Genomic DNA, 103775 nt, shown 5'->3' on the forward strand with positions numbered 1-103775 from the left:
TACAACCTCAGCAGGTTTCCCGTATATTGCAAGTCTGAATGAGTTTTTTATTTTCAACTAAAAGAAAATAACAAAATAAAGAACAAAACTGAAGCCTCATGAGAACAGTGTTTCCTATGTAACTTTCTGCCGCAATTTGTCTTACAAAATGGCAGCTCACCCTGGAGCAGGCAGATTCCTAAGAAAAGGATGAATCCAAATTATAGCTTTGAGGGATATGCACAATACAATGACGTGGACATTCTGTTTCTGAGGGGCTGGCATATACAGACACACTGCTTATTGTCACAGCAGTTCCAGTGTACTCTGTTTACATCATTCCTTTCTTTGTGGGCCATTCTGGATGGTAGCACCGTTAACTTTCATGCGTCTTTTGCTGCACTGCCACGTTGGTGCACAGAGTGATTCCATGGTATGCAGGCTATGGGCGGGCATCCCTGCGTACCACTTGTGCTGGCTATACCTAAGGGCTGAATTTCACCTTAAGGTCCCAATTCTGCAAATAATGAATGTGCTTAGTTTTAAGTATGTGAGTAGTTCTAGTGACTTAATTGTGAATGCCACCCCATATTCTTAAAGATATTTAGGCACCTAATTTCAATTGAAATCAGTGGGTGTTAAGTGCCTAAACACTTTTGTGAATCACACCCAAACTTATTTGCTGGAGTTCAGTTGTTACCTCGCCATGTATCTTAGTCTCACAGTCCCCTCCCTTAAACATGTACAATAACTAGGCTTTAGTCATTTTTATATGAAATAGAGACTATGCTGCTACACCAAGTATATTGTAATAATGATTTTCTTTAATACAGCATCTTACAGGACTAGCTTGCAACACTCTCAATTCAATAAAAGTGAAAAATTACTCTGCTAACTTTCACTATAATTTCAAACAATAAATCTCTAACACCAGAGTGCTATAGGCTCTAATGCTGTGAATGGTTCCATTGTCAGTCTCACACAGCATTGAGATACTTATTTGAAATAAGTATAAGTAAGAAATACTTAGTTTTTAAGACTAACAGCCGTGTTAGTCTGTATTCGCAAAAAGATAAGGAGTACTTGTGGCATCTTAGAGACTAACCAATTTATTTGAGCATAAGCTTAGGGTTAGGATGCATCCGATGAAGTGAGCTGTAGCTCACGAAAGCTTATGCTCAAATAAATTGGTTAGTCTCTAAGGTGCCACAAGTACTCCTTTTCTTTTTACTTAGTTTTTAAGAGACTTACTTTGCTAGGGTCTAGGGTGCCAGTCCTCAACTGCTTTTAAGGTCAATGGAAATATTCCCATTTTCTTTTGTAGGAGTTGGTGGAGGCTGGAAATGGCATGGACAATGTGGGGAGAGAAGGTTAATTTTAACTTCAACATTTTGTTGAAATCTGGCCCAGGTCACCAGCAAATGAAAGTGACCATCTTGGGCATGCTGCATCTGTAGGGGTTTGTGGTCAGAAACAGAACAGGTGTCTGCACCAAAAAAAGCACATGACAACCGGATCCTTGTTGGCAATATCAGTAAAGAGCCAAAGACTTAAGATGATCAAAAGAAGGTATAAGTCCACTGAAGAAACTGTCTATATAGTATTTAGGAAACATTATTCAATATAAGGTCATAGTCATAGGTCTTTGCCAAATTTAGAGAGTCATAGGTTTTGCCAAATTTAGAGAGAAAATAATTCTGTTTTCTGATCTTCCTCATGCTTCCCTTGGGAGAGTTTAGAACTCCGCACAGAAGTCAGCATTCCACGTAAAACATACAGCTCTGTGATGGCTTCCGTCAATAAATATGGGAAACAAGAAACTGTTCAATGTCCCTTTGTAGCATCTAAAACCATTCTTATGCTAGTGAGTAAAGGGATTAGGAATACAGAGGTGCTGGGAACTGCCAAATGATGTCTAGCAGGTAAAACTAAATGAAACTTCAGGAAGAGGCCCAGACAGTCCTAGCAGTTTGCCCCCAGCAACTCCAAACGCTTCAAACAACATCCAGAATGAAGAAATCTGCACCCAGGAATCTAAGAAACCTGCAGATGACAAAGCTAATAGTGCCTGCTTCTTAAAAGTATATCACAATAAACTGCCATTGGCCTATTAGAAGCAAATAATTTATATAATTTGGCCCTGTTTCTGTTCATGTATTGCCTCTGACTAGATTATGAGTTCAGTGCTTTTTGTTCAAAATGATTTGATGAAACTTTAATGTAAAGTTTTCAGCCTGGGGCTTGCTCATTAAATGCTTGCTGCAAACACTGTTCTGAGTGTGGAAAAACAAACAACTTGAACTGTCTCTTGATTAGATGAGCATAAATTCTAGAGCCTCGCTTCTGATGCAATGCTTGCAAATATGAGTTTATATTTGCATTTTGTGAATATTCTGCAGGAGTTGCTTTTTTCAAAGTGAGCACAGGCTTTGATGAAGCAGATACCTCATACCAGCATGAAAAGGGTTAAAGAGAGCCCATGGGGCCTGCTAGCCCAGCCCTGTAGCTAGTGCCAGGCCTGGAGGCGAAAGAAAAGGAAAGAGAATGTAGACTCCTGAGAGACGCAGGAGGTAACTTGGCCCCTCTACATGAAGGGAGCATCACAAGTCAGGCAGCCACCGGCAGAGAAACAGCATGTCCAAAACTGAGAGAGACAACTGGGGAGCATTCAGCGGTGTGTGAACTTTAATGTAACCCTTCTGCCAGGCCAAGTTGATAGCAGCAAGGGCCGGGTTCAGTACACAGGGGTTCCCCCTCATCAAAGCAAATGCAAAACTGGCTCGAGCCCCCACCCAGTGACCTGGGAAAATCTTACACACCCCCTGGGCGCCTCAAAGAGGCAATACTTCCCCTCCCGCAAGCACAGAGTCTTGGTGTAGCAGAGAATCTTTAATAACATGAGGTGAATGACATCAGCATTAAATTGGGGAAACACCACAACTAGTGTTCATTAACCAAACCATGAGCAAAGACCCACCCCGGCAAATTGGGCCACATCCTTTCCCTCGGGTTCTTGAGTCCCAGAACTCAAACGTCTCTTGAGTCCAGCAATCCACAAATCACCCAAAGTCCAAAAAGTCCAGTCCCAGAGTTCAAAAGTTCATCTGCAGAATGTTATTCCCCAGTCTGGCTAAAATGTGCCTGTGTGCGGGGGAAAGAGGTAAGGGGCACCTTACGTGTCCTGAAGCTGACTGCCCCACAGGGCTCCGCTCCGCTGTCTCACGAACGGCTCCACTCTGCACAGCTCGCCGTCTCACGAATGCTCAACTCCGCCGTCTCATGAACAGCTCCGCTCTGCACAGCTCGCCTCGCCGTCTCACAAACGCTCCGCCGTCTCACGAACGGCTCCGCTCTGCACAGCTCGCCTCCTCACGAACGCTCCACCAGCCTATCCACAAACAGCACCACTGCACCCTAGATCTTCCGGCTCCCCACTACTTGACACAGTGCTCAGTGATTTCAGCTCATAGTAGTGGGAGCCTTCGTACTGGTGCACCATAAGGCCAAAGTGAATTCAGCACAGTACCTGTAGCAAGACTCTTAATAGACCCAAAATTAGCTCTGATATTCCTCAGTGGAGAGATGCAATTGGTGTTTCAGGCCCTCACAAAGTGGCCCACACCCCCAGGTACTAATACCCATCTCAAGCCTCTCTCAATTCACAGAGTTTTGGAACCCATGTCCCTTGCCTAGCGAGTGCTACTTAGTTGATGGTGAGTCCCTCCATCATAACAAAAGGCCAAGTACAGTTCCAAGCACAGTTCCCATAATCAGGGTAATAACAATTTATTCTTCCCGCCCCAATAACAGAGACACTGGGGATCCCAGAACAGCCAAAGTGACCATTTGGGCAGTTATGGCCTCATTCTAGGTGGGGTGGGTGTGCCTATGCAAATGAGATCGGCCCCTGAAGTTCTTTTCCACAACTTGCCATACCTCACCACCAGATGTCAGGGTGGAGCTCATCCTGACTCTGCTTACAGTAGTATTTGATTATAAAGACACAGTGGGGCTAAACCCCTCCTACCTTACATCCACCTTGCCCAGTGCGTCCTGAGCCCATGGCAGAATGCCACAAAAAGTTCACAAGCAGGAGCTACTTCTGGAGAGCCACTACAGGACTGTTTGGACTATAAGGGCGGCCATGCCACAAACTGAAGGGACATGGGTAGGAAGTAGATCAAGGCAGTGGTAGGGTAACAACCCATCCCGAATTGGGCGGGTCCTTCCCGAAATGAAGAGTTGAAGTCCTGGTCCAGGGCTGAATGACTCGAGGACTGCAGTTGTCCCAGCCTGCCCGAGGCTCCGGGGCAGTGCTAACATCTTCCCGCTGGATGGGGGGGCTGAGGTGGGCCTTAGCCCCCACCTTGCCACGAGGCCCTGACCCCTGATGCCCTGGGAGGTGGGGACACAGGCCGGGAGCTGCTTTCAGGAACCCCAGCCCTCCACCCAAGGCAGGTGGAGGGTCCAGGGCTCCCCACAGTGGCCTGGGCTCCCTTGATGGCTCTGACCATGGCCCAGCTCCAGCTTCCAGACTAACCAGGGGCCGGGACCTTGGGGGAAGAGGAGGGGCACAGCGTGGGGCCACAGAGGTGGGTGGGGCTCCTGCATGTGTCCCGCTTTTGCCTTTTGAAAAGGTGGTCACCCTAAGCAGTGGACTTAGACTCTCTGCTGGGAGGACTTTGGGCATTGCTTTGCACAGGGCCCTGTGCTGGGACTTGGTGGAGAGGGAGGGCATGGGTCACTCTACCCCACTGCTTTAAGGGCTGAGGCCCGGATGCAAGTGGAGGCCAGAAGGTTCCCAGCCTAAGGTCAGGAACCAGGCACTGCTGCCAGAGAAGCATGAGGGCCGGAAGTGAGGTGCACTCACCACTAGACTGCCTTGCCCTCTAAGCATCCTATCACACAGGCAAAGTGAATTTGTTTTCAAAAGTCCAATAACTGTTTGTGAATATTTTTTCACATGATCTCCTACCCATGTTGCCCCTGAAGTTTAACTATCTGTCCCAACTTGTATTTAGCTCAGACAGTCCGATTTCTTTCCCCAGACCTGAAGAGTTCTGTGTAGTTTGAAAGCTTGTACGTTCCACCAGCAGAAGTTGGTCCAATAATAGATATTACCTCACCTACCTTCTCTCTTTACATATATATATATATATATATAGTGTAATATTTGTCTAATGCTAGTGATATCATCACCCCGGGGGAGCTCCAGCTACATGATTCAGATCATCTTCATTTGCATACTTAATATAAGAAGAAAGGAACACACACTTGAAGGAAAAGGCAGAACATTTTAAATTGACAAAAGAAAACTGTGTTAACACAATGAGTAATTAATCCATATAACTCAGTACTGAGGGAAATAATTTAACAGAAATGAAAAAGGAATAGATGTACTAGGATAAGAGAAAATATCCAGAGTTACTCATAAGATAAAATTTTACATGGTAAATCAATCTTTATACTGCAGGATTTACAACACATTGTCATTGGCTGGGACTTGGAAGAAATTTCCCTTTAGCCATATTACTGTATAAATATCCATTATGAAGATCTTACATCCTTCTCTAAAGCTCTGTTTCCGACCACTGTTGAAGACAGGATAGGGCATTAGATATGCTATTGACACTTCCTTTGTTCTGAGAAATTTTCTGCTTCTACTTTCTCTCTGTCCTCAGTTCCAAGTAAAAAGCAATTTATAACAAAGGATATCCCTGGAAACTAAAATTAAAATACTGATACAGCCTGTATCTGGCTGATACTTTGGATGGAAGTTTGGTCTCCGTATCTGTTCCATTCCTGAGTCTATCGGTATGACTTCTTTTCTGGCTCATACCACTCAAGGACAGCTGCTAAAAACCTCATGCTGCTACAGTGTGTGCTATATTAAATATGGATGCCAGGTGTGAGCATTCCTCCACTGAACATGCTCCCTGGAACTCCAATTGACCTTCCTTTGATGGTCATAGTATTTTTGTCTTTGCTCTAAAGCAGAGGCGGGCAAACTTTTTGGCCTGAGGGCTGCATTGGGTTCAGAAAATTGTATGGAAGGCCAGTTAGGGGAGGCTGTGCCTCCCCAAAAAGCCAGGCGTGGCCTGGCCCCTGCCCTCCCAACGCCCTGCTTCTCGCCCCCTGATGGTCCCCACTGGGACTCCTGCGCCATCCAACCCCCCCCGATCCCTGACGGCCCCCCTGGGACCCATGCCCTATCCACACACACCCCTGCTCCCTGTCCCCTGACCGCCCCCGGAACCCTCATCCCTGACTGCCCCCCGCCACCCCATCCAACCCCTCCTTTCATTCCTGACTGCCCCCCTGGGATCCCTGCCCCATCCAACCACCCCTTCTCTCCGTCCCCTGACTGCCCCCTGCCACCCCATCCAACCCCCCCTCATTGCTGACTACCCCCTGGGACCCCTGCCCCCATTCAACCCCCCGTTCCCTGCCCTCTGACCGCCCTGAACCCTATCCACACCCCCGCCCCCTGACCACCACCACCACCCTGAACTCTCCTGCTCTCTATCCGAGCCCCCCTGCTCCCTGCCCCCTTACCGCGCTGCCTGGAACACCAGTGGCTGGCGGCGCTATAGCTGCGCCACCTGCCTGGAGCCAGTCATGCACTGCGCAGCACAGAGCACCGGCTCAGGCCCAGGAGCCGCAGCCCCCCCCCCCGCCCAGAGCATTGCGCCGGTGGTGCAGTGAGCTGAGGCTGCGGGGGAGCGGGAACAGTGGGGGAGGGGCTGGGGGCTATGCTCCTGGGCCAGGAGCTCAGGGGCCGGGCAGGAGGGTCCTGCGGGCTGGATGTGGCCCGCAGGCCGTAGTTTGCCCACCTCCGCTCTAAAGAATATGCTCACTGCAATTTGGGCTGACCACCAGACTGCCAATTAGTATAGTCTGTCTGGAAATAGACTATATCCTTACAACTGGCCTGATGAGTTCTAATTTAGAAATAACTGTTCAAAAGTGTACCCCCAGACCACAGGGAGATGGGGTACACTGTGTTATCATGACTGAACTTGGTACCAAGGGTCAAATATACATAACAGACACATGTGAACAAAACATGTCTTAAATAGCTAACAAAAAATCCTTACAGATTTGTAGTAAAAAGAAAAATTGAGTGTGTGTGTGTGTATATATATGTATATATGTAAATGGGATGCCAAACAAAAATAGTTTCAGGAGTGCGGTACCAAATTCTTTTGGGTCACTCTTAGTTTTATGAGGATATTGATATAAAAGGCATCATAGAAACTTGGTGGAATTAGGATAATCAATGGGACGCACTAATACCAGGGTACAAAATATATTGGAAGGACAGAACAGGTTGTGCTGGTGGGGAAATGGCACTATATCATATATATCAAATGAAACAAAAATCTTAAATGAATCAAACTGTACCATAGAATCTCTATGGATAGTAATTCCATGCTCTAATAATATATAGCAGTAGGGATACATTACCAACCACCTGACCAGGATGATGATAGTGACTGTGAAATGCCCAGGGAGATTAGAGGGTCTATAAAAAAAAACAAAACTCAACAGTAATGGGGGATTTCAACTATCCCCATATTGATTGGGTACATGTACATGTCACCTCAGGACAGGATGCAGAGATAAAGTTTCTTGAGACCTTAAATGATTGCTTCTTGGAGCATCTAGTCCTGGAACCCACAAGAGGAGAGGAAACTCTTGATTTAGTCCAGAGGTCAGCAACCTTTCAGAAGTGGTGTGCTGAGTCTTCATTTATTCACTCTAATTTAAGGTTTCACGTGCCAGTAATACATTTTAACGTTTTTAGAAGGTCTCTTTCTATAAGTCTATAATATGTAACTAAACTATTGTTGTATGTAAAGTAAATAAGGTTTTTAAAGTGTTTAAGAAGCTTCATTTAAAATTAAATTAAAATGCAGAGCCCCCTGGACTGGTGGCCAGGACCTGGGCAGTGTGAGTGCCACTGAAAATCAGCTCCCGTGCCACCTTTGGTTGCCATACCATAGGTTGCCTACCCCCGATTTAGTCCTAAGTGGATGACCGGATCTGGTCTAAGAAGTGATTCTAGCTGGATTGCTTGGTAATAGTGACTATAATATAATTAAATTAAACATCCCTGTGGTGGAGAAAACACCACAGCAACCCAACACTGTAGCATCTAATTTCAGAAAGGGGGATTAGACAAAAATGAGGACGTTAATTAAACAGAAATTAAAAGGTACAGTGCCAAAAGTGAAATCCCTGCAAGCCGCATGGAAACTTTTAAAAGACACCATAATAGAGGCTCAACTTAAATGTATACCCCAAATTAAAAAACATGGAGAATCAAAAAAGTGCCACCGTGGCTAAACAACAAAGTAAAAGAAGCAGTGAGAGACAGAAAGGCATCCTTTAAAAAGTGGAATTTAAATCCTAGTGAGGAAAAGAGAAAGTAGTATAAACTCTGGCATATGAAGTGTAAAAATATAATTAGGAACGCCATAAAAGGATTTGAAGAACAACTAGCCAAAGACTCAAAAAGTAATAGCAATTTTTTTTAAGTACATCAGAAGCAGGAAGCTTGCTAAACAACAAGTGGGGCCACTGGACGATCGAGATGCTAAAGGAGCACTCAAGGACGATAAGGCCATTGAGGACAAACTAAATGAATCATTTGCATTGGTCTTCACAGCTGAGGATGTAAGGGAGATTCCCAAACCTGAGCCATTCTTTTTAGGTGACAAATCTGAGGAACTGTTCCAGATTGAGGTATCATTAGAAGAAGTTTGGGAACAAATTGATAAACTAAACAGTAATAAGTCACCAGGACCAGATGGTATTCTCACAAGAGTTCTCAAGGAAACCAAATGTGAAATTGCAGAACTACTAACTGTAGGTTGTAACTTATCATTTAAATCAGCTTCTGTACCAAATGACTGGAGGACAGCTAATGTGACACCAATATTTTAAAGCGGCTCCAGAGGTGATCTCGGCAATTACAGGCCGGTTAAGCCTGACTTCAGTACCAGGCAAACTGGTTGAAGCAAAATTGTCAAATACATAGATGAACATAATTTGTTGGGGAAAAGTCAACATGTTTTTTGTAAAAGGAAATCATGCCTCACCAATCTACTAGAATTTTTGAGGGGGTCAGCAAGTATGTGGACAAGGGGGATCAGAAAGCTCTCACCAAAGGCTCTAAAGCTAAGTAAGCTGTCGTGGGATAAGAGGGAAGGTCCTCTCACGGATTGGTAACTGGTTAAAAGATAGGAAACAAAGCGTAGGAATACACGGTCAGTTTTCAGAATTAAGAGAGGTAAATAGTGGTGTCTCCCAGGGTCTGTACTGGGACCAGCACTATTCAACATATTTATAAATGATCTGCAAAAAGGGGTAAACAATGAGGTGGCAAAATTTGCAGATGATACAAAACTACTCAAGATAGTTAGGTCCCAAGCAGATTGGGAAGAGCTACAAAAGAATCTCACAAAACTGGGTGACTGGGCAACAAAATGGCAGATGAAATTCAATGTTGATAAATGCAAAGTAACGCACATTGGAAAACATAATTCCAACTATACATATAAAATGATGAGGTCTAAATTAGTGGTTACCACTCAAGAAACAGATCTTGGAGTCATTGTGGATAGTTCTCTGAAAACATTCACTCAATGTGCAGCGGCAATCAAAAAAGCAAACAGAATGTTCGGAATCATTAAGAAAGGAATAGATAATAAGACAGAAAATATCATATTGCCTCTATATAAATCCATGGTATTCCCACATCTTGACTGCTGCGTGCAGATGTGGTTGCCCCATCGCAAAAAAGATATATTGGAATTCGAAAAGGTTCAGAAAAGGGCAACAAAAATTATTAGGGGTATGGAACGGCTTCCATAGGAGGAGAGACTAATAAAACTGGGACTTTTCAGCTTGGGAAAGAGATGACTAAAGGGGGTGTGATAGAGGTCTATTAAACCATGACTCTTGTCGAGAAAGTAAATAAGGAAGTGTTATTCACTCCTTCTCATAACACATGAACTAGGGGTCACCAAATGAAATGTATAGGCAGCAGGTTTAAAACAAACAAAAGGAAGTATTTTTTCACTCAACGCAGTCAACCTGTGGAACTCTTTGCCAGAGGATATTGTGAAGGCCAAGACTATAACAGGGTTAAAAAAAGAACTAGATAAGTTCATGGAGGATAGGTTCATCAATGACTATTAGCCAGGATGGGCTGGGCTGGTGTCCCTAGCCTCTGTTTGCCAGAAGCTGGGAATGGGAGACAAGGAATGGATCACTTGATGATTACCTGTTCTGTTCATTCCCTCTGGGGCACCTGGCATTGGCCACTGTTGGAAGACAGGATTCTGGGCTAGATGGACCTTTGGTCTGACCCAGTATGGCTGTTCTTATGTTCTTATTTCCCTGCAAACCAATGGGTAGTGAACGTTTTGTTTCAATGTAAGGCTTTAACATACAGAAGTGGAATGTTGATGTACTTAAAATTCCATTCCATTTTAAGTGACTTAAAATTAAGCAGCTAGAGCATATAGTGCAGATATTATGAAAATATAACAGTGCAGAGAAAATTATTATCCCTTAAACTGTATCTATTTTTCAGTTTATTCCAGAGGCAAATCATCTTTCAACATGTGCACATTTCATTGCTGTCAAATCAAATTTGGTCTGGATTGTAAAATTCAATAAGAGTGGAAAAATATGTCTTTAATAAATATTAATTTCAGTCATGACTAATTTGAGAATATAATTTCTGCTCATTCTGTAAAATCACTAGGGTGGAGGATTTCATTTGGCTGTATTTTTCTATTCTCAGGTAAGTTTTGTCTGACTAAGGTAATATAAAAGAGAATAGTGTGTGTATCTGCACCACAGTGGATTCAGAACTGTTTAGCTGGATGTCGTAGCCTCGACAGTGCTACCAGTTAATGGAAAATTTTCTTTAGTGGTAAGACCTGAACGCACACAAGGAGTTAAGCATTGTGACACTGAGCATCATAACATCTAAGTTTTAGGTGCCTAGAAAATCACTGATTCACAATGCCTGAGTTCAGTGCCTAAACTCCTATGCAATCATAGAATCATAGAATATCAGGGTTGGAAGGGACCTCAGGAGGTCATCCAGTCCAACCCCCTGCTCAAAGCAGACCAATCCCCAATTAAATCATCCCAGCCAGGGCTTTCTCAAGCCTGACCTTAAAAACTTCTAAGGAAGGAGGTTCTACCACCTCCCTAGGTAACGCATTCCAGTGTTTCACCACCCTCCTAGTGAAAAAGTTTTTCCTAATATCCAACCTAAACCTCCCCCACTGCAACTTGAGACCATTACTCCTTGTCCTGTCCTCTTCTACCACTGAGAATAGTCTAGAACCATCCCGTCTGGAACCACCTCTCAGGTAGTTGAAAGCAGCTATCAAATCCCCCCTCATTCTTCTCTTCTGCAGACTAAACAATCCCAGTTCCCTCAGCCTCTCCTCATAACTCATGTGTTCCAGACCCCTAATCATTTTTGTTGCCCTTCGCTGGACTCTCTCCAATTTATCCACATCCTTCTCGTAGTGTGGGGTCCAAAATTGGACACAGTACTCCAGATGAGGCCTCACCAATGTCGAATAGAGGGGAACGATCACATCCCTCGATCTGCTCGCTATGCCCCTACTTATACATCCCAAAATGCCATTGGCCTTCTTGGCAACAAGGGCACACTGCTGACTCATATCCAGCTTCTCGTCCACTGTCACCCCTAGGTCCTTTTCCGCAGAACTGCTGCCTAGCCATTCGGTCCCTAGTCTGTAGCTGTGCATTGGGTTCTTCCGTCCTAAGTGCAGGACCCTGCACTTATCCTTATTGAACCTCATCAGATTTCTTTTGGCCCAATCCTCCAATTTGTCTAGGTCCCTCTGTATCCTATCCCTGTCCTCCAGCGTATCTACCACTCCTCCCAGTTTAGTATCATCCGCAAATTTGCTGAGAGTGCAATCCACACCATCCTCCAGATCATTTATAAAGATATTGAACAAAACCGGCCCCAGGACCGACCCCTGGGGCACTCCACTTGACACCGGCTGCCAACTAGACATGGAGCCATTGATCACTACCCGTTGAGCCCGACAATCTAGCCAACTTTCTACCCACATTATAGTGCATTCATCCAGCCCATACTTCTTTAACTTGCTGACAAGAATACTATGGGAGACTGTGTCAAAAGCTTTGCTAAAGTCAAGAAACAATACATCCACTGCTTTCCCTTCATCCACAGAACCAGTAATCTCATCATAGAAGGCGATTAGATTAGTCAGGCATGACCTTCCCTTGGTGAATCCATGCTGACTGTTCCTGATCACTTTCCTCTCATGTAAGTGCTTCAGGATTGATTCCTTGAGGACCTGCTCCATGATTCCTGCAATGAATGGAAAGAAATTGGCACCATAGGGTATGTCTACATGTTCAGACTTGTGCTGCAGCCTGGGTTTCAAGACCCTCCCACCTTGCTGGGTTTCAGAGCCTGGGCTCCAGCCTGAACCTGAATGTCTACACTACTATTTTTAGCCCAGCAGTGTGAGCCCTGCAAGCCTGAGTCATTTCACGAGGCGGGCTCTGAGCAGTACCGGCTTTATAATGGCACAATGGTGGCGGGCCCACACTCAGAATGGTGTCTTCTTGGCCTCTTCGCCCTGAGGCCACACCCACTTCTCGCTCCTCTCTGCCCCTTCTCCCCTGTGTAAGTGGTGGGTGGGATCTCAGAGGGAAGAGACCGAGTAGGGTGGGGCCTTGGAGCAGGGAGCAGGGCCACTGTTGGGTACCAGAGCCCACAAAAGATTAATCTGTCCCTGGCTCTGAGACTTGCAGCTACAGCTGTTTTTTTTATTTTCTTTTTCTTTCTTTTTGTACCGTTAGTCTGCAATTCACAAAAGCCAGCATGCTAGGCAGGGAGCTGCCTAAGCTAGCCAATGGGAGATGGTGACAAGAGGGGTATGTGATAAGCCCTGCCCCTCTCTCAGCTGCAGGGAGGCATCAATCTGTTTTTGGGATTCTCAGCTATAAACACTCTCTTGGCATTAGGTGCTTATGCTTTTTAACAAGCAGCGGAGATGAGGAGGAAGAGAAGTTATTTGAGAGAAACGATAGGTATGAGATTGACTCTGTAGCCTGATAGTTTGAGCACTCAGCTGAGAAGGAGACCCAGGATCTGGTCCCCCTGCTCCAATGCCTCTTTAATTAGCTATCCAGAGTGCAACAGCTTCAACAGGAGATTGAGGAAACCTCACAACAGAATATCCCATAGCTCAACAGTTAAAGCAGGCATGTGAGTGTGATACTCATCTTAGGTGGATGGGGCGACTTGACCTGGGTGTCTCCCACATCCCAGGTGAGTATCCTACCCACTGTGCTAAAAGTTATAAGGGAGGTCCACCTTGGGCTGTTTTGTGTGAACTCACCTGAAGGACCTAATCAACCAGATGGCCTCTAAGCATGCCTGTTGAATTAGGCCATGCATGCTGCTTAGGTGACTGAATACTTATCTTCCTCTGGTTTGTGAATCACTCTGGGACTTAGGTGGGAGACAGGCACCTAGAGGGAGGCAGCAGTATGTGTGCTCAGGAGCCGAAACAAAGTCACATAGGGAATTTTTATTGCAAAAACCTAGGTGTGTACAAGTTCAGAGGGAGTTTTGTGCATCAGAGTGGTTCCAAAACTGGGACTTGGGGACTTAGGTGCCTAACCCTTTTTGTGCATACAGGCCTAGGTGCTTATGATTTTGAAGCTAGAGAATCTGAGTTCTATCCCTGGTACTCCTATGAAGCTCCAAGCTGCCATGATCTGCAACATAGTGATAATCACGAAATCATATGTGGCTATGGATTTGTTTCCCTGTGAGCCATGTGGAAAAGCACATTTTGTAAGTTAATAAATAAACAAATTGTAAATACTTATTTGTATTGTCTGTGTAATGTTTTTATAGTAATTATGCTTTATAAGACTAAATTGTTTGCTAGCACTGACTGAAAGTTGTAAGTATTGGAAGACTACTCATTGGTTTTTGTGAAATGATTTGGGTATCTCAGTCAATTTCATAATGGACAGGTGGCCATATTCCAAAAATATCTTTCATAACTTACATTTGTTGTCAATCTTGGCAAGAAAGCCAAGGAGACTGAATTTCTCTCTCATGCCTACTGATGGTCCTTCAAAACAGGGTTGAGATATATTACCCACTGTTTTAATGATCCCAGTAGAAGTTTTACTATGGGGAACTTTGAAAATTAATATATTTCACAATTTACACCCCCTCTTTTATCCCAAAGCTCTTCCCAAACCATATATATAAAATATCACCGAAGTGCAGCCATCTCTGAAGTGGAGCATAGAAGCCAACCAACACACAGAATGCTGCAATAGTATCCCTAAACTGCCATGTTGGTTTATATTTATGCAGATCAGCCACAACTTTGTTTTTTGAAGTCTTATCTGCAAGATCACCGCACAGTAAATTGCATGGTGCTAAAATTATCCACCTTGCAAAAATGAAGATTTAAATCGCATAAGTTGGACTGCACTCTATGCTTCTCTGGAGTCTAGGTATATCAAAAATGATGCTTAGAGCAACAACTTGTCCCTCTGGTTTTAAAGCATTGTCAATGACATGAAACAGAGGATTTCAGTCCCCTAGGGTATTAACCTAGAACATTTCATGAAACCTACATTTATAGTGGTCATCATTAAAAACTTTCTGATTTTGTCCTGTTTAATAAATAGTATTTGAAATATTCTCTAAATACTCTCTACAGTAAGTACCGGGAATACTGTAAATATTGAGATCAAATATAAGGAAAACTGGAAAGTTTTTAAGGGAGCTCACTTAATTTTTTTTAAAAAGTGTAACACTTACAAAAAATTACATATCTTCAAGTTTCCTTTAGAAATGCCTTTACAAATTGCCAAACAGAAAAATCTGTTTTTAAAATAATATTTTATAACTGTGCTACTACTGTAAATAAAGCTGGGACTGAAACTAGATTGTAATGTGAAATCAACAAATATAAAGGGATATAGAGTCTGATGGCTAACTCTACTGAAGCCCAAAGAGTTGCACCAGCAGAGAATTTGATCCAGGGTAATTTCTGTCTGTTACTAAAACTACCCTTCATTTTTTGCTGTATATAATATGCAAAAGACGTAAAAAGCAGACAGCTCTAGTTGATTCTAAAGAATCCTTGAAGATGTCAAAGCATAGTATTATGTGCATTTAAGACAAGTTTCCAAAAACCTTCATGTTTTCTAAACCAGTGAGAATAAGAATCAACCTTCATTCAAGTTATTTAAAGACAAATATCAAGATATGTGCGTGACTTAATAACCATGACACTATATGAGGGAAAAAACAGGTGGAAAATGTAAGTATTGCCTTGAAATATATTACAAAATCAAATTTTCAGACAAATAATTGCTCTTTCTCCCCTACATGTGGAATTTCCTCTAGTTTTGGAAACAGGAGCTTTATTGTACTCAGAAGGGGAGATTTCCTGCTTCAATGAAATCTAATACTCTGTTCTAGACCAGTAAAGGCCTGAGATAACTGTACTTTAAAAGGAGAGTATTTTTATATGCATAAACTATTTTAGCCTATTTTTTTAAACTTTTTTTAAAATTACTTTCTCTTAGCCCCGTACAACTGAACTCATGACCTAGCTTTACAAGCAGAGATACAAAAATGGTTCCTGTAATAATCTGAAAAACTAGTTTTTTCCTGTAACATGTGGAGGCAATCTTTCTCTGGTAGGTTGTTTTTATAGGTTGTGGCTATATGAAGCTGCTCCAGGGTTTGGAATATCAAAGTAAGTCCTGGGGAGATGGATTAAGGGGTGGAAAAGAAGATGAGGCAGTCAGAAACATGAACAATACATGTAGCACATGGTTCTGCAATTTGTCACATGTGTAAACACACAGAGCAATTAAGAAACAACAGGAACTGATTAAGCTGCATAGATAATTAACTGAGCATTATTATTAATAAAATAGTGGCATATCTATGAATAGTACTATATAAAAGATGAAATATGCCAAATATATAATAGGTCCCTGTCTCAAGGGCTTGTAGATTTTCCTATGCAGAAGAAAGGTGATTTTTTTTAGCAGTTTTTCTGAAGGATTTTGTGAAAGGCTGTTGCATATGAGACAACATCAGTAAGTCATGAATATATTGACCAAGTGGGGAGGGAAATAATAGATTTTCCCATTTATTTTAACTATTTTATTTCTGTATTGCATAAGTTAATATAAATCTTACTTTTTTAAATCCATGTTTGTTGCTATTTTGTTTTTTTATATGTCAACACCATCCTTTCTGAACAGATACTTCTCTTATGACTCTGTCACCACTGTTTACTTTCTTTCTAGCTCACTAATTATGCCGCCCTAATAGCCCTTAAAGAAAATGACTGAGCTTTGTATGGCAGGGATAGGCAGGAAATGTGTCATATGCTGTGACCCAAATCCTGCTCATGGAATAAATTCCATTGGAGGTGATGGGGCCGCTCCTATGAAGTTAAAAAAACAAGATTTGGTCTTCGGGTAACATATCATGTGCATGTTTAGTACCATAAAAACAACAATACTTTTATTAAGAGGGAAGGTTCTCTCATGGATTGGTAAAAAGGTAGGAAACAAAGGGTAGGAATAAATGGTCAGTTTTCAGAATGGAGAGAGGTGGTGCCATCCAGGGGTCTGTACTGGGCCCAGTCCTATTTAACATATTCATAAACAATCTGGAAAAAGGGGTAAACAGTGAGGTGGCAAAATTTGCAGATGATACAAAACTACTCAAGATCATTAAGTCCCAGGCAGACTGTGAAGAGCTACAAAAGGATCTTACAAAACTGGGTGACTGGGCAACAAAACAGCAGATGAAATTTAATGTTGCTAAATGCAAAGTAATGCACAGTGGAAAACATAATCCTAACTATACATATACAATGATGGGATCCAAGTTAGCTGTTACTACTCAAGAAAGAGATCTTGGAGTCATTGTGCATAGTTCTCTGAAATCATCCACTCAGTGTGCAGCGGCAGCCAAAAAAGCGAACAGAATGTTGGGAATCATCAAGAAAATGATAGATAATAAGACAGAATATATCATATTGCCTCTATACAAATCCATGGTAGTGCCCACACCTTGAATACTGCATGCAGATGTGGTCGCCCCATCTCAAAAAAGATATATTGGAATTGGAAAAGGTTCAGAAAAGGGCAACAAAAATTATTAGGGGTATAGAACGGCTTCCATATGAGGAGAGATTAATAAGACTGGGACTTTTCAATTTGGAAAAGAGGCGACTAAGGGGGAATACGATAGAGATCTATAAAATCATGAGTGGTATAGAGGAAGTAAATAAGGAAGTGTTATTTACTCCTTCTCATAATACAAGAACAAGGGGCCACCAAATGAAATGAATAGGTAGCAGTTTTAAAACAAACACAAGTAAGTATTTTTTCATGCAACACGCTGTCAACCTCTGGAACTCCTTGCCAGAGGGTGTTGTGAAGGCCAATACTATAACGGGGCTCAAAAGGGAGCTAGATAGATTCATGGAAGATAGGTCGATTAATGGCTATTAGCCAGGATAGGCAAGAATCGTGTTCCTAGCCTCTGTTTGCCAGAAGCTGGGATTGGGTGACAGGGCATGGATGACTTGATGATAACCTGTCAGTTCATTCCCTTTGGAGCACCATCCATTGGCCACTGTCAAAGGACAGGATACTGGGCTTGATGGACGTTTGGTCTGACCCCAGTATGGCTGTTCTTATGAATAATGTGTATTTACATATAAATCCACATGGATAACTGGCCAATCCAGGTTTATTTATAAATACATACTGTATTGAGGAATAATCTATCAGTGTCACCACCCTGAAACCTATCCTTAATTTCCTCATTTATTTCAAAGATGTGAGAGAGTTAGCAGTAGTGTTAGATCAGCCCAATCCACAGGGAAGCCTTGAAAATTAAAGACAGAAAACATACCAGTCTGGGCATGAAACTGACTCACTCACCATTTGGGGCAGCAGCAAAGAAAGGGGGAACGAGGATGTTACTTTTAATATTTTACTTGCTCCTTGCCCCTACAACACTGAATTGCTTGCCCTGGGGTAGACAGAATTGGATGAAGTTGGGGGACTTAATCAGAGCCGCCAAGTTTGGTGCAGCTCCGCAGATGCCATTCTTCACAGTGAGAAAAAGTCCGTGATCTCTCTCACATCGCCCCCCCCCCCCCCCCCAGCAGTGGGAGCAGATGGGGATGCTGGCAGGCACCGAGCAGGTAGAAGCCAATTGGGGCAGGGACAGTGGAGCAGCGGGGGCCGAAGCCAGGCAGCGTGGGGAGCGGAGCTCAGGGGCTGAGGCTTCCTGGGGCCCCTCATCTGCCAGGCCCTCGGCTCTGGGGCTGCTGCTCCCTCCCCCCACAGCACGCGGCGGCGGCCCACGCAGCCATGTGGTACAAAGGGCAGGGCCCGGTCCAGCCTCGTGCCCCCATCCCCATCCCTCGTGCAAATCAGGTCAGCATCAGCAGTCACGGGGCCGCCGCCGTGGTCCCTACGATGCGGGGCTGAGATGCGCGAGCTGCCCCCCTGGACACGCGGGGCCTGGGAGCAGGTGCTGCGGGGGACGCCGCAGGGCCCGGGAGCCGCTCGTGCGGAGGGGACGAGCCCCTCTCCCTCCCGACGCCTTAAAGGGACAGCACCCCGCGCGGGGGACTGTCCCGCTGGAAGGCGCCCCTGCCGGGGCCACTTGCCAGCAGGTGCAAAGTCCCGGCTCCCACTTGCTCCGGTCTGACGGGGGAGCGGGGTGTCCGTCACCGACTGTCAGGGGCATAGCTGCCCTGAGAGCGCCGGAGGGGCCTCCTCTGCTGGCTGACCCACCGCCCCATCCAGCAACCCATCCTGGGGAGGCAGGGGCAGTGAAAGCACCGCGGTTGTCACACAGCGGGAGGGCAGAGCCGCTCCCAGCCCTTTGTGTCTGCGCTGAGGGGCGTCTTCGGGTCAGGCATTGGCGTGGGCATCCCTGTTTTTCCCGGCATGCTCTGCGAGCACGGAGGGGTGGCTCCTGAGCTATGCCCTGACAGGGAGGAGGAGCTGAGGCCGCCACAGAGAGTCCCCTTCCCCCGCCCCTCCATCGCACTCGCGCGCCACACGCCGTACCCCGCGACCGGGAGGGGAGGGAGAGGCTGTTCCCCACCCCCAGCGCGCGGACCCGAGATGCCGCTCTTCGCCACCAACCCCTTTGACCAGGATGTGGGTAAGTGGCACAGACACGAGCGGCCCGGCCCGGCCCGGCCCCTGCTGCCGGGCGCCCAGCCCCCCGCCCGGCCCTTGCTGTCTGGTACCCAACGCTCTCCCCGCCTGCCCGCTGGCGTCGGGCACTCCCCACTCCGCTGTCCGTCTGTGCTGCCTGCCCCCGGGTCTGCCACCATCCGCCCTGGTGCGCCCCTTCCCCACGCTCTGAGTTGCCCCCCGCTCCTCGCCTCAAACTTGTTTTGCCAGCCCACCCCGCGCGAGCCCCTGCTGTTCACGGCTTTGTTTTCTGGGGGAGGGGCAGAGACAGCTGTCCAAGGGGCAGGCACGAGGGTGGGCTGTGCTGAGCCTTGCTGGCAGTGCCGCTGCGCTCTCAGGGGCCGCACTCCGTCACGAGGGACAGAGACACGCACACAAAGGGGACGGAAATGCTCACTGGTGAGAGCGCTGTGGACAGCGAGGCGTTGGTATCTGCCTGACGTGACTCAAACGGCTCATCGGATGCATGTAGTGAGCTGTAGCTCGCGAAAGCTTATGCTCAAATAAATTTGTTAGTCTCTAAGGTGTCACAAGTACTCCTTTTTCTTTTTCCAAAATGTAAAGTTACATATACATGATCTGAAGTTATTTTCTGCCTGCCCATTTGATTTTTTGTGTAGTTGGTTTCTTATCAGTGGTTAGCTTCAAATTTTTCAGTACTATGTTACACAGATAAGTTAACGTAAAGGCAATTACACTTTTAAAGACAATGACACTGTCAGTGATCTAGCTGCTTTAAAGGTAGAGATCTCTGGTTCATCTTCTTTTGATAAGCAAGTAAAGCCACTCATGATCTAAAAAACCTGTGCTATTAAATATGAACTATATTTCAGGGATCAAGTTTCTTCAGTACTCATCACTTTTTGTGTTTAGGACTTATAAACTACAAATTAATGATTCATTTTGTATATATTAGTATGACTTCAAAATTCAAGGCTCCCATTAACTCTCCCACTTCCCCAGACACCTCCACCTTATAATCAGTCAGCTTTCTGGGAACCACAAGCAAATGTTCCACAGACTTCAGTTTTAGAACTAGAGAACTGAATTATTGATAAATGAATCGGTACCTTTATTGGTACTATTGTACTAACGGTTCAGTGTGATCACAGTCGTCACATTATTTCAGGTGCGATTTTTGCCCCACATCCACAGAGGCACTATACTCCATCATTACAGTTCACTTCCTTTCTAGGTACCTACTGGCACAGCATTGTCTTCTGGGAAGCTTTGAAAGGCCTTCTGGAATCAAGGGGGAATTATGGGAAAATGTAATTTTTTGGAAGGCAGTACGGTGAGACCAGTTATTGTGTTTAGAAAATGAGCTTGGCGGGGCACTACATGCTCTCTGCAGATTTATATAACCAATAGCCTGAGAGACATGTTAAAAGTTCTCCCCAAGAAACCCTGGATTTTTCTGTCATGGCGTGTCCAAAGTTGCAATTTGACACTATACTGACAAAGGGTTCTTGTCCATAACTTCATTAATATTTGCCCTTTGAAGGCTCAAGTTGGCTGAAAATGATTGTAATGTATATGGAAATGGTATTAAAGGCAGAACTGAATGGACAGAGAAACTTAGAAGTCATACATAAGAAAAAAATATTGCAAACAGCCAATTTGAGTGAAAATTATTTATTTATGGGCAATAAAATATATGAAAGAACTAAAAATTCTTGCCCTGCTGGGATGTTTTATGCATCAATATTTTCTACAATTATCAGTCTACCAGATAATGTGCAATCAATTACCATGTCTATCTTTTGGTAGCAAGTATTACCCGACCCCCATAATTTGTTTTTCATGGCAATACTAACCTTTTACTGTAGGCTGGACCATTTTGCTATTTTCCCTTAAGAGAAGTGTTTGTATACCAACCTCACTGATACATTTAATGATAAATTATAAATTTAATACATTTGATGCATTTTTTCTATGCAAATACCTAAAATATTACTATTTTATTTGACAGCCTGTATATTTTTCTCAGCAACAGCACTGAGAAAAGAAAAACACAAACCTTTTTACTGGAATCCTCTTGTATATAACATTTCAGAGGAACAGCCGTGTTAGTCTGTATTCGCAAAAAGAAAAGGAGGACTTGTGGCACCTTAGAGACTAACCAATTTATTTGAGCATGAGCTTTCGTGAGCTACAGCTACATCAGATCATCTGATGAAGTGAGCTGTAGCTCACGAAAGCTCATGCTCAAATAAATTGGTTAGTCTCTAAGGTGCCACAAGTCCTCCTTTTCTTTTTGTATATAACATTTGTTTCTTACATATTTTTAAGACAGTGACAGCTCATCTGGATTGGTATGAATTGATCTGATTATATAAATCAACATTTTATTTTCTTATTCAAATCTAGTGTTATTTTGAACTGTGTATTGTTCTTGGCACTGTAGTGCTTATTCCCTGAGTAAAATACATTTTTATTTCCCACTCTGACAGTCTACTTAGAAAATCTCTCTCGTTGGACACATCATCATTGTGAATGACAGGTTCAGCAGCATTTTTGTGAGTGTTCTCACACTTCTGACACTTACACAAGTCTGTGCAGGAAAACACAGCAGCAAGACAGGAATACCTCCCTGTTTGACTTTTCTCATGCCTGCAACATATTATCTGGTGCTGGACTTTTGTCATCCAGGTGCTTGCTGGCAAGCTCCTTGTTTTCTAAATGCCATCCATGATCAACTGGAAGGAACATACATCCTGTTAACAAAAGAGTGCCTCATTATAGCAGCCTCGTTATTTGCCCGCTTGCTCTGTTGGTGTAGCGCAGACGTTCTAAAACTTCATTACATTGTGATCCCTATCTGGCAACAAAAATTACTACATGACCCGAGGAAGGGAGACCGCAGCCTGACCGCACCCGAGCCCCACTGCTCCGGATTTGGGGGCAAAAGCCCAAGCTCCACGGGCCGGGGTGGTGGGGCTTGGGCTTCAGCACCAGAGCTGTGGGTCTCGGGCTTTGGCCCCGGACAGTGGGGCTTCAGCTCCAGGCCCCAGCAAGTCTAAGGCCAGCCCTGGCGACCCCATTAAAATGGGTTCACAACCGACTTTGGGGTCCTGACCCACAGTTTGAGAACCGCTGGTGTAGAGCATCTCATGTTTGTGGCATGCTCCTTTCAGGTAGTGAAGATGCTGCTAGGCAGCACACCTTGTGTCAGGCATGACTGACATACTGTGATGAAGTTTGGCCACACAGGTGACACACAAATTTACTTAAGCACAAGGAATCATCCAAAGCACAGGTCTTGGTGGTGATGGGGGACTTCAACTACCAAGGCTACTCATACACTTTAAGACCAGAAGGGACCATCATAATCCTCTAACTTGACCTCCTATGCATTGCAGGCCATAGAACCTCACCCACCCACTCCTGTAATAGACCCATAACCTCTGGCTGAGTTACTGAAATGCTCAAATCATGATTTAAAGACTTTGAGTTACAGAGAATTCACTTTTGTCCACTAGTTTAACCTGCAAGTGACCCATACCCCATGCTGCAGAGAAGGGTGAAACCCCCCCAGGGTTTCTGCCAATCTGACCTGGGAGGAAATTCCTTTCCAACCCCAAATATGTTGATCAGTTAGACCCTGAGCATGTAGGCAAGACCCAGCAGCCAGACACCTGGGAAAGAATTCTCTGTAGTAACTCAGAGCCCTCCCCAGCTAGTGTCCCATCATCGGCCGTTGGAGATATTGCTACTAGCAGATGCAGATTGGCTGCATGCTGTTGTAGGTAGTCTCATCATACCTTCGTCTCCATAAACTTATCAAGCTCAGTCTTAAAGCCAGTTAGGTTTTTTGCCTCCACTACTCCGCTTGGAAGGCTGTTCCAGAACTTCACTCCTCTGATGGTCAAAAACCATCTTATTTCAAGCCTAAAATTATTGATGGCCAGTTTATAGCCATTTGTTCTTGTGTCAACATTGGTGATTAACTTAAATAATTACTTTCCCTCCCTGGTATTTATCCGTCTCATGCATGTATACAGAGCAATTGTTTCTCCCCTCAACATTCTTTTGGTCAGGCTAAACAAGCCAAGTGCTTTGAGTTTCCTCTCAAAGGTAGGTTTTCCATTCCTCTGATCATCCTAGTAGCCCCTTCTCTGCACCTCTTCCAGGTTGAATTGAATTCATCTTTCTTAAACATGGAAGACCAGAATTGCACATAGTATTTCAGATGAGGTAACACCAGTGCCTTGTACAATGGAACTAACACTTCCCTGTCTCTCTACTGGAAATATCTCACATGATGTATCCTAGGACTGCATTAGCCTTTTACACAGTTGCATCACATTGACAGCTCATAGTCTTCCTGTGATCATCCAATACACCCTGGTCTTTCTCCTTCTTTGTCACTTCCAATTGATAAATCCCCATTTTATAGCAAAAGTTCTTCTTGTTAATCCCAAAGTGCATGGCCTTGCACTTTGCACTATTAAATTTCATCCCATCTCTATTACTCTAGTTTTCAAAGTCATCCAGATCTTCTTGTATGATATTCCAGTCTCTCCTTCATATTTGCAATACCTCTCAATTTTGGGTAATCCACAGATTTTATTAACATACTCCACTTTTGTGCCAAAGTCATTAATAAAAATGTTAAATAAGATAGGTTCCAAGACCGATCCCTGAAGAACTCTACTAGTAACCTCCATCCAGCCCGACAGTTCACCTTTCAGTACAACTTGTCTCCCCTTTAACCAGTTCCTTATCCACCTTTCAGTTCTCATATTAATCCCCATCTTCTCCTATTTAACAAATAATTTCCCATGTGGAACTGTATCAAATGCCTTACTGATATCCCGGCAGATGTCTGTTGGGAAATAATACAGCAGGGCACAGACTATTCAGTAAGTTCTTGGAATGTACTAGAGACAATTTTTTATTACAGAAGGTGAAAATGCAATGTGGAGAGACTGTTCTAGATTTGATTCTGACAAAGAGGGAGAAACTGGTTGAAAATTTGAAGGTGGAAGGCAGCTTGGGTGAAAATGATCATGAAATAATAGCGTTCGTGATTCTAAGAAATGGTAGGAGGAAAAACAGCAGAATAAGGACAATAGACTTCAGGAAGGCAGACATTTGCAAATTCAGGGAATTGGGAGGTAAGATCCCATGGGAAGCAAGTCTAAGGGAAAAAAGCGAGCCGGAGAATTGGCAGTTTTTAAAAATATATTAAGGGCACAAGAACCAACTATCCCAATGCGAAGGAAAGATAGAAAGTATGGTAAGTGATCACCCTGGTTAATGAAGATATCTTCAGTGACCTGAAACTCAAAAAGAGTCATACAAAAGTGGAAACTAGGTCAAATTACAAGGAATTAATATAAAAACAATAACACAAGCATATAGGAAAGAAATTAGAAAGGCTAAGGACAAAAACAGACACCCCCCCCCCCCAAAGCATCCCACCCCCAATTAAATTAGCTAGGGACATAAAGGGTAACAAGAAAACATTTTACAAATATATTGGAAGCAAGAGGCAGACCAAGGACAGAGTAGCCCATTACTTAACGGGGAGGGAAAGACAATAAGAGAAAACACAGCAGTGGCCAATGTATTAAAAGCCCCTTTTTTGTTTCAGTTTTCACCAAAAAGGTTAGTAGTGATCGAATGACTAACATAGCAAACATCTGTGTAAATGGGGTCTGAAACTAACTAGGGAAAGAACAAGTTAAGAATTATTTAGATAAGTTAGATGTCTGCAAATCAGCAAGGCCTGATGAAATACATTCTAGAATACTTAAGGAGCTAGCTGAAGAGATCTTTGAGCCATTAGCAATTATCTTTGAGAACTCATGGAGGATGGAAGATATACCTGAGGGCCAGAAAGGGGCAAATATAGTACCTAGCTATAAAAAGCAGAATAAGGACAACCCAGGGAATTAGAGACCAGTCAGCTTAATTTTGGTACCTGGAAAGATAATGGAGCAAATAATAGGTCAGTTTGTAAACAACGAGAAGAAAATAAGGTGATAAGTAACAGCATGGATTTCTCAAGAACCAATCATGTCAAACCAACCTAATATCCTGCTTTGACAGGGTAATGGGCCTTTTGGATAGGGCAGGGGTGGCCAACCTGTGGCTCCGGAGCCACATGTGGCTCTTTAGAAGTTTGTATGCGGCTCCTTTTATAGGTACTGACTCTGGGGCTGGAGCTACAGGCTCCAACTTTCCAGTGTGCCAGGGGGTGCTCACTGCTCAACCGTGGCTCTGCCACAGACCCTGCCCCCACTCCACCCCTTCACGTTCTCTTCCCTGAGCCTGCCATGCCCTCGCTTCTCCCCCTCTCCCCCAGAGCCTTCTGCGTGCCACGAAACAGCTGATCAGGAGGTGAAGTGAGGGAGGGGGAGGTGCTGATTGGTGGGGCTGCCAGTGGGCAGGAGGCGCTGGGAGGGGAGCTGATGGGGGGCTGCTGATATATTACTGTGGCTCTTTGGCAATGTACATTGATAAATTTTGGCTCCTTCTTGCGCTCAGGTTGGCCACCCCTGGGATAGGGGGAAGCAGCAGATATCTTGATTCTAGTAAGGCTTCTGATACTCTCTCACATGACCTTCTCACAACCAAACTGGGGAAATATAGCGTAGGCACACCTACTATAAGGTGGGAGAGGAGGGGAGACCACTGGCTGTAAAGCTCTGAGAGTATCAATGATTCACAGTCATGCTGAAAGGGCATATTGAGGGGGCTCCCTCAGGGAGCTGTCCTGGGTCTGATTCTTTTCAGTATCTTCATAAATGATTTGGGTAATGGCATAGAGGGTACACTAGTAAAGTCTGCAGACAATACCAAGCCAAGAGGGATTGCAGGCACTTAAGAAGACAGCATTAGAATTCAAAATGATCTTGACAAACTGGAGAAATGGTCTGAAATAAATAGGATAAAATTCAATAAGGATAAATACAAAATACTATGCTTAGGAAGGAATAATCAATTGTATAAATACAAAATGGAAATGGCTACTGAGGAAGGAGTACCGCAGAAAAAGGATCTAGAGGTTATAGTGGATCATAAACTAAATATGAATCAACAATGTATTGCTGTTGCAAAAAAAGCAAACATCATTCTGGATATATTAGCAGGAGTGTTGTAAGCAAGACATGAGAAGTAATTCTTCCACTCTACTCAGCACTGATAAGGTTTCAGCTGAAGTACTGTGTCCAGTTCTGAGTACCACATTTTGTGAGGGATGTGGACAAATTGGAGAAAGTCCAGAGGAGAGAAAAAAATTAAAGGTCCAGAGAACATGGTTTATAAGGAAAGATTGAAACACCTGCGTTTGTTTAGTCTGTAAAAGGGACCGCTGAAAGGGGACATAAGACTTCAAGTACTGAAAAGGTTTTTATAAAGAGAGGGTGATATACTGTTCTCCTTACCCACCGAGGACAGGACAAGTTAGTAATGGGGTTAAATTGCAGCAAGGGAGATTTAGGTTAGACATTAGGAAAAACCTCCTAACTGCCATCACTGGAGGTTTTTAAGAACAAGTTAGACCAGCACTTGTGGGATATGGTCTAGAGATAATCCTTAGCCCTGCCTCAGTGCAGAGGACTGGACACGATGACCTAATGAGGTCCCTTGTTGCCCTACATTTCTATGATTTAATCAGTTCTGATTCCCAAAATGTGCAATATCTCTTGATAGAATCTAAATGCTCATTTTTTGATCTGTCTGTACCTGCACCACCAACAAATTCAGGAGTATGTTAACAGAAACGGGTACTACTCAGTGCAGATGCAAGCCTTAGTAAATCATTGTGGGAGATTCCTGTATGAGTACACAGGGTGGCTAGGCAAAGTGCATGATGCCAGAATTTAAGGAAACAAAATTCTGGACTTGTACAGTGGGGGACTCTATCCCAATGAAAAACATTGACATTTATGTCTTTATGCTAACTAATTTTCTGAAGGACCTTAATATCAATTTTTGCTCCATTCCTGAGAGATGCAGATTCAGCTGTACATTTGGTATCTGCAAGACGGTAGTGGAGTGTGGTTTTTGGGAGATTGAAAGCAAGATGGTGATATCCAATTCAGCATGACAGTTTGGTTACTAGTGCAGCAACTATATCGACGTGCTGCATTTTGCTTAATAGATGGATGCAAAAGTGAGGTCCTTAGTGAACAATAGAGTGAGGAGCCAGTAGTTTGGACAAGGTGTTGCACTTGAGGCTGCTAACTTAAATTCATATAGCATACTAGTGTGCTTGCTGCCCAAACTACAACTGCTCTTTGCTCTAATGTATGTTACTAGAGAAATTTCATGTTGTTTTGGTGGTTTTATGGCAAGGAGTTCTTAGAGGCTTTTTTACAGTAGTGGTGGGATTTTAGTATTGATGATCGCAGGCATTTATTTTTTTCATGATTAAGTAATGACTTGTATTAGTTATGGTGAGTAAGTTTATGGATGAGTGAATTGATGATTTATTGACATTAAACAGTATGCTTGAAGTGTTAATTGTCCTTTTTCCAGAGTCTGATTTATAAACAAACATTCAGACCAGCTGCAGTTGCAAATCTAGATTATATATTCTCAATGAAAAGGCCAATAGAATGTTGTACTGTTTTACAAAGTACATTTATTGGGAAGTCATCCAGAAGTGTGTGTGTATATAATATATATATGACTGCAAAGTTTTAGCTGGTAAGTTTTTGAATCTCCATTCAGGAATTGTAGCATTTGAACCTCGCCAGCTCCTTTCCTTCACTTTCTACTTTTTAGTGCTCTTTCTAGTTCCCACAATGAAAGATCCATCTTCATTCCTCTACCAAAGATTAACAATGGTAGAGAATGTGAACAGTGTCAGACTGTAAGCTTGATCGCACTGAACAATTATTGAAAATCGTTGGCACATGGATGCATCGACAACTAAAGACAAGAATTAGCAGAAGTTGGTTTGGTTTCCACTCAGGAATAGGCACAAGGAAGGCAGTTTTTGCCCTGAGGTTCATATATGAGTGTGCAATAGATGTGTAAAGGGAAATGTATATGTGCACTATAGATTTTGAGTAGGCATTTGATAAAATGGAGCTTGACAAGTTGATACATATTCTTGAAGAACGTAATATTGATTTCTGAGATCTATAGCTAATAAAAAGCCAGACAGAAAGCAGCAGTGTGAACAAACTGAAATATCTGAGTATTGCAGCATCAATAAATCTGTACACCAGCATTGCATCCAATCTTCGTAGCTATTCAACGTGTGCGTAGAAGGTATGAGGGAAAGTTTAGAAGATGCCAAGTGGGGCAAACAGGTCAATGGCATATACATCAACAACATAAGATACGCTGATGACCTAGTTTGCATAGCTCTGAGTAGGGAAGAACTTTAGAAAATGCTTATTGCTGTGAATAATGCGAGGAAGAAACGTGAAATGATGATCAATGTTAGGAAGATAAGTATGATAATAAGAAAACACAGAAGTGTACAAGATAGGTAGCACCTATCGTGGTCAGGTGGTGAAACAACTGTATAGTTCTTCCTATTTAAGGAGTTTAAATAAAGTTGGACCAATGATACGTGAAGAAATCAAGAGAAGGATATAGGTTGCAGAAAATACATTCAGCAACTTTCAAAGTCTTCTGTGAGGTTGAAAGAAAAATGTTCAAATTAGCTGGATAACCAAAAGTATGAATGATGAGGTGTTGAGAAGGATGAATTTAAAAAAGAACACAATTACTTGAGACCCTAAGTAAGAGAATAACATCTTTCTGTGGACACATTGCTCACCAATCGCAGAGTGACTCGATTCCACCACTCATGTTATCAGGCATGTTCACAGGCAAAGCAAGAAGAGGGAGGAGAAGAGCCGCTACATTGGAAACATCACCAGATGGATTGGTAGCCACAGGAGAGTGGAAATTTTACACATCTGATGCAACTGCAAAAGATGATGTGATGGTTGACAACCTCCATATCAGAGATGTCACTTGAAGGTATATTGGGAGGGATGGAATGCATGGGACATGGATGAGGGACCTGGAGAGTAGGGTCCAGTAAATAGTATTGTATTATGATTATTTGCAGGCATAGGAGCATGCACTCGACTTGATTCTTCTGTCTGTTGAAATTTTAAAATTATAACTTTTTTTCATTTCCCTCTTGTTCAGAAATAGTGCTGCGTTGTCTCCCTGTTCTTCTGCCTGAACCAGTCCAGTGTTTGAATCTTGCCCATTAATTTGTGCTTCTTATTCTCAGTATTCCTCTAATTTTTTCCAGTCATGTGTGGAATACATTTTATTATGTGCACAAAGGTAATGTGCGGCTGTGCGCCACTAGCAGAAAGAAAAAAAACTAGATATAATATATATTTTTAAAAAGTTACCAATAGGGATAATTACTCCAGCCAGGACAAGTTAGGCATTTTAGAACTCACTACCCAAAGAATTAAATTTAAGTGTAAGAGAAATAAAAATTATGAAATGCATAGACTTGAAAAAAATTAAAATAAAACACGTTGAAAGAATAAAATTACAGAGAATATGTGTGCATTGCAGGAAGTACCAAGAAGTAACAACAATAACTCTGTGTGCGCGCGTGTGTGTGTGTGAGTGAGACTGTGTGTGCTGGCTGCTGGGGAAGTGGGAGATGCCCGTCTGCTGTCTCTTTAAGGCACTCACTGAAAGCTCTCCTCTTCCTGAACCATGTCCCCCCTCCCCCACTCTGCGGAGATGTGATACATGGGAGGGGGGAAGGGGAGAGATTGTGTATGTTTGTGTGTGTGAGAGAGAGAGGCAGAGATTGTGTGCTGTCTGCTGAGGAAGTTTCTGAGAGACCATGTGCTGTCTCTTTAAGGCACTCACTCACCTGAAGGCTCGTTCAGACCTCAGAGCTGCTGAGAGTCCTGAGCCCTGTCCGCTCTACCCTGCTCTGTGGAGATGGTGTACAGGGGCTCTGGGAGGGGAAGGGGGACACCCTGATATCAGCACCCTCCTTCCCATCACCCCCACGCTTTGCACAGCCAGCAGGTCCTGGGAGCAGCTGTAGGAGCAACATGGCTGCAAAGCAACGGCGGGGGGGCGGGCACCTAAACACACGTGGCTCTGCTAATCAACTGCACAGCACTTGAATCTCTCCTGGGCGGCCGCCCAACCACGCAGCTTACAGGGAACACAGCCTATACTGTATGTTCAGTCCAAGTCCCCATTCATATCTTTATGTCCAGGAGTAAGTCGTAATTGATTTTTTCTCTTACTGGAGCTCAGGCATGTAAGAGTTTCTGTCACTGCATTCTGACTGCTGGTCTCTTGTCTGTTTTGGAATGTCCTTGGTGCTGCAATAATCAATACAGTGACAGAGAAGAAATGATAGTTAACCACAGTGACAGTCCTAGAGTTCAATTTTGAATTCCAGTGCTTTCTTGCAAGACACTTACTCTGTGGACTAGAGTTGGTAAAGACATCTAATTAGAACAACAAGGTGAATGGGTGTGCTAGATTATTGTGAAAATGGGGTTTAAAAAAGGTTAAAGGGATCTGTTAGTGGTCAGTGTAACTGGGTTAAATAAGGTTGTTTATTGAGACAAACAGGATCCTTGAAAAACATTTAGTTATGGAAGGAAGGAGAAACATTATTCAAAAGGTAGGAGAGAGGCTTATACTAGCATATTTAATGTGGATGGTACCAACAGTCAGCTGCATGAGTAGATAGGTTGTGTGACCTTCTGTGGGGGTTGTTGGAAATATGTAGTGACCTATACTTTGATACCACAACTCCCACTTGCTTTACTGAAAGGTTTTTGGACATTGTTATGATAGTGCCCAGTGGCCATCTGAGAATGGGACTCCATTGTGCTAGGCACCATACAAATACAGAGTAATACAGTCCTTGTCCTAAAATACTTATACTTACATAGACAAGACAAAGGGAAAGGACACCATACAAGTATAGTGATAGTTTGCAAACACTTGGTACCAAAATGTTGTGAGATCTTATCTTGGTAGCCAATAGCCTGATGATGATTTCATAACAATGGCAGTACAGGGGATATGAGTAGCAGTGAAGAGGTGACATTGCTTTGACAGATAATTTGCAATCACAGAAGCAGAAGACAAACAAGTTTGAATTCAAAAGTGACTTTGGATACTTTCTCTTTACTCCTCCATTTCCCACCCAAGACTTCAAAAGATTTATAATTACAACATCAGAGGCCTTTTTGGTGTCAAGATATCACAGTGGTTTATAGCAATGGCGGTATTCCCAGGTTGTCTTGAGTGTCAACTGCTGTTAAACTGAGATTAATTTAGATTTAATCTAATGAGGGAACTTGAGTTGTCTTAGCTGTAAACATTTATAACTTTTTTGAAATGTGGAATAAGTGAAGACATTGTTTTAAGTGAGTTTAGTACAAATCATATCTTCTATACACAGAACCCATGCAGCATTAGCAGCTGCCCTCCAAGCTGCTTTATATTGCCAATGTCTCTAAATTCTACCCCCCCCCCCCAAGTTATGGAGGTAATTCAGTCATTGGTGCTGTGTTGACTGAGATACCATCCTTGTTTTAAAATGACCAGTGATAGGGAGTCTACTCTGAACAACCACAATGTGGTGTTGGTCTGTAGTCTCTACTCATCGGAACAATTTAATTGAAGATGATTCTGTATTTCATTGCCAGTCCCTTGCTGTAAATATTTTGCAGGTTGGTTAGTGCTAGGAAAAAGAACTAGTGTGACTTTTATTAACAAGGGGTCTTCTAGAAATACTGGCAGACAAATCTGCAAGTAAGTTTGTTCTGTGCTATATTTTGTTTATCACTTGGCCAGTCTGAAACTGTTTTTGCTTCATAAATTAAAATTAGCTGTGGCCTTGCAACTGTGTAGTTACCCCTTTGACTTGCTAATAAATGGCGCTAATGGATTCTGGAATGAGCTGGTGAGAAAAATAAGTAATTATGTAACATGCTGAAGAATTTTTAGTGGTCTCAAACTATTGGGTGTAAGGGCTGGTGTAAGGGAAAATATATTGTTTCACTTAATAAAGCAACTGGAAGAGCAAATGTGTTGCCCTAAACTTTATAAACCCAAACACCCAGTTTATATTTTTGTATTATCGAGTATGTTAATCTTATGTTACTCCAAAGTGTATATATTTCAAAAGTGTGTGTGTATTTATATATATAAATAATATAAATAGCTTTCATAAGAACTAATCTTTCTCTTATGTATACATAGAGAGAGCGAGATTGGTTCTTGTGAAAGCTTTCAGATAGCACTGAAAGCTCTATCCAGAAAAATAATAGCATCGGCAAATGATGGACATAGTCTTCTTTGCATTAATCACATCAAATGGGATCTGCAAGTGCTCTGTTCAGTGCCGTATCCTCTATACCACCACATGCTAACACGTGTTTCTGTATGATATCCCACTGCTACTTCTGGGTTGGACTCTGTCTTTTTCCTTCCATCTTGATGTGTTGTACTTTTACTCACATGGTTGTCAGGTCTGCACTTTATCTGTCCAAACCATCTGAGCCTGCACTCCTTCATTTTTTTCATTAATGGGTATTACTTGGAGCATGTCTCTAACATACGTGTTCCTCATGTGGTCTTTCTTGCTTACTCATCCATCTCAGCATTTGCATGTCTGTGGAACAGATAGCTTGTTCACGTTTGTTCCTTGTTGCCCAACATTCAGTGTCCTACGTTAAAACTGGACAGGCCACCATTACATAGGAAGATATCAGTAAGATTAAAAGAGAGAGTCTGTCACATACCTCTCACTTAATTCTCTCCATTTGAGCCAGACATTTATAATCCAAATTCTAATTTCATCCTTCACTTTTCCAGAATTCTGGAACCCAGATACTTGAAACTTTGCATTTTTATTATTGTCTGCCCATGTAGTTTCAAAGATGATTCTTCAGGGTTCACATTATTGATCTTACATACCATAAACTCTGTTTTTCCTCTGCTTATTTTGAACCTATGTCTCTCCAACACATCTCTCCATTTATCAAGATCCTTTTCTAGACTATCTTTCTCCTACTGCATATAATGATATCATCTGCAACCGGCATGCACCAAGATCCAGGATGAGGATATATAAGAAAGACCTCATTGCTGATATTTGTTGCACTCTTTTACTGATAGTTCATTTGTTTCACCACTGGAAGTTCTGACTGTTGATGTTGTACCTACGTAGTTGGCTTGAACAAGCCGCACATAAGGTTTTGGTACCATTTTCTCCCTCATACACCACCAGATGACTGCCCTTGGAACTCGATCAAAGACCTTGTCCACATGAATCAGCGCCAAGTGAATATTTTTCCTTTTCTCTCTTCATCTTTCCACTAGCTGCCTCAGTGTAACACCAGCATCTATTGTTGACCCTCCTCGCATAAATCCATATTGTTTTGCGCTAATATCTACTTCACTTCTTAATGTCTTATCAATGACTCTGTCCCCCAGTTCCATTGTATAACTCACCAGCTTTATACCTCTATAACTTGTACATTTGCCAGCACCACCTTTTCTCTTATATATTGCCAACAAGATACTTTTCCTTCACGCGTTTGGTATCTTTTTCCCATCTCATGGTTGAAGAGGGATGTCAGCAGATGGATACTTTCTTTTCCAAAGTTTCTCCATGCATCAGTAGGGATTCCATCTGGGCCTAGGTCCTTTATTATTTGTCATTTCTTTTACAGCATTTGCCACTTCCATCTGATGTAATAGGCTCTACTACACCAATGTTCATTTTGAAGTCATAGATTCCAAGTCCAGGAGGGATCATTGTGATAATCTAGTCTGACCTCCTGTATAACACAGGCCATTAGAACTTCCCCCAAATACTTTCTAGGGCACATCTTTTAGAAAAAAAATTCAGTTTTGATTTAAAAATGGCCAGTGATGGAGGATCCACCACAACCTTGGTAAATTGTTCCAATGGTTAATTATTCTCACTGTTAAAAATTTATACCTTATTTCCCATCTGAATTTATCTAGTTTCAGCTTCCAGCCAAAGGATTGTATTTATATCTTTCTCTTCTAGACTGACAAGCCCATTATTAAATATTTGTTACCCATCTAGATACTTACAGACTGTAATCAAGTCACCAGTTCTCTTTGTTAAGCTAAATAGATTGAGCTCTTTGAGTTGATTGCTGTAAGGCATGTTTTCTAATCCTTTAATTGTTCTTGTGGCTCTTCTCTGAGCCCTCTCCAGTTTATCAACAGCTTTCTTGAATTGTGAACATCAGAACTAGACATAGTATTCCAATGGTGGTTGCACCAATGCCAGATAGAGAGGTAAAATAACCTCTCTACTCCTATTTGGATTCCCCTGTTTATGCATCCCAGGGTTGTATTAGCTCTTTTGGCCACAGTGTCACTCTGGATGCTCATGTTCAGCTGATTATCTACCACGACCCCCAAATCTCTTTCAGAGTTTCTGCTTTCCAGGATGGAGTCCCCCATCCTGTAAACATAACCTATATTCTTTGTTCCTAGATGTATACATTGAATTTAAGCATATTAAAACTCGTATTGTTTGCGTGTGTGAAGTTTACCAAGCAATCCAGTTTACAACTGCATTAATCGTTTCTTATAATTACTAGAGCATAACTGTTATCGGTCTGCATTTTTGTGTCATGTCTGTACAGATCCACTCACTGACACATCACTAGTATGTATTTTCTCTCTCATAAATGCTCTCGATCAATTTACTAATTCCGGGATATCCTATATATCTGTAAGGATTGGCTTTTTAATACTGTGGTACGAACTTAATTATCCAAAATAAAATTATTGATCCCAGCATCTGGTAATTACATTGAAGATTCTCTAGATTGTCAGAAACCTGTCTCCCTTGACATTTGGGTAGTCAAGTTTGTACTCTGTGATTTAAAAGTATTGTAATGGGTGTTTGTTTACACTATGCATAAAAATGAAATGCCTTTATGTGCATGTTGAGCTTGGAGGCATCTGATAATTATTAAATCATACTTCCTAGTGAGGTGTTTTGGTGCTGAACATTTGTGTGGTTTTGGTTTTACATGTTTGGGATTTATTTTTCATATATGTTGTCCCTCAGAAGGTTTGAAAACACTTGTCCAGTGTATAGGACATTGGTGCCTCTACTTTCTTCAAGATGTAATTATATGCATGAGATCCTGGATGGAGGGTTTTTTTGTTTTGTTTTTATCTTGGGTATGTTTAACAGTGTGTTTGGGGAAGCTGGTGGTGATGGAAAGAGTAGGTTTAAGTTGTCTATCCTTTTGCTTTTCTGAAATTTTCTATGGTTTGCTTAGCCTTAATATTGAGGATTATGGAGTATATAATGGGAGTATAAATATATATAGTGCTTTTCAGAAGGATAAAAATACTAAACAAATACCCTGAAGAGTTGGCAGTCCAAAGACTCAATGATTTCTTTAACTGTGTGTGGATTTTTTCACTAATAACCTTAAGGGTGTCAAGTAGTTTTGGAAAAATGACTTTAAGGAGATAAGGGAGGATGTTTGGCACATGTTAATTAGGAAACTTCTAAAGAAGCAACAAAGTTGGGAATGGTAAAAGTCAGAACAAGAAGGAGAGAAGTTTGGGAAGACCATAGGGTGTATGAAGAGTTAATAAGGGCAATTGTACAGTGCTTTGAAAACGGGAGAATCCTAAGCTGTATATGAAAGAAGAGTAAAATATGCGAGAAGGGAGGAAACAGTGCTGTAGGGGCAGTGTGGAGGAGAATGATACACAGACTGAGAGTCTCTTTTCTCATTTATAAAAGAAATAGCGATACAAGTATTTGTGTCGTGTTTGTTGCAGTTTCAATATAGTGGTAATATGCATATCTCCAATCTGTACGAGTACATCTAATAACTGGTTGAATTAAGTGATGGAGGTATGTTTATGGTACAGTCTTTATAATCCTTTGAATTAATTCCAAATGTAAGAGAGATACTGGCAGGCTGGGATTCATTTATATCAGTTACCTTGTGTTAGGGTGCCATGTTTTATTTGTAACATTGGCATCCAAATTACCATGCATTCGTGTTTTTGATTGGGCTTTGTCTTAAGTTTATAAAGACATTTTTACAATGGTACATTAGGTATTGAAGGAGATGATATGTTTTCTTATTTTTTTTCTTTTGTTGGCAGGAATAATGGAAATTTGGAGGAAATTTCTGGAGTGGGATTGACTTGTATATTTCTAACAGGAGTCAAATCTTTTCTCTGAGGACATAGAATAGATTACTTTTCCTAAAAGCTTATATAAAGGGAGATTGTCAACTTGAAATCTCAGTGATAAAAATTGGATACTAATCTTGTCCTTGTGTGTTCCTGGCTGTTCCTTGTGTTACATTTCTCTCCCCTTTTGCTAAGATAAACAAGATAAAAAAATAGAGCAAATATTTTCTCTAATCTTCCAACTGTAGGAATTTTAGGCGATGTCTATAACAGTAGCAGCTTTTTTTCCCCCCAGAAGGCTGATTTTTAGGTGGGCTGGTATAGTTTAATGGTCTGCCAGCATTTCTTAGTTCTGGAACTATAAAAGATTTTGGATATCTATGTGGCACTGGCAGCCACAACTTATTAATTTTTTTCATAATTTTGTTGAATGTGTACTTTATAAGTTTGTCAACAGGCCTACAAGACATGTCAAATAAGTTTCTGTGTTGTTGTCTGAGACAGCACAGATCTTGGGTCCCTTCTTCTTACTTGATCTGACGGGCACAATGATGAGCAGTTGCCATCTAGGATTTTTCTATATTCTCTTCCATTGCTGTTTGATTCTTGCCTTGTGGAGTGCAGCATGCAGAAAAGTGACTTCCACAGCCACATCTCGCACTATTTTGTTTGTCCTTAGACTATTCTATTTGAGAGCATAATACAGCCCAAGAAGGCTAAATTAAAAGAGGTGGTGTCACAGGGTGGATTTAATTTAAATCAAATTGATTTAAATCACTAGTCAGGAAGACGCGATTTAATCATGGATTTCCGCATAAAAGTGCGTTCTTGTTGGTTGTTATAACCTTCATACATATTCTTCACAACTCAGAGATAGATGTAGGTTTCATTTTTAGAAGATACACGCTATACATTTTTAAAGTGATTTATTTTGAAAACTTTTCAGATTAGTTTTACAGCTATATCACAAAATGAATGATTGTTTGGTTATTTCATTTACCAAAGGGAATTGAAGCAGACATTTATGAAGTCATTGGGAGGTGAACTATCTCCAATTCAACAGGTTAATCATTAATATTTCGAGGATTTTTTTGCCATGCTGTATTATGAGGAGAACATCACCAGCCATTTAAATTGTTTTATTTAACTAAAACAACAACAATATGTATTCTGGATTTTTTTTCTTCAACAGCAAACATATAATATTTTTACAAAACAAGCATATGAATTTTTGAATTTAGTTAAACGTTCAAGTTTTTTAAAATCAGGTTTGTTTTTGTTAAAACTGTTTTTAACTAAAATAGTTAAATGAAATATTTAAAACAACAACAACAACAAAAATTAAATAGACTATTTTAGCTAGGTCAACATGAGAAACATAAAATATTGGCTTCTGCAGCTAACTCAGTCGTCTTCACCTTCATTTTTCTGTTTGTTCATAATCTGGAAAAGAAAAAGAAGCTTTTCTGCTTTTTCACGTCTCAAATGATTTCTCAATTTGGAATGAATTGGTCCAAAGGAAGAAAATATTCTTTCTACACCAGCAGAAGAAGCTACTGCTGTTAAAAGTGAGATTATCACTTCAACAGTCTCCAAATCCAAGTGCTTAAGTGGCTTCTACCAGCTCACTGGTGTGGCTTTCTTTAAAACATCATCAGCAAACATATTTCTTGGATGGTTCACCTGTAGGTCTGAAGTTTATTATAGTTGGTATTACGGAGGGATGATTGCTGAATGTCCATGTCATAGCCAACTCCTCTTTTTCAGCAGTTAAGATTTGACCCTGGAACCAAGTATTGAGAATATTTGCAAGAAAATAAGCTGGAGATAGTGCTTGTCCCATTGATTTTTTGTTTTAATGCTTGTAATTTAACACTGTCATTGCATATTTCTCTTTTTAAGATCTCACTCAGTTCCTTCCAAATTTCAACAGCGTCAGCGATAAAACAGCGATTTCCCTGCATTTTGTTCAAGGCTACAGAAATAGACTTCAGGATACTCAGCATGCGTTCAACGTTTCTCTTAAGCCCAATGTTGAGAACTTTGGCTGTGACACAGCTATGGCACATCTATTTTTTCACGATTTGGTTCACAAACTGTCATCAGATTAGGCCAGTTCTTGATACAGTGCTCAAAACAGTCCACTACTGAGTTCCATCGCATGTCTTGTGGGAGAGTTAGCTTGGTTCCTCCCACTTTTTTCAGAGCAGCTGCTGCAAAGTGGTTGTTACGGAAGTATTTTGCAATTTCAACACCATTCGCCTCTATTTCTGGAACACTGAAGTCTTTGGCTAGGAGGTGCATCAAATGAGCACTGCAACCGTATATTATTAGCTTGGGACTCTCTTCTAAATTTCTTCTCATCTTGGATACATTTGCAGCATTGTCTATGACCAAGCTGCGTACTAGACATTTGAATTTTTTTTCAGTTTGTTATAGCTTTTACTGCTACTTCTTGTAAGTATTCTGATGTGTGTGCATTTCCTGATGTATTATTTATATAAGAGACATTCCTTTCTTTTGTTGTCACACAAGCACATACAACAGGTTCGTTGTGAACATTGCTCCACCCATCAATACTCAGGTTCACAATTTTACCCTCTAGACGTTTTGCACACTGCTCAATTTCTCTTTCATACACTTTATCCAGCAATTTGCCTGTGACATCTGCTCTGTTGGGTGGACTGTATCCTGGTTTTAATGACTGAACCATGTTAATGAAGTGTGCATTCTCAATCATACGGAAAGGAGAGTTTGTTGCATGACCAAACAGGGCAATTTTTTCATCCATTACCTCTTTTTGTAATCTGCTGGTTCTTATCACAAACGTATCTATGGTTGTTTCTGGATGATGGAGATTTTTTTTTTCTTTTTGCTACAGGTGATATACTATGGTTATGTGACATACATGATGTGACTGAAACACTGTCATTGGCAGATAACTCTGAAACTATAGAAAATGATGGTGAACTTGAAGATGGATAGTCTTCAGTATCCTGTATGTTGAGGATGAATTCTCCTAAACAAAATAAGTCAATGCAGTTATTTAATTATTATTACCATACTGATCATTTAGTATTACTCATTGCATTCACTGACACTCAGTACTACTTTAAAGGTTTCAGAGTAGCAGCTGTGTTAGTCTTTATTCGCAAAAAGAAAAGGAGTACTTGTGGCACCTTAGAGAGTGAGCTGTAGCTTATGAAAGCTTATGCTCAAATAAATTTGTTAGTCTCTAAGGTGCCACAAGTACTCCTTCTCTTTTTACTTTAAAGGTGAAATTGTAAAAGTAAGATCTGCCTATTTCAGCTGTTTATTTTTTTATCACAACTGCATCTAAAATTATAGTACCATAGAGTAACAACTATATTTTTTGCTCAAACATGAGAACTCAAGAATAGTCCAGAAGGAAGACAGGAAGTTCTTAAGAAAGAAGTATGAAATAGAAAAGTTTACCAACCTGAAGATCCTGCATGTTCATACATGTTCCTTTCATCATCTTCGACTTCAGTGCAGCTTCCTCCTGAGAAGGAACACTTCTCATGATGTTGTTTCATTCGGACAACCAGGCATTGCATTTATTTGTTGCACTGTTTGCATTTTGCACATGTGCCTGTCTTACCCACAGGTAGAGGAACTTCATTAAAATATTCGCAAACTGGGTCTCTTTTATGGCCTGCTGTCATTATAGATTTTCCCTTCTAGTGAGAGAATGGTATGATAGATCTCAAATCAATGAAGGCTACACTCAGAAAGATCTCAAGGCTTCTGGAATATGCTCCTTAAACAGTTTCATTTTTCTTTCTACTGCCTGTCCCTCCCTTCTCACATTTATCTCCAGACTTCTTCTCCTTGTCCAGATCTATTCTGCCCCCAACAATCTTCTATTCATTGAACTTTTTGAAACATTGCACTTTTAGAAAGAGGTAAGGGATTGACTCTATGTACACAAATTTGCGGAGGGCCAATAGGGTTGAGGTCTGTTATTTCTCACCTCTCTCTCTCTCTCTTTATTTATTTATTTTAAAACATTTTTGCTGTTAACAAGCATGTTATCCCTGGAGACACAAATCCACAGTTCTCAAATTGCAAAACCAAGCATCTCTGGTGGTATCTTCTAGACTGAGCACTGAGTTCCATTGGGTAGATAGAAAGATTAACGTAAATAATCTATTCAGAAGCCCCTGGAACTGCATTAAATCGGGTCCCTAATCCATGAACTAATGGAACTCGTTTACAAAACTTTTCTTAAACATTACATGAATATATTGTCTCATACTATAGAATTAGAATTTATAATCCCTATTCCATAATGAGATATCTTTAAGCTATAATGTATCTTAATTAAAACTATCTTTAGATAGGTTTTTTCCTCAAAAAGCATTTTATCAAAAAAATCCGACAAATAAAAAAAATCCGTTTTTAAAAATTTTTTTTTTTTAAAAATCATTACTTTTTATTTACTCTGGGTGGTGAGTGACGGGACCCTCAGTTGTTTTTCTTGCAGTAGAGCTTTATTCGGGTGTGTTATTTTTTTCTTTAAGAAACTTTTGCTACCCTAGCAGAGTGAGACAACAACTGGCTTGCTCAGCTTGCATGCAGGACAGAGAAACTCACTTGCAGAAATTAGGCCCACAGCTTTGGGCTCAAAGATGGATATTCTATGTGACTTTTGGGAGACAGGAGGTTTCACTGACGCGGTCTCTCCGCTCTGTAGCCACTGAATTGCTAGAATAGATTAATGAGTCTTTCCCGGAAAAACTTTGCTTCCCTTCAGAAAATTATCTAGAAAGCCTCCCTGGGGCGTGAGATTATTTGCTGAGGCAGCTATTAAATTAAAAGACCAGAAATAAAGTTGGATGAGGCAGGGCCAGGAAGGGGGAACCAAGAAACCCCCTCCTAGTCTACTCTTCTGTTCACAGAATGGAAACTGTGCCTTCCCTGACTGCAAGCTAGGTTTTTTAGTGTCATCCAGTGGTGACATAAACTCCCATAGGATTCAAGTTGATTCCTCAATTCAGAATTAGAGGGAAAAACTCAGTTTCCTTGTTTCTCTTTTATGGTGTCGTTATCCACCGGCCGCCTAAGCCTGAACATGACCTGCTGTGGAGGGAGATGTCGATTTGTTGCTCCTGCTTGTCTGGCAGCTGAATCTGCTTCCTGCTTGCTCAGCCTCTTTGTTATTCCTCTCTGCTGCTGCTGCTTGGTGGTGTGGCCTAATCAGAGAGATGGATAAACTGGGAGGAAAGAGAAGGCTGAGCTATTGGACTCCTGCCTGGCTATCATGGGATTAGCAGACTTCTGTGGCTGGAAAGAGGCCACTAAAGAAATCAGCCAGGGCAGAGCTGAGGTTGGGGAGCTAAAAGTTGGGGTGACTTTTCTCTTTTTTAACCCATCCTTGAACCCATTGTGGATCCATTGCAGTCTAATGGAGGTCACAACCTACAGATTGTGAAAGTGCAGAAAACTATATTTACAAACAAGCATCAGGCAAGCACAAGACACAGCAGCATATTAGAATCATCGGACTGGAAGGGACCTCAAGAGGTCATCTAGTCCAGTCCCCTGCACCCATGGCAGGACTAAGTATTATCTAGACCATTCCTGACAGGTGTTTGTTTAACTTTGTCTTACTGAATATGTTGTGGCTGAACTGCTGAGGCACAAGGATGTATTGATGTGGCAAACAGTATACTAATGTCCTGGGAAGTGGTAGCCTTTGGAATTCATTTGCAGACCAAGAACTAAGAGTGCACAAAATTTTCTTGAAAGCTGATATATTTCTTTGAATATAAAAATAATTCTGAGTATGTATTGTTTGAAATGCAAACAGAAAAAGTAAAATGCTCATTAGCTTATTAATTCAAATACTAGGGCACCAAGTGAATGTTTGAATATTTTAATGTTTGATACAACAGTAAAAAACACATGTGTGTAAAATGCAAATTTGTAAGAACTACTTCAAGAAATTAATTAAAAGCAAGGTATATCAAACATTGGCATTTAACAGAAATCTTACAGCATTAAATCTTGGTAGTTCTATGTTAAACTTTCACATATATGAGAACAAGAAGTTTATTCTGGTCTATTTACTCTCTCTCTCTTTTTTTTTTTTTAACCAGAGAAAGCAACTAGTGAGATGAATACTGCAGAGGACTGGGGCCTCATCTTAGATATATGTGATAAAGTTGGACAGTCGCGCACAGGGTAAGTGTTATGAACTGGGAGGATTTGCTTTTAAACTATGAATCTTTCATTTTTATCCTCATAGATCACTCTTCATTATATTGATGTTGAGGGGGAGAGATGATGAAAATTTTGAGTTCAGACATTGTTTTGTCTTCTGTAGTTGAATTAACTTGGTTTAGAATGTACTTGCTATAGGAAGCAAAGGAGGGATATTTATTTTCACACACTATTTAAAAATCTGGGGTCTTGATTTTAGGACTTGCATTTGTGCATACAGCAGTTACTTTAAGGGTATGTCTACACTACGAAATTAGGTCGAATTTATAGAAGTTGGTTTTTTAGAAATCGGTTTTATATATTCAAGTGTGGGTGTCCCCACAGAAAATGCTCTAAGTGCATTAAGTGCATTAACTCGGCGGAGTGCTTCCACAGTACCAAGGCAAGCGTCGACTTCCGGAGTGTTGCACTGTGGGTAGCTATCCCACAGTTCCCGCAGTCTTCGTTGCCCATTGGAATTCTGGGTTGAGATCCCAATGCCTGATGGGGCTAAAACATTGTTGCGGGTTGTTCTGGGTACATATCGTCAGGCCCCCGTTCCCTCACTCCCTCCGTGAAAGCAGCAGCAGACAATCGTTTCGCGCCTTTTTTCTTGAGTTACCTGTGCAGATGCCATACCACGGCAAGCATGGAGCCCGCTCAGGTAACCGTCACCGTATGTCTCCTGGGTGCTGGCAGATGCGGTACTGCATTGCTACACAGCAGCAGCAACCCATTGCCTTGTGGCAGCAGACGGTACAATAGGACTGGTAGCTGTCATCGTCATGTCCGAGGTGCTCCTGGCCACATCGACCAGGAGCGCCTGGGCAGACATGGGTGCAGGGACTACATTAGAAGTGACTTGACCAGGTCATTCTCTTTAGTCCTGCAGTCAGTCCTGTTGAACCATCTTATGGTGAGCAGGCAGGCGATATGGATTGCTAGCCGTCCTATTGTACCATCTTCTGCCGGGCAGGGAAGAGATGAGGATGGCTAGCAGTCCTATTGTACCATCTTCTGCCGAGCAGCCATGAGATGTGGTTGGCTTGCAGTCCTTCTGCACTGTCTGCTGCCAGCCAAAGATGTAAAAGATAGATGGAGTGGATCAAAACAAGAAATAAACCAGATTTGTTTTGTACTCATTTGCTTCCCCCTCTCCCCCGTCTAGGAGACTCATTCCTCTAGGTCACACTGCAGTCACTCACAGAGAAGGTGCAGCGAGGTAAATCTAGCCATGTATCAATCAGAGGCCAGACCAACCTGCTTGTTCCAATAAGAATAATTACTTAGGTGCATCATTTCTTATTGGAACCCTCCGTGAAGTCCTGCCTGAAATACTCATTGATGTAAAGCCACCCCGTTTGTTGATTTTAATTCCCTGTAAGCCAACCCTGTAAGCCATGTCATCAGTCGCCCCTCCCTTCATCAGAGCAACGGCAGACAATCGTTCTGCGCCTTTTTTCTGTGCGGACGCCATACCAAGGCAAGCATGGAGGCTGCTCAGCTCACTTTGGCAATTAGGAGCACATTAAACACCACACGCATTATCCAGCAGTATATGCAGCACCAGAACCTGGCAGAGCGATACCGGGCAAGGAGGAGATGTCAGCGCGGTCCCGTGAGTGATCAGGACATGGACACAGATTTCTCTGAAAGCATGGGCCCTGCCAAGCATGCATCATGGTGCTAATGGGGCAGGTTCATGCTGTGGAACGCCGATTCTGGGCTCGGGAAACAAGCACAGACTGGTGGGACCACATAGTGTTGCAGGTCTGGGACGATTCCCAGTGGCTGCGAAACTTTTGCGTGCGTAAGGGCACTTTCATGGAACTTTGTGACTTGCTTTCCCCTGCCCTGAAGCGCATGAATACCAAGATGAGAGCAGCCCTCACAGTTGAGAAGCGAGTGGCGATAGCCCTGTGGAAGCTTGCAATGCCAGACAGCTACCGGTCAGTTGGGAATCAATTTGGAGTGGGCAAATCTACTGTTGGGGCTGCTGTGATGCAAGTAGTCCACTCAATCAAAGATCTGCTGATATCAAGGGTAGTGATCCTGGGAAATGTGCAGGTCATAGTGGATGGCTTTGCTGCAATGGGATTCCCTAACTGTGGTGGGGCCATAGACGGAACCCATATCCCTATCTTGGCACCGGAGCACCAAGCCGGCGAGTACATAAACCGCAAGGGGTTCTTTTCAATAATGCTGCAAGCTCTGGTGGATCACAAGGGACGTTTCACCAACATCAACGTGGGATGGCCGGGAAAGGTACATGATGCTCGCAGCTTCAGGAACTCTGGTCTGTTTCAAAAGCTGCAGGAAGGGACTTTATTCCCAGACCAGAAAATAACTGTTGGGGATGTTGAAATGCCTATATGTATCCTTGGGGACCCAGCCTACCCCTTAATGCCATGGCTCATGAAGCCGTACACAGGCAGCCTGGACAGTAGTCAGGAGCTGTTCAACTACAGGCTGAGCAAGTGCAGAATGGTGGTAGAATGTGAATTTGGACGTTTAAAGGCGCGCTGGCGCAGTTTACTGACTCGCTTAGACCTCAGCGAAACCAATATTCCCACTGTTATTACTGCTTGCTGTGCGCTCCACAATATCTGTGAGAGTAAGGGGGAGACGTTTATGGCGGGGTGGGAGGTTGAGGCAAATCGCCTGGCTGCTGGTTACGCGCAGCCAGACACCAGGGCGGTTAGAAGAGCACAGGAGGGCGCGGTACGCATCAGAGAAGCTTTGAAAACCAGTTTCATGACTGGCCAGGCTACGGTGTGAAAGTTCTGTTTGTTTCTCCTTGATGAACCCCCCTGCGCCTTGGTTCACTCTACTTCCCTGTAAGCTAACCACCCTCCCCTACTCCCTTTGATCACCGCTTGCAGAGGCAATAAAGTCATTGTTGCTTCACATTCATGCATTCTTTATTCATTCATCACACAAATAGGGGGATGACTACCAAGGTAGCCCAGGAGAGGTGGTGGAGGAGGGAAGGAAAATGCCACACAGCACTTTAAAAGTTTGCAACTTTAAAATTTATTGAATGCCAGCCTTCTGTTTTTTGGGCAATCCTCTGTGGTGGAGTGGCTGGTTGGCCGGAGGGGCCCCCCCCCCCATCGCGTTCTTGGGCGTCTGGGTGTGGAGGCTATGGAACTTGGGGAGAAGGGCGGTTGGTTACACAGGGGCTGTAGTGGCAGTCAGTGCTCCAGCTGCCTTTGCTGCAGCTCAACCATACACTGGAGCATACTGGTTTGATCCTCCAGCAGCCTCAGCATTGAATCTTGCCTCCTCTCATCACGCTGCCGCCACATTTGAGCTTCAGCCCTGTCTTCAGCCCGCCACTTACTCTCTTCAGCCCGCCACCTCTCCTCCCGGTCATTTTGTGCTTTCCTGCACTCTGACATTATTTGCCTCCATGTATTCGTCTGTGCTCTGTCAGTATGGGAGGACAGCATGAGCTCAGAGAACATTTCATCACGAGTGCGTTTTTTTTTCTTTCTAATCTTCACTAGCCTCTGGGAAGGAGAAGGAGAATGCTTTGTTGTACAGTGATTCCCGAGTACGTGTTACTGGCCTGGAGTGGTAAAGTGTTCTACCATGGAGGAGCCAATAAGGCTGCCTTCCCCAAAAGCCTTTTGCAAAGGCTTTGGGAGTACATCCAGGAGAGCCGCGAATGCCAGGGCAAATTAATCCTTTCATATGCTTGCTTTTAAACCATGTATAGTATTTTAAAAGGTACACTCACCGGAGGTCCCTTCTCCGCCTGCCGGGTCCAGGAGGCAGCCTTGGGTGGGTTCGGGGGGTACTGGCTCCAGGTCCAGGGTGAGAAACAGTTCCTGGCTGTCAGGAAAAGCGGTTTCTCCGCTTGCTTGCTGTGAGCTATCTACAGCCTCGTCATCATCATCTTGTTCGTCCCTAAAACCTGCTTCCGTGTTGCCTCCATCTCCATTGAAGGAGTCAAACAACACGGCTGGGGTAGTGGTGGCTGAACCCCCTAAAATGGCATGCAGCTCATCATAGAAGCGGCATGTTTGGGGCTCTGACCCGGAGCGGCTGTTCTCCTCTCTGGTTTTCTGGTAGGCTTGCCTCAGCTCCTTAAGTTTCATGCGGCACTGCTTCGGGTCCCTGTTATGGCCTCTGTCCTTCATGCCCGGGAGATTTTGACAAAGGTTTTGGCATTTCGAAAACTGGAACTGAGTTCTGATAGCACGGATTCCTCTCCCCATACAGCGATCAGATCCCGTACCTCCCGTTCAGTCCATGCTGGAGCTCTTTTGCAATTCTGGGACTCCATCATGGTCACCTCTGCTGATGAGCTCTGCATGGTCACCTGCAGCTTGCCACGCTGGCCAAACAGGAAATGAGATTCAAAAGTTTGTGGTTCTTTTCCTGTCTACCTGGCCAGTGCATCTGAGTTGAGAGTGCTGTCCAGAGCGGTCACAATGGAGCACTCTGGGATAGCTCCCAGAGGCCAATACCGTCGAATTGTGTCCACCATACCCCAAATTCGAGCCGGCAACGTCGATTTAAGCGCTAATCCACTTGTCAGGGGTGGAGTAAGGAAATCGATTTTAAGAGCCCTTTAAGTCGAAATGAAGGGTTTCATCGTGTGGACGGGTGCAGGTTTACATCAATTTAACACTGCTGAATTTGACCTAAAGTCCTAGTGTAGACCAGGGGTAAGTGTGAGAGAACAGGAGATTTGATGTGTGTTTTAAACACTGTCATTATGAATCCAGTATGAAGTATATAGCGTTCTAAATGTGATAAATGGTCATCTTGAATAGGGGATTAATAATTAAATTATACACGTGTTAGCATAGGCTGTTCAATCTACTTTCCCAATACACAGTAGCTGAATTTCCTCTCAGTTATGTTTTATTCAGGGATCTACTATTAAGATGAAAAGCTGGATCCAAATCTGAGATGGTTTTTGTGGAGGGAAATCATGCCTCACCAATCTACTAGAATTCTTTGAGGAGATCAACAAGCATGTGGCCAAGGGTGATCCAGTGTACTTAGATTTTCAGAAAGCTTTTGACAAGGTCCCTCCCCAAAGGCTCTTAAGCAAAGTTAGCTGCCACTGGATAAGAGGGAAGGTCCTCTCATGGATTGGTAACTGGTTAAAAGATAGGAAACAAAGGGTAGGAATAAATGGTCAGTTTTCAGAATGGATAGAGGTATATAGTGGTGTCGTCCAGGGGTCTGTATTGCGACCAGTCCAATTTAACATATTCATAAATGATCTGGAAAAAGGGGTAAACAGTGAGGTGGCAAAATATGCAGATGATACAAAACTACTTAAGATAGTTAAGTCCCAGGCAGACTGTGAAGAGCTACAGAAGGATCTCACAAAACTGGGGGACTGGGCAACACAATGGCAGATGAAATTAAATGTTGATAAATGCAAAGTAATGCAGATTGGAAAACAAAATTCCAACTATACATATAAAATGGTGGAGTCTAAATTAGCCGTTACCATTCAAGAAAGAGATCTTGGAGTCATTGTGGATAGTTCTCTGAAAACAGCCACTCAGTGTACAGCGGCAGTCAAAAAAGTGAACAGAATGTTGGGAATCATCAAGAAAGGGATAGCTAAGAAGACAGAAAATATCATGTTGCCTTTATACAAATCCATGGTACGCCCACATCTTGAATACTGCATGCAGATGTGGTCACCCTATCTCAAAAAAGATATATTGGAATTGGAAAAGGTTCAGAAAAGGGCAAGAAAAATAATTAAGGATCTGGAACGGCTTCTGCATGAGGAGAAATTAATAAGAGTGGGACTTTTTAGCTTGGAAAAGAGATGATTAAAGGGGGATGGGATAGAGGTCTATTAAACCATGACTGGTGTGGAGAAAGTAAATAAGGAAGCGTTATTTACTCCTCATAACAGAAGAACTAGGGGTCACCAAATGAAATGAATAGGCAGCAGGTTTAAAACAAACAAAAGGAAGTATTTTTTCACACAAAGCAGAGTCAACCTGTGGAACTCTTTGCCAGAGGACGTTGTGGAGGCCAAGACTCAGGGTGGATTTGATTTAAATCATGATTTAAATCACTAGTCAGGAAATATCGATTTAATCATGGTTTTCTACATAAAAGTGCAGTCTTGTTGGTTGTTATAACCTTAATACATATTCTTCACAACTCAGAGATAAATGTAGGTTTCATTTTTAGAAGGTACACACTATACATTTTTAAAGTGATTTATTTTGAAAACTTTTCAGATTAGTTTTTACAGCTGTATCAGAAAAATGAATGATTGTTTGGTTATTTCATTTACCAAAGGTAATTGAAGTAGTTCACCTCCCAATGACTTCATAAATATTTATCTCCAATTCAACAGGTTAATCATTAAGGATTTTCCTTGCCATGCTGTATTAAGAAGAGAACATCACCAGACAGACATTTACACTGTTTTATTTAACTAAAACAACAACGTTAAGTATTCTGGATTTTTTTCTTCAACAGCAAACATATAATATTTTAACAAAACAAGCATATGTCGCTTGCTTCTCACATTTATCTCCAGACTTCTTCTCCTTGTCCAGATCGATTCCGCCCCAACAATCTTCTATTCATTGGACTTTTGAAACTTTGCAGTTTTAGAGAGAGGTAAGGGATTGACTCTGTGTACACAAATTTGCAGAGGGCCAATAGAGTTGAGGTCTGTTGTTTCTCACCACTATATATTATTTATTTATTTAAAAACATTTTTGCTGTTAACAAGTATGTTACCTCTGGAGACACAAATTCACAGTTCTCAAACTGCAAAACTAAGCTTCTCTGATGATATCTTCTAGACTGAGCACTGAGTCCCATTGGGTAGATAGAAAGAGTAACCTAAATAATCTATATAGAAGCCTGTGGAACCCCATAAGATTGGGTCCCTTATCCATGAACTATTGGAACTCATTTACAAAACTTTTCTTAAACATTACATGAATATATTGTCTCATACTATAGAATTAGTATTTATAATCCCTATTCCACGATGAGATATCTTTGAGCTATAAAGTATCTTAATTAAAACTATCTTTAGATAGGTTTTTTCCTCAAAAAGCATGTTATCAAAAAAATCTAATTTAAATAAAAAAAACCTGTTTTTTTTTAATTAAAAAAACATCATTGATTTTTATCCACCCTACCAAGACTATAACAGGGTTCAAAAAAGAACTAGATAAATTCATGGAGGATAGGTCCATCAATGGCTATTAGCCAGAATAGGCAGGGATGGTGTTCCTAGCTTCTGTTTGCCAGAATCTGGGAATGGGCGACAGGGGATGGATCACTTGATGATTACCTGTTCTGTTTATTCCCTCTGGGGCACCTGGCATTGGCCACTGTCAGAAGACAGGATATTGGGCTAGATGGACCTTTGGTCTGACCTGGTATGGCTGCCCTTATGTTCTTATGAGATGGGTTTCACATAACTGAATATTCTGGAGAAATCTGTAATAGAAATAGTAGTTAGTGTGATGGAGTTTGGAGTTGTGTGCTGTGAAAAATGGAATGTGGTGACATAGCAATGTATTTTAGAAGTTGGAAATGCATGATCTGAATGTATCTTTTTACAAGCCCACTTAGCTGACAGTTCAGAATGGAGTGGCAAACTGAGACTCCTCATGCTGTTGTGTATGGTTCTGCTATAGATTATGGTCAGTAAGCAGGTATTAACTTTTCATATTTTTTTCTATATGTAAAACTGTATTCCTTCTAAAATAAGTGTGGTGGTGCTGCTCTTTACAACTACTGTTAATTTGGAGAGTTAAATGGTATTGCTTCTTTCCGCATAACTTGTGACATGAGTAATATCATTATAAGGAATTATCTGGGAAGGTTTAGCCTAACAATTCACCATCAACAGAAAATGCTATCTAGCAAAAAGGGATCAGGGAGACAATCCTTAGTCCTGAGAGTTACACAGGCAAAGTTAGGGTCTATGCTGGTAATATAAGCTTAAATTTCTCTCAGGAGAACCTTCGAATTCTTTTACAATAGGAGCCAGCTAGAACAGTGGATTTGTTCTGTCTGTAGTGTAGACATGCCCGTAAACTTAAGTCAACCTATGTTAGATCGACTTACAGCCAATGCAGTAATTTAGTGCAATTTTTTGTGGCCACACTACACTCCTTTGTCAGTGGTGTGCATCCTCACTAAGAGTGCTTCCACTGACTTAAGAGGGGCAGTGTGGGAGCTGAGAGCCCCCCTCTGAGATCCAGTCTTAATGTACATACTTGCATTGGATCAAACACCGTTACACCTTTAAGGAACTGCTATACTCGCTGGGTGAAATACGGTTTTCTTTCATTAATATTGTCATAGTTGGAAAGCTTATCTGAAATTTCAATAGAAGTTTTAATCCATGGGTTTTGAATCCCTGTGTCACTGCTGTGTTGCTAACATTTGAGTGCTCAATATGTGTTAAGTCAACTTTGATTGTACATTTGATGAATATGGATTTCACAGGATTACAGCCAACCTAACCCCTGATGTAGATATCGTTGGGTCGATGGAAGAATTCTTCTGTCAACTTAGCTACCTCCTCTTGGGGAGGTGGATTAACTACACTGATGGGAGAACCTCTTCCATCGTTGTATTGAGTGTCTACACTGAAGTGCTACAGCAGTGCAGCTGCAGCATTTCAGGTGTAGGCAAGCGCTCAATTCATCTCACCTGCAATGCTCACATAATAGACCTTGCTAATAACGTTGGGATGACCAATTTCCCATGTGCTGATACGCTAGCAGCAAGTCAAAAAGGTTTTTAAACATTGAGGAAAAAATTGCATTTTAAATCAACAAGCTCTTTGCCATGCCTTGTGATGAAGTCAAGTTTTATCTGTAAAATTTCTGATTTTTCCACCAGATGTTTCAGCTCTTCAATGCTTCCATGTCTGGTGTAATTTTCTTTTCTCCTCCACAAAACCGGAGTAAAAAGTAATAGACTGTATGATATTCAATAGCAACATACTGGCTTCCCCATCTCATTTTAAGTGGTTCAGGGTGCAATTTTACAGGAAAACTGGAACCCACAGCTTGGACTACGCTTTGCAGATACTGTTTAAAACACAATTTTCTGCTCAGACAACGTTGAAAAACCTTTTGACTATTACTGTTAGCTTGTCAGCGTGTGGGAAATTGGTCATCCCAATGTCTCGAGAAAGGTCTATTGTGTGAGCATTGCAGGTAAGATGAACTGTGCACTTGTCTACACTTGAAATGCTGCAGCTGCACTGCTGTAGCGCTTCAGTGTATACACTCAGTACAGTGATGGAAGAAGTTCTCCCGTCAGTTAATCCACCTCCCCAAGAGTAGGTAGAAGAATTCTTCCATCAGCCCAGTGCTGTCTACTCCAGGAGTTAGGTTGGCTTAACTATGTTGCTCAGGTGTGTCTTAAATTTTGAGTGTAGACCTGGCCTGAGTTAGGCTGTAAGCCCTGAAGCACTTGCTTCTAAGCTTTTGACATGTAGGATGTGTTTTCAGATATAAATGCACTTACATAATCAAAATCCATTCCAAAGGTATTCAGATACTTAACTACAATACCATTGCACAAGCTATTGCAAACAGCCTGTGAATAAATTGTATCAGCAATGACAGCTTTCAGGTCCGAGACAGGTGTGTCTTCACCATTTAGGCCTTGCAAAACAAATAAATTATGTGACACATACTCATCTTGGCCACCAGTTGATTCATCTGTGACCACAGACAACCTGACTGCTTCATGAGTTCCATAATCCTGCTTGTGACACCTCATCAGCTTCAAGTAAATATTCATCAATCCAGTTAAGATGTGAAGAAATCTCTCCACCTTTTGCTATATTCCATCCAAAGAATTCCCTTAGCTCGGGTTGTCCAGTTTTTCAAGAGGGATATTTGCGTAAACATACATCTCTGGTGGATCAATATTTATAGTTACACGTTTCACGTTTTTTGGTGCAATTTTGAAACAAGGAAATCACGGGTGTTGTTTCTTAGCAAGTAAAGCAGCTGCCCATACTGCTTTGTATTCCTGACTTTCTCTTTTGGTGAATACGTGATTCAAGAGGTGTATTAGACTCTCTTTTTCTGTAATGACAACAATAATATTGCAGGAGGTACAGAAGAGCTTAACTCTATCACTATGTAAGATTCTTTGATAAATACTGCTTTTGTGTGATCATCTGCAGACACCGTTTTAACTTTTTTGGATGCATCATTCTGTTGTTGTCAGTGAGCAGTGTTTCCCACCTAGATTGCCTTTTCAGATTTCTGTAGTGCACCTCTGCTGCGCATGTGCATAACACTGTTCTTCCACACATGGGTGCAACACTGTAAGCTAAAGGTCATTTTTCATATTAAATACTTTATTACAGACATTTTTTCCTTTTTAAAAAAAAATTGAAAATCATGGTTTTGGGGTATCTTCATGATTTCTGTGCCCTCCATGAACTCATGATTTATATAGGGCCCTAATCATAATAAATTCCAGATAAATAGATTTTGTACCTGGGCTGGCAAACTAATGACAATTTTTCAGAGTTGGCCAAACTCTTAATTGCCATCTCTCTAAATATTTGTCCTTGTAATGTTACTTTCTTGGGTCTACATACATCTTAACTTTAATGTTAATAACAGTTGTTATTAAAAATTACCTATGCCTTTTCTCAGTTACATTGAAGCTTAACAAATTAATGTGTAATGATTGTATGGACAACATTTATTCCAAAATGTGTGTATGTTTGTATTGCAATAACAATACAATAGGGCAGAAAAGTTTGACTTTGTTTATCTTATACTGATATATACTCAATCTGTTTTATGAAGACATGTACTCAGTAAAATAGCCATACAGTGTAGCAGCCTTTTCTATAATTAGTAGTACTACATATGAGAGAGAGGTTTATGTAAAACATGGACACAGCCAAATATAGTTTAGCCAAGCAGTAGTGTAACTTATACCAGAGTTTCATTTTAGTTGTCAGATATCTATGCACATTGTAAAACTATTTTAGGTGTTAGAGGGGAAAAAAACGCACTGTAAAGTCATTTGAGAAGAAAGAAAAAAGCAATTTGGTATTAAGGGAACACAGCTAAGATTTGTTCAATGGAATATTCAAAAATTGTATGAGGGATGATACTTTTTCCAACCCCTATTCTTTCAGATAGAAACCCACTTAGTTGTATAACAGGCCCACAGCATATGTTTGAAAATTCCAATGGAACTGCAGCATTTTCTCTTAACTTCAGTTTCTACATTATTGATACCTGCTACGATGCAAGTAAAACCTTTAAAATGTAAGGTCTGTGTTCAGATATCTCATCTGTTTGAAACTCAGACCTGGAAGGTATAGCCATTGTTTAGCAGTTGTTGCTGATTCACATCTTTTCTTCATACAAATGGGGTAGGACTAGAATGGGATCTGTTTGAGAGGAAGATAATTAAAGCACTATGAAAAATATGTTTAAGTGACTGAGTGATGAGTGGTGTTAGAAGTGCAGGAGAAATAGACTGTTGCATATTAAACTGTTTTAAAATCTGACAAGAAATTACCCGAAATTACTAAACAAGCATTAATTACAACTGTAGCTGTTCTTATATAGTGTACTACTTACTGTATTTTATTATTAGGGCCCTCCCAAATTCACGGTCCATTTTGGTCAATTTCACAGTCGTAGGATTTTTAAAATAGTAAATTTCATGATTTCAGCTATTTAAATCTGAAATTTCACAGCGTTGTTAACTGTAGGAGTCCTGACTCAAAAAGGATTTGCGGGGGGTGCTTAGTCAAAGGTTATTGTAGGAGGGGTTACGGTACTGCTACCCTTTCTTTTGCGCTGCTGCTGGCGGCAGCGCTGCCTTCAGAGCTGGGCAGCTGGAGAGTGGCGGCTGCTGGCCAGGAGCCCAACTCTGAAGACAGAGCTGCCACTAGCAGCAGCAGCGCAGAAGTAAGGGTTCCAATACCATGACCCCTAAAATAACCTTGCAACTCCCTTTTGGATCAGGACCTCCAATTTGAGAAAAGCTGGTCTCCCCCATGAAATCTGTATAGTATAGGGTAAAAGCACACAAAAGACCAGATTTCACGGTCTGTGACACATTTTTCATGGCTGTGAATTTGGTGGGACCCTATTTATGATACAGGCACAGTGCTTAAAGTGGTATGAAAAGTGTGTATGGGAGTGTGTGTGTGTGTGCCTGGCATCACCCCCATATCAGCCCGTACCCCTGCTCAACAATTCTGGCCTCCAAGTCAGTGCTGCCCACAATCCCCCATCCAGGCCCTGGGGTGGTGCAGTGGGTTCCCCCCTTCTCTTCCATGCTGGGGGAGGAGCAGCTGCAGGAGTTCTTAACTCCCTCTGCTCCTTTACAAGCATGGTGCTGCTGAGGGGAAGAGGTGAGGAGGAGCAGAGGAGTCAACTCATTGGTCACAGGGCAGGAGAGGGGGAGTGGAGCTGAGCTGCTGCGCTCTTCTTCTTCAAGTACTTGCACATGTCCATTCCAATGTAGGTGTGTGCTTGCCCCAAGCACAGCTGCCAGAAATTTTTTCCCTCGGTGCTGTCTGTTGGGTCAGCTCTGGTGCCCCCTGGAGTCGTGTGCTCCTAGTGCAGGTATGTATAAACAGTCCTGCTGATGCGTACCCTCTCACTTCCTTCTTACCGCCTGTGATGGTCGCTGGCAGTACTTTGTCTTTGCAATTCTGCAAGTACTCTCCCAGTGGACTTTTCTCTTTTTATTGTATGTAGTTAACTTTTACATAATAGTTAAGTTTTCTGTTAGTAGTTCTCCATTTAGCAGAGTTCATCTCTGCTCCGATGCCGGGGCATACCCCGGTCTCGGGTTTTAAGCCTTATGACTGGTGTCACAAGTCTATGCCTGTGAGCGACCCCCATTCCAGCTGGCTTAAGTGCCTGGGGGAAGCTCATGTTTGGGAGCGCCGTAAGATCTGTAAGGACTTCAGGCCCCTCACCAGAAAAGACAGGGTCACTAGATTGGAGTTCACTAGATTGGGATGGTGTTCCAAGAAGGAGGAGTGCTAGGCAGAGACGGGCTCCACTTAACGAAGAGAGGGAAGAGCATCTTCGCGAGCAGGCTGGCTAACCTAGTGAGGAGGGCTTTAAACTAGGTTCACCGGGGGAAGGAGACCAAAGCCCTGAGGTAAGTGGGAAAGCGGGATACCGGGAGGAAGCACAGGCAGGAATGTCTGTGAGGGGAGGGCTCCTGCCTCATACTGGGAATGAGGGGTGATCAACAGGTTATCTCAAGTGCTTATATACAAATGCACAAAGCCTTGGAAACAAGCAGGGAGAACTGGAGGTCCTGGTGATGTCAAGGAACTATGACATGATCGGAATAACAGAGACTTGGTGGGATAACTCACATGACTGGAGTACTGTCATGGATGGTTATAAACTGTTCAGGAAGGACAGGCAGGGCAGAAAAGGTGGGGGAGTAGCACTGTATGTAAGGGAGCAGTATGACTGCTCAGAGCTCCGGTACGAAACTGCAGAAAAACCTGAGTGTCTCTGGATTAAGTTTAGAAGTGTGTGCAACAAGAGTGATGTAGTGGTGGGAGTCTGCTATAGACCACCGGACCAGGGGGATGAGGTAGATGAGGCTTTCTTCTGGCAGCTCACGGAAGCTACTAGATCGCATGCCTGATTCTCATGGGTGACTTTAATTTTCCTGATATCTGCTGGGAGAGCAATACAGCGGTGCATAGACAATCCAGGAAGTTTTTGGAAAGCGTAGGGGACAATTTCCTGGCGCAAGTGCTAGAGGAGCCAACTGGGGGGGCGCTTTTCTTGACCTGCTGCTCACAAACCGGGTAGAATTAGTGGGGGAAGCAAAAGTGGATGGGAATCTGGGAGGCAGTGACCATGAGTTGGTTGAGTTCAGGATCCTGACACAGGAAAGAAAGGTAAGCAGCACGATACGGACCCTGGACTTCAGGAAAGCAGACTTCGACTCCCTCAGGGAACGGATGGCCAGGATCCCCTGGGGGACTAACTTGAAGGGGAAAGGAGTCCAGGAGAGCTGGCTGTATTTCAAGGAATCCCTGTTGAGGTTACAGGGACAAACCATCCCGATGAGTCGAAAGAATAGTAAATATGGCAGGCGACCAGCTTGGCTTAATGGTGAAATCTTAGCGGATCTTAAACATAAAAAAGAAGCTTACAAGAAGTGGAAGGTTGGACATATGACCAGAGAAGAGTATAAAAATATTGCTCGGACATGTAGGAATGTTATCAGGAGGGCCAAATCGCACCTGGAGCTGCAGCTAGCCAGAGATGTCAAGAGTAACAAGAAGAGTTTCTTCAGGTATGTTGGCAACAAGAAGAAAGCCAAGGAATGTGTGGGCCCCTTACTGAATGAGGGAGGCAAACTAGTGACAGAGGATGTGGAAAAAGCTAATGTACTCAATGCTTTTTTTGCCTCTGTTTTCACTAACAAGGTCAGCTCCCAGACTGCTACGCTGGGCATCACAAAATGGGGAAGAGATGGCCAGCCCTCTGTGGAGATAGAGGTGGTTAGGGACTATTTAGAAAAGCTGGACGTGCACAAGTCCATGGGGCCGGACGAGTTGCATCCGAGAGTGCTGAAGGAATTGGCGGCTGTGATTGCAGAGCCATTGGCCAGTATCTTTGAAAACTCGTGGCGAACCGGGGAAGTCCCGGATGACTGGAAAAAGGCTAATGTAGTGCCAATCTTTAAAAAAGGGAAGAAGGAGGATCCTGGGAACTACAGGCCAGTCAGCCTCACTTCAGTCCCTGGAAAAATCATGGAGCAGGTCCTCAAAGAATCAATCCTGAAGCACTTGCATGAGAGGAAAGTGATCAGGAACAGCCAGCATGGATTCACCAAGGGAAGGTCATGCCTGACTAATCTAATCGCCTTTTATGATGAGATTACTGGTTCTGTGGATGAAGGGAAAGCAGTGGATGTATTGTTTCTTGACTTTAGCAAAGCTTTTGACACGGTCTCCCACAGTATTCTTGTCAGCAAGTTAAGGAAGTATGGGCTGGATGAATGCACTACAAGGTGGGTAGAAAGCTGGCTAGATTGTCGGGCTCAACGGGTAGTGATCAATGGCTCCATATCTAGTTGGCAGCCGGTATCAAGTGGAGTGCCCCAAGGGTCGGTCCTGGGGCCGGTTTTGTTCAATATCTTCATAAATGATCTGGAGGATGGTGTGGATTGCACTCTCAGCAAATTTGCGGATGATACTAAACTGGGAGGAGTGGTAGATACGCTGGAGGGGAGGGATAGGATACAGAAAGACCTAGACAAATTGGAGGATTGGGCCAAAAGAAATCTGATGAGGTTCAATAAGGATAAGTGCAGGGTCCTGCACTTAGGACGGAAGAACCCAATGCACAGCTACAGACTAGGGACCGAATGGCTAGGCAGCAGTTCTGCGGAAAAGGACGTAGGGGTGACAGTGGACGAGAAGCTGGATATGAGTCAGCAGTGTGCCCTTGTTGCCAAGAAGGCCAATGGCATTTTGGGATGTATAAGTAGGGGCATAGCGAGCAGATTGAGGGACGTGATCGTTCCCCTCTATTCGACATTGGTGAGGCCTCATCTGGAGTACTGTGTCCAGTTTTGGGCCCCACACTTCAAGAAGGATGTGGATAAATTGGAGAGAGTCCAGCGAAGGGCAACAAAAATGATTAGGGGACTGGAACACATGAGTTATGAGGAGAGGCTGAGGGAGCTGGGATTGTTTAGCCTGCAGAAGAGAAGAATGAGGGGGGATTTGATAGCTGCTTTCAACTACCTGAAAGGGGGTTCCAAAGAGGATGGCTCTAGACTGTTCTCAATGGTATCAGATGACAGAACGAGGAGTAATGGTCTCAAGTTGCAGTGGGGGAGGTTTAGGTTGGATATTAGGAAAAACTTTTTCACTAAGAGGGTGGTGAAACACTGGAATGTGTTACCTAGGGAGGTGGTAGAATCTCCTTCCTTAGAGGTTTTTAAGGTCAGGCTTGACAAAGCCCTGGCTGGGATGATTTAACTGGGAATTGGTCCTGCTTTGAGCAGGGGGTTGGACTAGATGACCTTCTGGGGTCCCTTCCAACCCTGATATTCTATGATTCTATGATTCATCCTAATGGAGGCAGTACTAATACCTTCCTCGGAGCCTGGTCACTCAGACTCTGCACCAAATATTTCAGCTTCGGTGAGGAGCGCCCTGATGGCTGTTTGGAATCCTCGGCGCCGTTCCTCATCACCAGTACTGAGGACCAAAACTTTGTCCACCTCACGAGTATCTCAGCATCATCTCCAGTGCCTAGGAAAAAGCAGAGGAAGACTGACAGAGGACACTCCCCGATCCTGAGGTTGACAGGGCATGGAGAGACTAGCAGAGTGTGACCTGCGTCGGACTACTCCATAGCCCTGGTGATCTGTGCAGCGCCGTTGACTCTGGCCCCAGAGAGGGTACCACTGAGTCCGGCACCGATGGACTTGCCAATGCAAGAGAGCCACCAGAGGTACCAATGCTTTGGCATTACCATCTATTCCAGAGGCGTTTGCCACACCAAGAGACATCCTCTCAATGCTGGTCCCAGCATCCCTGGCTGTGTAGGAGCCTGCAGATTCCTTGCTGGTGGGGAGAACCTCTGTGGTGCCAAGACCCCTTGTACCTTCCAAGGGGAAACCTGCTATGATGGTCCAATACCAATCTTCTTCCTCTCTGCACTGATCACCGGCACTGGTGAGCACCACTCCTCCCAAGTCTTCTGACAGGGAGTCTTTGGAGTCTGATTCAGAGGCAGAGTCATATACCTCACGCAGAAGCTGGTACCATCACTCCAGCCTGCACTATCCTACTATGGACCTGGCCCAGGGAATCCCACCCACGGCATAACCCCTGGGGCAATGGCAGATGCCAGTACAGTGGCACTTCTGGAACCCCTGGGCTTTTCCACTGATGCAGGGGCCCCAATCTGGAAGGTCGGACTCTGTGGCATCTGAGGCCAGAGCTCTGCCTCCATTCCGATCCGATCTACATCCTGGCTTTGGTACTGAAGTCTGTACCGAATACCCAGAGCCAGCTCCGCGAGACCCGTCTGGTGTTGAGGTAGAAATACAGTGCCCCCTACTGATACAGACTTCCTCTTCTGATTGAGGCAATGGCAGGAATGGACATAGTGCCCTCTCAGGATGACTATAGGGTTCATCAAGAGCTCCTTAAGAGAGTGGCTAAAAACCTGGGCATCCAGGTGGAGGAGGTCTGGGAATCCTCCTATGTCTTAGTGGACATCATAACATCAACGGGCCCATGAAGACTAGCACTGCCCTTAATGAAGGCATTATGGATGCCATAGAGGCATTGTGGCAGACCTCAGTGTCCCTTCAGTGGATGGCAAAGAAAACTGAAAAGAAATACTTTGTTCCAGGTCTAAGGGATATGAATGTTTGTATACAACCCCCACCACGGGCTCTTTGGTGGTGTCAGCAGCCAACAGGCAGGAGCAACAGGGGCTACAAGGGGCAACCCCCAAGGCCGAGGATGCCAAAAAGTTAGACGTTTTTGGCAGAAAGGTCTATTCGACAGGCAGCCTACAGCTCAGGATCCCGAACCAACAAGTGCTCCTGAGCAGATACAATTTTAATTCCTGGGACTCCATGCTGAAATTTAAGGAACTGTTGTCCCTGGAGTCCAGATGAGAGTTTGCATCTCTCCTGGAGGAAGGGAAGTCCGTGGCAAAGGTGTCCCAACAAGCGGCCTTGGATGCGGTGGACGCGGCAGCACAATCTATGTGCCCCGCAGTAGTAATGCGCAGAAGCTCATGGCTTCAATCCTTCAGCCTACCACACGAGGTCCAACAGACTTTGCCCTTTTGAGGGCATGTCGCTCTTTTCCAAGCAAACAGACTCTAGGCTGCACAGTGTAAAGGACTCCAGGGCTACCTTGAAGTCCCGATGCGTCTAAACACTGGCGCCCATGAGGAAGCATTATAAACTTCAACTGGCCTCTTGATTTTTCTCACCGCCTGCCAGGCAGGACTCTCACAGGAAGAGGAGCAGGGGCTTTAGGAGAAGATCTCCAGAATCCTCTTCCATGTCTGTCTACTCCCCCCAAACACTGGGGGGGGGGGGGGGGGAAGGAGGGTCCAAGCAGGCCTTTTGATGGGATGCTTGGGGATGACATACCAGGACAGGACTCTGATCCAACCTACTCCGTATTTGCAAATCATTTCTCCCATTTCTGTCAGGCTTGGGCCCATATTATGACAGACCGCTGGGTGTTAAGCTCGATAGCAGTAGGACATACCCTTCAATTCAGTTCTTCCCCCCCTTCCCAGCCTCCCTCTCTGTCCCTCTTCAGGAACCCTTCTCACAAGAAAATTCTAGCCCAAGAGTTGTAGTCGCTCCTAAGGTTGGGAGCCGTGGAAGAGTTCCACCTGAGTTGAGGGGCCAAGGGTTCTACTCCTGATATTTCCTAATCCTGAAAGCCATTGGTGGTCTCAGACTTCTTCTGGACCTCCAAAACCTCAACAGATACATGAAAAAGCTAAAGTTCTGCGTGGTTTCCTTGGCTTCCATCATCTCCTACCTCCAGGGGACTGTTATGCAGCCCTCAATTTGAAGGAAGCTTACTTCCATTTTTCAATTTTATTTCACAGAAGATTCCTCAGATTCATGGTGAACCACATACAATACCAATTCACAATTCTATCTTTTGGCCTGTCAGCGGCCCTTGGGTGTTCATGAAGTGCCTGGCGGTCGTTGCAGTGTTCTTGAGGAGGCAGGGGATTCAGCTTTACCCTTACCTCGATAACTGGCCTGAGACTTCCTCCGAGCAGGGTGATTCCAGGCAATAGTGATGCTTATAGAGAGCCTCAGAGATCATCCCATCGCAACAGCAAGAAACTGCTTGAAGCTCCTGGGCCACATGGCCTCATGCATCTGTGTGGTGCAGCATGCAAGACTTGGACTCCAACCTCTCCAATCATAGCTGGCGTTGGTATACTTGCTAAGCCAATACCATTTGGACACAGTGATCACAGTTCCCCTGTCAGTGCTTTCCTCCCTCAACTGGTGGCTAGACCCCCTGATCTGTGCATGCAGGAGTCCTGTTCTCAAGGCTCCAACCATCAGTATCTCTCATTACAGAAGCTTCAGCGAGGGGTTGGTGTGCTCACTTGGATTCCCTCAGAATGCAGGGCCTCTGGTCTCAGGAAGAGTGCTCCCTGCATCATCAACGTCAGGGAGCTTAGGACAGTGCACTTGGCTTCCCAGGCATGCCAGCCTCAGGTGGCAGGCAAGAATGTGTCAATTCTCACAGACAACACAACGGCGATGTTTTTTATGAACAGGCAGGGAGGAGCACGTTCCTCTCCCCTATGTCAAGAAGCGCCACGCTTGCGGGAATTTTGCATAGTCCGTTCAATCCACCTCAAGGCCTCCTATCTGCCAGGATTGCAGAACAGTCTAGCGGATCACCTCAGCAGATCCTTCTACAACCACCACGAGTGATTCATTCACCCAGATGTCATGAAAACCATTTTCCAAGGTGGGGAACACCCAAGATATACTTGTTCGCGACAAAGCACAACAAGAAGCGTCTGCAGTTCTCCTCCCTCCTGGGCCACAGCCCCTAGATCTGTCGTAGATGCCTTCCTCCTCTCTTGGATAGTTCATCTCTTCTATGTGTTTCCTCCTATTCCTCTCATACCCAGGGTCTTGCTGAGAATCAGAAGAGACAAAGCGTGAGTCATCCTGGTAGCCCCTGCCTGGCCCCGCCAGTATTGGTTCACCACACTTCTAGGCCTCTCGGTGGACACCAATCCTTCTGCCTCTGCATCCAGACCTGATCTCGCAGGACCATGGCTGCCTGCATCACCTGATCCTCAAGTCCCTCCATCTGATGGCCTGGAAACTCTGTGGCTGAACCCCACAGAGCTAGCAGGCTCGTACCAGGTCCATGAGAACATAAGAACATAAGAATGGCCATACTGGGTCAGACCAAAGGTCCATCCACCCCAGTATCCTGTCTACCGACAGTGGCCAATGCCAGGTGCCCCAGAGGGAGTGAACCTAACAGTTAATGACCAAATGATCTCTCTCCTGCCATCCATCTCCACTCTCTGACAAACAGAGGCTAGGGACACCATTCCTTACCCATCCTGGCTAATAGCCAGGAATGTACTTAACCTCCATGAATTTACGCAGTTCTCTTTTAAACCCTGTTATAGTCCTAGCCTTCACAACCTCCTCAGGCAAGGAGTTCCACAGGTTGACTGTGCCCTGTGTGAAGAACTTCCTTTTATTTGTTTTAAACCTGCTGCCTGTTCATTTCATTTGGTGGTCCCTAGTTCTTCTATTATGGGAACAAGTAAATAACTATTCCTTATTCACTTTCTCCACACCACTCATGATTTTATATACCTCTATCATATCCCCCCTTTTCCAAGCTGAAAAGTCCTAGTCTCTTTAATCTCTCCTCATATGGGACCCGTTCCAGCCCCCTAATCATTTTAGTTGCCCTTCTCTGAACCTTTTCTAATGCCAGTATATCTTTTTTGAGATGAGGAGACGACATCTGTACGCAGTATTCAAGATGTGGATGTACCATGGATTTATATGAGGGCAATAAAATATTCTCCGTCTTATTCTCTATCCCCTTTTTAATGATTCCTAACATCCTGTTTGCTTTTTTGACTGCTGCTGCACACTGCATGGACGTCTTCAGAGAATTATCCATGATGACTCCAAGATCTCTTTCCTGATTAGTTGTAGCTAAATTAGCCCCCATCACATTGTATGTATAGTTGGGCTTATTTTTTCCAATGTGCATTGCTTTACATTTATCCACATTAAATTTCATTTGCCATTTTTGTTGCCCAGTCACTTAGTTTTGTGAGATCTTTTTGAAGTTCTTCACAGTCTGCTTTGGTCTTAACTATTTTGAGCAGTTTAGTATCTCCTGCAAACTTTGCCACCTCACTGTTTACCCCTTTCTCCAGATCATTTATGAATAAGTTGAATAGGATTGGTCCTAGGACTGACCCTTGGGGAACACCACTAGTTACCCTCTCCATTCTGAAAATTTACCATTTATTCCTACCCTTTGTTCCCTGTTTTTTAACTAGTTCTCAGTCCATGAAAGGATCTTCTCTCTTATCCCATGACAACTTAATTTACGTAAGAGCCTTTGGTGAGGGACCTTGTCAAAGGCTTTCTGGAAATCTAAGTACACTATGTCCGCTGGATCCCGCTTGTCCACATGTTTGTTGACCCCTTCAGAGAACTCTAATAGATTAGTAAGACATGATTTCCCTTTACAGAAACTATGTTGACTTTTGCGCAACAATTTATGTTCTTCTATGTGTCTGACAATTTTATTCTTTACTATTGTTTCCACTAATTTGCCCGGTACTGACATTCGACTTACTGGTCTGTAATTGCCGGGATCACCTCTCGCTCCCTTTTTAAATATTGGCATTATATTAGCTATCTTCCAGTCACTGGGTACAGAAACTGATTTAAAGGACGGGTTACAAATCATAGTTAATAGTTCTGCAATTTCACATTTGAGTTCTTTCAGAACTCTTGGGTGAATGCCATCTGGTCCCGGTGACTTGTTACTGTTATGTTTATCAATTAATTCCAAAACCTCCTCTAATGACACTTTAATCTGTGTCAATTCCTCAGATTCGTCACCTACAAAGGACGGTTCAGGTTTGGGAATCTCCCTAACATCCTCAGCTGTGAAGACTGAAGCAAAGAATTCATTTAGTTTCTCCACAATGACTTCATTTAGTTTCTCGTCTTTAAGTGCTCCTTTTGTATTTGGATCGTACAGGGGCCCCTTAGCAGGCTTCCTGCTTCTGGTGTACTTAAAAAACGTTTTGTTATTACCTTTTGAGTTTTTGACTAGCTGTTCTTCAAACTCCTTTTTGGCTTTTCTTCTTACATTTTTACAATTAATTTGGCAGTGTTTATGCTCCTTTCTATTTACCTCACTAGGATTTGACGTCCACTTTTGAAAAGATGCCTTTTTATCTCTCACTGCTTCTTTTACATGGTTGTTAAGCCATGGTGGCTCTTTTTTAGTTCTTTTACTGTGTTTTTTTAATTTGGGGTATACATGCAAGTTGGGCCTCTGTTATGGTGTCTTTGAAAAGTGTCCATGCAGCTTGCAGGGATTTCACTCTAGTCACTGTACCTTTTAATTTCTGTTTAACTAACCTCCTCATTTGTGCATAGTTCCCCTTTCTGAAATTAAATGCCACAGTGTTGGGCTGCTGTGGTGTTCTTCCCACCACAGGAATGTTAAATGTTATTATATTATGGTCACTATTTCGAAGCGGTCCTGTTATAGTTACCTCTTGGACCAGATCCTGCACTCCACTCAGGAATAGATCGAGAATTGCCTCTCCCCTTGTGGGTTCCTGTACCAGCTGCTCCAAGAAGCAGTCATTTAAAGTATCGAGAAATTGTGTGTCTGCATTTCGTCCTGAGGTGACATGTACCCAATCAATATGGGGATAATTGAAATCCCCCACTATTATTGAGTTCTTTATTTTGATAGCCTCTCTAATCTCCCTTAGCATTTCATAATCACTATCACTGTCCTGGTCAGGTGGTTGATAATAGATCCATACTGTTATATTCTTATTAGAGCATGCAATTATTATCCATAGAGATTCTATGGAACATGTGGATTCATTTAAGATTTTTACTTCATTTGATGCTACATTTTCTTTCCCATATAGTGCCACTCTCCTCCCCACGCGCCGCACAACCTGTTCTGTGCTTCCGATATATTTTGTACGCCGGAATGATTGGGTCCCATTGATTGTCCTCACTCCACCAGGTTTCTGTGATGCCTATTATATCAATATCCTCCTTTAACATGAGGCACTCTAGTTCACCCATCTTATTATTTAGACTTCTAGCATTTGTGTACAAGCACTTTAAAAACTTGTCACTGTTTATTTGTCTGCCCTTTTGTGATGTGTCAGATTCTTTTTTATGTGAACATTTCTTTCTGATCTGGCCCATACTTTATCCTCTTCCATCCTCTCCTCCTGACTAAAACCTAGATAATCTCTATCAATAGACTCTCCTCTAAGAGAAGTCTCTGTCCAATCCACGTGCTCCTCTGCAGCAATTAGCTTTCCCCCATCTCTTAGTTTAAAAACTGCTCTGCAACTTTTTTAATATTAAGTACCAGCAGTCTGGATCCACTTTGGTGAAGGTGGAGCCCATCCTTCCTGTATAGGCTCCTACTAGGGAGCAGGAAGCCATCCACCAGAGCTACTTACCTGGCAAAGTGGAAGAGGCTCTCTATCTGGTCCATGCAGAAGACAGTATCGCCTGCGCAATCATCGATACTATTCATTTTGGACTACTTACTGCACCTGAAGCAACAAGGTCTAACTGTGGCATCTATTAGAGTCCATCTGGCCGCAATCTCAGCTTTTCACCCATGGGTTAATGGCTGATCTGTGTTCTTGAACATCATCTCTAATTGGATTCTTAAGGTTTGAGAGATTGTATGACAACCAATCTCTCCCTCGGACCTCAACCCTGGTATTATCAAAACTGACAGAACCCCCATTTGATCTGCTAGCAACATGCTCTCTCTTCTCAATGTGTCCTGGAGGGTGACCACCAGGCCATTACTTTTGCCAAAAGGGTCTCGGAGATCCATGCCCTAACATGAGAACTACCATACACAGTGTTCTTCTAGGACAAGGTTCAATTGTGTCCTTATCCAGCCTTCCTTCCGAAAGTGGTTTTGCAGTTCCATAGTAAACAGGCTATCTTCCTGATGGTCTTTTATCTGAAACCACATACCCACAGGGAAGAACAAAGCCTCCACTTGCTAGATATTAGACGTGCACTGGCCTTCTACATCAAGGACTAAACCATTTTGGAAAACTACTCAACTATTCATAGCCATTGCAAACAAGATGAAAGGTCTTCCTGTCTCAGCCCAGAGAATTTCATCATGGATCACATCCTGCATCCACATATGCTATGACCTGGCAAAGGTTCCTGCTCCACCTGCCCTGACAGTACATTCCACAAAGGCCCAAGCATCTTGGGTAGCATTTGTAGCACAAGTTCCTATCCAGGACATTTGTAGATCGGCGATGTGGTTGTCAGTTCGCACTTTTGCTTCTCATTACACCATCACCCAACAGGCTAGGGACAATGCTGGATTTGGTCAAGTGGTGTTGCAGTCAGCGTGTCAGTAGACTCTGAACTCTTCACTTGGACAACATCTTGGGAATCACCTACATTGGAATGGACATGTGCAAACACTCGAAGGAAAAATGGTTATTAACCTTTCCATAACTGTTGTTCTTCGAGGTGTGTTGCACATGTTCTTTCCAAGACCTGCCCTCATACCCCTCTTCGGAGTGAGCCTGAAAGAAGGAACTGAGGGGGCATGGGTCAGCAGGACCCTTTTATACTGGTACTATGAGCGTGCAACTCCGGGGGGACTAGAGCCGACCCAACAGATATCACTGAGGGGAAAATTTCTGGCATCTGTGCTTGGGGCGAGCATACGCATACATAGGAATGGACACGTGCAACACATCTTGAACAACAACAACAGTTATGGAAAGGTTAGTAACAGTTTTTTCCTCCTTCCTCTTTGGTGGAAATAGTATCAGCTCTTCAGGGGAGAGGGAGAGAGCTCTGCCTGTCTCTTGCAGCAGCCCGGATTGCTGTTGTTTCAGGAGGTGGGAAAATCAGCCAGTTTTCCCCAAGTGCTACTAAAAATGTGTGCCCCTCAGCAACCCAGTTCCCTTCTTGGAAATTTGATTTTACAGGTCTATGACCTGTATGTTTTATACACTTAAGAGTCCCCAAGAAAAAAGGTGATTTAAAGTGACTATAGATTTACTGAAAGGCTTACTCTTGTCAATAGTAAATGAATTCACTATTGCTTAAAAAGTATAGGGAACTATCTTCTTTGCTTTGTTGTAGGTATTAGTGATAGGTGTAAAAAAAGCTAAAGATATATAAAACAGAACCCTAAACATTCAAATCTTCTTTTCACTTTTTTTGGGAGTATGGAGGTGTGTTTATTATGGAGTACTAGTACCTTGACCACAACCAATTTCTTATACCAATAATATATATACAGTATATATTCCAAACCACTGCTCCTCTTTCCCCGGTTTCATAAAAACCAAGGCAATCCATCTCAAAATTCATATATCAGATGTCATGCCAGAGTAGAATTTTTCTCAGAAGTATGGGGCAAATTGAAGGCATGTGGGGGTTACAAATTGTATTCTTTACTTTTAAAGAACACTTTCTAAACCTCTTTTGGCTTGGAATATCTCCAACAGAGATGTGAATAGAAATTTCATCTTCATTTCTCCAAAATCCCTAACAAATAGAATATCCTAACATATGTTTTGAGTGGTTGCATATAAGAATTACAAAGACATGGTGTGAGAATCCAAAAACAGACATATATTCACTTAAAAATAATGTGCAATACATGATTATCTTTAGACGTATATACAAGGTGTTTCTTTTAAGATGTGTTATAATATAATATACCAGTGTTATGCACACGAAGCCCTTGGGTACTGTGCAAAGCTTACATTGTGCAGATATGGATCACCATGTTAGGAAGAGTGGCCAGATTGGGACCTGTGGGGTGCAGATGAGTCTAGTCTGTCAAGAGTGTGCGGAAGAGTATTTGCCTTTTGAGGAGAGGTGGTAGAGAGTCTAATAGATGAAATGGGTGGAGAGGAGGCAAGCACAAATGAATGTGTGACCCTGTTTGGGAAAGAATTAAGGTCCGTTCCTGCAGTGTGTAACACCGCAGGACTCCTGTCTGCAGGAAACTCTGTCACTGAGCAATTCTCTTAAATTTTTAAAAAACAGACAAAACACTTGTAAGCGTTTTTAGGTTGGCTAATAAGATTTTTTTTTCTTTCTGAAATATAGCTGTTAGCCTGGAAGTTCTAATTGTAGTTTCTATCTGAGACAAAAGCCATAAATGGACCAAATGAACAATTGCATTTGACCTGCAATATTCCATTCATATTACACCATGAAGTACCCAGGTACAGAATATGTAGCCAGCTATATATTATCATCAGATTATAATAACAGTTTTTGTTCATCTTTCTGTTTTGTGTAGATGTACACAAAGAAAGCTATTCCAAACTAAAATTGGATATTGATGTGTTTCCTGCTCAGACAGAAAATCTGAATATGCAGAGACAAATTAGATCTTGCTCGAAATTGGTCTTCACAGAAATTGTGCCATGTGTTTTACACAGTATATGCAATAGACAATGTTTGCTACTTTATGAATGTTTTTTAAAAAACAGGAAGTTTTTTTTCATAAAGGTAGATGAACTATACAAAACTATAATTCAAAAGATAAAATAAATTTAGCCTAATGGGGAGCTCCTCCTAATTCAGAAGTCTAACAATCTTTCATATAGAAATGTTTGGGAAGGTAGAACTGCTAAAGGTACAGTTCTTAAAATTGCAACATTGACAAAATGTTTTTTGTCCTTGAAGCTAACAAAAAATTATTTTCCTGATATTTATGTAAAGTTATTTATGTAAAGCTTGCGTTACTTCTGCCTTTTCCCTCAAAATGAGATGTGGTTTATGGACTGTAATATTTCAAAGTTGTGATTTTCCCCCTTAATTATTAGGCCTAAGGATTGCCTTCGGTCTGTTATGAAGAGAGTGAACCATAAGGATCCTCATGTTGCTATGCAAGCACTGACAGTAGGTGGCCTTTTGCTTCCTTCCTTTTTCCTCCTGCAAAGCTATGTTGTACAAATGCATGGCTGTCTTTTAATTTCTTTTTCTCTTCAGCTTCTAGGAGCATGCGTATCAAACTGTGGTAAAATCTTTCATTTAGAAGTGTGTTCAAGAGATTTTGCTAGTGAAGTAAGCAACGTATTGAATAAGGTAATGTATTGTGTTCCTTTGTAGGATTTCATGATAGAATCTGAATTAGATGTGGGAAATACCTTTCTGAGAGGTGGAATGGAATCTGTGCTATTGGGGATTGTGTGGGGATGTGAATTTTAACGGAGATGTGAGGGATGGCTGAGGCTATAGTGAGTGAGGGTTGGTAAGGAAATGGTTGCTTGCCAGGTTGTGGTGGGAACAGAATGTGTGCATTAGAACTCTTTTTAAAAAAAAGATTAGAGGGACTTTATTTATGCATTTAGACTTCTATAGTAGCTATGAGCGTGATTCTCTCTTTCTTTAGATACTTAAGATGACGCATCTCATAGTAGTACATGTCTTTCTTGTGTATGTGAAACAGCAAATAGTAGGACTCCATTGCTAGATCTCTTAAAATTTTGACACAGAACTGAAAAATTGGTAAGAGATCAGTTACATTTGAATAAGTTCCTAAGGCTATGGCAGTGGTCGTCTTCTTCAACACTTAGCCAAATGGTCGGCCGTAGCAATCGTTCACCATTTGGTACGTTCTTGTGCGGATGCAGGGGGCTTGTTGGGCCGAAAGTCTAACGTTGAAACAGACTTGATGCACCCATGTACTAGGGGGGGTCTTCCTCTGGGCCATCTCCACCCCTCAGTTGGTGGAATTTTAACTTGGATGTGGGATATGGCAATAACAAAATATGACCAGCACCTCCTTTTCAGTAACCTTGCATCTTTCCTTTCTCCTTACTCAAGCAGCAAGGAGTTTGTGTTATTCATAAGCCCCTATGCAAGTTGTACACCTTAAATGTTCTTAATATACTATTTTAATGCTGATAGAGTCCTTACCAATTGTGATTATGTCACGGTTCTTCAGTATGCTCTTGTTATCAGACAACTTATAAGACAATACTAATGGTTAAACATTTGAAGAAACTTTCCACCTTAATTTTTCCTGTGTGCAGTAGAACAGCACCTTCGTCGGGATAGGAAATGAAGAGAATTAAGAGTGCATCAATTTGATTATTTTGTGTACTTCTTCAGATACTAAATTTAATTTAATAAGAAATTATTAGGAGCAGATTCCTAAATTATAGAACTTAACTTCTTCCGTTTCCAGGGTCATCCGAAAGTCTGTGAAAAGCTAAAAGCCCTAATGGTGGAATGGACAGATGAATTCAAGAACGACCCACAGCTTAGTCTAATATCTGCCATGATAAAAAATCTTAAGGAGCAAGGAGTTACATTTCCAGCTGTTGGTTCACAGGTATAATTCATATAATAATATGCAAAAGCTTGTGAATTTAAGTGATGAATGAATTCCTGGAATTTCATACAAATTCTGTTTATCTTCGATGTCTACAGTTTTGTAGGTTTATGTTTAAAAGTTATGTAATGCATTTTAGAAACAAAATGTCAACTTATAGAAACGTTAAGAATTCCTCTGTTTTAGACAAAATTTGAATGCTCCTTTAAAGAGCGCATGCTGTGATTTGCATTGTATTTTAAAATAAATGGCCTCAAGAAGTTTGGCTGAGACAATGACAGAACAAAATAGTGTGTTTAATGTACTGCCATAAAGGCCATTGTAATTAACTTTCACTTTTGTGGTGTTTGGCTAGGCTGCAGAACAAGCAAAAGCAAGCCCAGCTCTAGTAGCCAAAGATCCTGGTACAGCAGTTAACAAAAAGGAAGAGGAAGATTTAGCAAAAGGTGACTATTTATTTTCTGATCTATATACTTTATGATATAGTTGTTAATATCTACTAAATATATACTGCTTAAGGGATAGCTTTGTTTTGCCTCTTTTCCTGTGTGTAGTAGTATATTTGTGAACTGCAGTGATGATTATTCAATTTTAAATATTTAAAAAACATGGAAAAGATTTTAAAAAAACCCTTTGTTTTACTTATAGGTATTAAAAATCCTTTTCTGCTTTTTACTTATAGGTATTTAAAAAAAATCATTCTCTGCTTTTTGAATTATCCTCTGAAAAAGTGAAGTGACATTGTAATAGCCTGCTAGTCAAATGTGATCTCAAGGAGAGCTTCACTTTGAAAGACAGCGGAAATCCTTTACTTGGATTTCTCCTTCATTTGGGGGTAGATGAGGTACCTTAGTTGTCTGGAGTATCAAAATTTGATGGGATCAGCAATGCACACAGTGCAAGTGGTATGCAAAGCTGGCTTAAATTTCTTGCTTGCACTATCCCAATCATAGTGCTACTTTGTGCACTTCTCTTCGCCATGCATTTAGAGCAGTCTAGAGGCTGCTCTAATTTACACTGGATGATAATTGCCATGATGGGCCCAAAAATCTAGTCCAGAATTGTGATAGTATAGTGGGGTCCTGACCAGCACCTCCTTTTCAGTAACCTTGCATCTTTCCTTTCTCCTTACTCAGACAGCAAGGAGTTTGTGTTATTCAGTTGCCAGTTGTACACCTCAGCAGGATCATTCTTATGCTGGGCTGATCCTATCTGGGCCAATCATCAGTTTTTTAAACCAAAACATGCTAGCAGTGACAATACACCCAAAGATCTGGCCCTATATATTTTTAGCAAGAAGAATGGACTTTTGATTGAAGTCTGTAGCAGGATCTATTGACAAGTCACTATGGGTGTATCTACACTGCATTGTAAGCCCAGAGTTAGTGTCATTTGAGTCAGCAGACCTGTGTAAGAGAACCTGTGCTTGAGCATCTATACTGTTTCTTAACTCTGTGCCAAGACTTTTCTGACCCAGGCTCAAACCTGGGGCTCTGGTGTCCACACTGCAGTGCACAGACAAACCGACTATATCCCGGAGTCCTGAGCTTCCTTCTGAAATATGGCTGTTCTAGCCTTTGGACCATTATGTGCTGAGGGAAAACTTTAGTGCCCATCCAGCACATTACAGGAATTTTGAACAGCTTGCCAACACATCCTGCCGAGCAGCCTTTTTTATCCGTGCATTCCCAGTGCCAGCAACATGGAGGCGACCACATTGTCATGCAGACCTGTGATGACGAGCAGTGGGTCCAAAACTTTCTCATGAAGAAAGCTACATTTCTGAAGCTTTGCGAGAAGCTAACCCCAACCCTCCAGCATAAAGAGAAACAACTGAGATCACCCTTGCCAGTCCAGAAGCGGGTTGCTATGACAGTCTGGAAGCTGACTATCCCAGATTGCTATAGGTCGGTTAACAATAAATTTGGTGTTGGAAAGTCGACTGTTGCTAAAGTGGTGGCAGAGGTTTCTGAGGCAATCAGGCGTGTGGTTTACTCCAGGGTGGTGGACATTAAAGATATTCCAGAGGTAATTGCGGTCTTTGAGAGAATGGGATTTCCTAACTGCTCTGGGGCAATTGATGGAACTCATGTGCCATAGTTTGTCCTCCTCAAGGAGCACATGAATACATAAATCATAAAGAGTGGTACTCTTCACGTACCACAGAGGTCAATTTATCAATGTCAACATGGGCTGTACTGGAAAAGGTCACAATGCCAGAGTTTTTCACTACTTTGGAGTCTACATTCATGGACAGACTGTGATACTATTCCCACCAAATGACATTGACATAAGCGGAGTTACTGTCCCCACCATTTTTCTGAAGGATCCCGTGTGTCCCCTTTTGCCTTGGCTTATGAAACTCCCGATTTCAGAGGCCCTGGCAAAAGAAGGTTTAATTACACTTTCAACAGGTGCAGAATGGTTGTTGAATGTGCTTTTCGCAGGTTGCAATTCTGTTAGAGATCTTTACAAACCCGTTTGGATGCCAATGTCATCAATGCTGTCAGCATGACTGTGGCATGCTTTGGCCTTCACAATCTTTGTGAAGCCAGAGGTGAGCTATTTCCCTCTGAATGGACCTATGACAGCAAGGGGCCGCTGAATTGGTGCCTTCAGCCAGGAAGTGCCGCCACCTGCGGGAGCTGGTTGCATCTGGACAACAGAAATCAGGGGTGCTTTGTGTTCTTACATTATGGACTTGCGTGGCCCAGTGGAAGAGGGGGAATAGTACCTGTATGAATATGTTTGTAGGGGAAAAGTGGCTAATTTTTGCTAGATTGGGGGGTTCAGTTCTTGGGAGGGGTTTTGGATTGGTTGTCATGCATTATAGTTATGAAAGACCTGATGAATTGAAGGGAGGTAGCATGGGTTTATATATGAAATTTATTGTAATGTGAATTGCTGTACCTGGCTAAATAGAAGAATAGTGTTTGCTTACTAATATATAATTGCTCCTGAATGTTTTTTTTATCTTTGTCATCTCAAATCGTGATTGTATCATGTGACACAGTGATAGCAATAAAATTTCTCGATGACATAAAAGGCTTTAGTTATAAACATGTATTAAAACACTACAACAGTCACCAGTTGCTTGGCAGGCCAGCTGATATTACAACAACCCAAAAAAAAGACCAGAAGAATCATTTTTTTAAAAGTGCCAGAAACGGTGCAAACCCAACACAGACCCTCTACTATTACATGTTCTCTGGCCCCACATTCTCCTTTTCCTTTCTTTTCCTGTGTTCCATTGATTTAGTCCCAGAGAGAGGTGGCAAAGGTATTCACAGGGAATGGGTTGAATAAGGAAGGCTTCATGGGATTCAGTTGCTCTGCCCAGCTGCCCATGGTACCTGACTGCATGGACTGCCCTGATATGAAGTTGTCCAAACTAGTGCTGGACTGTGGTTAACTTGCAGGGGGATCAGGCCATGGTGAGGGGGAGGCAGCAGGAGACAGTGCTCTTGCAGTCATGATAGAGATGACTTGCTGAAACAGTTCTCTGTTGAGCTCTGTCTTCCACTCTTAGCTGCTCTTCCTGTTCCAGGAACTGTTTTGCAATTGCCTGCTCCCTTGCTGAAACTTTGTCCTCCACCTGGGTGGCGAGCTTCAGTCTTCCCTCCTGCCTCTCAGCATACTGTTGCTCCAGTCTTGTGTCCCTCACCTTCAGGTACTGGACTTGCTGGTCTGCTGTGTCAAGAACTTAGACCATAACTTCATCACGAAATGCTTTCTTTTGAACAGTCCATGAAGGTGCTTTGCCCCAGGGATTGAGTTTTTGATGAACAGAAGGCAATAGAGGTTGAGGGCCCAGAAATAGGAACAGAAACAGGATTATTGTCTAATGTAGCTCAATGGAGGAGCATAGAATTAATTCTTGTGGAATCTCCATGAGACAAATGTTGTTTAAAACTGAACCAATATATTTCATGATCGGGATGCTTCAGTCTACATTCTCTGGACACAGCCTGGTTAATTGCAGTTACAGAAGTGCAGAGACAATTGTAAGTGTAAAATTACATCCTTTTCTGTTTTACTAGAATTGCGTAACTGCTTGGCTAGAGAGGGGGTGGAGTGGTGGCAGATAGTGCCCTTGGTGCAAAAGACTTTTTTTTTTTTTTTTTAAATGATTTCAGGCCTTTCACATTTTGGAGGACATAACTTTTCTTATGGTGCCATATTGCTAAAGGGAGATGTTATTCCAGGTAGTTGGTGGGAAACCTGCAGTGTATGCAGTAGAAATATTCAAACATATAGTGATTGAACAGCACATCTGTGAGTGCAGTGGGCTAGTCAGCTACTGAGGTGGCCCTTGGAAATATGCCTTTTCCTGCAATGTAACTGTATATCTGGAGTTCCAGCTTCAGGAAAAGTTTGCAGCTATCAATAATCAGGATGGGGTCAGAATCCATGAGAGAATTAACAGGATGCAGCATTAGTTCACACATGGTTTACCCTGTTGTTGCTGCATGCAGACTTCTACAACCTTCCTCTTCCCTATTCTCGGCACAGTTCTATGCAAAAAATGTCATCCTACTTGTACTTGGGAGAAATAATTTTGTGACCCACTGACAGCATGAACTATCTCTAACTGAAATGGACTAGATTTGGAAATAGAAGACAGTTTCTGAAAAACACACACACAGTTCACTCTTTCCAGATGGCTCCATAGATGGTTCAGTGATTTACAGAGTGGCAAATTTCAAGCTCTTACTACTGAAAGGAAAACATGAATGACCCTGGCAAACATCTGTGACATTACAGTTAAAAAACTGTTTAAAGCAGGTTTTTTTTACTGTTTTCAATTCCCGATTGCCATTTTGAACTCCATGTGATGGTGTGGGGGAGTGGAGGGAGGAAGGCGGCTTCCAAAGTGCTCTGAAACAATCTGCCATTAGTAGGTACATGCTGCCTGCCAGGGCTTCTCATAACTTGTGCATTGGTTCACAGAGCGGAAATCCCTTCCATTATTGTAGTAATAAACTTTTACTTGGAGTCAGAAACATAACAGGCTCTGGGGAGGCTTCGGTCTCTACCACCTTTTCTGCAGGCTCGCAGTGGGATGTTCCTCAGTGTGGGGGAGGATGAAAAAGCTGTTCTGAGTAGGGACCTAGAATTTGCTGTTAATCCCGTTCCACAGCCTTCTTTGTGATTGGTTTCATAAACAGAATCACCTGCTGCTGGCTCCCATCAGTCCCCATGCTGGATTCAGGGACCAGCAGGGCACCATTCTGGCTGACCAGATCGTCATGCACCATGGTTGACTCCTTGCTGGGTGCAGTGCCCAGCACTTGGTCAAACTCCTGATAAAACAGCCATGACATTGGTGAATTGCCCAAGATGTGGTTCTTGTCTCTCGTCTTCTCGTACTCACTCTTCATTCAGTCTCTTAAATGCTTTCTGCACTGATCACATGTCTGGAAAAATCTGCAAAGCTGCCAGCTTTTTAGCTCTTTGCTGGTACACATGGTTATTCCTGGTACTTTTGCTGAGGTCCACAGTTTTAGTGGCCTTGCACAAGAGAGTCACCAAAATCAGGCTATGCTTCCATGGCCATGAAGCAGCACAATTTACAAAAGGCTTGTTCTGTTCGGTATCCATTGCAAACTCAGGAGTCTGTTCGATGGTGCGCTTGCCGCTCAGTGATCAGAAGAGAATGCGTTAACGCTGACTCACTGAGCTGGTGTTGTATGTTAAAAAAGAGGGGGTGGGGTGGCGTGGCTTCTGTTTTCAGTTGAGTCGATTGGAGATTGTTGAGATAGAGAGGACAGAGGAAGTCGGCCCTTGGAATTGTGGGATACTTCTGGAGGACTCCAGGACACGAGTCAAGCAAGGCTGCGTCTACACTGTAAAACAATAGTGTTCAAACTCTGAGTGTCCCATCTTGACTTGGGCTGGGACCCTGGGTCCGAGCCCTGGGTTAGCATAATTTCAGTGAAGATAGAAGGGGGGTTAGTCTTGAACCTGAATTTAAGCCTTGGTTTATGTTGCAATGTAGACATATGCTGTATGACTTAGCAGGTTAGCAATGGATATATAGATTCTTTGTATGAATTATATGTATAAAGTTTTTGCACTAGTAGTTGGTGGGCATTTCTGACCTTTGACAGATGACAGCTTCAAGGATTTTTGTATTATCAAATGTAACTTGTAACCATAAACTGTTAAAAGTGGATTTTTTACAATAGCAATGTTTTTTTTCCTTTTTAACACTTCAAGCAGCTTTTAGTAAGAATTTAAATTACATTTGCATATGTCCAAAGAAAAATATTCATTGGGTTGCAAATGTTTGGATCAAACCCACAGGTACATAAACCTATGGGAAAAACTTCCCCTGACTTCTTTGGACCGGGGGCGTTTATGTTAAAGTATTAAGTACTGATCCTGTTCCCACTGAATGCTATAGTAAAGCTCTCATTGACTTCACCTCAAGCAAGATTTTAAGATGATGAAAGTTAGTATTTTTGCTCAGTGTAGTTATTTCTAAACGAAGGGAAGAAATTGTGTATTGTGCAACAAATGCAGAATTATACTACAAAACTTTCATAGAGTAAAATTTACAAATTGTTACATCTGCCCCTTTTTGTATCTGTGAATTTTAAAGGAAATTATTTACTTTTTGTAGCCATTGAATTGTCCCTAAAAGAACAAAGGCCACAGCAAACAACACTTTCCAGTTTGTATCCGAGCACGTCAAGCCTCTTAACGAATCACAAACATGAGGGCCGAAAGGTTCGCGCGATCTATGATTTTGAAGCTGCTGAAGATAATGAATTAACATTTAAAGCTGGAGAACTTATAACTGTACTTGATGACAGGTAACTTACATAGATGTTCACAAGTAGTGCATGCTAGAAGTACATTTCTCAGACAAATGTTAGAGATTAAAATACATACTAAATCCTCAAACTCTATACTAACTAGTGTTGTCAAAAATATAGTAACTATAATCTACATTATGATCATGTATAAGGTTGTGATCTTGTGTTGCACTACTCCAATGCTGGTATCTTTTATTCCTCTTTTGGAGGTTTATTGTTTCTCAGGATTGGATTTTATTTTCCTTAATTAGCTTCTTGTACGCAGGTTGCTTTAATTATAACGTTTGTAGACCTGCTTCTGAGGAAGAAATAGATCCAGGATTTAGCTATTTCAAAGTTCTTAGATATCTTCCAGTTTGTTTAGCAAAAAGGTTTTTATTATACACAAATTTAAATTTTCCAAGAGCAATGTCAGTGCTAATGAATAGTAATTATTAGAATTGTTTGACTACTTCATATTTATACTATGGTAGCATCTAGAGGTCCCAAGCAGGTTCAGTGCTCCATTGTGCTATGTGCAGTATAAATGTAACAAGTCCCTGTTCTAAACAGCTTATTCTTTCGTCGTTAAAATTTAAATGTCCAAAATTAATGACTGTAGTACTATCGATGAGCAGCATTTATCTTTAATTCTTATTTTAACTCATAGAGAAAAAAGTAACCCTTCTTCTTCTTCTCCAGGGATCATTTGCTTTCTAAGCAGAGTGTCTGGTTTCTTTTTTTTTTATCCAAACAAAAACACATACACTTATCCTCAAAACTCTTTGGATTACTGTCCTTCTGCTTCCCTTCTGTTTATTTCGCATTTCTACTACTGATCTAACTAGTAGGCTTTTCACAGTTTTCAGCTGTACTACAGTTTCTGGCTTTTTAGGTTCACAAATTGCACAATTTGCATAATTCACAAATTATGATCACATTCCATTCTCCCTTAGACATCCTATCTGTTTTATATGGTCTATTGTATGCCACCACTGAAAAGTGAAGGAGCATATAGGATTCCTAGGGAGAAGGTAAATCTGTTTCTGTTAAATTTTGAGCTGTGTTCTAAGATTTTTCTTTTATTCTTGATATAGTAAGGCCTTATCTACACTTAAAAGTTTTGCTGATGTCGCTACACCAGTACAACGCCTTTTAGTGTTGAGTAGCAAAAAAGTGCTTTTGTGGTAGAGCTTATTTTGCTCACCAATCCAAATAAGGTATACCAGCAAAAGTACTTTTTTGCTGATATAACTGCCTGTACACTCTGTCTTTTGCTGGTCTAGCTATGTTGTGTGTGTTTAGGTTTGTTTGGGGTTTTGTTTTTTTTTTGGTTCGTTTGTTTATTTTTTAAACAACACTAATCCACATAGCTATGCTGCTAAATCTTTTAAGTATAGAGCAAGCCTAAATTGAATGGGATGATGAGATTTTAAAATCTGGCTAATATGCACAGCACAAATTTTCTAAAAATGCCATGTATATATCACTGAAATGGTATTGCCCATTTTTTAAAAAAGCATACACTTCACTCTCTAGACATTTATGTTAGAAACAATAAATGAGACACTAATGGTTGGCTGTCTAATTCATATTTTAAAAAATTGTCTCACCTACATTCTCTAAGCACATGTACAGCTTTTAAACTGGTAACGAAACAAAAGCATTTTACAGATTGGTTTAGCGCCAACAAGGACTCTGCCTCGAATGGTCCAGTTTTTCTAGCCAGTTGTTAATCACAGTAAATCCCCTGTGCCTCTGTTGGTACTATGAAAGTAGTAAAACTTAACTAACAGCTCAATATTAAATAATAATAAATAAAAACAGACATAACTTTCTATCTCAAGTGACTGTGCTGGAATCTCTCAGCAATGCAGGAAGTCTGTCATTGTGAGGATGAAATATGGAGAGTAAAAAAAACTTAAACAGTACGTTGGGATTTCCTCTGAGACCTTTTCCACTTGGCTTATCCAGAACACCTTGTCCAGTTCTGGGAGAACACTTGGTCCAGTTCTCTGGGATCCAGAACCCTCTGTTTGACTTTGGATTTCGTCATTCAGGTTCTTTTGTTTGTCATACAGCAAAGCTATGATGAGTTGATCAGACTCAAGCGCACGGGGTGGGTATATGGCATACCATACATCCAAAGTTACACAAACAACTTCTTCCTATACGTACATTTATACATTCCATTCCATTTGCTGTACATTAAATCTCACGTTTTTGGATTGGCTTGGTTACTTTGCGGGAACTAATCCCTGTACAGCATGCTCTGTCCATGTGCTGTTCATGTGGAACCTGATCTTTACATTCCAGGTTTATTTTGTCTATAGTTTATCTTGTCTAGCATCAGGGTGTTGTTGCTTATCCTAGCTATCACAGACATCCTGATTCCAATATACTGTTTGCCAAGCCCCTGTTTACAATTTAACCTTCCATTCACCTTCCCTATGGTATGATTCCTGATGTCAGAGTTGTGTCCATTTATTCTTTTGCGTAAAAGAATAAATGGACACAAATCTGACATCAGGAATCATAACATTCAAAAACCAGTAGGAGAACACTTCGACCTCTCTGGCCACTCAGTGAAAGATTTAAGGGTGGCAATTTTGCAACAGAAAAGCTTCAAAAACAGACTCTAAGGAGAAACTGCTGAGCTTGAATTAATATGCAAACTAGATACCATTAACTTGGGTTCGAACAGGGACTGGGAGTGACTGGGTCATTGCACATATTAAATCTATTTCCCTGTGTTGAGTATCCTCACACCTTCTGATCAATTGTCTAAATGGGCCATCTTGATTATGACTACAAAAGTTTTTTTCTCCTGCTGATAATAGCTCATCTTAATTAATTAGCCTCTTGCAGTTTGTATGGCAACTTCCACCTTCTCTGTATGTGTGTATATATATATATTTCTTACTATATGTTCCATTCTATGCATCCGATGAAGTGAGCTGTAGCCCACGAAAGCTTATGCTCTAATAAATTTGTTAGTCTCTAAGGTGCCACAAGTACTCCTGTTCTTTTTCCGGATATAGACTAACACAGCTGCTACTCTGAAACCTGTCATTATATAAACATAGCCTTTCCAGAAAGAAGAAATAGTGGAATGCACAAAGATTTAGCTAATTAACTAATATGAATATACAGTGTGGACCAAAGACTACTTTTGGCTTCTGCAATACTCGGCAAAATACCTGGCTTCCTGCCTATCTATTTAAGGTCTGATCCTGCGAGGTGCCAATTGCCTTCTGTTCCAGCACTTTCTGTCTAGCACTTTGCAGGATCCAAGCCCTTAATGCAGAAGCTTAAAATCAATAGAGAAATGTTAAATTGTCATACCAGGTTAGATCAGCGGCCCTTTCAGTCTAATATCCTGTCTCCAGCGTTGTCCATGACCAGCTGATTCAGAGGAAGGTGCAAGAAATCCTGCATCAAGCAGTTAAGGAATAACTTGCCCATAGGAAAAGTTTCTTACTAATCTATATCAGTTGGGGGTTGACTTCCATCTTTTAGAGGGAGAGAAACCTTCATGTTCTTAAACTCTTCTAAGCTTTTAATCCTTACGATAATTATGGATGTATTTATATAAATATTCAGTCCTTTTTGGATTCTTGCTAAGTTCTTATCTTAAAGTTTCTAACAGGATACTGTGAAAAAAGAGAGGCACGCAAAGTCCATAAAAAGCTTTTGGAAATATCAGGCTGCTCATACTCAATATTTGGACACATACGTTAGAACTCCATGTTTAAATTAACTTATTTGCATGTTGAATGTTTTTATTTAAATGTCTCACATTTTTACTTGAATTATGCTGTAATGTAGAACATTTTATATGAAAACTATTTTTTAATCTTCAGTGATCCAAATTGGTGGAAAGGTGAAACTCACCAAGGAACAGGATTATTTCCCTCTAATTTTGTAACAGCTGACCTTACTGCTGAACCGGAAATGAGTGAGTAACACTATGTTCATTCTGAAGAATATTTATGCAACACAATGCACCCAATATTTGTTTTGGTATTTTTAGTTTGGGCATACAGTGGTAAAAGCATCATTAAAAAAGAGAAATAAACTGTTCTGAATCTATTCCAAGCAAAAGAATAATAATCTCAATAAAGTTCAACATACAGCCTCCAATCCTAATGTTCTTGTCTGCATCTAGGTCAGTGTAGATATGACTGTTCATATTATCTGTCACTTCACTAAGGGACTTATAAGTTCTTGTCCACTGAGGACCCTGCTACCAGAGTGTTCTGCTCTGAGACACAAGAAGGCAGTTCTAGCAGTTAGCATGGAATGCCCATCTGTCAAAGAGGGACTGCTAAACTATAAGATGCAGATACTAGCACCAGGGGACCCTACAGAGAAGAAGATAGGAGTCAGGATCCTACAGCCAATAATATGGACAACCCTTCCTTCGCAGATACTCTGCAGAGATGGGTACAGCTATGATGCTATACCTGGGCTTGGTTTATTCTTGAAAAAGGGATCTCCCACTCAAAGGATTTTGTCTTCTTGATCTGCTTATGAGCATGTGTGTCACGCTCTGGACTTCAGAGTCACTCTAGAATCCACTCTAGTCCTTTGAGCAAAAGAGAGCATGAAAATGTCATTGTCGAACCAACGATCTTGTGAAGAAGAAGGGTTCTCCCAGATAGACTGTTTCCCTTCAGACATTTTCATTAAAGGATACCCACATTATTCTACTTTGTAGCTCATTTACAAGGTTAGAGATACAGCAGTTCTTTTAGTGGAACCAAGGATCCTCTGCTGCATCCTTACAAACAGTAGTGGTATCTGCCTGTCTTAGAGAAATATTCTGTAAAGGATCCTTGATCCTACAAAAAGACATAAAAATAAAAATTAAAGCTTACCAGGGCAGTGACTGGGATGAAAGTAGAAAAGGCTAGAGCTCCAGCAGAAGAAATCTCTAAATTGGCCATTGCATCCACCTTTCCTAACTTCAAACTTTTTACCTCCAAGAATCCTAATGTGCAGCTTTCAGTTGGAAACAATTCAATGCTATGGCTGAAGTTAAAGTTAAAAACAAACCAACCGTAACACTCTTATTTGTGAAAGTGCTTTTTTCATTTTTTTTGCCCTATTAGTTCTGCTCTGACTCCTTCAGAAAAGTATAGGATTGGTGGACATGTACTGAATGAAAGGAACAGTTTGCTATGTTAATTGTTTTTAACAGAAATAACATCCTTCAGTCTGACCTTCTTTGAGCACTTAAGTAAAAAGGATAAATGTTAAATATTCAATAAGGCTTTCAGGGTGACAAATAATACATTTAAATCTGATTTAATTTTTCATTAGACTTATTGGTGGGTTTATTAGGTTGGGTACTTTTGTTACCTTTGACAAATTTATGTTGAGATGGGAGTGGATGCAACCAAGAAATGTTTTTTAAAGTACGCATGTGCGCGCGCATGTTCGTGCTCACACACACATCAACAACCTTAATAGGTGGTGCGTCCAACTTATTTTATATATCTGTAGATCAATCTATATATAAAATTATAAAATATGGCTTATTTCTAAGTAGTTATTGATAATGAAAGAATTTTCCTCTGCACTTTAACCTCAGGGTATCTGTTTGTTTACTTTCGCTTGGAGGATGTTCCAGCTCCTAAGAGAGGCTTTGGGTAAAATTTTCAGAATACCTAAGTCCTATCTTCAAAAGTGATAAACCCTTGTCTTTAAGAGCTTCGTAATAAGATTACAAATATAAATATATGCCAGAAGGTTCAGTTTTGTTTTTCAGAAAACAAATATTTCAATTGCTTAAACTTTTTCTTTTTTCAGTTTCAAGTTTAGTTTGTTTCGACCGCCAAATAATTTAAATGGCAGACAAAATGTTTTCAGCGTAACATTTTACTTTTGCAGTTGAGATTTACTTTTTTTTAAAAAGTCCATGTGTTTTACAGTGAAAACGGAGAAGAAAACAGTACAGTTCAGTGATGAAGTTCAAGTAGAGACAATAGAACCTGAGCCTGAACCAGTTTATATTGATGAAGTACGTACAATAAAAATATTGATTTCAGCATTTAGTACAACTAAACCAGTGGTGTCCAACCTCCTCAGTACAAGGGCCAAAAATATTCCGAAATATCAAGGGGACCACAGTCTAGAAGGGGAGGCACTTCAGACTTGCCATTTTTTTAAATTATTTTTTTACACTTCTGCAGACCTTTTTTCCTACTCACTTCTCTCATATGTTCTTATTAAATTGAATTGGGAGCAGCTTCCAATTTGGGTTCTGAGCCCCAAACTGTAGGTTCAGACTGCAAATCCACTTTCAGAGCACCAGCTGGACATGGAGTAGTGGCTTTCTTTTCCCAACTCTACTTTTATTGCCCCATCTCTCAGAAACACCGTATCTTGGCCCTCTTCTCCAACATGTCCCCTGTATAAACACTGCCTTCTGCCCCAGTCCCTGAAGGAACTTTTTCTTTCATTACCCAGGAATCTCAGCCTTGCCTCATCATAAGCAGCCTCAAGGATTCAGGCCATCTTTCCTTCAGCACCTTCTCTTTGTTTCCAAGAACACACACTGGCCCCAGATCTTTCCTGCCTTCTCTCTGTTCTTCAGGAATACCCTCACTTTCCCAAATCCCTCCCTTCTGCCCATGACCTGCCCCTTCCCAAAATTTAAGTTACTGAGGCCCTACAACTCTTCTAATATCAATTGCACCTCTCCCTAATTCTGTGAGACCCCTGGCTCTGCTGCCCCCTTCGTAATGTTCTCTTTTCTGGGAGCCCCCGCTGCTATTGCATTTGTGGTGTGCTGCTGTTGAGCTGCTTGCTTGTTCCCTTTCCCTCCTGCTCTTTGGAAGACTGTGTGGTTCCCCGTGCTGTCTCACTACATGCTGCTTTCCTCTTAAAATGTGCCTTGATGGGCAAAAGGGGGGTGTGTTTAAACTGAATTCGCTTAACACAGTTGACATGGCTTCCAGCATGTTAGACTACATCTTAGTGGGGCTTTTCAGCTGTACCGAGCTAACATGATTGAAAAGCATACCTTTTTGCCCATCAAAACAAGACTATAAAGGCCAAGCCACTCAGAACCTGCTTTGCTCTTAGCTTTCTCCTTCCCTTCCGGCAGTGGAGGTGGCGGTGGGGGTGGAGGAGGGGAAAGAAGCTGTTAGAGAGACACATTTTCAATTTGTATTCAAATACAAATTTCTGTAACACTGACACCTTGAGTGCCACTAATTAGACACCACTGAGCGAAACTGTAGTTTTAATTTTTTTCAAAGACTTTGTGCCCAGTCTTCTCTTTTAGGTGCCCGTATAAATGGTTTGCATCTGAAATCAGTTAAAAGTAATTAGGCCCAAGTACTCTGAGGCTAACCGTATGAAAACGTCATGTCTTCCTGCGTGTTAATAAATACTTTATTTAGGTGCTTATGGACTGCTAGTTATACTTCCAAAATATGGCTTATTTTTTAATACATATATAGTTGGAGCTATATTTATGCATTTCTTTTAGCATACTTACTATGTGCACTTTGTAGATACTTACATATCCCACTGGGTGGTAGCATTGCTTATGTATTTGAAGTAGAATGAAACGTAGAAGCTGCTTATAAAATAAAATTCTGAGGAATGACTTTTATATACGAGGGACAGTCTACATTTCACATGTTATTAAACCATTTTTGTCATATTCATTGCTTATCCTTTTTAATTTTCTCCTGACTTTCTTTTAAAGTTACATTTGCTTTGTGTGCAGTTGAAACTTTCAGGTGGATAACTGTCTCCTAGGAAATAAGAAACTCAATAGAAACGTCTTAAAATAACACTTTTTCAGGAAAGTAAATGGAGCATTCTTGCTCTTTTTGTGTGGAGGGGATGTGTTTGGCCCTGTGATAATTACCATTATTAGCGAGGAAAATCTTAAATAAAGGCTCATACTGTTGTTCATATCTGCTGAAACTAAGTGTGTTAATGCTGGTAGAATCCCTATCTTAGAGGATCAGAAAGTTAGTGTATATTGTGTGTGTGGGGGGGGAGTGGCGAAGAGGGTAAAAAGGAATATTGCATTACAGTAATCTTATGGAATCCAATGTAAAACCCAGCTATTTTTCCCCATACTTATTCTCTTATTTTCATTATAGGATAAAATGGACCAACTGTTACAGATGTTACAAAGTGCAGATCCAACTGATGATCAGCCGGACCTTCCAGAGCTGCTTCATCTTGAAGGTAATGAAACTTTGTACTTTTTTGAATGATTGTCCACATGAATTCCATTGTGGTGCACTTTAGGCTCAGCCTCCTAAGCGCCAGAAGCCTGAAAAGGCCAGGCCACCTGAGGTTCCCTGCTACTGATTGCCAAGACAGCTCCCCATAATTCTCAGATTGCACCTGGACTCCTGCGTGCCCCAACACCCAAAGCAAATACTGCACTGAGTGACTTAACTGTGGACCCGGTACTGGAGTCACCTCTTCTTTGCAGGATTCAGGGTGGTGATAACCATTCAACCAGCTTCTGAGATATTGGTACATCAAGTTGAGGTGGTATCCCCAGTACCACCATCTCCTCTCCAAATGCAGGGCACTCCCAGTAGACTGGCTTTTGTGATACACTTCCTCCTTTTCTTTCTCATCTCCCACCCATCCACTTTCCCCTTCTTGGGTAGCACAATGGGAATCAGAAAGGGATTCTAGAGAAGATTTCATGAGGTAGCAGGAAGAGCCCTAGGACTCGTAGGACACCGCTCTGTTGGTAGCCCCCCTCCTCCATCCCTCAGTGTTCCCAACTAGTGCAGCCTTAGATCCTAGAAAATGAAGAAGAGCATCAAATGCCAAGGAGAAGAACAACTACTCCCCTATGCGACTTTCCTCCCCAGGTAAGGCAGTGAACCCCTCTACATCTGCCTCAGTGGATGACTTCACAGTGTTCCAGGACCTCATTAGGCACATAACAGAGACCCAGGATTTTTTCAGATAGATAGATATACATCTATGTGGGTCAAGCAAAACACAAACTTTTGTACATCTTACACCCTTCCACACACGGCAGGCTCTCCATGCCAAAAAACGTGTGGCATGCAACAGCGTCCATTCCAGCCTCAAAGCAAACTGATGGGGCTATCAGTTCCCTCCTAAGGGATCAGAATATTTGTACTCCCATCCGGTTCTGAGTTCTCTTGTAGAGGTGGCTGGTCAAGAAAGGTCAAAAAAAGGGACCTTCCAAATCCATGTTGAGAGAGAAGAACCTAAACAAATTAGACTTATGTGGGCATAAGGTATTTTTGTAAGCCATCTTCCAGATGCAGATGTCTAACTGTCCTTCTTTCAGAGTATTGCTTCTTAAGCTGGGTTACTTCATCTCAGTTAGTACACTGTCTTCCAAAGAAATATCAAAAGAAGATGAAGACCATCAGGCAGAGGGACAGTTGATTGCCTGCATTTCCTTACAATCTGATGAATCTGACATCACAGCATGTAATACGGCCATAGTATTGGTAATGGTGGGGGGACCTTCCTGACTTCATTACTCAGGTATCCCCAGGGAGGTCCAGACAGCAATTAAGGATCTTCCCTTTGAAGGAAATGAACTTTTTAATTCTAGGTCTGATGTGGCCCTCCAAGAGTGACTTTTTTTGTTTGGGCCTCTAAGTTCCAGCCCTATGAAGGGAACAAGCACATCAACAATCTTAGTTCAAGAAGTCTTCTTTTTGTACCTGATACTATCGTCAGTCCCCTGAGGACCTTGTTGCTGCCAAGGAGAAGACGCAGAGACTCAACCAGACATAACCCTCTGCCTTATCCTCTTCTGCCCCATAATCTGTGGCTTCCACCAGACAGCAGGTTTGATGCCAAGGTCAAGAGCCTGACAGAACCAGTCAAGGATCTTTTTATTTCTATCCCTCTTGGTAGCTGCCTCTTATTTTCAGGAAGCCGGGACTGCTATCACCTCAGACCAGTGGGTCCTGGAGATTGTAAAGGAGTATTCTGTCCAGTTCCAGTCCCCTTCTACCGTTTTATCCCTACTTTCCTTTCTTTTTACAGGGGCTCTTCTCAAAAGATACTATTAAAGCTAGAAGTAGATTCCCTTCTACAACTGGGAGCAGTGGAGGAGGTGCCCTTAAAATTTAAGGATGGAGGGTTTTATTCCCATTTTCTCATCCCAGAGAAGAAAGGGAGATGACATTCCTTCACAGACCTTTAATGTCCCAGATTCATCCACTGTTTTAAGTTCAGGATGTTGACTAGTCTCCATAATTCCATTGTAAGGTTCTCAAGACTATTCATGGCTCTTGACCTGCAAGATGCTTATCTCCACATTCGTTCATCCAGCCTGCAGAAAATACCTCATATTTCACATAAGAACATGTTCCCTACAGTGGGTCCTGCCCAAAGATCTTTCCACTGCACCAAGATTATACACCAAGTGTTTGGCCATTGTGGGAGCTCATTTAAGGAGACCAGAGATCCAGGTGTAACAATACCTCAACAACTGGCTGATATCATGAGGAAGATCACACCAACAGGTGACCAACTTGGTTCAAAAAGCTCTTCTCTCTTCCCTCAATACCCTACATACTTACTCCGACTAGAAGCATAGAGTTCATAGGAGCAGTGTTAGATTCTAGGTCAGCAAGAGTTTACCTTCCACAGGAAAGATTCCAAACTATAGTGAACCTCATCAACTAACTTCAGGCTCATCCAAGAACATCAGTGAAATCAGGCCTCAGACTGCTGAGACTCATGGCCTCATGCACTTACATGATGCACGTCACCTACATTGCATGCAAGGGTGGTTGAAACTGATATATATACCCAGCAGGTAACACATGGACATGATCACAGTTCCACAAGAAGTCCTCTCTTCATCCTGCTGATGGCAAAAATATTTCTCTACACCTCTACTTACCATGAGTGGTGATGAGGGTTCATGTAGATCACCTTCATATTCAGGGTCTCTTCAATATACTTGACTCCACATAAATGCCCTAGAGTTCAGAGCCATCTGCCTGGGCAAAGCATTCCTTTCTCTTCTCCTGGGATCCACAAACCAATTATTGACTGACACCACCACAACTATGCTTCATGTTATCTGAAAAGGGGGAGTGAGATCATCCCCACTCTGTCAGGAAGTCATGCAACTCTGGAGTTGGTGCATTCCAAATCAGATCACACCAGTGGCTCTACACCTTCCTAGCGTTCCCAACACCTTTCAAGATCAAATCAGTAGACAGTTTTCAGACAGCCACAAGGGATCTCTGAAAGGCTAAGTCCTGTAGAAAATTTTCACAAGTGGGGATGCAAAGAAATAGGTTTGTTTTCCCCTACACCAGTAAAACAAGTAAGGCAAGACCCAGCACTGATGATTGATAGTCCCAGCATCAACTAAGCAGTTCTGGCACTTGGATCTGATGGCTCTTTCAGCACAGCCACCTTACCTGCTCTGCTGGACATAGTCTCACAGAACAATGGCTGTATCCAGATGCAAAATCTGACCTCCTTAGCCTGGATGCTGGCTAGATGACATTCATTGTAGGAAGCTGTTCAGCTGAAATTCAGAACATTGTGCTCCAAAGCAGGAAAGCATCAATCCAAATGATTTATAAAGCTAAGTAGAAGAGGTTTCCTATTTGAACATCTCAGCACCAGCTGTCTCCCTTGACAGCACCCATTTCAGCAATATTGGAATGCTTATTAGCCCTGAAACTATACAGGTCCATCTAGCAGAAATGTCTGTACATCACCCTTCCATCCAAGGGTTATACTGTGCTTTTCCCTCCCTTCACTGGTAAGGTTCTTTAAGGACCCCATTCATGTTTTTTCTCCCCGTTTGGGAGATCCATCGCTAATAGTTGATGGATGTCCCCCCTCCCCCCCCTCTCCCCACACACTTTGAACTCTTAGTAATATGTGTCTGTTTCACTTATCTATGGAGACAGTTTTTTTAGTGGCCATTAAATCAGGTTAGAGGGTAGGGGAAATTCAGGCCCTCGTGGTAGGTACTCCTTGCCGTATTTCATAAGAACAAGGTTTCTCTCTGTCCTCATCCCAAGTTCCTGCCCAAGAATATTTCAGAATTCTATGTGAACCCACATGCTTGTCTCCCAGTTTTCTTCCCCAGCCTCGTTCAGTGTTGGGGAAACTAAACTTCAGGCACTTGGTATAGTAAGGTCACTGTCTTTTTACAGCAACAGGACAAAATTATTCAGGAACGCATCTAGACTGTTTATGGCCTTTGTAGAAAGGCTTATGAGTCAGACCAGTGGTGGGCAACCTGCGGCCCACGGTTCGCACGTGGCCCGTCAGGGTAATCCACTGGTGGGCCACGAGACCGTTTGTTTACATTGACCATCCGCAGGCACGGCCTCCCGCAACTCCCGTTCGCCGTTCCCGGGCAGTGGGAGCTATGGGAAGCAACAGCCAGCATGTCCCTGTGGCCCACGCCACTTCCCACAGCTCCCAATGGCCGGGAACAGCGAACCGCGGCCACTAGGAGCTGCGGGCAGCCATGCCCATGGATGGTCAATGTAAACAAGCTGTCTTGTGGCCCGCCAGCAGATTACTCTGGTGGGCCACAGGTTGCCCACCACTGAGTCAGATAGTATCCTCTGAGATTATCTATGAGGGGTCCCCAGCTATATAAGGGCACATCATGAATTAGCCAGGTTAGATCCACCTAGTCAAGCAGCCCCTGCTGCCTTTTTGAAGAATGTCCCTGTTTCTGAAATCTGTAGCACAGCAACATGGAGCATAGTCCACACTTTTACAAGACATTGTTCTTTAATAGAGGTTTCCAGATCAGATGCCCACTTTGGTTGGGCTTGTTCTGTAGTCGCTGTTTAAGTAGGACTCCTACTGTCTACCTCCAAGCAAACAGATACCTGCTGGTTAGTCACCAAGAATGGACAACCACTTGAAGAAAGAACAATTACTTTCCTGACAGTGACTATGGTTCTTTGAGACATGTTGTCCACATAAATTCCATGACTCGCCCTCCTTCCCCACTACTTATGGATTTGTACTCCTCTGGGATTCTGTATGGGTGGAGAAACTTAGGGACTGGGCCTGCCCTGCTTTATGCCCTCAGTTTGGGGGAGGAATAGGCTTGAGCCACACAGGATGCAGGCCTGGCGCCAGTGAACACTGCTAGCCAAGATCCCAGTCTTGTGCATAAAGGGCTCGTTTGCACCAAGAGTGGAATCCATACGTACAACACATCTTGAAGAACCACAGTTACTGTAGGTAGCCATTCTTTTTTAAACTTGCAAAAATAACTTGGTATATTTATAGAAGTCAGAGGCTAGAGGTTAATGACTAATTTTTTTCTGTCACTGGCCTGCTCGGTTACCTTGGGCAAGTGACTTCACCTCTCTGTTCCTCATTTTCTTCATTTCTAAAATGATGATAATGATATTTACCTTCTGTGTAAACTGCTTTTGAGATCTAGTGAAAAATAAGAGCTGTGGCAGATCAATGATGAGTCAGAACACAGCTTTATGCAAGCAAGCAGGCTGGTCAGCTGAGATGGGCTGTTCTGCCCCCCGCCTTCCACCTTCTCCTTTTATTATATTTCTCCCCCCTAAGCATTACACACTGCTACCGCAAAAAGATACACAAAGGAATGTATGACGTTGATTAATATACTTATTTACCATCTTTTATCTGCTACAATCCTGGTTCTCAGGCCTTGAGCCCAGGCTAAGAAAGCTTCCCACAGTCACTGTCCCAACAATCAAGTTCTCATGGTTCATATCTAGCCCTTGTCCTTGGATAGAGCAATGTGTGCATTGCTTCTACAAAACAGTCAGGGTGTGCCCTGCCTGCTTCCAGGTGGAATAACTAAACATGAACCCTTCAAAGAGCTAGGTTTTGTTTTTGTTTTTTTGCAACAGTCTACTAATATCTATTGACCATCATCAGAATTGCTTTATTGATACAAATTCCAAGATTGCAGTACTTTGAAGGAACAGTGAGAACTGCAAAAGCTTCTTGAGTTATTCCACTTCCTCAAAAATGTAAGGGGAAGTGGGGGATTTATGCTGGGTTCTGTTGCTTCCCAGTTTGCAAAATCTAACTTGGAGAAGCTAGGCCTTAATCTGTAATAAAAAAGGTACATAACCAACTTTTACTCTAGCTTTTATGAATCACAAGTTAAATTGTATTTATGATCTTAAAAATTTCTTTTGATGTTTAAATATTTCAGGTACCTTTTTTTTTTTTTTTTAAAGCACTTACAACCATGATTACTTTCTGATTTTCAGTACAAACAACTGATACCTTCGTGATTCTGATTATATATATTTAATTCTTTCCTAGCAATATGCCACCAAATGGGACCTCTCATTGATGAAAAGCTGGAAGATATTGACAGGTAAGAAAGTACATATATATGCTGATACTGATTATTAAGGCTCAGACTCTTTTGAAATAATAGCAAAAGTACCAATCATTTACATTATAGTTTGCCATTAATAATTTCAATATAGTACGTGCCAGAGAAAGTACAAGTAGTTAATAAAGTCTTGCTCCATGTTTATGGCTCCTGGGCAGTATGGTAATGTAAATAAAAGCGGTGTCCCTCCTGGGAAGATGACTGAGGGGTTTTCTCTCAAAGAAGTGCTTGTACTTTTAGTGTGAATGATTTCTTTTGCTAACTTTAGAATGCTGAAATATTGTATCTCCTGCCTATACTCGGGAGTAACATTAAAATGTCTTGCTTGTCTATTTGATGAAGAATTAATATTTCTGACTACTAATCATAGTTATGACACTTGATCAGTCTGTCTAGGCATCACTTCCCATGTAGTAAGAGTAGTTTGCTATGGTACCTCATCATGTACAGATCCACTGTATTACACAGTTCATTATAAATATCTAAAATGTACAGTAAGCCATATGATATAATAGATGATATATGAAGATATTTCTATAAAAGGGAACTTCAGTTTATATTAAAATATTATTAATTATTCCAGGAAACATTCAGAACTTTCAGAGCTCAATGTTAAGGTCATGGAGGCTCTTTCATTATATACCAAGTTGATGAACGAAGACCCAATGTATTCCATGTATGCAAAACTACCAAACCAACATTATTATATGCAATCTTCTGGTGTTTCTGGCTCTCAGGTACATATTTGATTTTAAAGACCTGGAAGATATTGAGTTTTTATTGAGCTGATTATGGCTAAGTTGCCTTGTAAGTTATCAGTGATGCACTATGACTAATCATTGTACAAAGTTAGCCCCTATGAGAAAAAATTGTCTTACAGCAGTAAAATGACTATACAGTAACTTTTTAAAGCAGCAGATTACAGAATCTTGGAAGCCCTATTGTTTGAGTGTATATTCTATGCAAGCAAGTGACCCTTATCTATATTCTTTGGTACCTTCTATGGACAGAATCTGCAGCCTCTCCCTTATTTTCCCTAGTTACCTTTAGACCAGTTAACTTAATCTCATCTTTTTTTCCTGAGGTGAGGATGTTTTGTTGTCTCCAGATCTAAACCGTACTACGTTTCCAGCATTAGCAGTCAAATACAAATTATAGTTGTATTTAAACAAAACAGTGTTTATGTAAAAGACAAAAATAAAGAGACTCTTGAAACTTGTTCATGTTCAGTTGCAGGCTTTGAAAAGATTTTCTAGCACAGACTCTGACTTAATTTAGCTCTGTTTTGTTTGTTTCAATTTATAAAATTTACAAAAAAAGTGCTTATCCTGTGCCCTTGGTGCCGGTGTGAAAAGAAAATGAGCAAAAGGAAAGCCAGCAGTTCCTTCACACATTCAAGCCAAAAAGTAATCAGCCACAGTAAAGTTTAAGTTCAACCATATGTTCTTTCCATCACAAACAACCTCTTCTATTATCTTCCTTACCCAAAACCCTGTATAGGAGTTGTTCTTAAATTACAGAAGTACATGGGTTGCAGTACGCTTAAGGTACATCTGCATGCTTCTTGGCAGTAGCATCTAGTCTTGATATAAGGACATCAAGAGATGGAGAACCTAATATTTGGTAAACTGTTCTGTTGGCTAATTATACTTGGTAAAGCTATGCTTATTTCCAGATTGAATTTTCTGTAGCAGACCACCTTCCCTCCCATTCACATAACACCCCAATGACAGCCTCAGCAGTTACTTACATGAAAATGTTAGCTAAAAATATTATCTTTGAATTTTCGATTAGCAGCTGGATACAAAGGAAAGCCAGCACCATATTGCTAGACCACAATTCCCCTACACTGTCTGTTCTCTGATAGTTGAAATTTTGAACTTTTATTCAGAAGGAAAAAACTACAGTAATATTTTGAATTACTACAGCTAAAACTATATATTTTTTAAATTTAATGACTGTCCTGTTTGGTATACAGTGTCTCAAATAATTCCTAGAGTATTTGAAATTCCTAGAGTATTGGAGTCTTTTTCCTTTTGAGAAAGAGAAAATTTATGGTACAATCCTAGTATTCTCCACTGTTTATTAGAACATCATGGCACAGTGCAAATTAGCCAAGTTGCTTTTAAATACACAGCTTTTTGTGGGCAAAGGCTTGAGAGACTTTTCTTTAGATTCTGAACTTAGCAATTAACTAAGTAGCAATAACATGTTCTGGTATTTTATCTATGACCATCTTTTGTTTATTTTTTTAAGGTTTACCCAGGGCAGCCTCAAAGTAGTACATATCTGGTGGCAGGGAGTGTGCAGATGGGCCATATTCAAGGCTATAATCTTCCCCAAGAGCAACTTCCTTCTCTCAACCAAGGCACAGTTCCTCAATCGGCAAGCTCAGGACTGCCTAGTCAGCCAGCTCAGACATCTTATGCTAAGTAATTTTAATATTTACCTATTCTAAATAAACTTAAATTTCATCCTAAATAACTAGGACTGACTTTTAAGGGGAAATCTGGTTCTGGACAACCTTTATTTTAGTCATAATTGACTAAACTCCACAATGCTGTCGCTTCCAGTGTGTGTTTTCTGATGTTTAGATAACAAAAGTATTTTTAGCAATTGTATGAAATTTGTACACAAAACATTCTTTGATTGTGAAACACCTATTGTATGTTGTGCTCTTTACACAAGAACAATATGAAGAAACCATGGGCATGGCTGGGTTCCAAATAAAAATGTTCACTGAATATATACAACATGCAAGGCAGCTTCATGCACGTGTCCTGCTGCTCTGACTGGTTTCTAGTACTTTCTAAAACATGAAGTATGATGAGTGCCATTAAGGATGATTGCCCTTCCTTTGCTTCAAATACCTTGCTATGTTGGCAGGTACTGATCATATTGGAAAAGGGTTACATAGATTTCGCAGAGTCAGCGAAGCTTGTACGTTTACCCAGATACAAGGGGATTGGGAGTGGGTCTCTGTAGAGAAAGTATCTAGGGAGCCGCCTATAAGGTCAAAAGTTTCAGCTGGACTTAAATTAACTTCAAGAAAAGGATGAATTTGTTTTAAAGTAGGTTGGGGAAGATGTCTGCCATGAGTTATTTTAAAGTATTCATTTTTCCTTACTTAAATTACTTATTATTAGAAGATGTGGTGTGAAAAATATATGTGTTGGTAAAGCTTTTGCATTCTTTGCATAATGTATATTACCAGTTACAATATGTAACTTTTTGTTAACAGAATAGAAATAGGACTTGAATCATGTGTTTATATACAGTTGAAAATAAAAGCATAGATTTATAATCCAGAGTTAAATTTATGAATATGAAGCTTGGGGGTGTGGCACATCTTCAAGATTTTCTTTGAAATTGAGCCCAGGAGAGGTGCTTTTCATGCATCTATATAATACATCTAAAAAACCTTGCATTAATTTTGCAGTCCTATTGACTTGTTTCCTACCTTCTTTCTTATACAACTTTTCATTTCCCTTTCTCTCAGTGCAATGGTCAGCTCTGTTCCTGGAAACACATATTCCAACCAGGCTTCAATGTACAGTCCACCTCCTGCTGCTGTTGATGTTGCTGCTTACCAGAATGCTGGAACTAATGTGTCCCAGGTGCCAAACTATAACTTAGCATCTTCAACTCTGCCTCCACCAGCAGGCAGTCAACAACCACCGCCACCACAACCACATACTTACTCCCAGAAGGCACTACTATAGGACCCAGAACTTCTGATTCCTAATCTCCTCTCACCTCTGCTAAATGCAGTTGACAACGTTATAAGCTTCTTCCTTTAATCTCTTAAACATTGTTTATCCTCAGTTTAATAGGAATCTACCCTGGTGAACAGGTTCAATGATTCAATTTGCACTGACTTTTTAGGATTTTTTTTAATTTTGCAGAGGAGCAAAAATATTTAGGACACTTAATTCATTTTAAAAGGCCTAAAATTGGTACAAGATTATTTATGTCTGGTAAAATTGGCTAGTCTGTGAAAACTCATTTTGCAAACTTTTGTGGCATAAACGTTATGTACATAATAGTGTGTGATTGCAATAGTGGCCATTTGAAATAGCGCTGGTGATCATGTGAATATATTTAACACACTGTTAAAATATTTTACTTTACTATTTTATTTTAATCATGAACAGATGACCATGTTTCATAGTTGTACCTAGTTTTGTGAAGGATGTGATATCCTTTTGCAATGCAGGAAAAGGCTTAAATCTGCATTTCATGGTTAATATTTATGTGCTAAGGTCTACATGTTAATTTCCAAACGTAACTACATCTAGGTGTCATTCATTGTGAATTGAACTTAAGTATATCATGGCTTCCTGTAGTCTGCAGACACTATTAGCTGGCATTATCTACCAAAGTAAATTAGTTAACCTTTTAAATGGTCTGGCAAGGTCACAGCAAATGATGATTCTGTTTTAGAATAATAATTATTTAAAACACCTATTTACAGGCTGCTAAACATATCATGGGACCATGAAACTGATCAGAATCTTACAACTTATTGTTTAAAGCCTATAATGATGTACTTTTCCATACTAGCGTTGTATAACTAGGGTTCTGACCTGTATTGTGTGTTTATTGGTGAAGATTACACCAAAGACAGAGAAACTGAGTTTGAGTTGAGGGAATGAATGGAATTTTTAAACTGGAACAAAAACATGAATACACTACATTATTCATGACTCTTGTAATTATTTAGCTCACACATGAAGAATTGTGGACAGATATAGTCACTTGGCTGAGCAAACCTTTACATTTTTATTTTAACTCTTCTGGCCCTGCTTAGCAAAATTGTTCTGTGTACTATTATTACACAAAACACTTCAGCCTTAATCCAACATCTCTTCTTAATTTCCTGATTTTTAATTGTGTGATGCCTTGTTGTTTTTTTAATACCTTCTCTAGTATGAATAGTTTCTCATTTCACTTTCTCAAAACTCTTCATAATTTGGTTAAAATTTTAGATCATTTTACATTCTGTTCTGTAGTGATGTGAACTTACACAGGTTGTCCTGTCTCTCACTCTTTGGGGCACGAAACTCTCTGTATGCCACTCATAAACTCAGTGAAAGGGTAACAATAACTGAATGAATCATTTTAGAGTGGTCTAATCAATGCATCTTATACAAAAGAATGTTTCTTTTGATTTGTATTCTATTTCTGTGGTTGCACGCTAGCATCCCGTTTGCCTTTTTTTTAATTCAGCCCATTTTGAGTAGGTAGCTTTACAGATCTCTCAGTATAAAACCCACATTCTGGTTTTGGTTAGCATACATGCCATAATTGGTCAATTTAATATTTATTTTCCATTTTAATGTATTGCTTCTTATGTATCATTCTTGTACACGTGTTATTGCTCAGTTACCTTGACTATCCAATACTTTCTGAATCTGTTTGCAGTGTTTATAGTTATTTGCCATGTCTTTAGGTTTGCTATCATTCGCAAACATTGGTCGATATTTTGCCTGTGAATGCTGTCAACCAAATAGATTGCATAAATACTAAACAATATGGTTGCAAACCCCAACATACTGCATTGCAGCATAGTGATATTCTTTTCAGCTAGTGAAAGTACTATCTTTTGCTATTTCTTATATTTTCTCTCCAACAATCTGATTATCCCCATAAGTCATGACTTCTTAGTATAGCCAGTTACATTTGTGGGATTTAAGGGGGAACATAAAACAATGTCTTGGAATCTTTTGTACCTTAAAGTGGTTTATGTCTTGATGAAGGCATGCAACTAGGATTATGGGCTATCCTCTGTGTGTATTGGATAATTTATTCCAAAAGGAGAGAAATGACTTTGATGGAGAAGAGTAGAATTTCTACACAAACAAAAAACCCCTTCTAATTCATGTTTCCTTAGGCCCTGATTCAGGAATATACTTAAGTAAGCCTATGCCTAACTTTAACCATGAAGATAGTTCCACTGACTTCAGTGGAACTACTCATTTGCTTAAAGTTAGGCACATGCTTAAGTACATTCCCAAATAAAGGCCTAAGGCTTTTGTAACTACTAAGCATCAGTGGCATTCTGTATGGCCCAGCAAAACTCGATTTTTATTATGCCTCTTGCTAATAACTGATACTATTCTATTTTCATAAAATCTGTAAGTACATCTGGCATCTTTTGTCTTTTTTCTCTTCTCAATTTAAATTTGGCCATTTTTGTCTAAGATTGAAGATTCTCTAAAATCATGTTTTGCATTAGAATTTTCAGACATTGGAAAATCTAGACAAATCTATTCTGAAAACTTTTAGTGCAAGTCTGCATTTTGTTCTTTGTATTTACTGAGCATTTAAAATCTATTATATGCATCTAAGATGGTCCCATCTTCCACCTTGTGTATCATGCATATTTATTCACTTTTAAGGTTTAAAACTAAAATAGCTTCTGGCCAAGTGTACACTTTGTCCCCTCCAGGTGCAAAACTGTTTCCAAAATGGGATCTTTCAGATCTGTCACTCTAAACTCTACCAGTGTCTGCTCCTTAACTGCTAAGTTCCTATCTTTCTCCATTTCTTTTACTGTTAACATCATTGTCCTTATCTAAGTTTTGTAATGACAAGTTTTGTGAACAACTTAGAATCATATATTTTGTCCTAAATTGCAGCACAGATTGTGGTGTAAAACTGCGGTACATTAGATGACTGATTCAGCAGGATCAATGTCATTCTTTACCAACATTCCTATTGCCTCATGCCCCTTTTCATGTCACTTGCCAGTATTCTTAAGTAGAATTCTAAGCTTTTCACTTGCCTGTCAAACTTAGTAATATCCGTAAACATTTCCTGTTAAGAATAACTGGTACACTTCCAGCTCAGACCTCTTTACAAACATGATTGTCTGTTAAGCTCACATCATACTTCTTATGTTTACCACTACTTCTTGCTTCTCTCCACAGTGTCCTAAATTGGTTATATTTTTTCTTCCTCAGGATAGACTTTTCAGTGATAGCTAATATCTGTAACATGTTGGACACCTTAATTACACTAACTCTCTTATTCAACCTCTTTTCCTTTCCTACAAATTACTTGGCCACTGCCCTTCAGTTCAAACTACTTCCCGCTAGTTATTTTTAGTGTATTCCGTCTATGAATCCCACTACTGATACTTTGTTGCTGTCACTCCTTCAGAGTCCTAAACCTGCCTTGTACTATATGGAGAGTAGTTTCACATTTCTTGGTTTGTCTTCCTGTGTGAAATGTGAATGAAAAGAGTGTATCTCTCTACAGTTTCTCTAACAAACAGTTAAAGCTAAGATTTTAAATGCCAACAAGTCAGGCTGTTCAAAAGTTTGTTTCCTTCAAAAATACTATCTACCATATTACACTATAGAAAGCTCATTCTTTGAACGTCTTGATTTCTTTGCGTGTAAATTTTGAATGTAATACGAAAGTGTTTTTAAAAAAATCTTTCTGTATCCATGAAGGACTAGAAAAACTGTTATCTGACTTTAGATAGGGTGTTGTAGTGCTTTGCTTTCTGTGACCAACAGGCGCAAGTTCTCCTAAATGATTTCTGTTCACTTAATTTTATAGACATTTTGTCCGTGTCTATCAGTTCAATGCATATAGGCACAACAAAGATAGCAAGTATTATTGAAAGCATCCCAAGGAAATTGATTTTTCCAGAGACGAAAACTAAGGCGTAGTCCAAACTGAAAAGATTGCTACATTGATGTTCTGGAGGAGACTGCTACCAGAGTTTGCCACCATCTAGCTTTAGGATTGGAAAAATGTGTGCCCTGGCCATACTTGCTATTGGTGCCTCTGTATATAAGTGTTTAGTGTTACCAGCTGGAATATGCCTACTGTAGCACTATACATTATTAATATAGTGTAATTAAGCCCAAATAAAGTACAAAGGAGGCTTAGAAGACAACAATATAAGGATCACTGAATGTTTTTCGAAAGTCTTACAGCAGTGCACTGTCTTCCACAACATAGTTTCTTTGTGGCTATTACCTTTGATTTCTGAAACGAAAATGAGTTTGGGTCATCAGAACTTCAGAGAATTCTATCTGTAATTGCAAATATTGAAACTTATGTGCAAAATAGAGAACTCTGCTTCTAATGAGAGCTATCTTTGATTATCTGACTGAGGTTGACCCATGGTTCTCAGATTTCATCCAGGTGGTAGGAACGTTGATTTTAGGCTGGAGAGCTGATATCTTATTCTCCAGCCTAAAATCAATGGTCCTTCCACAATGTTTAAAAAAAACCTGGGTTTCTTTAAGTTCGTTCACTTGACTCTTAACTACTTTCACTTGGCTTTCAAAGATTTCTGTGTAATCTTCACTTATATCGGTTTTAACCTCCTTCCCCAGTCTGCTGGGTTTTACAGGCAGATGGGCAATAACAGTATGTGTTACAGCAGCTGCCTGGCTTCAGTTTGGTACTTACCTTCAGCGAAAGCAGCATGTATCCATTTTTAGGAGCAGAGAAGGAAAATGTCTCCTTTAAGTTTTTCTTGAGTTTTATTTCACTCTAAGTTTTTTTTTTTTTTCACCTCATGCTAATTTTGCTATGAATAGTAGCAGGCAGAATCATTTTTTCTTTTGTTCAGTCTTCATACAACTGACCAACTTCACAACAGAGTTGTCCCTATTGCCCCTGTTGCAACTATTAAAAATACTGGTCACTTCAATATGTATATTATAAAGTACAATGTCCACAGTCAGACACCTAAAAAAGGCCTTGATATGAAAAACACAAGAAAATTGTTTTAAAAAATTCATTCATATCTTATATTAGGCTCTCTTTGTGTCTGCGAAACATTCAACTGGCTGGATTCGGAAAATATATATATATATATATAGCTGCAGGTCCAAAGCTCATTTTCTTCCTGATGCCTCAGCCTGAAGGTGGCAGGAGATTTCTTTTCTATTCCTCTCTCCTGCATGTACTTCTGGAAAGCTGAATAATTTGTCTCTCATAGAAAAGAGAATGTTAAAGTCTGTCTTGGTTTTAATAGAGTATATGCGGTAGTCAAGTACTCTTTTATTTTTGAAATTCCATTTAATGTTGGCATATGTACATGGATTCCACTGTTGTAGAAGAGTGTAATTTAGTAAATAACACTATTTGTAAAAACTGTTAATTGTTTTTGGTATGAATGTAGAATATTAAATTCGAAGCATTTAGTACATTATGTTGCAAAGTTATTTTATGCATTTCATAGTATAAAATGATCAAGAAAGGAAATACTTTGAAATGAACTAGAGGTCTTGTGGACACACGCTAACTTAAATTTCCAAACTCAATTTTTTGCATATTGCATATAGGGAAGAATAGTATTGTTACACTACATTTTTCAGCTGTGATCAAATTCCCTGAGTTAAAATCCAAGTAACTAATTGTATGCTGTTACCATATTTCAAGTATGTTGCATACTATTTGTTTTCTGTAAGGCATACAGTATAAATATTTTGTGGTGATAAAGTGCAAATGAAAGCGACTGTAATTCTGGACATTCTGTTCATACACCACACATCAGTTTACAAGTCAATAACCAATACTACTCACAGTTTAACAATCAGAAATGTTTTCTTGCCTTTATTCATGTGAAACTGTTTTTTAAAAGGAAGAAAATGTCTGGGAATACAGGAGTGATTGTTTGGTAACAATGTTTATAGCAAGCAAAATGTGATAGGAATATGATTTTCTGCTTTTTGTGTCTAGGTCACTGGAGGGTTGTATATCTACACTATGTTTTCTTGCCAAATTTTTCTCACTGTTAGTACTCTCAAGTCAGCTTCACCTTCTGGTAGCAATGGTCAGAGCTTTTATAGATATGGCTTCAGGCACTATTCGTGTTTTGTAAACATAATCTAATCCTGCTCAGAGCAGGTCCGCATAATACAATACTTAAAATGCTTCAGGGGGCCATTGCATTGTCTACACTAGCACTCCCACTGCTGCTGCCAAAGTAGTAAATTTATTATTAGATAAATGCCTACTGTGGAAAAAGCTATTTTGATTCCAGCCTAGGATGGCAGTGGCCCACAGTAATTCACAATTTAGAGGCTGTGCATTCTATGTGAAATGAGTTTGTCAGTCTAATTCCTAGTGGACAAGTGTCTACATTGTCACAGTTGATGTTAATTGGGACCCCTCTTGGAAGTCTCAGCAGAGATACTAAATTTTGGAAGGGATACTAAACTTCATGCTTTCAGGGCTTAAGCCAATCTATCTGTTGGAGATTGGGGAGACCTAATGTGGGCAACATCCTGCATTTGCCTACTCTAGGTCTCATACACCTTTCCTCTGAACATCAGTAAGTGGTCACTGTTGGAGACGGGATGGGCTAGATGGACCTCGGGTCTGATCCAGTCTGGTGATTCTTTTGTTCCTATGAATTTAATTGACATGAAGAGTGAATACAAGTCCACCCAGTTTAGAGATGAAACATGTTGGAAGGTCTCTGGAGAAGGAGGAAGAGGTTTATTATACAGCACAACATGTGATAGTGTGTATATTTTGTTCATTTTTATATACAGAGAACATTTCAGCTAAGTTCTATGTAGGAAGCGTGGTTTGAATAGCATTAAATGAAAGTGTGTTCCACATCTTTTAGGGTCTAAAGAAGATCTGCCAGTGAGAGTCTGCACTCTTCGGGTAAAATTTATATCAATCTCTGCTTAAAGAAAAAAAGCAGCAAAGTATAAAATAACACAAATCATAGTAAGGTCAGTTGCTTTCTCATTTGAAAGGGGCAATGTATGTTCTAAAAGAATAAGTGAAGTGTGGAGTGTCAAGAACTCTTGTTTTAACTGTGGTTGTGCTACTGACATACTTATTGGCCTTATGCAAGTAATTTAATCTCTCTGAGCTCTGGATGGAGGATATTTTTCCTCCAACTACTTTTGTCTTCAGTGATTGATGAACTGGCTTGTAGGCAACTCCTCCCTCAACTGCGTCTTCACTGGTCACCTTTGTTTCTTCTTCAAGTGATATCCCTCTGGGAGCTCCACTTGTAGGTGCGGCAGCACCCCCCGCACATGGGATCAGAGATCTTCATCAGCAGTGCCCGTTGGACTGCACATGTACACCTCCCCCATCCCGTGCTGTAAGCAGGACATATATAAAGTGCTGGGCAGGCCAACTGCCCCCAGTTCCTTCTCTACCACCTTTGGTCTGGGATGAATCCGCAGCAGAGTCTGCTTCTCCTGTTCCCTCAGTAGATAGTGCCTTACCTGTTAGTTGTAGTGTAGTTAGATTTTTCTTCTTCTCCTTCTTCTTTCTTCTATTTAAAAACAATTTTTTTTGTTGTTTTTAACTTCGTCTTTAAAGTTATTCATAGCTTAGGTTTCTGTTTTTCTGCTTCCCGCCATTCCTAACTGGGAAGCCTTTTTCCTCACCCTTATGCACAGATCCCCTGGGTTTAAGAGGTGCATCTCTTCCGGGGCCGCCTTCCCAGTAACTGCCAGCCAGCAGCAGTGTATTTGCTCTCTGGGAGAGGGACACATCCCACAAGTGTTCTCGCTGCCACGGCCTGATGTCCAGAGTCAGAAAGGATTGGGACATTTGATTAAAACTTCTCATGGAAAAATGAATTCAACTTGCATCGGACCCAGGCTCAGACTCTCCCTGTGAGGCCCTCATGCACTGCCAGGTCAACTGCCGATCCTCACTCTCCATGTCCCTCAAAGAGAAAGTAGTCTCTCTTTCACTCAGATGAAAAGAAATGGGCTCCCTCCTCACACTTTGAGGTACAGCCCACCAGAACGCC

At 41.6% G+C, this 103775-nt stretch overlaps 1 protein-coding gene across 5 annotated transcripts; it reads left to right on the forward strand.

The window, feature by feature from the left end:
- Positions 1-19070: 19070 nt before the first annotated feature.
- On the forward strand, positions 19071-101501 carry STAM (signal transducing adaptor molecule). 5 transcript variants are annotated; one of them, XM_075125893.1, is made up of 15 exons: positions 19072-19270; positions 42573-42657; positions 49025-49293; positions 69324-69399; positions 69490-69585; positions 70691-70837; positions 71193-71283; positions 77463-77655; positions 81501-81595; positions 83574-83662; positions 85767-85854; positions 91939-91993; positions 92598-92751; positions 94271-94446; positions 95514-101501. In XM_075125893.1, exons 3-15 carry the CDS (start codon positions 49181-49183, stop codon positions 95734-95736), a joined length of 1596 nt encoding a protein of 531 aa, XP_074981994.1. In that variant the 5' UTR covers positions 19072-19270; positions 42573-42657; positions 49025-49180; the 3' UTR covers positions 95737-101501. The 5 variants fall into 5 exon arrangements, with proteins under 5 accessions (XP_048693966.1, XP_074981994.1, XP_048693967.1 ...); XM_048838010.2 differs by lacking the exon at positions 49025-49293; XM_075125894.1 differs by lacking the exons at positions 19072-19270; positions 49025-49293 and adding an exon at positions 39375-39448.
- Positions 101502-103775: the final 2274 nt, after the last annotated feature.

Source organism: Caretta caretta, chromosome 2, assembly GCF_965140235.1.
Source record: "Caretta caretta isolate rCarCar2 chromosome 2, rCarCar1.hap1, whole genome shotgun sequence".
In the NCBI taxonomy this organism is placed as follows: Eukaryota; Metazoa; Chordata; order Testudines; family Cheloniidae; genus Caretta; species Caretta caretta.

Excerpts from the sequence above, each read along its gene's own strand:
- STAM (XM_048838009.2), top strand. The coding sequence starts at position 19,231 with ATGCCGCTCTTCGCCACCAACCCCTTTGACCAGGATGTGG. Across the intron at positions 42,658-69,323 it reads GTTGGACAGTCGCGCACAGG|GCCTAAGGATTGCCTTCGGT; the intron begins GTAAGTGTTATG and ends CTTAATTATTAG. Across the intron at positions 69,586-70,690 it reads TAAGCAACGTATTGAATAAG|GGTCATCCGAAAGTCTGTGA; the intron begins GTAATGTATTGT and ends TTCCGTTTCCAG.